This window comes from Anabas testudineus, chromosome 18, assembly GCF_900324465.2.
Source record: "Anabas testudineus chromosome 18, fAnaTes1.2, whole genome shotgun sequence".
Classification (NCBI taxonomy): domain Eukaryota; kingdom Metazoa; phylum Chordata; class Actinopteri; order Anabantiformes; family Anabantidae; genus Anabas; species Anabas testudineus.
This window is the reverse complement of record NC_046627.1, coordinates 23,705,423-23,818,011: the sequence shown is the minus strand read 5'-3', so window position 1 is coordinate 23,818,011 and position 112,589 is coordinate 23,705,423. Positions and strand designations below refer to the sequence as shown.

At 40.3% G+C, this 112,589-nt stretch overlaps 11 protein-coding genes and 3 long non-coding RNA genes across 25 annotated transcripts; 8 read left to right on the top strand and 6 right to left on the bottom strand.

Annotated features, from left to right (window-relative positions):
• The first annotated feature begins 580 nt into the window (after nucleotides 1-580).
• Nucleotides 581-6,415, top strand: tkfc (triokinase/FMN cyclase). The gene is made up of 17 exons (XM_026353525.1): nucleotides 581-669; nucleotides 1,128-1,317; nucleotides 1,418-1,522; nucleotides 1,734-1,921; nucleotides 2,047-2,125; nucleotides 2,214-2,303; nucleotides 2,561-2,595; nucleotides 2,713-2,797; nucleotides 2,890-2,979; nucleotides 3,215-3,331; nucleotides 3,902-4,021; nucleotides 4,179-4,316; nucleotides 4,425-4,531; nucleotides 4,618-4,724; nucleotides 5,120-5,153; nucleotides 5,248-5,340; nucleotides 5,550-6,415. Exons 1-17 carry the CDS (start codon nucleotides 589-591, stop codon nucleotides 5,706-5,708), a joined length of 1,818 nt encoding a protein of 605 aa, XP_026209310.1. The 5' UTR covers nucleotides 581-588; the 3' UTR covers nucleotides 5,709-6,415.
• Nucleotides 6,416-6,858: 443 nt separating this feature from the next.
• si:dkey-9k7.3 (circularly permutated Ras protein 1) lies at nucleotides 6,859-19,020 on the top strand. Of its 2 annotated transcripts, none has more exons than XM_026353372.1 (19): nucleotides 6,859-6,911; nucleotides 9,390-9,441; nucleotides 9,804-9,857; nucleotides 12,569-12,700; nucleotides 12,804-12,890; nucleotides 12,975-13,060; nucleotides 13,240-13,437; nucleotides 13,766-13,810; nucleotides 13,915-14,004; nucleotides 14,473-14,624; nucleotides 14,720-14,801; nucleotides 15,361-15,488; nucleotides 15,697-15,781; nucleotides 16,068-16,174; nucleotides 16,493-16,605; nucleotides 16,857-16,968; nucleotides 17,131-17,271; nucleotides 17,463-17,556; nucleotides 17,885-19,020. In XM_026353372.1, exons 2-19 carry the CDS (start codon nucleotides 9,390-9,392, stop codon nucleotides 18,005-18,007), a joined length of 1,881 nt encoding a protein of 626 aa, XP_026209157.1. In that variant the 5' UTR covers nucleotides 6,859-6,911; the 3' UTR covers nucleotides 18,008-19,020. The 2 variants fall into 2 exon arrangements, with proteins under 2 accessions (XP_026209157.1, XP_026209156.1); XM_026353371.1 differs by lacking the exon at nucleotides 6,859-6,911 and adding an exon at nucleotides 8,301-8,388 and having other exon boundaries at nucleotides 17,885-18,019.
• A 2,240-nt stretch (nucleotides 19,021-21,260) lies between these two features.
• LOC113157461 (zinc finger protein RFP) lies at nucleotides 21,261-28,522 on the top strand. Of its 4 annotated transcripts, none has more exons than XM_026352968.1 (16): nucleotides 21,261-21,368; nucleotides 21,790-21,883; nucleotides 22,005-22,146; nucleotides 22,390-22,654; nucleotides 23,454-23,668; nucleotides 23,827-23,931; nucleotides 24,275-24,370; nucleotides 24,639-24,872; nucleotides 24,991-25,138; nucleotides 25,424-25,471; nucleotides 25,592-25,618; nucleotides 25,721-25,785; nucleotides 25,920-26,030; nucleotides 26,594-26,712; nucleotides 27,275-27,371; nucleotides 27,527-28,522. In XM_026352968.1, the coding sequence occupies exons 2-16, from the start codon at nucleotides 21,876-21,878 to the stop codon at nucleotides 27,677-27,679; spliced, it is 1,833 nt and encodes a 610-aa protein (XP_026208753.1). In that variant the 5' UTR covers nucleotides 21,261-21,368; nucleotides 21,790-21,875; the 3' UTR covers nucleotides 27,680-28,522. The 4 variants fall into 4 exon arrangements, with proteins under 4 accessions (XP_026208753.1, XP_026208751.1, XP_026208755.1 ...); XM_026352966.1 differs by having other exon boundaries at nucleotides 23,451-23,668; XM_026352969.1 differs by lacking the exon at nucleotides 21,790-21,883 and having other exon boundaries at nucleotides 21,271-21,368; nucleotides 23,451-23,668.
• cmasa (cytidine monophosphate N-acetylneuraminic acid synthetase a) lies at nucleotides 28,392-33,881 on the bottom strand. The gene is made up of 8 exons (XM_026352971.1): nucleotides 33,333-33,881; nucleotides 32,832-32,974; nucleotides 32,516-32,671; nucleotides 31,129-31,265; nucleotides 30,665-30,759; nucleotides 30,399-30,570; nucleotides 30,148-30,313; nucleotides 28,392-29,911 (listed from the first exon to the last, which is right to left on the bottom strand). The coding sequence occupies exons 1-8, from the start codon at nucleotides 33,734-33,736 to the stop codon at nucleotides 29,697-29,699; spliced, it is 1,488 nt and encodes a 495-aa protein (XP_026208756.1). The 5' UTR covers nucleotides 33,737-33,881; the 3' UTR covers nucleotides 28,392-29,696.
• Nucleotides 33,882-35,488: 1,607 nt separating this feature from the next.
• Nucleotides 35,489-40,020, bottom strand: LOC113157465. The gene is made up of 3 exons (XR_003298487.1): nucleotides 39,932-40,020; nucleotides 36,206-36,380; nucleotides 35,489-36,072 (listed from the first exon to the last, which is right to left on the bottom strand). It is a non-coding gene; the product is annotated as an uncharacterized LOC113157465 (long non-coding RNA).
• Nucleotides 39,771-48,212, top strand: ovol1a (ovo-like zinc finger 1a). The gene is made up of 5 exons (XM_026352973.1): nucleotides 39,771-40,301; nucleotides 45,594-45,820; nucleotides 46,005-46,211; nucleotides 46,666-46,810; nucleotides 46,911-48,212. The coding sequence occupies exons 1-5, from the start codon at nucleotides 40,202-40,204 to the stop codon at nucleotides 47,261-47,263; spliced, it is 1,032 nt and encodes a 343-aa protein (XP_026208758.1). The 5' UTR covers nucleotides 39,771-40,201; the 3' UTR covers nucleotides 47,264-48,212.
• Nucleotides 48,213-50,397: 2,185 nt separating this feature from the next.
• Nucleotides 50,398-60,296, top strand: mus81 (MUS81 structure-specific endonuclease subunit). The gene is made up of 17 exons (XM_026352965.1): nucleotides 50,398-50,514; nucleotides 50,743-50,893; nucleotides 51,824-51,953; nucleotides 52,063-52,148; nucleotides 52,552-52,686; nucleotides 52,770-52,850; nucleotides 52,963-53,051; nucleotides 53,614-53,799; nucleotides 53,876-54,046; nucleotides 54,194-54,321; nucleotides 54,750-54,862; nucleotides 55,101-55,220; nucleotides 55,578-55,673; nucleotides 55,882-56,007; nucleotides 56,403-56,506; nucleotides 56,764-56,847; nucleotides 57,121-60,296. Exons 2-17 carry the CDS (start codon nucleotides 50,753-50,755, stop codon nucleotides 57,185-57,187), a joined length of 1,857 nt encoding a protein of 618 aa, XP_026208750.1. The 5' UTR covers nucleotides 50,398-50,514; nucleotides 50,743-50,752; the 3' UTR covers nucleotides 57,188-60,296.
• On the bottom strand, nucleotides 57,556-63,810 carry tmem185 (transmembrane protein 185). Its single transcript, XM_026352972.1, has 7 exons — nucleotides 63,611-63,810; nucleotides 62,558-62,734; nucleotides 62,054-62,261; nucleotides 61,701-61,784; nucleotides 61,340-61,516; nucleotides 60,751-60,874; nucleotides 57,556-60,562 (listed from the first exon to the last, which is right to left on the bottom strand). Exons 1-7 carry the CDS (start codon nucleotides 63,646-63,648, stop codon nucleotides 60,312-60,314), a joined length of 1,059 nt encoding a protein of 352 aa, XP_026208757.1. The 5' UTR covers nucleotides 63,649-63,810; the 3' UTR covers nucleotides 57,556-60,311.
• A 2,034-nt stretch (nucleotides 63,811-65,844) lies between these two features.
• On the bottom strand, nucleotides 65,845-70,700 carry LOC113157141. Its single transcript, XM_026352434.1, has 6 exons — nucleotides 70,615-70,700; nucleotides 69,802-69,891; nucleotides 68,657-68,950; nucleotides 68,296-68,556; nucleotides 67,631-67,753; nucleotides 65,845-67,494 (listed from the first exon to the last, which is right to left on the bottom strand). Exons 2-6 carry the CDS (start codon nucleotides 69,842-69,844, stop codon nucleotides 67,490-67,492), a joined length of 726 nt encoding a protein of 241 aa, XP_026208219.1. The 5' UTR covers nucleotides 69,845-69,891; nucleotides 70,615-70,700; the 3' UTR covers nucleotides 65,845-67,489.
• A 442-nt stretch (nucleotides 70,701-71,142) lies between these two features.
• On the bottom strand, nucleotides 71,143-76,901 carry LOC113157860 (butyrophilin subfamily 2 member A1-like). The gene is made up of 6 exons (XM_026353495.1): nucleotides 76,499-76,901; nucleotides 74,203-74,547; nucleotides 73,516-73,729; nucleotides 73,170-73,234; nucleotides 72,794-72,892; nucleotides 71,143-72,419 (listed from the first exon to the last, which is right to left on the bottom strand). Exons 1-6 carry the CDS (start codon nucleotides 76,665-76,667, stop codon nucleotides 71,764-71,766), a joined length of 1,548 nt encoding a protein of 515 aa, XP_026209280.1. The 5' UTR covers nucleotides 76,668-76,901; the 3' UTR covers nucleotides 71,143-71,763.
• Nucleotides 76,902-87,313: 10,412 nt separating this feature from the next.
• Nucleotides 87,314-88,324, top strand: LOC113157800. Its single transcript, XM_026353422.1, has 2 exons — nucleotides 87,314-88,027; nucleotides 88,154-88,324. The coding sequence occupies exons 1-2, from the start codon at nucleotides 87,314-87,316 to the stop codon at nucleotides 88,322-88,324; spliced, it is 885 nt and encodes a 294-aa protein (XP_026209207.1).
• An 11,107-nt stretch (nucleotides 88,325-99,431) lies between these two features.
• Nucleotides 99,432-103,509, top strand: LOC113157799. The gene is made up of 3 exons (XM_026353421.1): nucleotides 99,432-100,184; nucleotides 100,268-100,477; nucleotides 103,363-103,509. The coding sequence occupies exons 1-3, from the start codon at nucleotides 99,450-99,452 to the stop codon at nucleotides 103,507-103,509; spliced, it is 1,092 nt and encodes a 363-aa protein (XP_026209206.1). The 5' UTR covers nucleotides 99,432-99,449.
• A 734-nt stretch (nucleotides 103,510-104,243) lies between these two features.
• Nucleotides 104,244-111,995, top strand: LOC113157470. 8 transcript variants are annotated; one of them, XR_003298490.2, is made up of 9 exons: nucleotides 104,246-104,503; nucleotides 107,982-108,085; nucleotides 109,302-109,526; nucleotides 109,689-109,742; nucleotides 109,877-109,969; nucleotides 110,160-110,221; nucleotides 110,288-110,707; nucleotides 110,874-111,075; nucleotides 111,296-111,995. It is a non-coding gene; the product is annotated as an uncharacterized LOC113157470 (long non-coding RNA). The 8 variants fall into 8 exon arrangements; XR_003298491.2 differs by having other exon boundaries at nucleotides 104,247-104,503; nucleotides 110,288-110,661; XR_003298494.2 differs by having other exon boundaries at nucleotides 104,244-104,503; nucleotides 109,877-109,954; nucleotides 110,288-111,075.
• LOC113157472 lies at nucleotides 105,044-107,967 on the bottom strand. Its single transcript, XR_003298496.1, has 2 exons — nucleotides 106,847-107,967; nucleotides 105,044-105,140 (listed from the first exon to the last, which is right to left on the bottom strand). It is a non-coding gene; the product is annotated as an uncharacterized LOC113157472 (long non-coding RNA).
• Nucleotides 111,996-112,589: the final 594 nt, after the last annotated feature.

Sequence of the window (112,589 nt, the reverse complement as noted above, 5' to 3'; positions counted from 1 at the left end):
TCTGGTCTATTCCACATCCATTAAACTCTACTTGCAGCACTTGGGTTAATGTCATATTAGTTAAGTATTGGGTATTTAAATTGAAAAGTTATCCTTTTTAAATGTGTGTTTATGTAATTTGTTCTGTTTGTGGGTTAGGGTTATGGATTCCTAGTCCTACGTTGTGGTTCCAGTGTTTACCACATATCAGCCAGAGCCTGCCAGGTTTATGCGTCTGTAAGGTGCTGATATCAGCTATCTCCTAAAACACTTTTATTTACAAGCAGTCATTTAAAAAAAATAAAAAATAGAAAGCTTATGTTTAAAATCCAGTCCATGTTTTCAATCTACCGGAAATAAAAGTGGGCGTGGCTGGCGTCACCTTTTATGAAGCGAAGCAGGACTTTCTCTTTCAAAATAAAACGTTATACATGCTGGCCTGATTTACTGATTATAACACGTTGTCCGGTTTTATTTCGCTATTTATGTAACATAGTAATCCTGCTTATAATTTAACGACTGTCACTGTAAGTTTCACCACGCTCAGATAAAGAATCATGAACTTGAGCCTTAAAAAGCTTTTATTTTGTATTTCATCCGGTGTCGTCCATGCGAAATCTCCCTGACCTAAACTCTGCTGCTGTCATCTGCTCTCGGAAGGGAAACGCACCAAGGGAAGTTAATATGCAGGTGAAGTTAAATCAAAACAAATACTTGATTGCACACCAATGAAGAGATGACATGAGTGTCTGTAAATGTTGCTGTCATAAAGAATAACGCGTTGTTTCCACAATGACTGAGTTCGCATTGCGTACTTGTAATTCAAAGAGATCAGAGTCCATTTGGAGTGATAACGGCACCAAAGGCTGTAAACCCCCGAATTTATACTGTGTTGTATTTGTAGTTTCTCTAACCTTGGATTTAAGTGCGTATTTGGTTTACTGACATAAATCACCACTTCATTCAGACACACAGTAGAAATGTAACTTCCACTACCCCAATGTAAAATGACCTCATGCAGAAGTTACTGAAGATCATTATTACTGATGCATTATTAGTAATTCAGGTAGTTGACACAGACATATCTTTAGTTCATGTGTGCCTCTGCTCTTTTGGTTTGTGTGGATGTTGTTCATTGTTCCTCTCAGCCCCAGAAGAAGTTGATCAACTCCGTGGACAGCTGTGTGGACGAGGCTGTCTGTGGCCTCGTCAGGGCCAACGGAGGCCTCTCTCTCCTGAAGGGCCACAGAGTCGTACTGAGGTCGGACCTGGAGAACCTGAGGGGCAAAGTGGCCCTGCTGTCAGGAGGGGGGTCGGGACACGAGCCGGCACACGGGGGTAGGGCTTTTTAATGCTTGAAACTGCGACACAGAGCAGGCCGTGTGTCATCTTAGTGTTTATTTCTCGCTGTTTAACCCCGCCGTCTCGGTGTCTCCAGGTTATGTTGGTGCAGGGATGCTGTCAGCAGCTGTAGCAGGTGGAGTATTTGCATCTCCACCTCCTGCCAGTATCCTAGCTGCCATTCTCAGCTTGTACAATGCAGGTAATGTCCACTAGAGTTTTGCCTTTTAGGGGTTTCCCATATTTAAATACTTGCACAGTACAAAATGGTGCGAATGTGCCTTTACAAGGAGTCATCACTACAGCAAACAGTGGGGAAGGGAAAAGTATATTGTGTAAAAACAGGTTTAAGCCACTAAGGTGACTGTTTCTTTAAGAAATAATGAAGGTAATCAATCCTCCTCCCTCCTCAGGAGCCTCTGGGGTCCTTCTCATTGTTAAAAACTACACCGGCGATCGCCTCAACTTTGGACTGGCTGCAGAGCAGGCCCGTAACCACGGTGTCGCTGTTGATATGGTAATTGTTGCAGAGGACTGTGCCTTTGACCGACCCAGTAAGGCTGGGAGGAGAGGCTTGTGTGGCACTGTGCTCATACACAAGGTAAAGGACAGTATTTTTCACCATTAAAGCTTATTCTTGATCTTTTATCCATTGTTATTCTTTGTTGTCCATGCCCTTTCCACCTCATGTTGTCTGCCTTTAATACTCCTCACACTTTCTGTCAGCTGGCAGGTGCCCTGGCTCAGGAAGGCTGCTCATTGGACCAGATTGTTTCCAAAGTGACAGAGGTTTTGAAGGGAATCGGTGAGTCTCTCCTTCATTCCTGTAATACCCTGTGGTCCCTGGGAAACTCCTCACAGTACTAAGCTTTTGTTGGTGGCTTGTTTTCCAGGTACACTGGGGGTGAGTCTGTCTCCATGCAGCGTCCCAGGCTGCCTGCCTTCATTTGTCCTGCCACCGGGAGACATGGAGCTGGGACTGGGTAAGGGCAGTGAGAGAGAGAGAAAAGGGAGATGGGTAAAAAGTACTGTGAGATAAGAACAAAGCCAGATTTTGGGCCTTATACCATTTTTTGTCTTGTTAACGTTATTAAATTTTTAATCCTTGAATCAACACATAATGAAAATAATCAATTGTCCCCAAATGACAGCAGGAACAAACTGACACATGCGTTGATGGAGAGAGTTGTAGAAACCTTGGGCATTTCTGAATATTGATTGTTTTTCCCATACTCTTCAGGAATCCACGGTGAACCTGGAATCAAAAGATCCAAAGTAAGTACAGTTCAAATAGTACCAGTCTAAATCTATTGCTTGTCTGACTTTGTTTATCCTACTTCTACTTCTCGTTTTTTAATTAGTTTCACTCATTTACTGTGTCTTGTTAATCAGGTGGGATTCGCAGATGAGGTGGTGAAAACCATGCTAGATCACATGACCAACCCTGACAGCCAATCACATCTGCCTCTGAAGTCAGGTGCGCTGATTAGTCTTCGTTAAATCGCTATTTTTTTTACAGACTTTAAATGTTTGCAGCATTACTTATAGTTTTCTTATTTTTCCTCACAGGAGACAGAGTGGTTGTGTGTGTGAACAACCTCGGAGCTCTGTCCTGTTTGGAGATGGCCATAGTTGCCAGAGCGGCTGTCATCTGTCTGGGTAATTTGTGTGTGTGTGTGTGTGTTTCTGTGCAGAAATTAGGTGATTTGCTCGACTATTTTATTTTATTTATTTTTTATCCGTGTGTGTGTTTACATCCATTAAAATGACCCACTTGCAGCCAGGGACCTGTAGGTCAAGGAACTGACAGCGAATTAGATTTTCAAATCTTGTTTCGACCTCAGTGGTCTCTGAGGATGTTGTGCAATGTAATTGGCGGTCTCCACGGTTACAGAGAATCGTGGGGTCGAGGTTGCCAGGGTGATGTCTGGGTCCTTCATGACATCACTGGAGATGACTGGAGTGTCACTGACGCTGATGAAAGCCAATCAGGAAACACTGAGACTGTTTGGTGAGCACTTCTGACACACACTAGCCTACTGCTTAGCCTATGAAAAAAATAGTTCAACATTTGGGGAAATAAAGTTAGATAAGAACAGACAAGGTCTAGAGTACAAACTGGGATCAAAAGTCTCCTACTTCCGGGGCAGACACTCTGCTTTTTGATGTCTTTGGCTTTGTTGAAACTGAAACCAGAGACTCTGCCCAAAACCACTGGGAGGGTTAGAGAAGCTAGTGCTCTAAACTGCTCAGTGCCTAACTCCCCTAATCTTTTTTGCTCATCAGTTTATTTACAGGTTAGGCAAACAGGAGACATGAGAAAATGTGACAAGTTCACAGGTATTAGAAGGCATGTTTTTCAGTTTGGAAAAGCCCAGCCAGCTTAATGTGATGCTGAGCTAAACACAACCTGATCTCAGCTCTGTACTTCAAACACAAAATGATGTTCTCATCTCACTCAGAGAGAGAGATTATATACGATACAAACAGTGTATAGTTTCATGTTTACTGTACAGACAACGCACATGTGCAAACCCCACACACATACACACTCATGCTCAACATCCCTGATTCCATACAGACGCTAAGACTAGCGCTCCCGCCTGGCCTAACCTCAGCAGCGTGTGTGTGACGGGCCGCAGCTACATAACTGATCCTCCAGCCACAAGCACGCGACCTCAGGAGGACACATACACTGAAGGTTAGTTTTTTAAGTAATATTGCTATTTACTTATTATACTACTTATTACAATATGTAGTTATATTTTTTGGTATTATTCTGAAAACATTTATTAAAAGTGTGTAATTAAAATACCCCCCGCCAAACAAACTATGCATATGTTTTTTTTTCCTGCCAGGGCCACTGAGTCCAGTGATGCGTCAAGTGTTACAGATGATTTGTTCCACACTGTTAGATAAACAGGAAGAGCTCAACTCCCTGGACCGCGCTGCTGGGGACGGAGACTGTGGGAATACCCATGCACAAGCAGCTAAAGGTAAAAAACTGCGTGGAGTCCCAACTGCAGCATAATGAGTACAGGAAGTTTGAATACAGTGTGAAAGCTGGAGAAAAATGAATATATTTGTTAATTATTATTATTCAGTTATTCAGGAGTGGCTGCAGGATCATGTGATCCCTGGTTGCCCTGGGCAACTGTTATCAGTCCTTGCTAGATTGGTGCAGGAGAAGATGGGCGGATCTTCAGGAGCGGTAAGTTTTCCACTTTCTTTGATCGTTAGGACCAACATTTTTGAAATAACTGAGAGCATGCACTGTCTTATCCATGTGTCTTTCAGTTGTATAGTTTGTTTCTGACTGCTGCAGCTGGTCATGTGACTGAGACGCAGAGCAATGCTGCAGCCTGGGCCAGTGCAGTGCATGCTGGGACACAGGCCATGAGAAGGTGTGGGGCTGACTGACTGCGTTCACTTTATTTGTACACCTACAGCATACATGTAAATCTAATCTGCGTGTTGTTGTGTTAGTAAATATAAGGGCCAAATATGAAGAATTATTTCATTTTGTGATTGAGGAGGAGGATGTATACATTTTGATTTCTTGTTAAAATATAGCATCATTTCTGTATAATTCCTTTTGAGATAGTATTAATAACAATGTCATCAGAAGTGCTGAAACAGCTGGTAACAGTTTTATTTTGAAACTTCTTTCCACATTCCATTTTGGTTTTACAGTAAAAGAGCAGTTCTTGCACAACATGGGTGTAATGCAAATATTAAGTGAAATAAACAATTAAAAACAGTTCATATTAATCTAAAAACCATGTCAACCATCCTCCAGATATGGTGGTGCCGACCCTGGAGACAGAACAATGGTAAGAGACTTGTTGTGTCATTTCCATTCTACTTTTCATGCATTACAAAATAGTGAATACACTAAAAGCTTTTCTTCCTTTCTTGTTTGATAAGTTGGATGCCTTGTGTCCTGCCGTGGATGAGCTGATGAAGTTAACCACATCACAACCTGGTGGACACATGGCTATACTACAGGCTGCTGTGCAGGTACTGTAACATACTGTATGTAGTCTATAGGTGTCTACAGTGCCACCAGGCCATAACTTAGCTTTTTAAACTAATAAATTGTCTTTAGAAACTGAAAACCCTTTTGATTTTCTCAATGACTGACTCTTTGCAGTGTGTGTCCGTGTGTGCGTTCGTTCATATATTTCCTGAATCGCCTCGTGGTCTGGCTTCCTTTCTTGTCTTTCTAGAAAGCAACCTTGGGAGCAGAGGAGACACGCAACCTTACAGCAAAGGCAGGGCGAGCCAGCTATATCGCCGCTGAGCGGATCACCCTGCCTGACCCTGGCGCAGTGGCTGTAGCAGCCATATTGAGAGCTGTTGTGGAAGTTCTAGAGGCTCAGAAGTAACACAGCAAATCAGAGCAAAAATGATTACTACCAGAACAATATCATGCTTCAATAACTTACTCAAACAAACAATGTGTGATTCTCATTGACGTTTAGCTTTTTGGCAAGCAATAACATACTAGTATCATACGAAGAACTAGATTTAGCACAAGTAATACTCTTTGATACGACATAGTAGCAGCTGGATTTCATATGTTACCAGTGCATACTATATATAAAACATTCCGAATCAGAAAAGGCACCTTTGACCTTCGACCATCAGACACACTAATTAATAAGGTCAAGTGGACATTTTAGCCAAATATGAAGACTTTCATTCTTTGTATTGCTGTTTTTTTATCTTCACACACAAAAACTTGACCTTTGACCTTCAAACTGTAATTAGTCCAAGTGGACATTAGTGCCAAATGTGAGGAAATTCCCTCAAGGTGTTTCTTGAGATATCGCGTTCACAAGAGTGGGATGGACAGACGGATGTTCAAACAGATGGACAGACGTGTGTAATGAGCGGGGTGTATCCCAGTGTGCTGAAGCTGGAACAGCTGGTGTAAGCAGTGTGAACTTTTATCTGGAAGGTGAGTCATGGTAACTGGACTTCCATCTTGGCAAAGAGGAAGTCCAGTTACCATGACTCACCTTCCAGAAAACTTCACCAGGACTGAGAATCTCCACTGACATACTGTCATCTATGATCCTACATGAATTAAAACCACTTAATAAACTATTAATTTTTTTACAAAGTGTGAGTGTTTGTTTTTTATGGCATTTTAATACAATCAGATCAACGTGTATTTGATCCAAGAAGTCAGAGCGGAGAGGTGTCAACAAACGAGGGCTCTTCAGCAGGGGTGACATCATGGCTGCTGCAGGGGTCACAGTTTGTGACACATATGTTCACAAACACAGACACATTCATTCCAGATTGGCTTTGGTATATACTGCTCTTTCTATGTGTTTATTTTTCCTCTTTTGGATGTTGGAAACATCTGTACATACAAAGCTTTTGTTCTTCTTCTTTCTTTCTTCCTTTCTACTTTCATTTCTCTCTTGACTTTTGCACCAACTTCCTGACACACGAGTCTCAAACATGCACCGGCAGCGTTGCTTGACTTTGAACACGCCCACACATGCGCATACTATATTAGAACCTACAGCACTCGCTTTCAGTTTTAACAACACTGCTGTACACAGACCACGGCAAAGGTAATTCCTCTTTTGTTGTAATGTGTGTGTTTGTGTGTGTTCCCTGTCATCAAATACAAAATCCAGGGCTCACGACTGATGTTTGTGTTTTAACTGTTATAGTAGAAACACAAAGTGAGTGTATATCAGTGAAATTAGAAACTTTCCATATGTGTTGTGAATTCCCTCATGTTCCCTTCAGCATTGACATATGTCACAGCATCAGGGGAACCAGAGAGCATTTGATGTTTACTGTCCCATACTTAAATCATAGTGAGACAGACATTTGTAGATACAGTGCAGTAAGTGACACCTGCTGTTATAAATAATGAGCAATAGCTAAATAAATCTAATCTGATTTATTTCTGTTGAAGTAAATCATTGTACTTTTTTGGAAATGCAAATATATGTGGAAAATAAACCAAAAAAAAGACCTCAAGCAGCCCTTTAAACAGTTTACTTGTCCAACGTAAACGCCCAGAGTGCATGATGGGAGAGGATATATTACTGGGCACAATAATCCAGAGTCTGGATTGAACGTAATAAGATCAGTTCTAGTTTATTACTTAGAGTTAAGTGGTTGACAATAAAGCACTTGTTACGTTGTCTCAGACCGAGTATATTTTAAGAACCTTTGAATGTATTAGTTTGACATTTCTGGTAGATGTGTCTATGTATACCACTCATATCTATACAGCCAGGATATGGTTAGCTGCTGTGGCAATTAGTTTGTTTTTCTTTTCTATATTTTAAACGTGGGTTTTTGCAGAGATACATCAAACAAGACATAATGGGCAATGTGTTTATTCCGCTTTAGTGGGTGTCCTGCCTGCTAACGCCATCGCTTCTCCCTGCGCTTTGAGTCTTTGTGCATGAGCTGCTGGCAGTAGAGTCATTTGATATATGATTCGACAGCGAAATCGGCCTTCTTGTCCAACTCTAGGCACGAACACAAAATGTGGAACTGTGACTTTAGCATTTTTTCAGCGTACAAATTAAATCTGAAATAAAAGTAACAGTTTCATCTAGTTTGTATTTTGTGATGAAACTCTTAATTTGAATAAGTTGTATGATGACCAACATAAATGGTTGGAAGCAGAAACATGAGAAGATTGGGGCCTAATGGTTAGCGAATGGTATTAGAGGCTGGAACGTCCCCTGGACTGGAAGGACTGAATCTTGTGGTAAAGTGTGAAATAGCAGTTCATTGACGTGCCTTCATAAACGCCCCTGTGGTGTGGTGAGCCACCCCAGAGCCCAGCTGAGCTGTTCAGTGGAAAGGCTGTGGTCGTAGGTGGGCAGGTGTGAATGTGTGCAACTGTTAATGTAAGAAGAGCTGAACCCTTTCAGGCAAACTAGCCTGAATAAATAAAATATCAAATAATATGTGATATCTGTGCACAATTGCAGGAACCTAATGACAGTACTTAACCTGCCTTGGTCTGGATGACTACAGTGAGATTTAAGTCTGGCATCACAACGCCACCTGCTTTGAAAGGTTCCCACACTTTGTTTTTCTGTGTCTAAGGTCAAAACATCATGAAAAATCTCCAGGTGACGTTTTCAAATAGCTTTTCTTTCTGTTTGGCCTAGAAGCAACAGTGGTGGTATTTATCTAGATATAACGTATAATAATCTAAACAGGAAAAACGGCAAATGATCATATTTGAGATGATGGGACAGGAAACTGTTGGTATTTTTGTTTCAATTCATTATCAAATTAGCTTCTGATTCAGTAGATGTAGATAAATAAAATGTTTCAGTCGTACCTCGACTCAGTGCAGGAAAGTGAAACGTAGTTTCACCCGTTACACATCAGAAATCCACCCTTTCCAGGAGCAGAACACTGAGCGGCGGAGCGAGGGGCTCAACCTGTTGGTTACATCTTTGGGTCATGATGTTGACCTTGTGGTTAGAGACACACAGGGTAATTAGTTATTAGCTGTTACCAATCTCACCCCTGTAACAGACATTAATGCTTGATATTTCCAATTAAGGTTGTTGTACGGAAACCCTTCTACTTCCTGCTTGGTGAACTCAGTGGTGTTAATGCTTATTTTGAGGCCTTAATGAGTTTCTCCAAACTATTGCACATGTGTTGATCAGTCTTTAAACATACTGTTAGACACATTTCGGGTTGATCGTAACGCTTACCGGGCCTTTATGCACCATGTTTTTCTCTTTTCACTAACAATTGTTCAAACAGGAAATGTCTGCTTTCATGGTTTTACTCAGCCACCTGTTAACTAGAAAAATAACGAAATCAAGGCCCCGGTTGCCACGGTGACAATATATTCAGAGTGCCAGGAAGCTGATCCGCTGATGTCGTATTGTTGATCTGTGTGATTTTAGTATCTTACATTTCTACAACACTATTGAAGGGTTTTCCGGACTGTAAAAAACATAATAATAATAATAATAATAATAATAATAATAATAATAATAATAATAATAATAATAATAATAATAACAATATTTTGGTGTATTTATGTGTCTCAGATGGAGTTTGCATGCAGTCATGTTGTATGTGATTGGAGCACTGGTGGAGCAGGTGAGCGAGTTGAATTCTATAATATTTTCTAAAAACCTTTTGACTGTGAACGTTTGCTGTCTTTGCCCCTGAACTCTGGAACATTAAAATAAAATAATACCAGTAATGATCAGTGCTAATGTACTCATATATTTCATATAATGCTTTTTATGTTTCTGAACTCTGTTTTGGTATTTACATGTTTTTACATATGACGTCACAAATTAACCTTAATTTCTTTCCTTGTGTACAATGTATGACGACAATACCCATAGCAAAGTCTATTTAATTCGATTTTTTTCTTCCGTTTAATTTAAAGTGGCTTATTTAGTGTTTTGGCGCCATAAACCTGTCTCAGTAAATTGATTTCCCTTTATCCACAGGTGCATCTGTGACTGAAAGTGAATATAACAACATAGTGGCTGTTAAACAAGAAGGTAATTCTCGAGTTCACATGCAAACATGTCAACAAACACATACTTGTAAAACCTTAGAGTTTTTAAACTGTTGTTTTTCTGTGTAGACTATTCATCAATTCTCAAGAGTATTGCAGTGACATAACAGGAAAGCATATGAAACAGTAACGCTCCTGTGTGTGTGTGTGTGTGTGTGTGTGTGTGTGTGTGTGTGTGTGTGTGTGTGTGTGTGTGTGTGTGTGTGTGTGTGTGTGTGGGCATGCTTGCAAATGCAGAATAGCAGAGAAGCACATTGAAGGAGATGTAGAGGCAGCACTTCAACCAGGGAAAGTCCAGAAAAAAAAATGCTGGCTGATAATTCAGAAACAAAACTGTTATTAATTTCAGTCCTCGAAATTCTTATTTGACAGTTAAAAAGTATTCACAAAGACAGATGTGCAGGGCGTTCACGTGCACTTAAGTAACCTGGTTCCAGTTGACGTTCTTCTTAACTGTCACGTAAACAAGAAACCTTACTCACACTAAGTAGGTAGGTAGGGTTCCTCCTGGAGAAGAGGATAAAAAATACAAAGGTTAGACTGGCTCTTTTACAAGCTGATTCAAACAGACAAACAGGAGGATGTGGTGTTCTCTGTATATCGCTGATCAGTACTCACTGACTGAAAACAAAGTTAAAGCTACAGCTAAGCTTGTGTAGTGCAGACCGTTTGTCATCACGGTTTTCATTTTTAAAATGATCAGTCAAAAGAGCCTTGTTTCCTCTGAGACACATGTATAAAAAGACATTAAATTATTCACGTCATCATCACCATCTCATACGTTTTTCCTACTAGAAAGAAATGTTCTGATGTTTTTACCGTATCTCATTCAATGAGTTTATTATACATATTTTTAATTCTAAATTATTATGATAAATAACCACTGGAATTAATGTATTTATGTTACCACAGGGAATATTTAATTCATACAGACAGACAGAAATGAAGAAACAGTGACAGCGAAACCTTTACATGGCAATTTTGTGGCGTCTTCAACTTCCTCTAATGTAATATTACTAAAAAACACTAAATGCTGTGCCAGAGATACAGCTGTTATTTGTTATTTAAAATGTTTGATGAAGCTTTTAATGTTGCAGCTACGCGTGCCATGCAGAAGGTGCTTCTCAGTGCATAAAATATATCATAATGATTCATAGCGACACAGTTTAGTGAGAAATTACAGACAGACCTAGTTTACAAAAGATAAGGTCCTGACACCAGATGTGAGAAGCAAGATTATATCATATTTAACATAAGTGGAGCTGTGGTTTTAACACACTGTGCTTTAGCTGTGTAGCAGACCTGTGATTAATTGATTGTGAAAATCACGACAAATATTTGTCACGTTACAGAAAACCAGGCCTGTCTTAGTTTGTTACGGTTACAAAGCCAAGACTCTGACTGGGGCAGAGGTTCAACTAAGACACAGATTAAGAGTCAAGATTCAAGAAGAAAACACTTGTTACAGCTGCTTCAATTCAGACAGAAGGAAAGAACCACAACCAGAAAAGACCTACTCCAACACTAATACAAAATAACATCAAGACAAAAACTGTGTGCACACCGTGTAGTGGGTGGGAGGGATTGTCCCTGATTGAGAGGAGTTTGGACAGCATCCTCCCCTCAGCTACAACATGTAGAGGGTCCAGCTCCACCCCCAGAGCAGAGCCAGCCCTCCTGATCAGTTTGTTCAGCCTGTTAGTGTCTGTCGCCTTCATGTTGCCGCCCCAGCAGACCACAGCAAAGAAGATGACACTGGAACCACAGACTCATAAAACGTCGGCAGCATGGTGCATCAGCCTCTCAAAAACCTTCATAATGTGTGAGGTCAGAGCCACTGGTCTGTAGTCATTGAAGACATGGCGTCTTATTCACTGCAACTACACATGACTTTTTCCACCCAAGAGGAACTCTCTCCAGAGTTCTCCATGTGTTGAAGAACACCACAAAGCTCAGGAGCACAGACTTTCAGCACCCTTGGGTGGACTCCATCTGGCCCTGCAGCCTTTGTGGGGTGAAGGCTGTTAAGCGCTCTACTCACCTTGATTGGGAAGTGGCTGAGTCATGTGTGGGAGCGACAGAGGAGTAGGTAGTGAACTGATCCTGACAGACAGCAGTCTCTGGACCCTCCTCGCTGCCCCCCTGTCTCCTGACGTGAATGTCTTTCTTCCTTGATAACCCTGTTGACCAGGGTTTGTTGTTGGGAAAGCAGCAAATAGTTTTTGTGGGTACGTGGGTGTCCACACAGAAACGAATGTAATCTCTCTCGAACAACATGATCTGAGAGGGTTTAACTTAATTTCCTAAAGTAGTTACTTAACTAAAAGAAAGAAAAGAAAATGAAAGAAAAGAAAACAAAAGACATCCTATGGAAAAGAGTAACTGAAACAGAAAACTCAGTATATACACCACATGAAAGATTGAGCTGTTTTCCATCTGACATATTCTGTTTATATACTGAGTTTTCTGTATTGAGGTTATTCTGTATTTGTGTTGGTGTTGGATCTTTTCTAGTTGTGGTTCCTTTTCTTACTGTAACGAGGCAAAACTATTTCCTTCTGGGATTAATAACGTTTTTTGAGTCAACAGGCTGCTGCACGGCTCACGCCTGCACAAAGATGTAGTCTTTACTTTCATTATTGTCAATATCAAAATGTGTCATAGTCTTTCTGTTCTTTTGTTCTTACTTCCCAGATCCTGCTCCTCCTCCGCTGCCTCCTCGTCGTCTGAGGAAACCTCGACCTGTTTCCCTCCCTCTCCCGCCTCTTCCTTCGTTCCATCCTCCTGTGGGCCCGCTCTCCCTCCCTCCTCCTGTGCCACCCAGAGGTGGGTTATATTTGACTTTCGTCCCTCCTGTCTCTAAGTTGTCTCGCATTTTTTAAAGAAATACCTTTTCCTCTCCTTCCTTTCCCTTTCCTTGTGTCATCAGTTGACAGGCTGAAAGGAGACAGCTGTTTGAGAGCCAACGTCAACATCGTGTCCCTCAGTATTGGAAAACTAGTGGACATGAGAAATGGTCAGAGGACACACTCAGACGAACACACCTGTTCCATCTTATGTTTTTCTATCTGCCTGATTATTTGTCTTATTTCTTAACCAGCCACAGACATGGTGAGCTCTCAGAGCCCAGTGATATGTGGGAAGTGTAGTGCTGCTCTGTCCTGTCTCAGTTCGATACAGAGGAATGTGAGTGGTCACTGATTTCACACGTGCTGTTTTCCTTTTTGTTTCAATCTAGTTTTTTCTGCGTTCTTCACTGACTTGAGTTTATATGATTGATTTTTCATATCTGTGGAATGAACGTGGGTAAAACACATGAGTAAGTTAAACTAATACGACACAAATAAATATGTTCTCCTGCTCAGGTATGGCTGTGTGAGTTTTGTGGATGTGAGAACACGGTAGATGACAGCGTGAGCAGAGTGTGTATTGGTCAGCGCGCTGGTGTGCGCAGCGACGACATTTACCTGCCCAACCAGAGCGAAGACGACTACCAGAACTTGGAGGACACGCTGGTCGTGTTCTGTGTGGACATTTCTGGCAGCATGAGCGTCACTACAGAGGTTATTTTCTTTGTCATTTATAACCCAGTGGCTTTGAAACTAGGGGTCAGACTCACAGGGTCACAGATATATGAACAAAAAATGTTCTGCTACAACTTTTCAAGTTTCTCTAAAGTGGTTAAAATCCCTAAATTGGACACTTTCTAATCACATATTTATAATCATAAAAATAAATAATGTTTTTGCATTTTACAAAAAAAGGTTAGTAGTCAGTAACAGCACTACCTGAAGATCATCATGCAGTACTATAAGAAAAGAAACTGGTGACTCCAGATAAACATACTACCTTAAGATAATCTAAATATTGTTAATATTTCATTCACTTCAGGTTAAAGCAAGTAATGGATCTTCAACACACATATCCAGACTAGAGGTAAGATATCCACCATTGGGAGAGAATGATCTCAAATCTTTATCGTGCATATTATATTTTCATATATGTTACAGTTATAATCCTCTTTGGTTTTGTTTTCGCAGGGCATCCAGGATGCCCTACAGAAAGTCCTGTCATCCATGCTGCAGCAGTCCCCTCGCAGGAGAGTGGCACTGGTCACGTTCAGTGATGAGGTAAAAGAAATTAAGTTGTAGATTTGTCATTTTTGAGCCCCCATTGGGTTCAGATAATATGTAGCTGCACTTAGTTTGAGTATTATTTCAATCCAGCCTCAATAAAGACATTTTAAAAAGCAAGGGAGTCCAGATACTCAGTACAGTACAGTACAGTGAAGTCACTCAGAAATCCCCTTCAGCCCTGTTCACCCTGTTTACCATGCTGACACTACACTACCACACTCTGGAAGTTGTTGATCTGTCTTTTTTGTACCCTGAATGACTGAATATTAATGAGAGGATGATTTCCCCTCGGAGGTGACCAGTATGTCCACTACTTCTATTTCCCACTTCTTTGATCCACATTTTTCTAAACTGTTATTTGGTAAAATTATTTTTAACTTGCAGGTGAAATTATACTGTCTAACAAAAACGTTACCATGCCCCTCTAACCTTCTTTTCACCCAGTCTTTCTTTGTTTTACAGGTTGTAATATATGGTGATGGTACTCGTACTCCACTCACTCTCAGGGATTGGGCATTGGTTGACTACGATCATATATGGCAGCAGGGTGCATCTTACAGTATCCCACACTGCATTGCTGAGACCTACCAACAGTTATTACAGCGGGTCAAAGAGTAAGTGACGGCGTCCTGACAGGTTAAATGCTCTTTATACTTTGGTACAGAACTATTCTGTGATTGTTTTGCTATATATTTTGCTGTGTATCTAGTCTTAGGGATCATGGAGCCACGTGTCTCGGTCCTGCAGCATTAGCCTCAGTTGCCTTGGCATCGAGGTATCCAGGTTCGAAGGTAAGTAAAGGACTTTTATACATTAAAGAGTTAGATGAAATAATGTTATTACATACAGCACATCTGCCAGTCAATTGTGGAAGTGATGCTTTGAAAGCTACAACTGAATCCCAGAAAGTATAGTATAGTATATTCAGACGCTTATGTCACTAAAACATTAGATAAGTCCGTCATGTTAATAAAACTATAGCCTCATACATTATATGTCACTTGATGTACTGTCTGATCTCACACATGTACTGTGGCTCCCTCCATCATAGTTGCTTTTATGATCAATGTCTACATGGCTTAAAGCCATCACTTTTCACAGATTGATGAAGCCAGCAACCGTACCGTATTTTCTGATTAAAGCAAAAGTACCACCCTGATTATCAAACACCAGTTTGTGTTTGCAACTGTGTTTGCTAAGGACTAAGGGACAAACTATTCTCCGTCATTTTATCTGAGCAGAATTCACCTTTTCACCATGATCCCATCTGAAAGCCACCTGCTTGGACTGACAACTAGCAGAAAAAAGATTTGTGGGTAATGGAGTTCCTGATTATCCGTGTTTTAACAGGTCATTTTGTGTACTGACGGCAGAGCAAACATTGGACTGGGTGAGATGGACGAATCTCCTTCTCTGCCGTCCTCCCCCCTTACTCCATATTTCTACAGACAGCTGGCTCTGCAGGCTGTGGGGAGTGGGTGAGGACACACAAACTCTTGTACTATATCCACAATGTGTTGCTATGTAGAAGCACAGCATACATGTAGATGTAATGGTATTTAAGTTGTTTCCATTCATGTCTTCACCTTTGTGTTGATGACCAGCCTCACTTGTAATGTGTCACTTGTCACTGGGGAATTTAATTGAATACAAATAAAATACATTCCTTTTCTTTGCTTCTTCCAGAGTCATTATATCGGTAATGACTTTTGAAGGGACAGACTGTCGCCTGGCTGATGTTGGGAGACTGGCAGACTCGACTGGAGGAAGAGTAAGTACAGTACTAATAAATTAGTGCACACTACTTTATTTGTTTGTATAATGTTGAAATAAATCAGAGTTAGTGTCCGAAGATTAATTCATTTTCATGACACAGAAAAACTGGAATAATAAACTGTTGTTGTAACATTGTCAGAAATGTACCGTACATTAGTGGTCAAAAACAACATTCCCAAAAAACATATACTTTTCGTAATGTACTACAGAATGTACAGTTTGAATGTATTGAAATGATTTGGACCGATGAACGTGACTTCCCTCACTTATTTTATGCACAGGTGAATATTGTCAACATTGGTAATGTGGCAACAGAGATTCAGTCGGCCTCCAGGGACAACGTCCTAGCAACCGGTGTCACCGCAACACTGCTTGCTTCTGATGGAGTGTAAGTAGTGATTTATTTAAAATAAATATGCCACAACACCTATTGGCTTTATTTCTGTTCCTAATTATTCTCATTCTTTCCCCTGCGTGAGACTCAGATGCCAAAGTGATCAGTTAACTGTTGACTTTCCAGTCAACACCATCATTCATATTTTTTCTTAGTTATGGATAAAAACAACCACTATTTCTGTTATTTCACCAAAAACAGATTAAAAATTAGTCGTAAACATTATGTAGTTCACACAGTTTTTTACAACTCCGCCTACACACACACACGATGCTCATTTATAGTGATTTCAATTCTTTTTTCTCTCTTTAGGTATTTTCCTTATGAGGATGAAAGCAATCACAAACTGCTGAGAGAAATAGGAAACGTGACAAAGGGGGTGGAGATCACCTTCCAGTTTTCAGTCAAACCTGAATTTACAGAGGGTAAAGCCTGTTTTCAAGTCAACTTTGGCATGTTACTGTCGGTTTACATTACATTGTGGGGACCTAGTAGCCGACTGACACTGTGAGGACTCCAGAGTGTTTTGTTAGCCAGTGTCAGATCAGATCAAATAGAATAAAAGATGAATTAATGGAGCATCTTACAATTACAAGTGTAATTTGTCTTGAGGCTACCAAAGAACAGGAAATTAAGAGTATAAAACAAAAAAGGACATTATGTGTATTTGTGTTAGTTTTACTCCAGAGGCAGACGCTTCCATTTCAACTTCAGCTGCGCTTCAAGACCAGAGACCAACAGAGTGTGACTCGCATCATTACTGAACAGCGACCAGTTACCACCTGCAGGTAAAAAAACTAGAGCTGGATATTGAAAGTACACTACCAAACCTAACACGTATTACCAAGGTCTATGAAATGTTCTTAATCATGTACTTAGTGTTTGATCAAATACTGAGAACTGCGTTTGAGAAATTTTAAAATTATCTGCCTTTTTCTCCTGGTGTGAAGTCGGATTAGTGTTGGCGGCCTCAACATGGCTGTCATTGGCGTTCACTGTGCTCAACTCTGTGCCAGTTTAACCATGGACGGTCAAGTGCAGGAAGCACAGAGCCAACTAAAAGCCCAACAAGACCTGCTTAAACAAATCAGGTAACAATGACATCGCAATAAAAAATTAAGTAATAACAGTAAATAAAAGTAAGAGGAATAATAACAACAGCTGTGTTCATATACTAACTGTGATTAGATACCATGTGATGTGATATTTGACATTTGTGTGTCTTTATACGTGTATATTGAGGGTGCTTTGTGGGCACACACTTCCTTTTTCTGCCCCACAGTGAGCATAGGCCGATCAGAAAAGATGAGAGTATCTATGGCAACTGGATGGACACCATGACGGCAATCTGTGACGACATCAGCACAGAATCCCAGGTAATCATTCCTTCGTGTATTTGTTCAGCTCAGCACAGTTTCAGAGCGTAGGGTTAACAAACAGCATCATTACGGTGATGCTTATCTTGAAATTGCTCTTCAGTATCAACTTAAAGAACTTAAAACAAGTGCAGTTGATACTACATCAACTCTGCAAGAAAACATTTATAGGTACACTTGTTAACTTATTTTAAATGTTATCTTTTCAGTTTTTTACTTTGTGTTGCTTTGAAATACGACATTTGATCGTGAATCAGCATAATACAAAATAAAACTTTCCACAAAGCATCTTTTACAGATTGATCTCTCACCTTTTTCCCCTTTGCAGATGCTCTCGGACGAAGCAGCTAAGGTGGTGTACCAGATGAAGAGAGCCAGCAGCATCAGCAACACAGCGGAGATGCAGAAGAAGACTGGAAAGAAAAAACGAGTCCTCGTGGAAGGAATGTAAACAAAAAGAAGCAAAAAAAAGTCCTTCGTGTTCATATTTGGCCATATTGGCTTTCAACGTTATTGTTCAATGTAGGAATATGTTTAGAAATTGTATTAGAAATAGAGTTGTTTGTTTTAATTTTGTTTCGCTTGAGTCAATCTACATCTGGAACATCTGTTTAAATTAAAGTACAGGTGAGGTAGAGCCTCTGACCAACACTGATCTTCATCAGTCAACCTATGAGCCGATAATGGGATTTCAACTGCAACTAAACCTTCTGAAGACGAACTCAAAGCAATAATCCAGTATGAGAACTAGGCTAGATGGGAATTTAATGTCCTGCATGTTTCACTCTCTAGATCATTCTAGCTCGATCATAGCAGAGAAAATGTTGCAACATAATTCCCATTTTATGTATTTGGATTTCTGTTTTATAGGAACTATAACTCATGAAAGGAAACATTTGTTTCATTTCTTTCTATACGTTTTTTTTTTAAACGCACACGAAACAGTCCAGCTGCTGTTTATATGACTCGTCGCGTCTTTGCTGGACTTAAATAGCGATGCAGTGATAGAAAAAGGGAAGTAAGATGAAGAGAACCTTCAGGTTATAAATGAGACTGCTGATACTTCTTTCTGTGAATTGTTTTTTATATGTGTATTTCTGAATATCTTATAATCGCCTGCATTTCTTTTTGTCACTCGTGCCATAAATACAACAAGCACTTCATAAAAATGTGTTTAGTGTGAATAACCTTTCATTTGTAAACAGTGCTGGCTCACGTTAGTCCAGATCAGCAGGGTTTCGACATAGTAGACACAGCGAAGGTTGATCTCAGTCCAATGGTCACAAAGTTGTTGACTTCTTGAAAAGGGCTGTAGTGAAGTAAAGAAGAATAAAGGCCCTTTGTCCTTGATGGCTTCACAATGAGCACCTGCCTGCTTTATTTCCAAGCTACATGACATGTTACACACACAAACCTAGAGCACAGAGATGAAGGCAGAGGAGATGGAGAGAAGGAAGAGAGGAGTCACACTAAGCCCTGCTTCTTCTTTCTCAGTGTGAACCTGTGGTTTTGGCCTTCCCTTGTTGAGGTGCAAAGACCAGCTAATATATGCAGCATGTTATAGTTTTATCTTCTGCGAAATAGGTAAGAAAGACAAGTGTCAAGTCTTTCCCTCTAAGCGATGCACACCCACACAGATGTCTACATGCCTCACATGAAAATGGGCTTCATCAGATCATCTTCTTCTCACACGCCCGTGTAGGTGCGTTTGGTGGTGGATTGGCACAAGTTGTGGCACCTGTCAGTTATGGCAGGCATTACATTTTTTTGCAAGTTTTGGTCCTTTCACTCCCATTGTGCACCTTGGGTGCCCGTGACCTTGGTGCTGGTTCACCAGTTGGCCCTTCTCGGACCTCTTTTTGTAGCTACTGAGTGCTGCATACTGGGAACACCCTCCAAAACCTGCTGCAATACTTTTTACCTGCAACTCTTCACTTGCTGCTTTATATATCACCAGAGTGTCATTGTAACAAAATAAGCAATATTATTTGCTATACCTGTCAGGTGTTGTGGCTAATTAAATAATAAAATAAATAACCTTTAGTGAAAACTGAGAATGAACTAAAGCTTCTTCACTGAGTGCATCAAAGATACGGTGATCACTATTATGCAATAATATTAATAGTAATTAATCAACTTCTTCTTTCTTAAAATTTACTTATACTTCTGAGAAATGTACCAGGACAGTTTAGAAAAAAATCTTGACTATCAAAATAAAATTATTAAACAAATGAATGTCTTGTGTTAATTGACATTTTCTATGGGTACATTAAGTAATTTATTTGCGGTATTTACTCAATTGTGAGTACAGAGTTCTTGGTTTATTGACTGTAACTCTAAAAACTTCCTGTACAGTGTGTAACATCATGGTGCTTTCACACAGACCGGAGAAAACAGGTCTCGGCTTTTGTGTATCATCGGGTGCCGACACAGTGGTACTCATGTTTGACTTAAAAGTGACAGTGTGGAATGCACAACACGAAACATACTGCTGGTACTACTGATCGGTACATAGATTTTCACACAGTCTTTATAGAGTGAAGAGTATATTTTAGATTGATACCTACCAGCGTCAGAAGATTAATTTACTCAAGAACTATAAGAAACACAAACTGGTGTTGTGTACATATAAGCAGTGACGTGTAGTAAGTTTCTCAGGGGCAGAACTTGAATTTATAAAGGGTCATCCATTAGTATGGAGTTATTTTTCAGATTATATTATAGACAACATTCAGATTGGATAAAACATTGAGAGTAAATTATTTATGGGCTACATACGTCATTCACAAATTATAAGACAATGCATTTGAATAATCAACTAATTGTTTTTCATAACTTTTAAGGAGGAGGATTTTGTAACACCTTGTTTGGGTACATTGTGTCTGAGAGTCTGCTTATCTGGCTCAAGAGATGGCACATCATTGGATGAAACGAATGACAAATGAGTGATGAATGTGAGATGTGGACCAGCACAGCGAAAGCAAACAAACAACTGTACACAAAAGACAATGAGAACAGAGACGGAGACGGCGATGAGGCCAGTCACACGCGGTTATGCAGGTGATAAAAAGCAGGTTTCCCACAGCTCTGTGTCGATTGTGAAAAACCCTGGCCCAGAACACAAGAGATAAGAAGTGCTAATTTTATTCTTCATGCCATTGCTGAATCTCAGTCACGTACAACTTGTACACACTATGTTACATTAAAATGATTTCCCATAAATGGCTATTAGAGTTGTGGTACGGTAACAATTATTAAGTCAACAAAGTTTGAAGTGTAAATTGGAGCAGACAGCCACATTTAAAGTGTGAAGGGTTCAGTCCACTAACCCTGGGGTTTGTAGGTGACTGACCTACAAACTGAGCCACAGTCGTCCCTAATGTAACGGTTGTCCCAGTTTTAACCACTGTCATATGAGGTTAAAGATTAGATTTCATGTCTTAGAGCAATACTCTTACTGACTTCTTCTATTTTGATTTACTTATCTTATGAGCAGGCTGACTTATTTCTCAAAGTCACTGTCACAGGGAGCATGATAGCATGCTGCTTTTGTTTAAAGTGCTGTTGTCACTTGACCCAAAAAAAAAGAAAAATGTTGCTGACAGTTTTTTCTAAATGTAGGTCAAAAACAGAGAGTACGATGAGCAGGTTTTCCATTGGGAAATAACAAACCCCACGTAAACACCCACACGTGCACACACCTTTATATTTGACAGTGTCACCGTTCCTGTAACAGTCTGAGACACAGGTCATTAGAAGAAACAACACAACAAGTAGAGTTTACAGACTGGAACCATCTCACCTGCACTAAGGTATCAGCTTTTAATCACTTATTTCATTTTATTTTTATTTTATTGCAAGATTCAACATTTGAATTGTTTTGTCATACTGACAGTCCAAAACCCAAAGATAGTTAATCGACTGCTTTATTCTGAAAGTTTAGTCTACAGCTGACATCGTGTATTGGTTCTAATCATTTCTTTTATTTCCGGCTATGTTTGATGTCTTAATGTGTTTATATTAATAATCCCATATTATATAAATATGAGTGCTGGCATGTGCTTTAGCTGCGATTCCAAAACAGACATGGCACCATTACAAACACGCTTAGAGTCAAGTATGGAGAGACACTCATTTGTTAACTGTTGTGCATGTTGATTCAACAGGTGATGTATGAAAATAATTTGTCACTAGAACATAAAACATCTTGAGTGTTTTTATGTCCTCCACAAGAAAATACAGGGTTGAATCTTGCCCCACTTCATTCCAGCCGTCCTTATCTGATGTGTGGCGCCAGCTGAACAAGAACCGTGTTACACATGATCAAGTAAAAATGAGAACACATGCAGCATTATCAATGTGTCACTAGTGTTACAGTAGGTTTTCAAATCAAGCTTGCTGGCTATCGTTGTATGACCTCTGTTTATCTTTCTGCTTTCTTCCCACAGCATGTCCTTGTATGGGAGCTTTCTGTCTGACGAGCAGTTCCAGTGCTCCATATGCCTCGATGTGTTCACTAACCCTTCGTCCACACCATGCGGCCACAGCTTCTGCATGAGCTGCATCAGCAGATACTGGGACGGACTGAAGGTGTGTGAGTGTGAACATGAGTAGTTGTGTTTTATTGAAGCATGTATGATGTAGGTACAATCTTTGCAACATTCCTCTCTCTTTTTCTTTAATTTTAGTTTTTTTATTGGTGTGTGTTGTGTCTCTGTGTTTATTGGTCTGCACCTCTTCTCCTCTGTATTTATGTTGTTCTTTGGTCACTTTTTCATTTCTTTTTCTCCTCTCCTCCTCTCTCTTTCTCTCCATCCATTCTTCCTCTCTCAGGTATGCCAGTGCCCTCTCTGTAAAAAGACTTTCCAGAAGCGGCCAGACCTCCAGATCAACAGGACTCTCCGAGAAATCACCGAGCAGTTCCGATCCACGAGAGTAGGAGGAGGAGAGGTGGGGAGGGGGAAGAAGGCGTTAAGAGGAGGCGGAGGAGGAAGAGATGGAGGCATATCGAACAATTTATTCAATGAACTGAAGAAGAAACTGCACCGACCTCAGCCAAAGCCACGGGTGACGCTGACCTGTGACGCTCAGTTACAAGGTGAGACAGAGTCATGTGATTTCTCTTTTTAGAAAACCTGGAAGCAATATTGGTCGTTTCTGACAGGTGTTTCACATAAGGTAGCAAATTAGAATAAAAACCTGAAGATGAAAAGATAAAGATAAAATACAGGATATCCTAACACTGGTTTGAAGAGTACTAATCAGTTCGGTGGTTGGTCTATTATGACAAATGACGAAATGCGGAGGAGAATCCCAGTCAACTCTTTAATGAGGAACTTGAATTTGTTTGTCTGGAAAATTCATATTCTGCCTACAGTGATCTGATTTCATAAAACAGCCTTTATTGAGCTGAATAACACAAAGCATATAGACTAAATTTTAATCTGACTGTGTCGTCTTGATCTCACATTTATTTCAGCCATTGGAACGCAGCATCAAGTATTATATAGGTGTCAGTGTGAACGTCTGTCTCTGTACGTCTGCCTTGTGATGGATTGGCAAAGAATAATTAACTGTAGAATGCATTATAAAACCATCAAACAAAGCAAACGTACATGTTAGTTACAACACCCAAAAGTGGGACTATCACAGATGAGCGACTTCCTCTATACACTCTGATCCTCTGATGTCAGCCTAAGTAAGGCCAGAAAGAGGAGGGTTGAAGAACTGGACGAGCCATGTAATTAATGTAGTTAGAGAACAAACGTAATAGTAAGTAACAGAGTAAAACACAAGCTCATAAATGAAGAAGGTAAGCAGCTCCTAGAGACATGTAGAGAACACTCCAGCCTCCTTTGGATTTCTCTTAATTCACGTTTCTCCTTTCTTCAAAGATGAGTCCATCCCAGGTTGCGACAGTTCACCAGTCACAGCCTCACTGGCTTCTTCGGTACCAAACCATAGTCCAATTGCTGCCTTGAACCACACGACTGCACTTCCTCTGCCTCCTTCACATTTCGCTCGAGCCAACGGCCGGAGAAGGTTCACAGTAAGCGGAGCTGCAAGCAGCCAAAACCTCCCGATCTGTGAGATCCACCACAGAGGAATATTGGTAAAATACCTGTCACTGAATTCAGCTTCCTGTGGTTTTTACCTTTTTAGAGCTCACTTTGTAATTTATTGAGGCATAAGTAAGATTGATGTATGAATTTGAGGTCCTGTTGACGTCCTGCTGTCAGACAAAGCAGAGCTCTCTCTGACCGATTTCAGATTTACTGTAGGACAGACCAAATGTGTATCTGTCCTAACTGTGAGACAGAGGATCATCCAGACCACGACACAGTGACTATCGAAGATGAATGGATGGACACCAAGGTAGGAACAAATCAATGTTGATGTTTGAACGCCATTCATTGGGAGCTTAACTTTTCTTGGTTATTTAGTTTTAACCAGATAAAACTGGCTTTAACCACAAGTGTAGTGGTTGATGTAGCAACGATCAAGGACGAATGGAGTAAATCTAATTATAGACGTTTGACTGATTTCCCTACTTTTGTATTAGAATGGTCTTTATTTTTACCTGGTGAACGGTACCCAGGCACCCTACAGCCACATTACAAAAATGATTGGATCGAAACACTCACTGACATTAGAGTCACAAATGTAATTGCACAGTGCTCATGATCACGAGGGTAGTCCTGCTGCTCTGTGTGTGCAGGCCCAGCTGCATGTGTCAGAGAAGACGATTCATGACATGATCAGACACAGATTATCGAAGATCGAAGAGATCAGAGCCTCGATAGCTGAGCTGGAGGTATGTAAAACTCCTGTAAACAGGTGACATGTGTGGAGAAACCTGTACATCCACCTGTCATCTCTTTGGAAGCATTTTATCACAAACATAGTTTCACCTACTGTCCCAGATTTAACTGGCCTGTTTTTTTTCCACAAGCATTTCAGATTTTGGTCCAATAATTTAAGTATCTTCACAAATATTAAGGTATAATGCCAATAACTGAGGGCTTTGGGGAACAGCCACACCATTTGCTTCACTATATCTTTATATATTATCAACTCCCCAGTCGGCAGTGGAACGAGAGACAGCTGGTAGCGTTTGCCTGTTTTCTGCGCTGGTGTCTGCCATTGAGCGCTCGCAGGCAGAGCTGATGGAGGTGATGGAGATGAGCCGCAGGGCGGCTGAACACCAGGCCAAAGCCTTAATCCGACAGCTGGAGTTGGAGGTCGAAGAACTGCAGATGAGAGAAAATGCCCTCGCTGAGCTCGCCCAATCAGATGACCACATACATTGTGTCAAGGTCGAGGAGAATCTAAGTTTTAATTTGAGCATATACAGCCATGTATACAGGTTCCCCAGACATTGTTGGAAACCTGAATCATCTGACATGTGTTTATTTATTTCAACCTAACTCCCAGACGTTCCCCATTCTCTCGAGTCCTCCACCTGCCAAAGACTGGTCGGGAGTGTCAGTGAACTCTGATCTGGGAACAGAGACCATCTATAGGTCGATGGTAGCTCTGGTGGAAAGGTTCGAGGACGAGCTCAAGAATATTGCAGAAAATGGTCAGTGACTGGGAGCCAGACTGAAGGTTCTTCAAGAGCCTTAAGCAGCTTTGGAGTCACTATGATCAATGATCAGTTACTGTATATGTCATGCTGTCCACCTGAGATAATGTTGTAGATCTGTGACATTACCTAGTTTCAATATGAAGAAGTTTCAGTGACATTCAGGCATTGATTGAAAACTTTGGTGTGTTCAGAGAAACTCCAGCAACCTCTTTTTTACCTGAATGAGTCTTTTAGTTATGGTGCTCAGCCCCTGGCTCATGTCTCCTTGTTGCTCTGCAGGTTTTCCCGCCTCGATACTGGAACCCAGTGTAATACAAACACATCCCAGTGAGTATCCACTGCCACTGCGTCGCAGACAGGCTCATAATAAACGACTACACTGTACATAAACCAGCAAATGTCTGCCATCCATAATGCATGCATACACTGTTTCTGTTCCTCCTGCAGGGTTGAAGACTGTACAGGAGTATGCAGGTATGCTAGATTCATACAGATGGATTGAATTAAGTAAAAACATTACTATGGTCACATCCAGCAAATACTAGTTGCAGAATAAACAGGGTTAATTCTTCACAGTGGATGTAACTCTGGACTCCAGAACAGCACATCCCAGACTGATTCTGTCAGAGGACATGAAGAGTGTAAGACGCCTATTTCAGTTAATTTATTCTTTACCGTGGCATCTCGTCATCTCTTTCTAAATTACAGTGTGATAAAACTGGTGGCAGATGGACAGTGTGACTGTGTTGTGTCAACAAACTGTCTGTTTCTGCAGGTGAGATGTGGAGATCGATACCACCTGCTGCCGAACAATCCAGAGAGGTTTGACAGAATCATCTGCGTCCTGGGAAGGGAGGTGATTTCCTCTGGGAAACACTACTGGGAGGTAAGAGCATTAGTTACAGGATAGTGTCCCATCTGTCTGCATATATCTGCTACACGTGAACATATTTTTAAATGTAGTTTGTGTTTTCTTATAACCGTGAGGAAATCTGATTTTAACTGGCATATTTTTAATCATTGTTTTATGACCGTGATCTTGTAATAAAGATTGGTTTCTTGGAGTCCACAGCTTTTGTCAATATATGTACATTTCTTCAAATATTTTCAGGAAGCATTTGCTCCATAATTTGTGCCAAACCCAATGTGACACAGATTAACAGAACAACCCTGGAAGAAATGCTGAAATATTCCCTTTTAAACATTTCTGAACAAGGCTCCTTCTACTAATCCGTCGGTAAAGGTTACATACCAAGGTTACATACCAAGGTTATATACCAAGGTTACATACCAAGGATACTTTGTGTGTATGAAACTCGAAGGGCTTTGACTGTGAATGTATGCTTTTCACTTCATTACAATTCTTTTATAATCCCACAAATATCTTCTACACCCTCGCCTGTGTTTCAGTTACTGATTGTATTACTCTGTCTTACTTCTTCTGAAAAGGTGGAGGTGGGTGGGAAGACAGATTGGGACTTGGGGGTTGCCACACAATCAGTAACCAGGAAAGGGAAAATTGAAGTTACCCCAAGCAATGGATTCTGGTTCCTCAGCCTAAGAGACAAGTGAGTTTTAATAATCAAAATGTGACATGCTCAATTGCTAAATTAGTTCCTTTGGGTTGGAATGAGTCTATTATTTTTACATAGGGAGCAGGTGACACAACAAGGAAAATGTAACTATAATATTTTCAATATTAAATATAGTCGTGCTTACTAAATCGACTAACTAGCTGGTCTAGATATTTTGTTTACCTTGTACCTCGCATGTAAATCACTTTGGATAAAACCGTCTGCCAAATGACCAAATGTAAATGTAACCAAATTCTTCCAGTAGGTGCACCCTTTAACGTGGCCACCACACACACTGCACCTTTAAAGCTAAGCCAAACAGTATTTTACCACAACTACTCACTAAATGACTATGTGTAATGTAAATAAATGTTTGTGCAGTGACAAATCTCAGTTGGCAGAGCAGTTTTAGCCTTTTAAAATACTTGTCAACAAATGCTTTCAAATATGCATCAAGTCTGGAGTTGGTATGTGAGTTGCGCACTAGAAGTACTAGATTTCTTGTATTTAACTGTATTTTCTTTCTCTTGTCTTTCCTCTTATTCCCATCCTACAGGAGTAAATACGCCTTTCTCTCTGAACCCTCCACAGACGTCCACCCGAACCTCCAACCACATAAGATTGGGGTATACGTAGACTTCGAGAATGGACAGGTGCAGCATAATACATCTAACATTACTTGATTACTTGCTGTTTCTTCTAAAATGGTTATTTAACAATCAGCTATCTTGATGTTTTCAAATGACTGTATTCTAAATACAATAGTCCTGTATTCAATTAACATTTTGTTTTCTGCACATGGCTACAGGTGTCTTTCTACAATGTTGATGCTAAAATCCACATCTACACTTTCAACGACACCTTCACTGATTGCGTCTTCCCTTTCTTCAGCCCCTGTAATAATAAATCAGGAAAGAACGACGGGCCGCTGATCATCACACCAGTCAACACGATGGAGTGACAGAACTATTTTATGTGTTTTCATATACACGTGTGTAGACTTCTGTCTGACCTCTTAGTTTTTGTGTAAAGTCATGTTGGCACGTCTGTGAATTTCTTTTTATACAGATGAAACATCTGAATACACCGTAGTCGAGAAAGAAAACACGAGTGATCAGGCAACACAAGTTTCTTTTATTTTAAATACTGATATTGACCCTGTTCAAAAGGTTGCATACCCTCAGTTTTTAATACTGTGTACTGGTTCCTTTAGCATCAGTATCAGCTTGTAGTCTTTTCTGATACCAGTTGGCATTCTCAGATCTTCACATATCTTTTCGTATCCTCTTCCTGTTTTCTAAAGTTCAACCACCTTCTCTAAATAGTCATTTGACAGTTCTGTTGTCAGTGCAGGACTGGATGAAACCAGCAGGGGTCCAGAGGTTTTACTCTAACTAACTTAGAGACTCACTAACGTTTTATACACAGACCATAATTACAAGCAAACAGGGCTCACGTGTGGACAGTTACCCTCTTTAGCCATTTACACCTGCATGTACATGTATTATCAGGCCAAACCTCTTAGGGTATGTCAACTTTTGATCACAGCCAATTAAATGGTTCCACTTGTCAATGTGGTCTTAAAAAGACCAAAACTGTGTTATAATAAATAGCTTCTCCGGACCACTAACCCTGAAGGAAAGAAATGTTTTTTGCATTTTGCATTTTTGAAATATTTTTTTTACAAATTCTGCCAAGTTATGTAAACTTATGAGCAAAACTGTATATTGATGTATTGGTTGTGACATGTTGGTTGATGAGTGACGGACAGCCTGGGTTTTACTGGGAGAACACATTACCCTAACAAACTGATGAAAAATACACTCATTCTTTCTCAAGCAGATTTTCACATTATAACAGGATTCAGTATTATTACATGGTTTGTAAATATAAGATAACAATGTCTTCAAAGTATTTCATTTTTGTTAAGTAACGTCAGTGACTAGTTTAGTTATGGTGTATGGTGCCCTCAGCTGGACAACACAACCAATTCATGTCACATTGAAAATCAATGTATCCAACTATTAGAGTGAAATGGCTAAATATTTTAATTTAAATTATATAATAAATACATATTTGTTATTCAACATTGCGGTGTTGTGCATTTTATTTTGTTCTGTGTTTTGTTTTCATTCATCCACAGGTCAACGTGTAAGGAGTACACATGGAAAAGAAAGAAATTCTTAAACAGGAACACTCATTATAACCACACATGAAAGTGAACCGCTTCATCTTCACAGATATTTTTGTAAACAGAAGCAGTCTGTCTTGCTGTGACTGGCTGTCTCCTGTTTTCCTCTATATTTGGATCTTTCCATCGCTTTGGTAGAGGTTAACACTGGTCTCATCAGTCCAGCTCTGTTTGTTTGTCTGATTTTTACATTTTTACTATTGATGGGAGGTTTTCTTCTTGTGGTACAGTCTCTCTCTAGCTATCTCCCACAGACGGCTAACTAGACTCCATGTTCATTTTAACAACACATGTAGTCTTCAGAGTCATTTAAAAGCTATTTACTTTGTGAACAATCTCATACAGCAGGTCACAATAAACATCAGTTAATCACAGGTTCCAATACTTGCTCACTTAAGATTTTAATAATCCGTTACAAAATGTGCAGTGTGCTATGTTTAATACACCTCAATGTAAAAGCCATGAAATAAAAGCTGAAATGAAACACAAGTGTCCCCAGTGTTCAGCAAACACAACTCAAATAGTTTCATGCCAACTGATTTCAGATCCTCCAGGCACATTTAGAGTAGTGTTTTGATTATGCACTAGAGTTTAGAGACGATAAAAAACAAGATACACAGAATCATAGTTCTTAAGTGTTCTTCTCATTTCATGACTTCATAAAATCCAGAAATGTTTTCATCAGTTTTTCCCTCACCTCCAAAAGAAATGAGGAATCACCATACACTCGTACCTCAATTAAAATCATTTGAAATTAAAATCATTTGAAATTTAAAATCATTTGAAATTAAGAGCTGCAGGTGTCGATGCGATCCTGCGTTGTCTGGGACTTTGCCTTTTGTTTCTGCAGAAGAATGTGTTCGGCAAACTCCCTGACTGCTCCCATTCCCCCTACTTGGTGGCACGTGTATTTCGCAGCATTAATGGCCACCACAGGAGCATCTGCAGGTACTGCACTCAAACCAGCCAGGTTCAGACAGTTGACATCTGGTTTATCGTTACCTGAGAAAAGAAAGAGTGAAAAATATCACATATAAATATAACTGGATAGTTTGTGTAAAAGTATAATAAAAGCACACAAAAAAATAATCCCCTGTTTGCTATTCTGGTTTAATAAACTACTTAAAACTACTACTTAAAAAAAGTAAACTGCTGTGTGTTTATTTTCTTTTGATTAATTATTCTAATTTTACCACTTATTTACTACGATGCCAACACCAGTGTACCCCATGATTTACCCATGTATGCCACGTCCTTCCATTTCAGTTTCATCCGCCTCACTAGCAGCTTCAAATCATCCAGCGGCTCCTCTCCCACACGGATGACCTTGCAGCCCGTCCTCTTGGCCAGTTTTTTACCCAACGATCGAACCACAGGGTCCTCTTTGGAGATCAGCAACACAACCTGGAGGATCAAGGCAGAGAGTGGTGTGTGGCGCTATGATGTGAGCTAATTCTTTTTAAAGTTGTGCCACATTTCATATTCCAACCTCCACTTTTTCTCGTTGCAACATTCGGATGCCCGTGGTGTCTTTCACATTAACAGACACCATCTCCTGTGCGGATGAAGAGAGAAATATCCTTCCATCTGTTAAACATCCGGAAACATTGCAGAACATCACCCGAACCACCTCAGGTGTGACCCGACCAAAGTATCCATACCTGTTGAAAAGAGCAACGACCAAATGAGGAAAGAAGGAGGAGGTGGTACACAAACAGTAATTCGTAACGGCCTGTGTGTTTGGGTCCATCTCACCTGAGAACCCTCTGTTCTGCCACAGGCCAGTCGATGTCCACATCGATGTCTACACTGAACTGTGGCAGCATCTCATAGTAACCTACTTTACCACCCTGGAGAGAGGAAAGTGGAGAAATAACAGAAATAGTATAAGTGTGGAGCTGAAACAGCACATGAACATAATCAACATAAGGTGAAAGTTCAAATTTAAAATGCTTCATTCATAAATTTCAACATACATTTTAACTTTTAACATTCACTATTTCTTCTAGAATAAATTATGTTTATTATTTATTTGAAAGTAAACTGGATTAGTCGACTAATCAAAACATAACCACAAAATTCACAGTGGGTTTGATCCACAAATGGAAAGAATAATCGAAAAATGATCTTAGTTAAGTGTAAATACATTACATACAGTAATAAAATATCAAAGTACAGTATAATAAACTGTATAATTCAACTTTGTGCTGCCCAATTACCTGTAGACATCTCTCATTCACAATGAGATCTCTTTTGGTGAAGTAGAAGGAGCCATTCTCAGACAGCTCTCCGTCCCAGTCCTGACGCCGCGGCCGGTTGGCTGGGTCCAGATTTAGTGGCTTTGTACACTCACAGGCTAGAAGGATGAAGGGTATGAGTTAGAGGTCCATTCTACTACACAGCTTCAAACAACTGAAGTTTGGTTTCCAGTTTATCTGGGCGGACACAAAAGCTGAATAGTAAGAAAGCTCAACCCACTTCTACGGAGCCACAGTATCAAATCTGCAGTTCGTCTACCTGTAGGCTGATGAATACCTATCTTTGAGATCACTCCGTAGCCCTTCTCTTGATCGTCTTCTGAGATCTGTTTTGTGTGAGACATGGCTCACATCAGCTGATGTTGCATGTAAACAGCACTGACACTCAGGTTTCTCTGTTTATCGGGGAACACGTTTACATACACTCAAAAAACCTGGTTACTGGAAATCTGAGTATACATGCAGCAAAAAGAGTTATCTGATTTCTCTTCTGCCCTTGTGTGTCGGCAGCCTTTGTTATGCAGATGTGTTCTCGTAAATAAACTACAAAACATTGTGGGATGGCACTGTATAATGAATGTGCACTTAATGAAAATAGTACCCAACCCTTTTCCATTTCCCTGTAATTAGCACGAACCTGTGCACAGCCCTGGATGTCACATGACAAGTTCTATTCAGCAGAAAAGAACATTAGTGAAAATGAATAGCATGAATGCTAGAGTGGATTTCAAGCCACCACATTTTATTGCTCACTACCATTTCAAATACACTGAAAACCATCCTGCAAAACTCAATGGGTTAAACTTTTCTGACCTCTTGACGCCTCTGGAGTGGTTCTCCAGTAATACAGGGATCTTCATCCAGGTGTACAATGATGGTTTTTGTGCAGTGGTTCTGGTTATTTATTTATTTATTCGGATGGTTTAAAGAAGATTCTGGCAAATATTTTAGGAATTTGGGCTTTTTTTGAACCAGAAAACGTTGAAAACAATGCTACATCCTAGTTGATTAGTTAGTGGCAGGTTATCACTGTGACCCAGTTGTAAGTATTACCTGACAGACACAAGCTGAGGCCTGCAGACCTGCAGTATCCAGACACTGTTTTCCATCGTCACTTCATTAGAGGTAATATTAGCATATGTAACAGTGTATGTAACTGGGGTGCTAACTAGACATAGCAAGTTTAACTTTGTTTTGAGAGGCGTTAACAATCAGACCACAAACGCATCACCTTAAACACCTTTATGTGTTTAATGCCGAGTGTAGCACTGCACAGAAACTACTCAAGACAACACAAACTTCAAGTGAGGTTAGGTCTACAAGAACAATGGCACATCCGTTGACTCACATGCTTTCTTGACCTCCTGCCAGCGGAACTGGTGTCTCCTGACCACCGAGAACACAGAGTCATAGCCGTGCAGCGTGATCATTTCTAGAGCCTCCTCCAGGTGGTGGGGATGGAGACATGGAGACGTAGCCTGAATGTTGCCTATCACGTCCACCTCTGTGGAAGCAAAGTCAACAAAGGGTGTGTGTTTATAAAGTTGCTTTATCTCCGCTCTGTGCCCGCTCACTAATTAAACAGACGCCTGCTTGAGTTGGGATCAGACTGTGACAGCTGTAAACACTACACATCCTGAGGCGGTGTGTGTGTGTGTGTGTACCTGGGTGTTGACAGAGAAACTCCTGGATGGTTTCGAGCGATGTCGAAGAGTCTCTCGAGACTTCAGGACTCCTGCGATGAACCTGGGCACCCCAGGATTTTGCCACCTTCTCGATTTCGTCGTGGTCCGTCGATACCCACACACTAGGAAAATGCACGTGTTATCATGACTCTACATTAGTCTAACATGTCGACTAGTTCATATATCTGTGCACAGCATTAGAATAAGTCATGTCTGATTGTTCCTTAGTATAAAAATACTGTCAGGATGAATTGAAATGTCCCCACTCTCAATGAAAACTAGTGTTGGATCAATCCAACAAGTTTTCTAGTTTAGTTTGTGAATCATTCTCCAAATGTGGAGTAGTTGGAAGTCTTGGAGTAAGGACACAGGAAGTGTTAAAACACTAAATAATACTCATACATAGACAGGATGCTTGTAAGTGGGCAGCTGTAAAGCAGATGTTTAGTGTGTCTCCTACCTCCCAGTCTCTCAGTGTACCTGTGAAATATGTCGGAGTCCACCGCAGCCCTCAGCACCCACCCAACCAGCGGCACCCCGGCCAACATCTTGATGTTTTTCAGAGGGATCCCTTTGCTTCCTCCTCTGGCCAGGATCAGTGCGGCTACGTGTCTGTCCGGGTCCTTGCTGGTGGACATCTGTCCCCCCTGCAGCCCTTTGGCTCCTTTCTCTGCTGGTCTCCTCGCCCCCGCCCTGATCGCCGCGTCCCGCACGCCGCCTCGTCCCCTCGCCGCTCGCCTCTGCCTGCGGGCGGATAGCGGTGCGTTGCGCGCACCGTTAAGTCTCCTCGCTGCGTGTCTCCTGACTTCCACTCGGACGTGTTTGCGGACGTGTCCCTCCTGCTCACCGTCCACCTCGGTGGCTCCTCTTCTCTTCCCGGACATGACGACTCGGCGGCTCAGAGGTTTTCCAAAGTGCGCAGGGCTCGACTTCAACAAGAAATGTCGCTGGAAAGAAAAGGAAATGTACCCATCGACAAGCGGATCTTAGATGAACACATGAATGATTCCTGTTCGTCTCCTTCTCTGGTTTTCTCTTTCTTTTTAGCGCCCTCTACTGCTCTGGGTGATGAAAGTCAACCCAAAACTTAGTGTCAGAAAATAGAAATTCAATGGGTCTACAAGTAATAATAATAATAATAATAATAATAATAATAATAATAATAATAATAATGTGTGAGCCAGAGGAAGGTGTAAGACATTGATTGGATGTCGAGATGTGGAGCAGACAGAAAGTATTTATGAGACATAGAGTTTCCCGTCTATAATAAAACACTGGCTGTTGCTGTATGAAGTTGACCTGTGAGCCTGCTACTTATTTATCTCACAATCTTAAATTCGTTTTCACTTCACAGAAAATCTGCCGTCAAAATCAATGGTGCTGTTGTGTTTCTATTAACTCAGACTCTCACTGCAAGTCAGGTGATGCTGGCTGCCACGTTTCCCCGCTGTGCACAGAATTCAGATTTCTGATTTCAACTGATCACCTCTGGCTGCTACAGTCAGTATTTTGATTGATGATGAGTGCGTGTAATGTGAGTGGGATCATTTGTAGTGATGAGTCAATGGAGAATTATCACTGGATGCTGAGGAGCTCAGGAGATGATTCAGCAACACCAAGCCATTGCTAAACCTACCTGCCCAACAACAAACAACAGAGAAACAAAATTAGCAGATCTCAGGTGAACCCAGTGAAACGTTTAGCAGCTAGAGAGCCACACAATCCCCTGTGGACGTGGTAGAAGTCAAAACTTCAGTGAATATTGGATTTCAGCCTTTAATGAGACGTTAAAAGCATGATTTAAAATGAATGAATTAATAATTAATTGTTTCTGCTGCTACCAAGTGGCCAAAATCAGGACATGCCCTCACATGCGTTACTGTGTCAGATGTGAAAAGGTGATGACGGATTGTTACATAACTGGAAACTGAGTTCGACTTGTGGAATTTGGACTGCGGTGCCTGACTGACACGTTCTGCTTCATAGCTGTGAAAAAGTCAATTTCATAGCTGTCATTGCCATCTTTCATCCAGCTCATTGAGCCTTTAAACTTTTTTTTCTCCTGCCTTTGCAGGTCCTTGCCTCCATTTCCTTACTGGGGAAAAACATTTAGCGGCAACACACACATCAGCTCACGGCTTCTGCTGTATCACAGACACATCACGTCTTTACTGGAGTAAAAATATAAGTTCTACTGTAAGATGTGCTTTCCTTAGTAGGAACAACCACACACCTGCAGACACACACGCAGGTATGCTACCTGACTAGCGTCACCACCCATTGCTGAGAAAACAGGACCTATAAAAAGTATGCAAACTGACCTTCAGTACTAACGTGACACAGACACAGGGAGGGGGGAGGAAAGAAGAAGTCAACAGACGAGAATCGAAAGTAAAAAATAAACAGAAAGAAGTTGGTTGGCGAAAAGGTGCCACTCCTTTTCTCCTTTAAAAAATAGATTAAAAGAGTAGGAGTGGCTCAAATATTCATAATCAACATTTTGTTTTTTAGGCTCCGTGCAATGATCTTTACACAGCCAGTTTACAAGCTGTGAGTGGACTCACTGTGTAATTTGATGAAATACTATCCTGCTGCAAAAAAGACAGGGAACCGTGCATTTTTCAGTTATAATAAGCAAAAACAATAAAAAATTAAATGTTGTCACTATTCAGTATGGAAGTGTAGCTCAGCACTTTGAATTGCTTATAGGTTTCGATGATTGATCCCTTAGCTGCAGAAAAACCTTATCAGGTAAAACCACATTACCAGCCCCAAGTGTAGAATCTTAAGTTGGAAAAGTCTTCACCGCTTTGTAAAAATCAAACGTATAAACATGTTATGTGTAATTTTAGGGTTGACTTAACACTAGAACGTCGTCAGATGATCCAAAGGTAAACACAGGAGAGAGAAAACAGAGGTTCGGTCATGAATAATAATTTAATGCCAATTAACTGGGTCAACATCTGTCATAATTATTTTAATTGTCCGTCTATGTTCAAATTACTTTTATTGTTACACGCAGCTAGGACAGGGTGGCACGGTGCTGTAGGGGTTACCACTGTTGTCAGGTGCTTTTCCCTGTGTCCGTGTGGGTTGTCTCCAGGTACCCTGGCTTCCTACCACATGGTGCCGGCCCTGTAAGAGGCCGCTGCCCTGTCCATGGTTCACCCTGCCTCTCACCCAAGGAGAGCTGGGGTTGGATCCAGCACTCCCCATAACCCTTAACAGGAAAAGTTGTTAGGAAGATAGATAGAAGCCAAAAGTTACTGCCTTTATTTGTTTTGTTGTTTATTCTCCACATCATGTAATCAAGTTGAAAATAAAAAAGGGATATCTTTATCCTGGGTTCCTACCTGCCACACTGTTACATTTGATGTCCCCACTAGGAGTCACCAAAGGCAGATCCAAACACTTGCAAAGGGGCTTTTAACACAGGGTGTGGGATGGGGAAATATGCCCACATCATGTTTAGCTTCCCTTCCTCAGCTCCCTTCAAACAGCCTCCTCTGACTGTCCACTCACCAGCATCTGGATGAAAGAAGAGAGGAATTGTTGGAAACGTGTCGAATGTTGAAACATTTATTATCTACAATTAGTTGCACAATGCACTCGTAGCATTAACCTTTTCTCCCCAGTTCATGGCTCTTAGACAGCGCATTGTTTATATACAGCAGTAATAATCCACTCAGAGGTGTCTTAATGTAGAAAAATATCTCCTTTCATGAGGACACCTCAGTGTGTATTATCTCTTAGGGTATGCTCCAATCCGACATGATTAGAGCAGGAAGATAAGTTAATAACAGTAGTGTGTAAGAGACAGGAGAAGAGACAAAGTGTAAGTGTTGTGAAATAAAACTGGCCTCTCATGCGTCTTTATTTCCCCTGTAACTTTCTATGTGACCTATCAGGGAGGAGGCAACGGTAACATATTTGGCCATCTTAATTATCAAAACTCACATCAAAAGATCATTCAGACACAAGAAAGGGGTTAAGGGTGATGTAAAAAAAAAAAAAAAGGTTTCAATGACAGTTAGAAAGGGGCCGCAAGAGAAATGAAGAGAGAGGAGGGAGCGGGGCAGCTCACCTACCCAAACTACTCCAACAGCCCGGGTGGCATACCGTTCATTCATTCATCCTGCACCACTCCTCTCACCAGACACCTCTCTTTTATAACTGGCTCTGACTTCTCCTCCTCTGTTCAGCCCAAAAATGCCGCATTTGTTTTGCATTCTGAGTGTGTTTATTTTCGACACTGGATTTTGTTTATCTGCACATGCAAATAGAAAAAAAAACGTGTGTGTGTGTGTGTGTGTGTGTCGATCTACAGGAAGTCCCAGAGATGCTACGTGCAAAAAGTTCATTAAAACAAAAGGCTGAGATATTCCAGGTTCACGTGAAAATAGTTAAAGTGTTTCCCTGACACATTAGATCCAAAATAAATAAAACCAGGGTTTGAAACTGCTTTAGTTTATAATCAACATACTACATATAATGGCTTTTCATGGAATTCACACAGAACACAAACAAGACACAAACAACAGTGTGTTTACACAACTGGTCGACCCCTACACTACCATTCAAGAGTTTAGGGTCACTAGTTGGGAAATGTCTTTGTCTTTGAGATTAAAGCAGAATTCATAACATCAAACTGATCAGAAATACAGAACAGTAACAGTTATAAATTACTATTATTAATATTAATTAATATCGACACAGACGTACAGAGGCTCATTATCATCAGTGTAAGGAAAACTGAAAGTAAACCGAGTAGAAAACCTTCCTGCTGTTACGTGAGCGTGTATTCATGTAAAACAGGGACATTTCTAAATGACTTCGAGAGATCGGTGACAAGACTGATATCATGCTAATTACCTTAGCTTAGCATAAAGGGACAAAGGACAGAACAAAACAGTCCTGGGATGGAGTTGAGAGGTCCTGGAAGGTGAAAGTAGCTCAGTCTCCTGGCGATAGCTTCATTTTTTAATGTCCACGCATGATAAAATCAATCATATCTAACTCTCAACAACAGCAGGCTTCACTCAACTCTACTTGTGTTTAGGTTTCAGGTGTTTCTTGAGACCAGTGTGTGTGTGTGTGTGTGTGTGTTGGATCTATTACAAAGACAAGGGATCAGTGGAAAGCAGAGGGGGGTTGTAAACACACAGCAGGGAGAGAAAGGTGGGGCCGACAATGATCCCTGAATGACTCATTTACATACCTACAGCCCTATATTTGTCGTTTTAGCAGTGACATTAAACTAATTAACTAAGTATCACTGAGACGTGCAGTGAAACTACTGCCGCGAAGTAGTAACCAGCTAGAAGGTACAGCACAGCTAATATAAGCTACGGTTAGCTCAATCAAATTGTTTGTCTATAAAACACTAATTACAACATCTTCAAGGCCAAAGTTTCATATTCAAATGTGCAACATTTAGTCCATAATCCAACAATCACAGCAACAGTAAATAAATAAATGTCATATCAGCAACATTTAATCCTTTCTAGCTGTGGCCATCAAACAATGCACAACAATTTCCCTCTGGGCTTAATAACATTTTGAATAATTACACTTGAATCTTGAGAAACCTGACCCAGCAAAGTTTGTTTGGAAAATCCATCATCATAAAAGATTTATTTGCAATTGATCAACTGAACATACGGTTATAGAAGAGGAAAGTGCTGCTCATCTCAGAACTACCTAATGTAACCAGTTCTTACCCATGAAGAAAGTGAACAGTTAAGAAAGTGGATCCACATTTAAAACATTATGTCAGCACTTTAGAATGAATGTGTTTAAACCTGAAGCAACTCTAGTATCAAAATATATACGGATTTGAATTTACCCCACCTTTTGCTCATCTAAGCACGCTTCCTGTTGATATTTCCTACAGGATATAAAGGCAGCATTGAATCATTTCCCCCTGAATAATCCATCTAAATAACAAATTAAAAGAGAAAACGGTTTTAGCCCAGAGAACAAGTTATCTGTTCAACATTGACTGATCTGACTCGTAAAAGGACTTGGACCAAAGTGCACAGAAGAAGACTGCAGTAAATGTACAGAAGTTTAATTCTTCTTCTACCAGTGACGTTTATGTTGGTGCTCACCATTAATACATTATATGCCTGATTTGTGCAAACAGAAAACATTAGTTAGTTGCACATAGCTAAAGCTACAGTAATGATGTCTAGAGAGATGTTTCAGCTATAAGTAAACATCACTGAACATTATCACCTTGATGACGGAGGAAGTGTTTGCAGGAATGTTGTATTAGATGTATCTAATAAACTGACACCTGATGAAATGCATGCTGTGAGCCATCAGTCGACTCACGGTGCACAAACATGAGAAAAGTAACCGAGGGACCTCAGCACCAGAATCAGTCTGTAGGTGTGTTTGTATCAAAGGTGACAGAGCAACATCTCTCCACATAGTAAAACCCTGCAAAGACATTAAATCCAGCCCGTGTTGTTTAACTCACTCTAACCCTACACTGAGAAATGTATCTAGACCTTTTCTGTTCTCCAGGCTTCTATTTTCTGTTCACCTGGCTGTTGTTAAAACAAATAAAGTCTCATAACCCTTTTGATTGTTGTGCTCATGCATCCGCAGGAGGAAAGGGTGCATCTAACTGTGCTTTACCCCACAGTTATTTCCAGCGTCTACACACCTTTAAGAGGAATGGAGAAGAGGTGGAGATAGAGGAATGGAAAGGCTGAAACAGACAGAGAGAGGAGGGGGAAACCGGTTCAGCAGGTATACTGAGGCCTAACCCAGGCTCTCTCCGGCTTGTTGTCACCGTTATTTCTGAAGCGCATGCGCGCTGTAGTGTGTTTCCTGCTTTTTAAATGAGTACCTGTGCTGCTTTTGGACCCACCTCTGTCGACTGAGTGTGTGTGTGTGTGTGTATATGTGTGTGTGTGTGATCAGGGCTATCTGCTGTTTTTTTTTTTTTTCTTAGCCCGCTCTGTCACCCACTCACACACACTCACACACACTCTCTCTCCCGTTATCTGAGGGCGCTGAAGGCGATACTCGTTTTTACCTGTCCGGGCTGCTCACCTGAGAGGACTCACCTGTTCCGACGCCGAAACACTTTTCTTTACTTCTTGATCCGGTGCCGGAACAGAAAACCACGTTCACTGCGTGAGGAGAGAGAAGCGGTCCGCATCTGAAACGACAAGAGAGGCGCAAGAAGGAAGGACGGAGCAGGGGGACCGACACCTTCCATTTTTTTCGTCCCACTCAGGAGTTTCCTGCTTTGGGAACTTTCTGCTGCTGATACGACGCGATCGCCGGCATCTTCGCGTTTGCGCCAGAAGGACTAGAGGTTCACAGAAGCGAGCATGCCGAGGGCCTTTTTGGTGAAAAAGGCCAATGTGTCGCCGGGAAAGCGGAACTGGAGCGAACTCCCCGATCATGAACGAGGGGACGTCTACATCCCAGGTGAGTCCACGCTGCTGTAATGAGCCATATTTGTTGTTGAGAGAGAGAGAGAAAAAAAAACCCCATCTAAATGGAGGGGGTCGGCGAGTCCTGGCGCGTCTTTTGGCGCGTTTACGCAAACGTGTGTGTCTAATAATGATAATAATGATGATAATAATGCGAGTTTAGGATGGACGAGGAGGGTCGGGGTAGTGATTGTAACGGGGCGGCTGCAGTGAGGGGCCACCGAATAACGGGAAACACAGCGGGCCGTGAACACACAGCCCTGCGTCCCGCGGCCAGTTGCGCATTTTTAATTTCTTTCTCATTAAAACCTCATTTTTGTTATGTTGGCTCAACAACAGCAACAAAAAGTTGTGAGCCTGATTTGAATAAAAATGAGAATTTGCTTCCCAACGTGTTAGAAAAACAAGGTGGTGGTCACATAAAGTGTGTTATGGAAACCTTTAAAGTTCATGCGTGTGCACTTTTGTTGTCATATCGGTCATGTAGCAGCTCCAGAGTTTGTTAGGGCCTATAAACTTATCACAAGGGCCCGTTGCTTTTCACATACCGACCTTCAACCCCTGATTGCAGCCTTCTTCCTCGTACAGCTTAGTACTGAACTGACTTGTGTAGCTCAATCATAATGGAGCCTATGGTCACGCAGCTTTGGGCACTGAGCACGTACATTGAGCTCTCACTGCAGGGTTGTGATTTAGCAGTAGCAAGTCTCACATGTTTAAAAATAAAATAAACACATTTGGCTTCTTAATCTATGAGTGAAACCGTGAATGGGGTTAACGGCCCACTCCTTTATATTATATGGCACACATGTTTTCTGATTAGGCTGCTGTAACTGAAAGGTGCAGGCGCTGACGTGTTGACTGTCAAATTGGAGCTTGTCGTCTTTCAGTTCAGCTAAGGTGTGTTTGCCACCGACTTTGCATTAAAATGACAAGTCCACCTCTGAACCAACAACTCTTTTTCTGTCTCCCCCTCTCTCCCTGAGAACAATCCCCATTGTTGCCATCGGCGGAGTTTTTTTTATTGTAAGACCACATCGGTATCAGATAACAAGTAACGGACTACACCCTAAACCCGAAGCTCTGTCTCTCTCTCTCCTTCGCGTCCACCCTTCCCCCCTCTTTGTGTGTCTTTCTCTCCTCATCTCATCACCGTTAACTTTTAATCATTGACTTTTACATCCTCTTTGGTGTTTCAAACCGGAACACTTCTAAAAGGCAACCGAGGGCCCTGGAAAACAACATTAATCAATCTTAATGCAAACACACAACCATTGAAGACATGATGCCTCTGAAGTGTTGATAGGTATTTACACAGAGACAACAGACGATGGAACCGTTTCAACAATTAGTCTACTTAGATTCACTCCTGTAGCATTGGTTATTCGTCAGTGTTGTAAACACCTCAGGCATAAACCAAAGACAACGAATCTGTAATAATCGGCGACAGGTGTTTTTTTCATTAAAGTATCTTATTTCCTCTGAGAATCCATCTCTATAATAAACAACAAGAGCTGTTGTGCGTAATTACGCATAGTTAACACTCCTTACCAAACCCAGCAACGGTCTCAGCTAAACTTTCTGGTATGTGCCGTTACTTGATGTACCTGCCTGACGCGTGTTTTCTCTATGTCTGACAGAAAGACACACACACACACACACACACACACACACACACGCAGAGGAGTATGATAATTGCTCTCAAAACAGGCGTGTTGAAAACGTGCATGCAAATGCAAAATACAATTGGTGTGGACAATTTTCTGTGTGTGGGTGTAGGTGCAGGGATTTATTTTTATCTCTTAGACCGCCAACATGTGTCAGGGCCTGTTTCCTATAGGCCATCAGTCTCCAATAAACCTCTGCCGTCTGGTTGGGTTTTCATTGTTGCGCACTGATTCACATAACACTAGTATTTCTTCATCAACTACTGGTTTATGTGAGATCAGACATAACATTGTTTAGAAGTACAACAACTATGACAAAAGAGAGAAATGCAGATATGTAAAAAGTCAGCTTCTAAATCAAAAGCTGAAAAAAGGAAATAAGTACAAACAGACTGAAATGGAGCCACTGTAGATGCAGGTCTATATTGATAGTGGATGTCATTTGTTGAATTGCGTAAAACTTTGAGGTGTAAACATGAAGAAACATAGATAAAAGACAATTTGTCTCTCATTACAGGTTATTTAAATATAATATTACAGTGCTGATGAACTGAAATACTGAATAACCAGGGTGTTGTTATTGGGAAAAGAAAGTAAGAACAAAATAGAACACTCTGCCAATCTACTGATAAAAGTCCTGATTACAAACAGTGTTTGGGCGGATTTTAATTTCCGCATTATTATTTAATGAATAGCCTGTCATTTTGGTAAGTTGCTTTCTTGCCAAGAGGTAGATGAGAAGACACAAACCACTTTCATGCATGTACTGTAAATACAGGATGCAACAAAGTCGAGTGCGTCACTGTGCAGAATCACAAAAACATCAACTCGTTCAAAATTGTATCGTCTTACAATAACTGTGAGACAAGTAAGTATAGTCTATATGATCATATATATATATATATATATATATATATATATATATATATATATATATATATATATATATATCATATGTATTCACACACACACACACACACACACACACATATATATATATATATATATATATATATATATATATATATATATATATATATATGTGTGTGTGTGTGTGTGTATATGTGTGTGTGTGTGTGTGTGAATACATATGATATTTATCTGTATAATTAAAGACATATACTTAATATTATACTTATGTATGCTTAAAAACTAACTGTTTAGATAGACTACATTAAAAATGTCACATTAATTTAGAAAGTGCAATGGCAATTCCCAAAAGGTGTATAGGGCATGGCATTTATAGATGCTATGTCCTATGAATACAAGTTTGCAAACCTAAATACATGAAAAGATGATTCCAAGTCTCAAAAAGCTTTGCAAATGAGGAATTTCCACCAAACTCACTGCAAACAAAAAACAAGAGTGTTTAAAGAAGAACGTGTCTGCTGATCTAAATCCAGTAGAAAACCTTCAAGTCTTTAAAAACATCTGACATGTAACATGTTTGCTTTAGAGATGCTGGACAGGAGGATTTTGTTACCCTCAGACAGAACTGCTCTAGCTGGTTCACCCTGTTTCCAGTTTTTTTGTACAAAACTAAGCTTAGGCTGTTGGTAAATCTTTTTCATGTTACTCTTAGCATCAAAGGGAAAAATTTTAACCCTGAAATAGTCTATTTCTCAAGCTATAATTACGCCAACGGTTTCTAATTTCCAATCCAAGTTAATGTTTATTGAATGGAAGGAAATGTAACGGACCCTACAGACAGCCTACTGCTGCATACGCCTTTAGCAAACACGCAAAAACACACACAGACTTAAATGGACTCACACCCTGTGTTATCTACCAATTGTTGACTCTTTCTCCCAGCTGAGCGTCATTAAATGGTTAGAAAGAAAATATTAAAGCGTTCAAACAGCACAGCTTCCCCCTTTCTCTCTCTCCCCGTTGAAGTAAGAACACTGGGGTAGTTTGAATCCCCTCACCCTACCTCCCAAAGGCACACGTTACCCAAGCGCTCACGCACAAACACACACACACACACACCTTATTCATTGGTGAGGGTGGAAGGAGGGGTGAACAAACAATACAAGATGAGATTAAATGTCCAACCAACAGCAGTCGCCACAGAAACTATCACCAGACAGTAATAATTAAGAAAGATTTAACGTGCAACATGGTAAAGTCTCACTCGTAAAGATGTCAGGATTTATAACGAAAGAACACAAGAAGCATTAACTCTACACATCTATCGTTGTTAGTCCTCTTTTAAAACAGGCTATTGTAGGCTGTAACTGTAAAATCCCTGATGGAGCTCATGTTAGTTGACAACGTTCATCCGCTGAGTGAGGATCTGAACCCAAAAAACTGCAGCTCTAATTAAAACCTGCAGTACCTACCTGTTACAAAAAAAAGAAAGAACAAAAAAAAAAGGGTACATGTATCTGTGTATTATTTGCCAAATCTTGGGCTGTATTTTATGAATACAGACATTTTCAAACCATAACCTGCCTGAGTTACAGTGAAATTCATAATGAGATCCACAGAGGTTCTCTGAGCGATAGCTCTCCCACATAAATTAAATGTTGAGTTGTACACAGAGCCTTCACTGTGTCACAGCGTACCGTTACCTCTGCTAGTTTACAGATCGGCTGTTATGTCTTTTCATCTTTAAAGCTCACTGCAGGGCTTCATTTGCATTTACATTTGAGTATTATCTGATTGAGGCCCTGCAGACTCAACTGATTCATTGTCTTCACTGGGCTGGACCACGCCTGCCATTGGGCTACCTAAAAAGACACACACACCTGTACTGATATTGGAGGCTCAGTAGTTTCTATGACTCTTTCATTGGGGTCCTTTTATAAAGTGCTCAGACACAACCGGCAAATGCAAACCTACATACACACATAGGCAGGCAGGCAGACATCCACCCCTGCGGAGGTGGATTGTTTGAGGAAGGTACGGAGCTGGTGCTGCAAGACAGTCTGGTCAGGCAAGTTTAACTGTAATGGTAATGTGTGTATGTGCGTGGGCACGTGTGTGTGCGTGTAAAATAAGTTGTTCAAAACAATAGGTCAAACATGTGCACACCCATGCCCACACACGCACACACATATTGAGGTCTGTGTGTTTGCTAATTGAGAGATTGTGTAAATATAGTGCAGCAGGTTTACTGCCTGTTGTGAAATTCTGTAGGACAGAAAAAAAAAAATCTTCATTAGTTTCCTTCTTTCTTTTTTCCTTGTTTTCTCGCCCTCTGTCCCTTTTTTGTCACAACTAAAAAAAAGATTTAAAGCTGCAGTTACATTCGTAAATAACATGTGATGAAGCTGTGATAATTAAAGAGGTCATTTTCTGGTCAATTCTATTGATTTATCAGTGCACAGAATGTGATAATAAAGAGGTGGAATTAGTAATCATAATAATATCTTCTTTTAATCTTCAAATCGTTTAAATTATTTTTGCCATCAAATTATTATTTTTTTCATTCATCATTTAATTATTATTTGGGTCATTTAATGTCAGAAAATACTTTTCCTAAACCCCCAAGTTCATGTCCAACTGGATATACTACTATGGAAATCAAAGATAAACAGCAGAGTTTTGTCAGAAAATTAACTTTTCAGTTGATGGAACATGACAATGACACTAATTCTTCATGTCTCTTCTTCAAGTCTCCATCTTCCCTCCGTCCGTCCTGATGGAGGCTGAAGCCAGCCCCGCTGAAGCCACACCACTTTGCCTCACCAAACACTCTGTATCCGACACACAAAGACGTGCTGAACTGCCGTCCAGCACCGTGTTGGGTCGACCACAGAGCCCGGCGGCTCCGCCAGAGGAGAGGTCAGATGTCAGGAGGCGGGCGCAGGGTGGCTCCACATACGTTAGATCCAAAATAAAGGTGAGAAAATAAGCAGGGCCAGCCCATAGTTAATGTACTAAATGCTAATAGGGTAACTTTAGTTATATAAATTAACTGTATTTCTATATTAGCCATCATTTCTATTAGAGTGCTGGTGAAACCTTGGTGATAATTAAGCACAGTATCATCTTTATAACAACAGACACGTCCCTCTCCACCACAGGTAACTACAGGCGAGTTGCCCACCGATCCTTCGTCTCTTCATCTCTCTCTTCCTGTCATTCCCACACCTCCACCCTTAACCCCACACACCACTCTGAAGCCTGTGGCCTTGACACCAACCCCTCCCCCTGTGGTCTCCATGGTGACCAGATCAACAGGTCAAAGTCAAAGTTCATCGGCGGGGACAACAGGAGAGTATGTGTGCCAGGTATGCCAATAAGACTGGAACAACGTGAATGTGCACTTTAAATAGTTTCCATTAACTGCCGAAATGTTGGTTGACGTGTTGGTTAACATTTCTGGTAAAGTCAAGTAGATATTATCAATTATATATTTGGTGAGTGACATTATTGGTAGTTAACATACGCTTTTAGTTACGTAAGACTAATATTCAGCAATAGATGCTCCTCAATCTCAACGCAGTTTACAGGTGTCCTGTCAAGTTTTGGGTAAATCCAAGTTTTTAAGTGTGGATCCCCGTTTTGTTTGTAATGCACGAGCAACATGAGTCGTGCCGCTAGGTTAAACCTTTTCATTGGCTGATTAACGTGTGTGCAGTCATGTTGATTTAAGCAAAGTAGTGCGCCCACAAAGGCAGTGAAGAAGAAGTGGATGTTGGTAAAGTGAAATGACACTGACTGTGCTGTGATCACGTCTTGTAGGTTTGTCAGAAGACGTTCCATTACCAGCGGATGTTAAACAGACACGTCAAGTGTCACAACGAGACCAAAAGGCACCTGTGCAACTTCTGTGGCAAAGGCTTCAATGACACTTTTGACCTCAAGAGACACGTACGCACACATACAGGTACTAACACACTACACCCTTCCATGATCCCACACTCTAATGCTAACACGGTTGTTTTTAAATCCTAGAAACCTTATGACATTTTAAATAATTCCTGCAGGAGTCCGTCCGTACAAGTGCACCCTCTGTGACAAGGCCTTCACCCAGCGCTGCTCTCTGGAGTCCCACATGAAGAAGATCCACAGCATCACCCTGAAGTACGCGTACAAGGAGCGACGCAACAAGCTGTACGTGTGCGAAGAGTGTGGACACACGGCAGGGGCTCAGGACGAGCTGCTGATCCACATCCACTCACTTCACCCCAACAGTCCTCTGCTTAAGGGGAAGGCTGCACGGAGAGCAGGAGGAAGAGGAGCAGAGGAAGAACGAGAGGGGGGGTCAGTTGAAGGATCCACTCCAGGTTCTCCACAGGGAGTTGATAGTGATGATACCACCGGGTCAGCGGGCCAGTAGAGGAGATGAGAGCCAGAGAGAGCAAGAAAATAAGCTCAGGGGGCTGGATGAAGGATGGATGTACTGTATAGAGATACAAGAGGTGGATGACCAGTCCGATTACAAAGTAAAGGCACTGTATGTAGACATGTGTGAATATTTATATATATTTACTGTAAGTGTGTATGGATTTGGGCATCTGTATATAACGACCATTATTGTGAATGACATAACAAAGGTCAAGACTTTGACTAATATATATTTTTAACCAGGATTGTTATGTGGATGAGCTCAATAGCATATCTGACATTGCCAGCATATTTTTCTGCATTTGTATTGTGTATGAGCCGTATTACCCGTGGGCCTCTTTGTACAGCAAAAAAAGATTCTTCTATAATACAATTACTTTCATTCATTTATTCATTAAAGGGAGTAATATATTACAAGAGAATGCATTTCCTTTTTTGAGACAATCTTTTGAGACAAAGATGATCTGAGATTCAGTTCGAGCATTTCACGTTTTCTACGTATTACTGTCACAATATCAGATTTTCACTCCACAATTATCATGGCCAAAACTATTCATGCTAATAATATAATCATCATGTCTACAGAGGCTACAAGCATAGTCGTAAGAAAATGTACAAAAGGAACAATTAATGGATAATCAAAAAGCAATGAGATGAACACGTAAACAAACTGTGTCTTCTTCTGGTTTCAAACTGCCATTAACTATGTTGGAGTTTACTGGCTCTGGATAATCTACAATATTATCATTGACACAACATCAATATTTCATTTTTAAACGACAGAAATGGAGAAAGAAGGAGTCCTTTTGCTAATCCAAGCTGATGTTTCCCAGAAATAACAAATCTCCTTGCTTCATTTATGTAGCATATTTTCAGTGTGTAATAATATTTATAATGGAATAAATCGATGTTACTTTCTTGAAATAAAATAATGAAATAATGTTTTGTTTGTGTTTTATAAAAAAGGTCTTTATTTTTAGTCTAATTCAGTGCTAAGCTAAGTTATTAGGATGCTAACTCTGAATAGTTGGAAGAAAGGGGTTGAGAAGTAAAGACTAGTCAGACTCACTTAGTACAAGGCTGGTTGGGTCAGTTGGTTAGTGTGTGGTACTAATAATGTCGAGGATATGGCTAATATGCAGAAATGCTTACTCCTGCAGCATTTTGCAAACCTTCTCTTTTTGCAAATTAATGCCCATGTAAATTTATATGGAAGATGCATGTACTGTACTGTAGCATTAAACAGACACAGGCTTGTTCAAAGATAAGAAAGGACTTTGTTTCATACAGTTTATCTGGTAGATTAAGTTCAGATTTCAAATTCAGTTTATTGCTATAAATACATACACTTCCAAACATGCAGCCAGTAGGCAGACGTCAATCCACCGACATTGTGTTACAAGTGGTAAAGGCCTGTTTGGAAAGAGACTCAAAGATCATCAAAGATGAATTGCTAATAGAGTTTGCACTTTATTGTTGATGGATGATCACAAACCTATAGTTTGTGTGCAAAAATAACAACGGACCTTTCTACTCCACAAGAGCAAAAACATTTAAGCCTAAAATTCTCTAATTCCTTCCTTCACAACTGCAGCAAAACATACATCATACACCCAGGAAGTCTAGAGACGTGGGAGTAACATACATTAAAATACTTAATAAATACTGTTTAGTAGATGTTTTAGTCTGTTGCACACCATGTTTAAGCCAAGTGTTTGTGTTTCCTGCCTTTCAGTCTAATCCATGGTTATTCATAACATCCATATGATGACTAAGAAAATCATAAGTGGCCTATAATGTGATATCAAACTTCAATACGTGCATGTGTTGAAACAGAAGGTATTTCGAGATATTTCCTACCATTTGTTTTTCATCTCTATATTATACAGATATTTTCTTAATTAAATGTTTGTTTATTGATTCATTTTTGCAGTACTTGTCTACTTGTGTTTTAAATATTAAAGTAGATAAATGATTTGTATATTATACTTGTATATACTTATTATATTTACTTATTGTTTTATGATGTTACAGCATTCAAATGATAACAGAAAATGTTGTTAAACATTAGACACAAAATCAATTCTTGATGTGACTATACGTTGGCATTTTCAGCCGTGCATCCATGTGTTCACTTAATGTAACAATAAAATACCACATTTTTGGTGAATAAATTAATGGAAATACTGTTTAGTAGATGTTTGACTCTGTTGCACACCGTGTTTAAGCCAAGTGCTTTCTGTTTCTTGCCTTTCAGTCCAAAACAGTTTCATTAGTTTTAGTGGCTCCCACAACACTGTGTATTTTGAATAGAAAAGTATGAGTGAATCTTTCTCCCTGCTGCCTCTTCAAACTGTGTTTAAGCGCACGGAAGATGACTGTTATGTCTGTGCTTAAGAAAGACAGAGGCAGTGGCTGGGAGGGTGAGGTTGGATTCCTGGTCTCTGTCAGGTCTTGTTGGAGGATTCCAGCAAACTCCCTTCAGCCTGAGGATACAGGGAGGTACATTCAGGTGACAACTGTATAACGGTCTTTAAACTTAACCAACTCGCATTGTGTTAAAGAAAGACAAAAGTCCTGGTTATTCATACCACCCATATGATGACTAAGCAAATCGTAAAGCGCCTACATGTATGTGTTGAAACAGAAAGCATTTGGTGGTTTCCATTTTTCTATTTTTTATCTCTATATTATACTGATTTTTCTTAATGTTATGTTTGTTTATTGATTCTTTTTTGCGGTACTTGTGTTTTTAGGTTCACTAACACAATCCCTTTTTTAGTTGCTTTAGCACCATAGCATGGTTCACTAGTCTATTTCTGTCCAAACTGATGTCATCGTCTGTCAGATGGCTGCCTGTGAAACTTCGTACACATTCATGATTCATCCTCCTGACTCTGGTGATCCCAGAGATGAACATTTCTGACTTTTAGTGCAAAATCACAGGATCACAGGATTTTTTTCTGGCTAAATTCTATAGTTTTACAGACTAAACAAATAACTGATGAGTTTGGAAAATAAATGTTAAATTATATGACTAAGACTAATGTTTTAATTAATTAAGCTATGTGTTTTATTGTTTTGTAACTTTTACTAATTCATTTTATTTGTTATTACTCCTTTCACCTTTAGATGTCGCTGTTCTCCCGCCTTCTGGTGATCACGTGATTTGTGTCAACACGGAAGTGTGCCGTGTCTTTCAAAACAAGGCGCCACAGGTTGCTGCAGCTTCCCAAGCAAAAGGTAAGTTACGCTGTAATGCACAGGCACACCTTAGGTTTCTGTTTTGTATGATGAAGCTTTCTACACGTGTTGCATGCTGCGTCTGACTTTAGTGTCTTAACAGCGACACTGTTCAGTCCTTGTTGTTAATTGGGGTCTGCCAACGTTAGCTTGTGCTAGCTAAAGTTAGAGGATTTAAGTTAGTTAGCTGCTACTTGTCTGATCACCGAGTCATTTCTCTGTTGCCAGATTCAAAGGGATGCCAGCTTCGGAGCCGGTCCAGCTGGGTCGGAAACGCGCCCTGCCCTCCTGCCCGAACCCGCTGTTCCTCAAATGGCTCACTGAGCTACGGGACGAGGCGAAAGAGAAGGGTCTGAAGATCCAGTACACTTACCAGAAGGTAAAGAGGACCATGTGCATCTGTTGTGTATCTGATCTGTAGCATCATCCTTAATGAAGACAACACACAGTATAAAGGCTCTATTCATATTTCAGCAGGTTAGTTCATCATCTCCTTAGTCAGTTTCTAAACCTGAGAATCCAAAGACCATCTGTGATAAATCGCAGGTCACTGTTCTTTGATTTCTCACACATAAAGCACAGGACACAACATCACAAGCGGGAAACAGGTTAGATCTCACCCACACTAGTGGTTGTGAACAGAGAAGCGTCAAACAAAACAAACAAAAAGATGAATATAACGGAACAAAGGTTAGTCTGCCCTTTACAACACATACTTCCAAGTCTTTTCTAGCCACAGGCCGTGCATGGTTGCACAAACAAAACAAACCATACAGGCAAAGTTGAATAGACAGCAATATGACTATTGAAGATCATAACAAAGCAATCTTCCACATGTAGATTCGTGTCTCATAGTGGCATCCAGAGACATACAGATGTTAAAAAGAAGCACCTGCATTAAACTCCTACATTTAATCTCTTCCATCACATTGAACCCTCACTTAGACCAGAGTCACTAACAAGAGGCAACACACCTAGCAGAATAACATAGGGTGAGTCCTGACCCCAACCCCATCCAAGACAGTTGGGATGAACTGGAAAGTGAACTATGATTAAGACGTCAGTGTGGGATCTCACTACTGCTCCTGTGTCTGAGTGGGAGCAGATCCTTGCTGCCATGTTCTAAAATCTGGTGGAAATTGTGAAACCTGACAGAATGGAGGGCAGCAGATTAATGCTGAGAGCTTAGCAGTTACAATAGCAATCACTTTCTTGATTGCTAAAAGACATCATGAAATGGAATGAAGTAGAGGAAATCAGTGGAAAACTGAAACAGATTTGTGTGTTTTTGTTTTTTTTCTTTTGCCAGGCCATCAACTCGTTAAATAAATATCCATTACCATTACAAAACGCCAAAGAGGCAAAAATCCTCCAGAACTTTGGAGACGGTATTTGTAAAATACTGGATGAAAAACTGCAACGGTACTATAGGGAGAACGGTAAGAGAAGGATGAATGAATAGATTTTTGCACTTATTTATTATTATTATCATATTGTTGTTATGTTGTTACTATGTCTGCCTTGTTTTCCTCTTGACCTCTGCTCCAGGACCAGAAGCTTCTATTCACTGTCTCGCCAAAAGAGCACCCCCTCCTGGCAGATTAGACAACAACAGCCTGGCTCCCTCCAAAAAGGTAATTTAAATAATAATAATACACAGTCTCTGTTCTTTTTTCTCTGTCACTGTGGAGCTACATAACAAAAAAAAAAAAAAGCCAGAAAGCAGCGTTTTTTAATCACTGTAAGTCCAACAGTTAAGATCTGATATGGAGGAGTAATGAGTAAGGTAAGATGAGTTTGCATGTATACATGGATTTGTAGTAACCTGGTTAATTAAATGCATGACCGGAAAATGATTAAAATGCCATTTATTTAGTTTGCTCTAAAAATCCTGCTGGCTGCAAGCTGCAGTCAGAAAAATGTGAAAATAACCTTCTGTGTTCACTCAGTTCAGCAGAAACGGTGTAACAATAGTATATTTATTTATTTATTTATTTAATTTATTAATTTACCTGTGCAATCCATCTTTCCATGTAGAAAAATGCTGCAGAGGATCCAGCGAAGGACAAAGGAGGAGGAGGAGGAGGGGGGAGGAAGAAGAAGAGGGAGTATGTGCCTCAGAAGAGGTCTGGAGGTTATGCTGTGCTATGCACCCTTTACAGACAGTCGCAGGTACAACTTTCTCTGTTACATTAAGCTGAATGACATTATGGAATAATCAAAATCTCATTGTATTATTGTCTGTGCCTCTGCAGATCCCAGGTAGTAAAGGTTATATGTTTAAAATGGAACTACAAACTGAAGCCCAGCTTCTCTGTGATAAATCTTTCACTGTGGTGAGTTTGATATATTCTAGTTCTTTACCCTGCTCTGTATATTCTTTTAGAGTGAAGCCATTTTACATTTACCGTTTCATTGAGTTTGTCTTTTTTACCCCTCTCTCTGTAGCCAGAGCTTGGCAGTAAGTACACTGCCTGGTCTTCCGTCAGCACTCTGATTCAGAAGAACCTGGTGACAAAGACTCACAACCCTGCACGGTACACAAGAAGCAGTCATGCGATTGCATAATGAAATCTCTGTTCATTTAGTTTTGTTTGTTTTTCATTTTTCAACCTGCTTGTTTGACGTTAGTGGAGCTGAAATCGGCACCGCGAGTCACTTGTGACAGTGGTAGTGATTGCTAGCTCTACTAACACAGTCTGTTTTAAACCATTCTAATTTGTTTGACAGACGATATGTTGTGCACTTGAAGCGGTGTTTTAATTGTAAAGTGAGTTTCTTTTCTAAATTAGCTGTTGAAATTTGCCCTAAATATTAAATTAATTTAATCAAGTAAAAGTAATTTAAATTAAAATAGAAACTTTGCGAAGAAAACTGTCTAAAACTGTTAAAACTAATAAAACAATATAGAAAATATAGAGGAAAACCTGTTTCTGTTATGAAAATTATTTATGGTCCACATATGGTCCCCCCGATAAAACATCCTGTATGATCTCATCTTAAACTTAAGTAAAGGTCCCAGGTGCCACCAGCATCATTTATGCTCAGGATGCACTTTTTGAAATCACCCATATCGTTTTTTCTCTCTCTCTCACTCAGGTATTCTTTGACAGAGGAGGGTCTGGCTTTAGCAGAGCGACTAGAGTCAGCAGAACAGGGGACGAAAGCCCCAGAGGGGGACAGAGAGGAAGAAGAGGGGGAAAAGGAAGAGGGAGAGAACCCTGGGGTTGTGGACCTTACTTGTAGTGATGAAGATGATGACGAGAAGGAAGAGGAAAGAATACAGTGAGTGGTCACTGGATAAATGATGTATTCATCTGTTTTTCTTTATTCCACAACTAAATACATTTTGTCTTTGCAGCCCAGCAGAAAAGCTAAGCTGTGCTGCGCAGACAGGAAGTGAGGTGGATGAGAGAAGTTCTGCAGGAAAAACCCAGGATTCACACACTGCAACCAGAAAGCAGAACGGAGGATGTCTCCTACCTGGAACCTATGACATTATCCTCTGTGTTGACTTCATTGAGACAACTGGGTAACACAACTATCTGTGCTAACAAACTATGTAGTTATCATCTATGCATTTGTGGTATTTAAATTGAAACCTGTGTGTTTACGAAGCCGTATCATCATCTTGAAGTTATTAGTGTGCAGGTATATAATATGAGCTTTGTTTGTGCAGTGGCAGCCATCATCGTAAGCAGGAGCTGGTCAAAGAGCTTCAGAGGAACAGAGTGAATTTTGATATCAGAAAGCTCAACGTTGGAGACTTCCTGTGGGTGGCTCGGGAAAAGGTCGCACCTGTCCCAGGTAACGAAGACACACAGGAAGACATGCAATAGAGAAACGTATGGGTGGACAGACTGAGAATGATTGAGAATGATAAAACTGTAAGTTACCGTTGACATTATAACAGAAAATGATGTGCAGCATGATGCGTTGTTTAGTTAAAGAGAAAACAAGGCTGTGTATGCAGTGGTTTAAATTAGATATATTGTACATTTTTTATCACAATGATTTCAGTAAAAAGAACAAACCACCTTATTCCTGAAGTCTGAGCAAACGTCACTTTTTTAGCACAACACTGCCATGTTGTGGTTAGAATTATAAATACAACAGAAATTGAAGCACTTAATGCCACAAACCTTTGAGAAGTACAACATCACTAGTGGGCAGAGGCATAAAATTACCATGTGATACTTCTATAGATTGGTTTTCTTGTTTTTCTCTCTTCCTAGGTCAGTTGCGAGCTCCTGTTGGCAGAGAACTTGTTCTTGATTATGTTATCGAGAGGAAGAGGATGGATGATCTGTGCGGTAGCATCATTGATGGACGATTCAGAGAACAGAAGGTTTGTGTTTATCAACATTTAATCCATTAGACCTTTTTAGATCAATTCACATGCTTAACCTTAAAATAGCCTCTTTTTATAACAGCAGCACCTAATTTGTTGTTCTGTGTACAACTAAAGGGACTAATTAAATCATTGATTAATCATTTGAGTCATTTTAAAAGTAGCAATGTCAAAAAATGTGCTGGGGAGTAATTTGATATTTACTCTTTATTCCTTCCGTTCCTCTCTCAATCAGTTCCGACTCAAAAGATGTGGTCTACGCAAGCCCGTCTATCTAGTGGAGGAGTGTGGGACGGCTGCCTCACACCTGAGTTTACCTGAAACCACACTGCAGCAGGCCATAGTCAACACACAGGTACTTGTGCACACCACGCAACCCTTAAATACGAGTTTACTTTAGACAAAGCTAGAGCCTGTCTGATAAATGGGCATATGTTTTTGAACATGACTTGTTTAACATAGAAAGTGGAATCAGAGCTCCTACAATTAGCAAAAATTGACAGAAAGTTGACAATCAAAGAAGAGTTAAAATGTTTTAAGCAATATGTTATTGAGAAGCACAGAAAATAAATTAATTTAAATATATATTAAACATATTAATGAAATGGCTGCCAGGTTTAGGAGCACAGAGAAATCACTGGTGCTAAAGTGGTTGTTGACACTGTGTTTTGTCTACTTAATCTGAAGTGTGTGTACCCTTGTCATTTGTTAGGTTGTTGACGGCTTTTTTGTGAAGAGAGTTCAAGATGTGCGGGAGTCGGCGGCCTACCTCACCGTAATGACACGGTACCTGACTAAACTGTACCAGGTGAAGCACACTCCTTCTTTTTTTACTGGAACGAGCTGTATCAGGCTTTGGATACACAGACACTACTTGTTAGTAGGATAAGGTCAAATTTGGTGAATATCTTTTACTGCTCTGTGTAAAACCTCCAAGACGACTCTTACACAGGGTCACTGCCTCACCTCCTTCATAAGGAGTGTGACTTGTGTTTTACACCTCTTCTTTATTTCAGAACTGTACGCTGACCTGTCGTTCGAGAGAATTGGAGGGTGACTTGGTTGATGAGGAGGAGAGAGGGATCCGATCCTGCTCTCTCATATCGTTTGCTGAATTTAACCATGGTGCAATCAAAAACAAGGTACTTTAGTTACTAAGTACAACCACGTTGCCAGTTTTAACCTGCACTTTGAGCTAATGAAGCACAGTTAATCTCATCACAAATGTCTGTCTGTGGGATTTTATCATCTCAAACGGATGAATTTTAATTCAGTAAATGTGCATGTGTGAACAGGGGGGCTCTCTGTTCATGTGCAGTTTGCCTTTTATCTGCAGCCGTAATATAGAGATGAAAAAAAAATGGCTACCTTCTTCTACTGCCGTCCTTCAACCATTTGCACATTGTAGCAATGCTTTGTGAGTCTCCCCCATTCTCCAGTGTGGCATTATGTTGAATTGGGAGACTAGGTTATATATAGAAATACAGTTTTAATGCTCTGAGGATCTGAATACCAATGTTCCCCTTTTCTTTTGTAGTGTCAGACAGTGAGAGAAGTGTTTGCCAGACAGTTGATGCAGATTAGCGGTTTGTCTGGAGACAAGGCAGCAGCTATACTGGAGCAATACAGCACTCCGCACAGGTAACACACACCTACAGACTTACCAAGTATTCTAACTCTTACCCTGCCTCTTTTTCCTGCTAGATTTGCTAGAAAAAGAAATGTTTTAATAATGGTCACTTTATAAAAATCAACCTCACAGTAGACAAGATGACAGGAGTGTGAATACAGGTGTCATATAAGGGAAAGAACAATATTAACAACTACCATGACCTGTTAGAGATGTTGTTTTTCATTCATTTCAATTGTTCTGCTCCTCTCTCTTCTCTCGTTTTCAGTCTTCTGACTGCCTATGAACGGTGTGCAAGTGAAGCAGAAAAAGAGAAACTCCTCTCTTCCATTCGATATGGGAAGCTCAAAAGGTTTGTAAAGTATGCAGTAGTTTGACACATTTTCATACTGTCACCACTGAAAATATGCAGAACTAGCAAGTGGAAGTGAAACCATTGTTTTAAAAAATCAATGTGAATAAAAAAATGTTACACCAGCGTCGTCCAGTTAAGTTGAGGGATAATGTGCAACTGTAATCGTTGAACAAAAAAAATTATAAAATTGATAAAACTTTTGACACTTAATGAAGATACAAAGAGGGATTTCAAAAAGTTAATGTTTAACTTTCTGTCTTTGATTTTCAGAAACCTGGGTCCAGCTCTGAGCAGAACAGTTTATCAGCTGTACTGTACACAAGGAGCACTGTCATAGACTCATTCACAGATTAACACTACGCCTGTAACACATTCACATATGTTCTGTCTGAACAAGAAGACTGACCTCATAATATGAATTCACTTTCACTTCCTCGACTTGAATAAAATTACTTTCAGGATGTTTATTTATATATGTATCGAAATGTAAAGATGGTGCTAAAGATGCTCATTACTGTCAAATGCAAAACTTTTATGAAAGGTTTCAAAAAGGTTAATAAAAATGATTTTGAATAGCATTTTTGTTGCAAAAGGCATTTTTCTCTGTGTCAACAGGCAAAGAAATGTGATATGATGCAAACACTCGGTACCCTGTCTCTGTGGCAGATGAGAAGAGGCAGAGCACGACACAGTCCACAGCATAAATTAATATATGGTGACTTTATTCAGAATATCAGCGCTTACATGTTTCATGGACCACGAGCACAAGTAAAACAAATTTTTATTTAATAAATGAATTTGAATATGGAGGATACATTAGCTGGAAAATGGACAAGGATCACAGGGCGATGAGATGATAAAATAATAAAAAATAAAGATGTCTGCTGGCTGATCGGTGTGGGCAGACTGATCTACTGCAATGAAGATAAAACACAGCAACATCTCCTGTTGGACTGTAACGCCGTGGCACTTACTCAACATTTGACTGCTCACTGTGCACTTTTAGTTCATTTTATTATTGTTATGATTGTTACTGTTATTGGTATTTATATTGTGCGCACGTTTCTGTACACTTACGATGTGCAAACGTGAATGTGTACTTAAACCTTTAATAAAGAATTGTTAAAAAGTTGCTACGCGTGCAGCGTTAAGGGACATTTTAATGGGAAAAAGACAATATGTATAAAAGAAAAGTACAGACTCTCTAGAAATCATCTTGTAAAAATAAGAGAGGGGAAATGTTTTTACTTTAGTAGCTTTAAATATCAGGCAAATCTGGCACTCTTATGGTATCACACGAGGTTAAATCTCTACTCAATCACATCGGGAAAACAAAAAGTGTTTTGCATTTAACATAACCTTAGTTACATCTGCAGGATTTAAAATCTCTGCCTTTAGCAACTAGGTATAGTATGAAATAAGACCATATTTTTCACTGGGATTGTCAAAACTACACAAATGTGTCAGGTACTGTACTGTCAAATCATACATGTCAAAGTTTGGACAATCGCCAAAAAGAGAAACTTATTGCCATTTTAATTTAATACCGTTGGCACATATGATAAGTTAGGTTGAATATACGTGAAATATTGGTTTCAAATCCTCTTACTGCACCCATTTCTGTCTCTAAACGTCAACCCCCACCATCTCCACCTTGGTCCGCACCTTGATAATGTCTGTAATTTAACAGAAACAACAAAAATGTCTCCATACATGTGCGCGCACACACACACACACACACATACACACAGGCATACAAAAACCAACACATCAGACAGGAATCCTATTGGAACTATTTTACAAAGTGCCATTTCCACCATTATCTTTTAAATAATTTATTCAGGTCAGTCTTAAATCAATACTAACATGTCATGTGTATCAACAGTTATCAGTTGTAATTATTTCTCTGTTCACACTGCAGTTAGGCAAGTCCTTCCTTCCTCAAATCGAACATAAGAGATGTGAACTAATCCTCTTAATTTGCACTAAAGACAAAAACATTCCCACGCTTAGCCAGAGCTAAGCAGAGGCTACAGCAGTCTGAGTTTGTCAAATGAAACGACCATTCTCAAAAGTCACAGAGAGACAGTACCAAACTGTCTTGTTTGCTGCTTGCTGGTCAACACTGATAAACAAAGAAGGAGTTATTGTTCTAACAATGACAACTTAACCTAAGCTGAATTATTGAATGTGTTTTCAGACAGACAATATCCTAAAGCATTAACTTCAGGCAGTCACTTTAATGTTAATGTTCCTGTCACTGTGGTGAAGAGAACCACTGCAGCTGTGCAATACTTGCCATAAACCAAAGATTGTTTTAGTTTCAGGCCACTTTATGCACAGACGTCGACATGACATCAGTCCTGTACACTGAATTAAAAACATGAACAACAGATTAATGCTCTAAGCTGCTCTTTGCATTTGTCAGCACAACATTTTAGTTCATGTTTTCACCTCACATAATCTGGCCGACAAACCAGTCTTAATGAATAGTCTCATGAGTGTTCTAGCATTTATTTTGCATTGACAGGATTTGGTCATCCTCTTCTGATCCTCTCAGCGTGTTAGGATCTGCTGTGGCTGGATCAACAACATGAGTTGACTTTAAAAATAAACGTTATGATTTATTGGAGCTTGGTCAGAACCAGGGTTCTCATTTATAAAGCCATTGCGTTCAGACACCGTCGGATTATTGAAAAGGAGAGCATGTCTGAAAGAGATTTCACATTGCAGTTGCACAGAAGGGTATCACTTCACAATCTTATGGAACTGAGGAATGATTAGAAACCCTGAAAACCTTCAACATACGTATGTTCATGTGAGTACTGAATTAAGACAGACCCGAAAAGAATCAAAACCCTTCCCTAACCTCATCCTCCTAATTTTCTCCACCAGTCAAAAGTGAGAACAAGAGCAACAGGTGTACAATGATCCCCATTTTAATGTAGAGTCTGTTTTGAATGGTCCCCATCACAAAACAAGGCAAGTGTCCTCTTTAACTCAGGATATTTAAGTCCACACAGATTTTTCTGTGCGCCTCAGTCATGTCAGCTTAAATGTTTAGATCAGAAGTCACTGTGACACATTTGTCAGTTAGCTCAAAAATGTCCATCTTTAGGGTGTAAGAAAAAAAAAAAAAAAAAAAAAAAAAAATCAGTAAGCAACACAGTGAAACTGCATAGGTGAAAACAACCAGTCTGCTCTTCTGGATTCCCACCTCAAGAGAATTCAGCAAGGGAGTATTTACTTCAAAACAGTCACTGAAAGCAATGTGAGCATCCTGCATCCATTAGTAGTCCCCTGCCAGACTGGCCACAACATGTCACCACCGCCTTTCATGCTGCTGCAGAGTTCAGAAGTACTTTAATCCAGAGGAGGAAAAACTAAAAGCACAGTCCTCTGTTGTTTTGGTTTCATGAGTTGAACAAACCAGTACATCAGCCCCTCCCACTGATATACAGTTAATCGGGCATGTCGATGCAGAGTTTAGGCGGTGGAACAAAATACTTCCCAGGACTCTGTGTGATCACCACGCCAGTCTTCTTGTGGAACATGGGGGCGGTCTTTGGTGGGGGCTCAGGGGCCGGCAGATCCTCAGCCGCCTCAGGGTCCTCGCTACGCTGTAGGTCGTAGGACACATTACCATACTCTCGTAGGAAAGGGAGGAGCTCCAGCAGGAAGTGGCAGAAGTCCTTACGAATGCCAAACCACCCTATAAGAACATTAGGACAAAGTGGATCTTAACAGTGCACTGACAGGAATGATGAACTGAAAGGAATGTACCTAAAACATTAGGCAACACATATACACCATTATACAGCTAATAAATACATGTGTAAGTTTAGCAAAGCCAAATGAAGGAGCCACATCACTGTATTGAACTATTGTACAAATACTCACAGTGGTTTCCTCCCTTCTGGCCAAAAGTGGTGGCCATGAGTGTGAGCAGGGAGAGCCAGAGGGGGACGAAAACACACACATAGCTCAGAGTGTTGTGATCATCCAGCTTGTGTACCAAGAGGATCTAAAGAGACACAATTATGTAATGAGTTAAAGGTTGTTGTGAGAGTGGAAACAACTTACAGTACATAAGAAAGGATGAGAGAAATAGCAAGAGCAATAAATAGCAAAGCTATATGACTGTATAGTCATTGAGTGACATTGATTAGTACATTCTCACTTTGTCTCAAAATGAACCAACATTTTACATTTTATTCATGTTTTGTCTTCCATTACTGCAGAGGTACAATCCCCTAAGCAGTTTAAACTGACCATTTAAGAAACTGTAAACCTTTTTGTCCAGTCGGGGGCAAAACAGGCAACATTTATTCTTACAGGGACTTGATTTAATTACCTACTTTTCTATTTAATTGATTAAGATATTTGCTACAGTGGTATGTAAAGACTTCTGAAAAGATTTCTATCTATAAACTAACAGAAATTATTGTTTTAAATCAAAAACAGAAAATACAGAACACTAAATACTCACTTCAAAGGTGAGAAGGGGTACAACAATGGTCATCCAGCTGATTGCCATGGTAATGTGCGTTCGCCGTTGTTCAGCGATGATATCAATGGAGCGGAGGAAAAGGACAGACCAGATGATGTAGTAGAGAACAACAAGGCACAGAAAGGACATCAGGATCCACAGTGGGACACACACCACCTGCACACCACACAAAGGTATCAATAAATAACATTATGGTAAAGGTAACCAACAGTCTGAGGAATATGTGTTAAAATGTAAGAATACAAATTGCATCCGATACTTAAAGGATAATAAACACTGCATGTGTAATCATAGTCTTTTCATAGACATTTCTGATCTATTTTGTGTCAGTGTGTCTCACCAGCCAAGGCCAGTTGATGATCCCGTCCAGCTTCAAAGCAATAAAGATGAACTGGAGAATGTTAACTGAACACAGCATCTCCAGCTAAGAGGAGAGAGGGAAAGGTGATCAGAAAAAAAGTACAACACTGTCCTTATATGAGACAGATCAGATGTCGGGTGGAATGATTTTCTGAAATAATAGTCAGCATTTTGTCGTGAGAACTGAAGTTATTTTTCATAGAGCACAGAAAGGATCAGTGCCTATCAAGACGAGTGGCTATTTATTACAAATGAATATTACTGGCAGCGTAGAAAAAATTATTTTGATTTTCCACTGGGCTCTCACTAAGCTATATGTATTGCATTCCTTACCTCAAGGGAACGGTCATGTCTGAATCCCCAGACACAGGCTGCTACAGAAACAGGTGACACGAAGAAGAGGGGCATAAAGACGAGAAGCCAGAAGTAGTTTCCTCTTGCCACACGGTCACAAACTAACACCTCAAACATCAGTAACAGAACATGGAGCCCCACTGCAATCAGCATGGCTTTGAACTCCACACAGGTCTCCCCTTCGGCCCTGACAAAGGATACACAAAATATCTAAACATCAGATTCTGCATATTGACTAATGAAACATCTTGAATTTTCATGATTTAAAAGGCTATCAAAACAGACTAATTAACGCTATAAACACACTGAGATATTATGAACAGCACAAGACTTTAAATCAAACTGGATTTCAATCACTGTCCTAATGCAGTTCAACTATGTGCTCTTTACAATTAAGCTCTACTACAGTTCCTGAACATATTTTTATAAAAACCTAGCTTTACAGACTGAACCACAAATGTCAAAACACGTATAAAAACCTACCTGTACTGAGGGTTGTGGGCCCAGACCCCCGTACCCACAGAGGCCCCAATGATGACCAACAGCTTCCACAGCCATATTGGGGTGAACACAGCCCAGTAGCTCCACTGGATGATGCCATCCAGCCTCAAGGACAGTAACACAGAGAACAGCAGCAGACAGGAATAGATCAGGAACTTACTGTAAAAAGGGACAAGGACAGATACTTTGACACCAACGAAAACAGAAATTTGTAAAGGTAAGAAAATCACTCTTGGATTAAAGCAGTTACAGCATAATATGGATATCAAAACACTTGATCTTCTTCTTGTGTTTTATTTGTATGGTGTGTAACTTAACTTTATTCCTTCATGGCTTCTTGATCTCACTGAGATCCTATTACTTAAGAACCACCCAAAAAAAACGTGTCTTGCTCAATTAGTTTATATGATCACTGAGGAAATAGTAATTGGGTGAACTTCTGCTTGACAGCAGTGGTCAACTTACTCGAGAAACCTTCACCTAGTTTGACAATAAAGTGATCGTTACCAGCCATTATTTAAAACATGCCAAGATTTTCTAGTGTCAGTCTCTCAAATGTTAAAATGTTCCTACTTTCACAGTCTTATATGAGAGTAAACACAGCACTGGGCTTTGGGAGATTTGTACGAACATTTGTTTATACAAATGTCTGACTTTTGTGACACAACGCCAAGGGACTATTAAATCAAATTAAAGATAAATTATAACGCTACTTAATAATCGTTAACAAAAATAACCTGTTAGTTGGAGCCAACTACTTAAATTAGACATTCCTCAACGTTTCTTAGCTAGCTCGCTAGCCAGGCCTTGTTTAGCAAGATAAACCTTGTTTTCGTTTTAGCTGCTACACTTAAAGTTAATTTAAAGCTTGTGATATCTTTACTTTTACCACAAACGGGATTATATAAATAAATCACAGGTGGAAAATACAAACTTTCAGCACACGCTCCAATGACAGCGCAATAAACGTTAGCCAACCAAGCAATGCTAACCAGTTAGCTATTAAGTGCTAAGCTAAGTCGGAGCTAGCCTTACCTGGGATTGAAGTCCTGAAAGAGTCCTCTTAAATTCATGGCGTAACAAAGGCTAGTTGGCTAGCTGACATTAGTTTCCCATGTTGTTAGGTAATTCACCGCTTCACCTGTATGCTACACATTTCGTTTCGTCAATGGTTCAGGTTTATGGTTCACTTTCCTCACAAGCCCTTTGCTGGCCTGCGTGTTGTATTTTTTTGGCCATCGTGACGTCAGAAATCACGTGACTTCACGGAGAAAGCCGAACCGGGTTCGTCAGAGACACGATGTGCAGCGGCACATGTGACAGTGTATTCATTAAATAAATCATATTCATTTCTTTTAAGTGCTTTAACTATTCATGGTTGAGTGCCTGTTTGTATGCGTGTTATCCATTTGAAATATAAGTGCATCTTGTTGGTCACAATGCTGACTCACAAAAAATCTTCAATTTCAATTTTAATGAAAGTTCTCTGAAATGTTTAGATTCACATTTGTAGGCATATTAGCAGAACTGAAAACATAAACAAAAAACTTTATGAATATGGAGATATCTTTTCCACAAGTCTCAACATTAATCTCAAAAGTTGTGCTTATTGTGGCAAAACACAGTTTGTGCTGATGAACTGCAGAGCGCCACACTTATCTCTATTTCAGAGCTAATGTAGTAGGTAAACTGGCATCAATGTGGATTACTGATTTAGTTGATCATTTCCCCATTTTTGGTCAAAAAGGTGATATTTATTCTTTATCCTATTTGTGCATAATAGTAAGTATGTGTTTCTATTGTTTTGGCCCCAGTTATACTCATATTTTTAGTCTGATGCAACACAAAAATGCAGAAGATGATTTGTTGCATTTTTTCAGCACAGTACCCAATAAGAGTATTATTATCACGGGCATCATAATTATAAAAAAAATAACTGAATGGCAATGTCTGAAAAGAAAAATCCATAAAGGGTTTTGATTTAATTATTTTTTAGAGATTGTAACTTGAAAAACCTAACAGCTACTGGGACAGCAGTTAGCTGCGTTGGTAGAGCAGTCGTCTGGGTTACTGGTTTTGATTCCTGGTTCCTCCTGGCTATATGTCGAGGTGTCCTTGGACAAGACGCCGAAACTCCACAATAGTGCCACTGCAGCTGTTCAAAACAACAATTTCCCCAAGGGAATCAATAAAGTAGGTCTTCATTAAAGAGGTGTAATGAAATTTAGAAAGAAAACAAGAACAAAAAGGTCATGTTGACAAACCATTTTTTAGTATAGTTTGGTTTTAGAAAAAGAAGCACACAATATTTAAAGGAGACACTGGGAAACAGTGTGACAACACAATTGACCATCTAGTGAAACAACAAAAATGGTCTTTTGTTGTATTTATTCAAACTATCATTATAGATGTATTCCGTTTCCTCTTCACTTCTCTTTTAAATGACAATAAGATGTGATGTTACCTTGTGGTCATGACTCAGACATTTGTTACACTTTTGGTGATATTAAGATAAAAATGAAGAAACTGCAACTTGTGCTGCATTTGTGTTTTTTTTTTTCATTCAGAAAACTTTTTATTTTATTTATTGAGTCTGCAGGTGTACTATTCAATTAAAGAATGAAAAAGTTATTGAAGTGGGTTCTTTAAAAGCAGAATGAGTCATTCTGGGAAATGTTCTGGAAAAGTATAGGTCAACAGACTAATAAATCCAAAACAAGAAAAAAGAAATAGTTCAGCTACATCAAACATACATATTTTCTTCTTTTTAGGACAGATATCAATAAAACAGCAGACCCAGGGCACTACATTTCTGTCATATCATTCACTTATTTGTCTGTTGCACCTTGCCAAGCCTATGTTACATAACCTAACTGGTGGGTGCAAATGTGAAATGAAAAGTTTGAACTCTCCCATCATCACTCCCTTCTGTGTAGGCCCAGTTAGTTTTACTCCAAATTTGTCATTTTGCTATTATAACTGTATCCTTTATGTCAACAACATCATCTACTCCCCAACAAACCCTGATATTCCTGATCAGTTATTTAGTGGTGAGCAGAAGCATTCAAATTATACAGCTTACATGTACATAGTTGTATTATACTGTTGGTGCTCAAAAGTAGAGTAAAAGTACTAACACCACACAGCTTTAAAATTGTTTAACAGAGCAAAAATGTACCTTTTGGTATTGTAATTAGACATTGTGACAGAAAGTTGCAGTTTGTACTATGGTAAATGATCCCATTACACACTCAGACATTAAAGTCAAGATATTTTTTAATGAACAGCACATGAACAGCAGATAACAAGTACAAGCTGAGTACATCATTTTTGACAGGTGACTGAAGTTCAACAGGATATAAGGAGCGTACAGGACTGTCTCTTAATTTATATGCAAGATTACATTAAGTTTATGAGAATGGTTATGGTTAGTTTTCAATTAAAAGCTATTTATTATTCTTGTATTGGTATAACACTCTCTAATAGGCAAGGACATTCTGTTAATAGCAAAAAATAGATGTTTGTGTTAAAGGACAACATAAGATGGAAGACTTTGAAAGAGCAGAAAGAGGTGGTACTGCGAGGGGACGAGTAGCAGTTGCTGAATTAATTATTTTGTCTGAATTGATAGTAGTTTTGTGAGGAAGTGTTGGTACAACAGGTTTACTGTCGGGAGGATCTTTAGAGGTAGCAGAAACAGAAGCAGTCAAACCTGGGTCAGTGAAAGTGACGTGAGGTGGAAGTCAGGAGTTATAACAGTCATACGAGTAGTACGGGCAGTCAAAGTTTCATCATTTTTTGGATGAAGAATAGAGTAACTTTCAGAATTAACCATCTTCCTTCCTTTAGTTATGGTGGTGGTCTAGGTACTTGTGGCTGTTCATATTGTGGAAGTAGTTACTGCCAGTTGTACCTGCAGTTTCATAACAGTTCAAAAGAGAATTGTGAAGAAACACGTTTAGAAATGTACAGTGATGGCAGAGTGGAGGCGATAGCAGGAATATTGATGGTTAGTGCAGTGTAGTAGAGGACCTTATTACGCAGATGATGATGTAGGTTTGGTTTGAAAATAAAATCAGTTCAAGCTTATTCAAGCCTTCACAGAAATCTCTTGCTCCTGTTTTACATTATGACTGCATTTTAAAGTCATGTTTGCATTGTCAGTACATTGTCAGTATTAACATCAGTATCGCTATTTATGGGAAATGAAACTACATTTTTTTAGAGGTTGGGTCTAGAAAGAATTCAAGGAATTGTTTCTAAGTCACATGTGTAAATGTACAGCACAGGTAGACATTGCATTCATGAAGTGGGATGTTTATCCTACAAGAAGAAGCTTGACTTCAAAAACATTTTATGAAAAGTATCATGGAAATTAGATACTAGAGACAGTTATTTTATCATCCCTTATTTCGATTTTCATTTTCTACCCTTTTTTGTTGTGACCGTGTGGCGATTGGTGCAGAGGGATAACCATTTGTGTTATGATTGTTGATTTCCACTCTGACTGACACTGACAATTGTTTCAGTGAGTGAACAACACGTTGCTCATAATCTCTGCCTCTCTGCAGCCACATTTTCCATCTGGCTGTCTACATATCTCTCAGTATGGCTCAGAGTCATTTCAGAGACATTGACTCATCTGCCCCTTTTTAAATTCAATGTACTCTTATTTAGTATTTTGTTCATAAGTCCTTCCATCCTGTACTTCCAGATCTACTTTATTCATGTTAATAATTTACTTTTCAGTCTTTGCTACTTTACTTTCACAAATACACATTTGCAGAAAAAGCTGCCCCATCATCAGCTTTTTACCAAAAACATTTGGTTTTACATTTTTAATTAAGCTGATTTGTCTCATTGATTAGATGACAACGTCCAATAGATGTTGGCAGTTCTGTTTGTTGCTTCACATCAATCTGCAGGAACAGGAGAACATCATTTTAAATTATTACCACCGTTTAAATTAAGCATTCCTTTTGTGAGAAAGGATCAAGTCTGTAATCTATTTGTGCACATACTTATTTGATAAAATGATCTCCAGACAATTCTCACCTTTGGACCACTTTCTGTAAGCATTCACAAACACTACGAGCATCAGCTTACAGAGGATGAGAAGGATGATGACACCCACCATCTTGGGCAGAAATGTGACAACAGGAGGAGGCTGAGCTCTGACTGGGAGAAGTAAAAAAACCCAAATACATTTACAATGGTGGATTCAAACAAACAGCAGCTGTATTTGCTGTCATTGTTTTAGTCGCCGCCTTGCACCAGCTCAACAACAAGAACTCCTCATTAAACTGTCCATAAAAATTCAAGTAAGGTTTAAATGGGTGCTGCTGTATTTCATCTCTTAGTGTTAAAGCTATTTAAGCACTTGGTCCAACATGGCTCTTATTGGACCCCTGTACTTAGTTAGTCCTTCCACTGAGAGTGATAAAGGGGTGTCACAGGCCCCATGGAAACATCTGACTGGTCACCTCTGCTGCCCTCACTGCCAGAGTCAGAGGGTGCTACTTGGTTTGTGATCCTAATAAAATAACGTTTCTTATCCACAGCAAGCGAATGCTTGCTTGAGGTTATTGCTGCTAAAGGCGCTTCAATAGAAACACTGTTTTACTGACTGTAACTTTGTATGTTTAATGGATATGTTCAATAAAGACGTCCAAAATTCTGGCTGTGTTTTATGAGCTTAGAAATGTCGTGCGTAAGCCCACCTTTACTGTTCACAGCCAACCAGCTCTGTGGTGACTCTTCCTTTGACGGGTGCTCACACTTGTAGAAACCTTCATCTGCCTTTGACACCGACACGAGAGTGAAGTTTCCTGCCGCTCCAATGAAAACACCGTTTTTGTAGAAGTTTGCAGAGAAATTGGTAAAGATTTCGTTGTTGTCTTCTTCTTTGTATTGACAGTAAAGTGTCACTCTGTCTCCTTCTGTCACAGGAAGCGCAGGGATCTCCAAGATCACTACACCATCTAAAGAAAATCATAGTTTTAATCCTGATTTGCAGATTATAACATACCATATATATATAATATATAAATACACAACTACTTCATGCACATTTGGAATTACCAGTGATGCTGATGTCGATAATGTTACTGGACTCGCCAAACTCAGACTCACACCAGTACACTCCACTGTCAGATGGATAGGCATCTTCAATGGTGCAGGAGGACTCTTTTGGCACTCCCCATCCAGGGCTGCATGGCTCAAAAATTTTATTTGAAGTGTTCCTCTTCAGTGTCCAGCCACTAGAGTTTCCCGTGACCATGCAGCTCAGACTCAAAGGTTCATACCAAAAGAACTGAGATTTGTTGGGACGGATGTTCAGCGTGGCTGTTTGGAGTTCAGCCATAAAACAAAACACTGAAACATAGAGAGGGATGTAAAAGCATTAGATACAGAAGTGGTCCTTTCATACTGTTTATTTGTACAGTATGAGGTCATCTGACCTGTGCAAGCAGACTACTGCTCCTGCCAGCAGCAGTCAGTGAGTTGCAAACATTGTAATAATACAGCTTTTGACATTTAATATTCGTGATTTGTGCATGAGTAAAAAATACAGAAGACAGTAAATCCAGAGAAGGTTAAACCTGCTTAGTATCTTGAAAACCTATGGATGTGTCCTGAGGAGAAGTTCTGCTGTCTAACAGCTAATGGTGGTCACTATGTACTGATTTCACGTAACTGTTTTCTGTTTCTTTTTCAAAGACAATACTTTGACATTTGATGGTAGGAAAAAAATACAATATACTCAACAGCATGTCTTTGGGTTGCGAGTAAACCCAAGCGAGCAAACTTCCCACCGAGTTTTCACCACATCCTGGATTCAGACCAGTGTATCAGTAAAACATTTGCTTTTCAAACTATGAGTCAAGCAAGCCTATTCTAAATGTCTGCAAAGAAGTAAAGGAAATATGAGCTGTACGTAACTTTCCTTTTGTTACTGAGTTGCTAATGTTGGACATGAATTATGATAAAGTAGACTTAATTTAAATTACATACATTACCAAACTACACTGTTATTCTATCCTGAAACCACAGAAGTCGAAATTGATTTACAAACTATACAAATGTTTGTAAGAGATTTTAAGACGTGCATGGAACAGATTACTACCTGTTCTTTAAATTGTAATTAAAAATGTAAATAGATAAAGGAGGCAACAAGTGGGACAATAATAATGAAAGAAAATAGGGAAAAAAGTAAAATTGCTCACAAAATATTGGGCAGAGAGAGGTGAGAGAGCGGGTGAACTCCATCCTGTCGTGAGGTTTTCTGTGTTTTCTCTTCCTCGCTCAGTAGAAACCTTCAACCAGCAACCAGCCCACGTCCGGACATCACAGGAAATTAAAGAACCAAAAAGAAAAAAAAAACATATAAACAATTGTTTCAGTCTCAGCGTACTTCTCGTAATTGATGTCGTGTTTATGTGGGAAAGTGACGCAAAGAAAAAACTGTCGTTTAAAAGACTTCACTTAAACGACAAAGTTACAGCTCATTCTCTGCACAACCACACAAAATCACACCTGCCATACCTCTTGAGGGTACAGAGGAAATGAAGCGCACAGAAAACAAAACATTATCTGTGTCAAAACATATAAATGTCAAAACGTTACAAAATCATCTAATTTAAAGCTGCATTAGTCACTTTCCACAGGACAGACAGAAAGCAGCAAAACAAGCTGACACAAATCTGCTACCAGCAAATAAGCACATGAAGAAATCCAGCAGAAACATCCACATTAATTACTGTACTAAAATGGATTTGTTTGGCAGTTCTAGTACGATCTGTGATGTAAGCTTACATCTAAAATGTATTTGTGTCAAGAAGTGCTTCTGATCAATGCTGAGATTCATGATTAACCATTTTTGCTTCCTGTTCCATCTTGTTCATGAAACCACTACTAAACTACACCTCTAAAGAGACTGGAAAGGGTTATTAGCTCATTTGTTCCCATGACCTGACAAATGGTTATGACATAATTTAGCTGTGTGGCAAAACCTCTCATGAATCCAGGAAGAGCATTACCTCGGAAAACTTGAGCTCTCCTGCCCCCTCATGGCAGCAGTAGCTGATCACTGATAAAAACACAGACAGAGAAAAAACTGTTTTTCAATATAATAACTTGGAGTAGGTTATCACTTCCTAAAAGCAGTGCTGACACGTATTGTCCTTTTTTTTTTTATCAACAACACAGCGTCAGACACAACGCTCTATAATCTGCAAGCATGTAGCAGCTGTATCCTTTCAGCACTTTAAACTCACACATAGTTCAGGGGAAACATACATTCAGTGTCCTGCCTACATTCATTCATTCATTTAAATGTATTTTCCCATAACACATAATTTTATTTATTGTACTACAACTGCAGTTGTCCAATAAAACCTGTGGTTCATTAGACTGGGGTGGGGCAATATTTCAAATGAAAGTAACCTACTTACTGTGAAGTCTAGTCAAAACTCATGACTCATGATTTATATGGTGAAATCATATGTGTGTGTGTTTTTTTTTATTTCATTCACATTTTCATTGTCAAACTTTTACAAAAGTTTGTTTCCCAAAATGTTTAACCTTTAAGATGGCGCATGTGGTAAAACGATTTTATTTTATAGAGAATATACAGAAGGAAACGTTTTTTCACAGTTTACAATGCCACAGTATATTAATACATTTTTTTAAATCTAAATTACAGTATAAAAGAACCCTCTTCCACTATGTAACGTAACACATAAATGCAGAGACAATAAAAAAAATCCAGGTAACACAACTTTGGATTACTGTAGTTAGCTGTTAAGACATGGGGCCTATGTGATGAGACTGGATCATTTAAAGGAATAGCACAAAATTAAACTTTTCACTTTCAAGTTCTGGAAGATATTTCTCAAGAAAGGCGACTAGCAGAATATTTCAAATGAAGTGATTAATGGGAAGCACCATACCTCTCATAGTTGAGTGCACCAAGTTAAATATAAAATTGTTAATTAGTATAAAGTTTATTTTCTTGTGAATTCATTGCAACATTTCTGCTTGTTTTAAAGATGAACTTTCATTATTTACCTATTTTTTTTGCAGACGACTATTTAAAATAGGCATTTCTGGATTTGGCTTAAAAGTGTCTTTGATCCCAACTTTGGAGAAGTCTGTTCCTAAAACCTCAGCCGAACCTCAAATGTGTTTTAATTCTGATCGCACAAAAGCAGTGTATCTGACTCAGTTAATTCTCCCAAGACAGTGTAGCGGTTATTACACAGGGGCGAGATGGTGTGTCTACGAGGGCTCCTGGGAGGATTTGGACAAGACAGGGATTCGCTCTTCGTACGTACACGATGCTTTTTTTCTGAAGTGGAGGATGAAGAGGAGCTGGATGACGGAGCATCATCAATTACAAAAAGAGCGGGACTGCTCTTGTGACGGCTGCTTCTTTTGGCTGGAGGGCCCGATGCTGGGTTTTGTCTTGAGACTTCAGGTTTTGAATCCTCCTTGGGTAAGTTTGCAGAATTTGGATGGTTGCTGTTGGATGAGCCTGGTGGTTTTGTATTGCTGTCATGATGAGACTCTTGTGGAGCGTGGTGAATGGGTTCTGAAGCACCTGGGAAGGATGTGGAGGGACCTTTGTTGATCGTAGGTTGGCTATGCTGCAGGACAGGACCCTGTCTGGATCTGAGGTCTTTCAGTTCTTCAGTAGCCGTTTGAATTTGACAGTTTTTATCATGAAGTTCATTTCTCAGTTTCTCATTTTCCCTCTGAAGCTCAGTAATGACATCATCCTGGTTTCTCTGGCAGTCTGTGTTGCTAATTTTTTCACTTTGGCCCAATAACCACTGTCTGCCCACTGAGTAAAAACAAAAAAATATGTTGTTAGTACTTGATTCATTCCGACTTTCTTTATGTACTATGAATGTATTAAAATGTATTTTACTGTGCTCTGTAAAACAAAAGGAATGGAGGAACATTATTCAGATAACCAAAAGGTAGTACAACTACAAATTATTGAGGATATGTTGTTTTCCTGTGCTGTGTGAAAGCAAACTTACTATCTTTGGGATTAAAACTATTATCATATCATATAATATGCTCCAATAACTCCAAACATTAGATCAGTATTTTGAGGCATTTGACTAAAGATTCTGCCAATGAATATTTGACTTTAGCAGTTGGAGGAAAAACAAAGTGAATCTGGTGTTGAGGAAAAAGTTAATGACTTACCATTGTTCTTCCACAAATAAGATACACATGTGCATAATCCAATTAAAATGATGATCCCCAAAAGAACTATAAATACAGTGCAGGACCTAAAGCAGTCATCTGGAACAATAAGGATGACATAAGAGCATTACATGTTATTTCAGACATATTATACCATGTGAATGAGGCACATAAAAGAAACCTGAAGTCAAATATGACTAACATTCAAACACTTAATCTATCTCAACAAGGCTGATATGCCATTTTTCAGTGTTTTGCTCATTAATGAGTAAAATAAATGTTTAAATGTCAGAAGAAGTTACAGTTTTACAGAAGTGCCCCATTCATTAAAGGTAAAAACACATATGCGTGATGTGTTGTTAAGACTCCAGTGTACCTGGTATGTAAATCTCCGTGTCCCTTGTGTTGTTCATCTGAGGCTCGTGAACTCTGCAGGTGACCCTGTGGAGAAAACATGTCTGTTTGTTTAGTTCTTCAGCTAATTTGAACAGAATTGTATGGAGTTGTACTCTGCTGCACAATATGTCGTTTTGAGCCAACAACAAAATATTCGGCACTTTAATCTTTTGAATTCATGTTTCCACACTACGGTTTCTTTGTCAGAGCTTGAAGTTTTAATCATCAACTCACTCTTGCCTTTTTGCTTTTTGTTGCTGCACAGGTGGAGGAACCAAACATACATATTGTAGATGGCAGGTTTCAATAGTAAACTGAAATTAAACCTGTTGATAGGAGTCTTCACAGTCGCTCTCCTTGTGACAGTGAAACATCCACTCTCGTCTGATTTTCTCCTTGGGTTATCACCACTGATTCTTTTTCCCTGATCGTCAACAAATGTGACCTCAGGCTCTGGGAACCAGCAGTTCGCCTCACACTGCAGAGTCACTCCACCATCTAGACCTGGAATAACTGAGAGTTTGGGCTCAGAAGCTGCACCTACAAAGACAAGAATTAAACAAAGTGTGACCTTTAAACTTTCTATCCATCATTTTTGTCACAAAGGAGATTGACACCACTTCTCATGTCTTATACAGTGAATATGTAGCTACAGCTAGGAGACAGTTAGTTTAGCTTAGTTACTAGAAAAACGATGCTTTGACTAAACGTAATAAATGTCACATTTATGTGAAACAACAACTTTTTCGTGTCACACAGGGATGTGTGTAGTTTTGGGAAATTGCCTACTAGGTAAATAACCACCTGAAATGACATTTACATGTATGTGACATTTAATCCTGCAGCAGATGCTTTAAGCACATAATGTCTTGTAAAATGGCATTTGCACTATTTTATGATGATATGATGCTGGCAGGCACATGGCCAAGTTGAGTTACTATAATATTGATATTAATGGTTCATATTTAGGTTTAAAAAACCTTCCTCTAGATACTCCTCTGGACTGGACTTACCCACAACAAGCTCCAGTATGTTCTCAACCTTAGGGTTATTCATCCAGACAATCATACACTGGTATTTTCCTGCATCCATCAGCTGAACATTGGAAATCATCAGCGAGATGTTACCACTTGTCACTTTGTCCAAGAAGAGGTTTACCCTGTTCAAGAAAACTCTATTCTTTTCCTCAAAGGTCTCACAACCATGCCGGTAGAGGAAAACTATGTTAGGATTCAGACCTTCCTTGGACCATTCCACTGTCAGCTGGTCATTGTTGACACTGGTGCTGCAGGGCAGAATGACAGATTGACCAGTGAAGGCTATGATCTTCCCTGGCACGCCATTCTTCAAGCTTTGTCCTAAGAATAAAAGATATAAAGATTGAAAGCAAAAACAATTGTATCCCAGCAACAGGTATTGCTTGTCTTATTCCAATGCTCTATTGTTGATCTACTGAATGTCAGAAGGCCACACAGTCATAACTGACTGATTTCTGCTTTCTACACTGTAGTATTTATTACACTGCACTGAGGGTTGGAGATACAGTATGTAAATGTGTGTGGGCTTACTGGCACATACTGTAGTTAAACAGTAATAATAGAATAAACATAAACTATTGAGTAGGTAGGTGTCATTAGACAGTGGTGGGTCGAAATGTACCAGCTACAGAAACTATATTTTACAATGGACCAAATAATTACTTAAATCTGCACCAATTAATATTTTTTATCAAAAGAGTATGACTATGAATGTTAGCAGGATAATGACAGGCGTGTTGGTTTCAGTAAAGAATCTTAACAAATATGTAAACCTGTGCAACAGCAATCTAAGAGACAGAAAAGCTGTGTCACGTACAATTAAGTTTCTCTTTACAGATGTTCTTCACACACACACACACACACACACACACACACACACACACACACACACACACACACACACACACACACACACACTCCTAGCTCAAGCATACTACAAACTGGAATTAGATTTCATTTCACAACCTTTTGTTTCCCTGTTACTATGCAACTCTAAGTTCCCCTCAAACCATGGTGCACTATCTGGTTGATCTGATTGACTTAACTTGTTTTATCAGTTACTTTAGTCCTGATGGTATCAGTTGCGGTAATAGGTGGTGCACTGCTAGCTGTGTGGTTAGTGAGCTCAGTAGTGTTACAGTACTTGTGGCTGTGACTTTCCCAAAACTTCCTGCATTTCTTAATTCATACACAGTGGATCAGCTTTTGAGTGATGAATCAACAGTGATCCGTCTCACTAATGTCCATCTCCGGTGAGGAACCCTTGACTTGAACCTGTAACCCTGAAGTTTCATATTTGATTGGAGTCATCAAATAATAGTCAATAAATGAATTTCGCTATTAAGCACTTTAATCATTAGTTGTCGTTCTTAAATGTGATCTACAGATAAACTGAACTGCCTTGGCTGCAAGGGAAGTGGTCGTTGACAGATTTCCACACAGCACTCTGTGTGTGTACAATCTTATTTTCTGTTGTGCGTGATGTCTTGATATTGATAGTTAGGAGATATGTTCATGCTCACTTCAAACAAACAGAATCCTAGAAATAGTTAGTCGTAAGTATTGATTACAGCTATTGTTCCCTGACTGAGTAAATCTTCTAGATGTAGTAACCCCCACCTGGACTCTATTGTCTGACTGATGGACTTTGTTAAAAAACATCCCTGCACTTTCCCATAAATAGCTTCTGTTAACCAAACCAGAAAAAAAAGGGTGTAAACTCCAACTGAGTAGCATTTCTTTCTGGGATATGCCTTCTTGGTTTACGTGTTGTTTCATTTTCTAAGTAGGAATCAAACTACTTTTTCCCTCAAGTCGCTCACTCCCTCAACTTCTTCCGCTGTGAAGCAGACAGACTTACTCTGACTTGCAAAACTTTGCTTTCTCCAACTTTTCTGCAGCGATCCTGACGCACAGCGCCGGTTGCGCAGCTGACATTTTCCCTTTATCTTTGTTTTATAAAACAGCTGTTTCACAGTTACTCCGAATATGAATCAATATAGTTTAACCTATGAAATATCACAGTTCAGCGCTTGGCCGGTTTGATTTAACACCTACACTCAAATGAACGAGTCCGGACCGGATAAATCCAGATGTGTCCAGATGACATTGCAACCAGAACACAGAGGTTAACATGACGGTATTTCCAACTGCACTGCAGAGATAAACGCAGAAGACTGCGCCATTTCAACCGCTTTTAAAATGTTCTGCCCTGATCCCTACAGCGCAAAGTAAAGTAAAGTATGAGCAAGACGCAAACTGCCAAACGTACCTGCACAGGACGTGACACAACATGACAGCAGTGTGGCAACCAGAAAGAAATGAGCCGACAGCTTCATGTCCAAAACAGAAAAACACCATCCAACGTTAGTCGGTCTCGCAGTTTCAGGAAATGCGGCTGATTTCATGGCAACTGTTTGCAGACTGATCTTCATATCCATGACACCGCCTCAATAACGCGTAAAGGGAACCCTTTAGGGGTGGACACTCTCTTGAGTCTGACTCTCTCCTTGGGTTGTCAGCACTGATGCTTTTCCCCTGATCGTCTACAAATGTGACCTCAGGCTCTGGGAACCAGCAGTTCGCCTCACACTGCAGAGTCACTTCCCCATCTCGAATAACTTAGAGTTTGCCTCTATTGAGGCACCGCTTCAATGACGCCTTAAAAACGCGGAAGAGAGGGTCCAACCCTAGAGGCGTCCCTTACGCGTTACACCTTCAATTCCACTGAAGACAGTGGGTGGATATGAACATCAGTCTGTAAACAGCAGCCATGAAATCAGCTGTTATGTTCATATTCATGATGTTCAATTCAGCTGATTTCATGACTGCTGTTTACAGACTGATGTTCATATCCATCCACTGTCTTCCGTGGAATTGAAGGTGTATGCACCGCCTCAGTAACGCGTAAGGACGGAACCCCCTAAAGGTTATGACCTTCCCTGTGTCTGTGAAAACAGACACAGGGAAGGGAGGAAAATGTTCCAAAGACATTACGAACTGCTACATTTAGATATGAAACATTTACTTATGGGTGTCTAATTGGAGGCGAGGTACAGTAAAAGGTTGTAGAGTTTTCTTCATAATCAGATTTCAATCCTGAACCTAGACAGAGGGAATTCAGTTAAACAAATGGGACAAACTAATTACACATAACTTCTGGTATAATTCTTTCATTCTTTGGGACAATGATTTGTTTATTTACAGAACATCTTCCAGTAGCTGTGGGTCACTGAAATTACTGGAACTGCCGGCTTCAACATGGCCTGGAGCAGGCTGCAGACGGCAAGCAGTGTTGTTTTTGGACAGTGACGGCTTCCTCCTTGCAACTGTGCCACGCACACTCTTCAGTATTAATAATGTCCTGATGCTGGCCATGACTTCCCTATGACTATTACACACTGTAATCTTGGTGTTGATCATTCGCATCATTAGCCACATACAAATACATAAGTTTAGAATATTTTCTATATCTTTTACCTTTGCGCGTTCCCTCTGATCCAGGACAAGGCTCGCCTCTCAGGAAAGAAATACAATAATTCATTGCAATCACATTATCTTTTAGGCCCCTTCTGTCAATTTAGAGACAGTTGCCAAAAAACACGTTAACACAATTCAAGATCCTGATAAAAAATGATTTTACGATAAATGTTCTTCTGTTACATTTACGCGCAGCTTTGTTCGTTGCTGTTTTGGATGATGTGGGGTTATAATGATAAATAAAGAAGGTAATAAAATCATTAAATAATGCGTACTGTAGCCTATATGTCCAACGTGAATTGAAACAAATGTCTTTGCCATGTTTGTTGTGGTTTTAAAATATTCTTCAGCAGGTGTAGTGGTTTTTAATGCTGCTGGGAACTTCAAACTCTTGTTTGCCAGTGACACCGTGAGATGTGTAGGTGTCAGTACACATGACGCAACGGGAGGATGAAATAAAATGTTATTTGCAGTTTTGCGGCACAAGTTGATTGATTATAAAAAAAGAAGTAGAGGCAGGATCTTTGTCATGTTGAGGATAATATACATAAACGAATACAGAACAGCTTATGGTCATTTTTACCAAATTAAATAAACAAATAAATATAAAAACAAAACAATAGAATCAAAAATCTAAACTTCAATTTTTCAGACACTTTTCTAAGATTTTCTTTCCTATAGTCACAGTCCCTCAGTTCAATAAGCCTCATATCACATGACGATGTGGTCTTCCTTTAAATTATAGTCTGATCAGGTTTTTGCTACGGTAAGAATATTAATATTAATAAAACATAGCTGTGTACAATATTACACTGAGACATGGATAAAGAACATTTGTGGTTCTGAATTTGTTAAATTGTAGACGTGAGTGCGTTTCATAAAGACACAAAGCTTATCCTGGTGAGTTTGCTTCCAAACTAGCACAGGTAACTTTATTCTAGGAGGGATACAGTGTGTGTTTTGTTCCTCTGGAATACATTTTAAAGTAAAAACAGTCAGAATATGAACATTTTTGTGTTAGACGAAGTGTTTGTATTGTTTAAATAACCTCATTAGCTGCTAGGTTCTGCTGGCTCATTGAGGCCTACAAGCTAAGTGACTGCTCCATGTTTAGCAGCTACTGTAACTTTGGTAAGACATGTAACATCGCTTTTATGTGTCAGAATTGTTATATGTGATGTAAAAATGGTTAGAGTAGATGTGTTTGTTGTGAATTTGGTGAAGAAAAGGAAACGTGACAGCTGTGTTTTATGTGTATGTAGCCTATATATATTTTACTGTAGTATTGTATTTTATTTAAAAGCTATTGGAGGGTGAAGTAAGGTTTTGGACTCTGTGATAATTGTTCTGCAGCCTGTTTTTTTTTTAGGGACAATGCTTCTGCTGTGGTGGAGCTGAAGTCTTCTCATCATCACTCCAAGGCGGTGGTAGGAACCAAATTAAAGGAAACTCACTTCAAGGGACATTCACCCTTTCATTCTGTTTTTTCATTTGATATGAAACTCAGTGAGATTAAGGATTAAGAAAGATAAGAAAAGAACAATAAGAACTCACAACTGAATATTTAGGTTGACCTGACAACAATTTTATTTGTTTATCTTGTGTCTGATCATTTTGGTTATACTCATCATTTTGTTTGAACATCTAATTTTTTGTGAGTGATCTAAAGGAAGTTTTTGTTGGTCTTTGTCACTTTTGTTATTAATGTAACATTCCTTTCTAAATACATTCCATTTTCTAAGTGTGTATGTGTGGATTCCTAGTGGGATGAAGGTGTTTTTACTCTCTGTGTACAGTTGCTACTGCCAGTCTCCTTACTGAACCTAATAGGCCTGATTGATGAACACAGAGAACCTTGAATCTCAGTAACTGACCAGATGTTGTGGACTTCCAGAAGATCACAGACATCTAAAACTGTGTTTCGGCTTTTACAATTCCAATTGTAACAAAATCAGCAACAACATAAACCTGCCGTAGTTTTTAATGGCGTGTGGTAAACAGTTAGACACCTACTTGTCCTATTCCTTTTTCATGTATTCTCCTAAATAAAAACAAAAACATCCATTATGTTGACCGCATCGGGGAGAGGAGGTACCTCTCCGTGTTACATGTGCTGTGCTCCACGGTGTGCGCAGGTCCGCTGACTTAGCTCCCTCACGGCGTCGGCGGGGTCTGTTGTCGGGAGACCGGCGGAGGGTGTTGGTCTCGGTGTCCCGTGGCGTTCGGCGCCCCCTAGTTTTGGTGCTCTCTCCCCGACCCGACCGAAGTGGCACGGCCGCCGTGCCGAGGCAAAGGGCGAGCCCCGACGCGCGCACCCCAGCGGGTCAGCAGGTCCAGGCCAATGACGCAGTCATCGCGGATGCCAGCACCCAAAAACTCATGAGTCACCCATTGCTCTCCATCAGCCACGTGCAGCACCCGTTTCCTCGGCAACAGTCTTTTCCCCTGTAAGTTATTATTTCTGTTGCAGTGGGGGTGGATCCACAGACACCCAGTGTGTGACAGTTCCAGGGGAGGGTTGTAAATGGTTGGAGTGAGTGTCCCCTCACTGCCGCACAGGCGTATCCCTGCAGTGGGCCGGCGCTGGGCGGGGCCTTCATATGTCCCGGCACAGGCACACCACTGCGATGTGAACCAGGCGCGCTCACACTTTGCGTGTCCAATTAAAGCCCAGCCTGCCACAGACCTTTTAAGGCTTCAAGACTTCCTTGGTCAGAATCAGCGATGGCACCTGTACTGATTCAGTGTTTCTTGTTTGCAGCTCTTTTTCTAATTCCTCACTGTGTTTTGGGGATGTTTGTCGCTTTGGGAACAAACTTTACGTTTTCATCGATTAAAACCTGTGCGGACAGTGAAGAATTCAAACTGATTCATGTGAATGATGACAGAGAGCTCATCGTGGCTCGTCGTGTTGATGGCACTTGGGAAGCACCAACATCCTCCAGTCTTAGGTTGAATTACACAGACCGGGTTGAACATCAGTCCTCTTCGTCTCTCCTCTTAAGTCGTCTGAACTACAACGATAACGGATTGTACGAGTTCCTCTGCAGTGATAAAGTTGTTGATCGTACCCAGCTGGACATTGTGTTTCTCATACCGGTTCCTGTGACTTTGGGGGACACAGCCACACTTTGGTGCCATTTCATGACTGCAGGTGGATCAGATGTGAAGTTTGTCTCCTGGGAAAAAGGAGGACAGCAGGTGGTGAGAGCGGACCTCTGGTCTGGGAATGTGACTTATGGACCAGGATTTGAGACTAATGTGTCTGTACCATCAGACTGGGTCTCACAGGGAGACTTGACGCTGACTATAAGTCGGGTTCAGCAGCAGGACCAGGGTGATTACTACTGCTACACTCATGATAAAGACGGAGAGAAGAGGCCTGGACATCCAGGTCCTGTGAGGTTGACAGTGAACCAGAGACTCTCTGCTCAGACCAACACTCCGCATCCTGTGTGTGTAAGTTTGCCTCCATCCTGCAAAAGATTAAACTGTGATATCACAAAGTGAACTCAGTTGTTTGGTTTCTTGTTTGTTTGTAGCCGACACAGACTGATGAAGACAGAGGAATGGCTGCTTGGCTCGTAATCATCATAACACTCCTGATATCTGTGGTTGTTGGAGCTCTCTGCTTTGGTCTCTACTGCTGGTGGACTAAATCTGGTAGATCAGATGTCTCATCTGGATCCGGTCCAAGTTCTGACACAGCCGTAAACATACCACTTTACACTCAGACAGGCCCTACTGATGCTCAGGTTAATGGAAATAGCTCTAGAGGATGACTTCAGTAGTAATGTATATATCACCAGCTATTAATTATCTTATTAACCTATAACATCATTATTATATTCCAGCTTTCTTTGCACCATCATGTTGTTTTTTTTCTCAATAGACCATATTGACTTTAGGCCTCGCTTTATCTCAATGTTCACTGGCTGGTTAGTGTAGTGCTTAACGACCCAACCAATCACGGTGGAGTATAAGGTTCTCGGGGGCGGGACATCGGCCGGGCTTTATCCAATCAGAGAACATTTCTCGACGTGTGACAGCAGCGTTGCCATGGAGAGTTTTCATCCTGGCTAGCGGCCTCGTCTCTATGAAGCTCACGCGGACAGTTGTCCCACCGTGCTGCGTTCACAACACTTCAAAAAAAAGTTTTTTTTAAGTTGCTGCCCAGCAGGAAATTGAGGTCTCTCTCTGACAAAATAAATCAAAGTGATGCGAAAAGTGAGGAACTCAATGCTGCCTAATGTAGTCTGCAGTCACATAGCGACACCTGTCCATCAGCAATAACAGTCCCCGGTAACCCGGAACAATTATAGGGTCGCACCGTTATTTCTGGGTCATTGTTTTTTATTTGCATTGCAGCTTCCCCTGAGCTTTCCCGAATGTTCAAGCGGACCATGTCCCTTTTTGGGAGCACATACTTGTGCGAAAAGCTCTTCTCCACCTTGAACTTCAATAAGTCCAAGTACAGGTCCAGATTTACTGATGATCGTCTTTAAACCATACTGAGGGTCTCAGCTGCTTCCTCCCTCAGGACAAATGTGGCTCGACTATGGGAGAAGAAGCGCAGCCAGGTCTGTAGCAGGAAAGAGTAGATAAGAGAAGAAGAACAGTTTATGTTCTTCAATGTTCAATTCATGTTCAGAAGAAGGTTAAAGAACTGTTAATATAGACATTTGAATCTGAATACAGCAGATATAGAAGACTGAAGAAACCACATGTAGTCGCTGACTAGAGAAATCTAATTATTATTATTTTCATTATTATTATTATATTTATATTTTCTTATTATTGTTTATGCTTTTATTTATTTTGTATTAAATAATAAAAATAAATAGATTTGAGAAGATAGGATTTTTTTTTTTAACAAAGCTTTTCTTGTGGAAAACCTGATGCGGCCCAGCCTCACGCAGACTCTGCTTCCCGTGGCCCCCAGGTCAATTGAGTTTGAGGCCCCTAGTAACACCACCGCCTCTCATGTGGGAGACTGGGGTTCAATCCCAGTCGAGGCCTACCACCAGTAGGGGTCCTTAGGCAAGACCTCCTCACCCCTACCCTTGTACCCTACTTGTAAGTCGCTTTGGATTAAAGCCTCTGCTAAATGTAAATCTCCACCATGCTGTAATTTCCTAACAATAAACCAACAACAAACGTTTTTATCTGATTATTTGTTCATGTTTTATGTTTTTGTGTTTGAATGGTGAAAGATTTTAAGATGTTGTGGAGCAGAGATCCAGAAGATCACAGACATCTACTTCTACATTCTTCCAATACTGTGTTTCGGCCTTTGTGCCTTTGTACCAGATATTTCTTTATGTTTAGGAAGAGTTCTCCAGCTAAATAACTTCTTACTGTCAAGCCATTAAACACCAAACGATGTTATAGAAGCACACGAACATGGAGATAAAATGTTATTTACAGTTTTGCGGCACAAGCTGATTGATTATAAAAAGCGGTAGAGACAGGATCTTTGTCATGTTGAGGATAATATACATGAACGAATCCAAAACAGCTGATCAGATTTCTACAAAATAAAGAAATAAAAAAATAAATATAAAAACAAAACAATAGAATCAGGACATGAACTAATGAACTGTAAAGTTTTACCACATTTAGAAAATTGAAGACACATTTTAACTAGATTTACAGGAATAATACAATAGTTTGTGGCTCCCGTCTTAATACATAGTTTAATGTTAGTGCGGCCCTCGAGGGACATGCGGACATTCATCGCGCTGTGTTGACAAACTTCAAGACATTTTTGTTTCTGCCCAGCGGGACATTATACGTATATAGACGTATATGAATGTATATAAATATATATAAATATATAGCCATACTGAGGGTCTCAACTGCTTTGTCCCTCAACCCAAATGTTTCTAACTGTTTATACAGACATTTAAATTAAATACATCAGATATGGAACCACAAATAATCGCTTACTAGAGAAATCTTATTATTATGATTATTATTATTATTATTATTATTGTTCGTCGTGGTTGTTTTCATTGTTATAATTATTTTATTTATTTATTATAAATATGCATTCATACTTTATGAACAAACATGTTTGTAGGAGTTTAACATCCCTTTTTCTTATTTTAATTTTTTTATTAATTCCTAATTTGTTTATTTTTTTATTCTTATTTTGTGTTAAAAAATAAAAATAAAGATATCTGAAAAGATTGAAATTTTTTTTAACAAAGCTTTTCTTGTGGAAAACCTGATGCGGCCCAGCCTCACCCAGGCTCTGCCTCCAGCGGCATGTTTTTTTTTTTTTGTTTGTTTGTTTGTTTTTTTCTTAAGTAGAAATCAGATCAGCTGTTTTGAATTCGTGCATGATTATTTTCCCCAACATGACAAAGATCCTGCCTCTACTGCTTTTTTTTTTATAATCAACACAATGCTACTTTCACATTTCATTACTATTACTCTCACTTGATGTCAATACTGAACACATCAACACAATTTTAATATGACAATGTGAAGCTAACCTCAAACCATTTCAATGTAACATGTGGATTTAAAGTTGATGTTTCACATAATTCCTCTGCTATGATCCTTTTCCTGCTCCTTATTTCCACACAGCTCCTCTTCTCTGCAGAATGACCTTCACCCACATCGAGGTGCAGGAGACTCTTTTTCTGATATAACGCAAATCCTGTCTAACTGATTCTTCTTCTTATGTATCTGCATGTGTGCAGTAACAGATTCTGCTGTAGGTTTATGTTTGTACTAAATGGTGAAATTCACACTTAGGCTGCTGTTATTTAATCTCATGAGTATTTGTTTTAATTGCTGTTTGAATACTTTAATCCAGTGGTTGCTCAACTTCGCAGTGGGCCAAAATGAAAAACTGGGACGAAGTCGTTTCTTTCATACACAGTAACATGGCGCTGGAGTGATGTCTGTGGCGTCATACATCCTTGGGGACAGGTTCTAGTGGTGTATTGCTGCAGTTCCTTTTCACACTACAGCACTATGCAGCAGAAACTGTGTGTTGTCAGGGATTCAGTGATGCCTCTTGTGTTTTTGAGATGTTGAAACCAGAATATCTGGTTTTTCTTTGCTGTCAACAGTTTCCGGGGGAAACTTTTTTTTTCCATGGGAAGATACAGCCCTGTGTTGGCATGATTCAAGGGTGGATGAGGTGGGGGAGTATTTATGAGCTGTTGGGTGTGGTTGTGTGTGTGTATTTGTGTGACTAACAAATAGCCTACACTCCTGAGGTCTCTCAAGAGGTGGGTGTGGCTCAATAGGTAGAACAGATGTCTTCCAATCATATGTTACCACGTCACATGCCAAAGTTTTTTTTGGGCAAGATACTGAACCCCAAGTTGCTCTTAGTGAGTCAGATCAGTGCCATCGGTGTGTGTGTGAGTGAATAGATGAATGTGATGGTGTCAAAGTACCAGAAGGTAGAAAAGTGTTATATAAGTGCAGGTCACTTTAGTGGGGAAACCAATTATTTCGTTTAGTTTAGCACACTGGAAGCACCACTAACTGCATCTTCATGTAAACATTAAAAATCAGCTACATAAACCAGCTGTTATTGTTTTTCTGTGCATTATTCTTGTAGAGGATGCAATTTAAAGTAATACACGTTGTAAATAAAAATATTTATATAGAAAATAACTAGAGCTGTGAGATCATTGAAAGGGGATAAAAAAGTATACAATATTTTCTTTAAGGTTCTGTCGAGAGCCACCAGAGACCAGCTCAAAGGACCAGATCTGTCCAAGAGGTAAATGCAGCGTCCCTTTAAGGAAGCGGAAAACCAACAAGCGGGACCAGACCCGTGCTGAGAGACACGGACAACCAGGGGTGGCGAGGTGTCAGGGGCCTCCAGCTGGGGCCTCAGCTCAGGTGAGCCACGGGCAGCTCCAGCAGGTAGTCCCCAAACATGGCTGCTGGGACTGAGACATGACGTCACGCCACCCAGAACGAAGCGAAACAAAGTGTGAGTCATTTTCAGTGATTTGTATAGTGGTTTACACCAGGGCTGTGGTTTTTCACGTCTGTGACTCTCATTCCTCACTGTGTTTTTGGGATGTTCGTCGCTTTGGGAACAAACTTTACGTTTTCATCGAATAAAACCTGCGCGGACAGTGAAGAATTCAAACTGATTCATGTGAATGATGACAGAGAGCTCATCGTGGCTCGTCGTGTTGATGGCATTTGGAAAACACCAACATCCTCCAGTCTTAGGTTGAATTACGCAGACATCAGTCTGAACATCAGTCCTCTTTGTCTTTCGTCTTAACTCGTCTGAACTACAACGATAACGGATTGTGACCTTCTTTGGAGGGCCGCACAGCCCTCCATGGGCTCACTAGAGGTAGCCTGACTGCCATTAGGTACCGAGATGAGATCCTCAGACCCCTTGTGAGACCATATGCTGGTGTGGATGGCCTTGGGTTCCTCCTAATGCAAGACAATGCTAGACCTCATGTGGCTGGAGTGGGTCAGCAGTTCCTGCAAGACGAAGGCATTGATGCTATGGACTGGCCCGCCCGTTCCCCAGACCTGAATCCAATTGAGCACATCTGGAACATCATGTCTTGCTCCATTCACCAACACCACATTGCACCACAGACTGTCCAGGAGTTGGCGGATGCTTTAGTCCAGGTCTGGGAGGAGATCCCTCAGGAGACCGTCCGCCACCTCATCAGGAGCATGCCCAGGCTTTGTAGGGAGGTCATACAGGCAGGTGGAGGAGGGTCGACCAAGGCCTCCTTCAGCTGCTGGAGTGCAGCGGTGCAGGCGCTGGACCAGATGCCCTTCTCTGTCAGCTGATGCAGGGGGTGGCGAAGAGACGTAAAGATATCACTTTCCACTAAGACAGGCCCTACTGATGCTCAAGTTAACGTAAATTGCTTTAGATTCCGTAGTAATGTATATATCACCAATTATCTTTTTACACTATTGCTTTATCTCAATGTCCACCATCCTGTAATTTCCTAGAAATAAACTAGATGTTTTTATCTGATCATTTGTTTATGTTTTTGCTTTTGAAGGTTATTATTTTAGAGCTCTCCATGTGCCAGAGCCACAATTTATGATTAGGACGAGTTCTCCAGCTAAATAACTTCTTACTGCCAAGTCATCACACGGACATGGAGATAAAATGTTATTTACAGTTTTGAGGCACAAGCTGATTGAGTGGAAACAAGGAGCTGTGTCGAAACAAGGAGCAGAAAAAGGATCATCAAATGATCCACTATAGACTGTGTACTGTAGCATATGAGTCGTTTTCCAGCAGAGAACAAATGAAACTGGTTCTGGTGATTAAACATAAGTAGCAATGCAGGGATTGAGTGGACATCCTGATACCAATGAGACATGTACAGCACGTGTTACAATAAAATACAAGTTCCCCCCGTCTCGGCAAGAAGAAGAGAGGAAATTGTCACTTCCTCGCAGAGTGACAACTGTATGTCTATTTTAACCCTCCCCCTGCTCCTGCTCCTCCTCCTCCTCTTGCTCCTCGGGCAGAGCGCACACACTGTATAACAGTGTGTGTGTGTGTGTGTCGCTGTCGACAGCTTCTCTCCTCTCAGTGAGATAACTTCACTCCTCCTGCTCACAGCAGACAGCGGCAATGGCTGGATCACAGAGCTTCTTTGAACTCTTCCTCCTCTTTTCGATTTTCGATCTTAATTTAGGAAAATATGCGGAGGTGATTTTAGGAGACCCGTTTACTTTTCCACAGGATGAGTGTAAGACGGAGAGCAGACTGGTTAAGACACTGGGACAGGACATCACCAGGTCGGTGGCTGTTGGCAGAAACAGTACGTGGACACCGGATGATTATTACAGAGACAGAGTTAATCAAGACTCCTCCGTCACCTTCAGTCGCACAGTTTTCACCGACACTGGTACGTACGAGCTGACCTGTGACGACGACGATAAGTTCACTGTTATTCAGCTGAAGATTGTCCCACTGTATGAACCATGGGTCAAAGAGGGAGAAGAGGTCAAACTGATGTGTAACTACGACTGTCCAGGTAAAGACGTGAAGTCTGTGAAGTGGACAAAAGATGGAAAACTGGTGCTTGAGCATAATTTCACCTCCGATGAAAACAAGTATGGGACGAGATCCAAGGAGGGGAAAGTGTCTGTGTCACCTAATGGCTTTAAAGAAGGAGACCTGTCCCTGACGATGAGGGGGGCTCAGGAGGAGGATGCTGGGGATTATATCTGCTCTGTCCACACTGGTGAAGGACAAAATGGAAAAGATGAATCTGTTACTGCTGTGAGAGTCACAGTGATCAACAGGAGCGTGGATCATACTACAGACTCCACAGAGCAGCCTGTGAGTTACTACCTGTATAGAAACACTCAGCTTCACTGTGGAACAGCTTCTAACATGAACATTTGTCACCTCACATAGTAACTTAAGTTTCCCTTTGTCTTTTTTTCTGTCTTCTCTCCTCTGTAGCTGAACCCTGACGCTCCTAAAGAGAAACAAATGGAGACTTGGCTCGTTGTCCTCATCACAGCAGCACTGATGTTGTTGGTCTTGGCTCCTGTATTTACTCTGTTTGGCTGGTGGCTGAAATCTCGCCGCTCCAGCGTCTCGTCTCTTCCTGGATATCAAGACGTCCCTTGACACAGAGCCTCCAGTTCAGGGTAATGGATGTCTACCATCAACTAGTCCTCATGCAGACTCCAGAGTCTGAACACATCTATAGACTAATGTTCACATCCTGGACATTTCACACCAAACAAACAGGAACAATTAATGAAATAGAACAAATGACCTGCTGCCTGTTTATGAACTTGTATTCTTTTTTGCACTGTATCCAGTATTTAAACTATAAATAATAAAACTATTTACTCTGACCTGCTCCTTACTGTCTGTTTCTAATTATATTAATAATAACCACACCCGACACGCTGCAGACCCTGGGCAGAGGAATCCGTCACCCAGGATTGTTTTTACTTATTTACTAAGATGCCTTTTAGATTTGACAGGCCAGCTCTACATGTAGACTCTTTCCATCTATTCTTATGGACACATTATGTGCACATTAACATTCCTACCGCTGAAAATAATTAACACGAAAAAAAAAGACAAATAACTTTGATCAGTTTTCAAAGAGCTCTCAAAAGAAGCAACACAAGCGATCATAAGAGAAATACCTGAACAATTCAAACATGATTCGTGAGATTAACAAACAGCCTAAAGTGCAAACAAGCAACAGCAGCCTACACCTAGACAGTCCTCCCAACACCACCCGACTCTCTCTGCCAATGCTCTGCCCACAGGCTCTTCCTCCTGCCCATACATGGACATTTATTACCTCTAGCAGCGCCGGCCTTTTCAGCCTGTCTCTGAAATGAACCTCATCAAGAAAAAAACTGAGAACGCTTACATATACACAACTACAAGACTGACTGAGAGTTGCAGTCATTAGTACAAATGATAGTGATGTTAATCAAATAGTTTTCTATCTTACATAACAGAACATTTGTGACAAAGTTCATGATTTGTTTAAAATTGTTATAAAGGTTGTAAATAGTTCAGATGGGACATGATTTGAAGTTGTTACATATGATGAGTTCCTAATAATGTGATAATTCGCGCAAAAAAGTATTTTAACAAAATGTTACAAATGTTCTCATTCATACCAAACTGTCAAAGATATTTTCTCTTTTCAATTATCACATGTCATGTGATAAATGTGACCTTCAAATGTTAAACAGGTTAATATAAATAAAGGTTTTGTTGAAAATGGTTCCTACCACAGTAAATATTTGTCAATGACTCCTGTGAAGAATTAACAGACAGGTTATCAACATGTATGTATTAATATGTATTAATAATAGTATTTTAAGTAAACAATGACAACATTTACATCTTGGAAACTACAACAGACAAAGAAAGTATGAAGTGTCATGTAATGTTCTGGGCGTCGACCGTACAAAAGATCACACTGGTCTATAGTGTTTGTCCCGCTTTTTGATCCAGAGCCCAGCAGGTTTACAGAGACGTCATATTTAACATGCTCACTGCACATTTAACCACGTTAACTAATCTGTGTCTTAACTTCACACAGAGAGTGATTTCAGAGGAAATGACAGATTATAACGGCTTTATCTTTCTCAACCCACACTCCTGACAAAGTTGTTTATCTAGTCTAGTCTACAGTATTTATCTGCTGTACACACTTTACTGTGATATTAATGCAAGTAACAAATGTCCCATTAGCACTGTGCACTGACCTCATGGGCTGGTATGAAAACTAAAGAGATTGCTGTCACCTATGGGAAGAAACATGCAAACAGTAGTCAGTCAGTCATGTTCTGTGATGCCCTGGTAGCAAAATGGCTGCAGCACATGACACATGACACGTGACAGCAGTGTCGACGGTTTGAGACTGGCTGCATGCCAGGAAATACCTTAGAAAGAGCAGAGAGCACAGGGTTTTTAGAAATGTAATTGTGTTAATCACAAAAATATATATATACACACACACACACACACACACACACAGATGTTAAAAATGTTTCTAAGTTTCTTTCTTTCTTCATTTTTATCTTTATTTTAGAATTCCAGTTTTAAGAACTAGAGGATCCACTCCTAGTAAATCTCTATTAATGCTGCTGGATTAAAGTCAAATCAGAAAAAAATAAATAAACAATGACATCATAGACATTATGGGTGATTTCATGCTTGAAATGATTCATCTTAAAAACACACGGCTTGACTGACATGTTCAACAGCAACCTTTAGGAAAAGCTGTAAGAAAATTAGTCAGCACGTCAACCCCAGTATAGAGTAGAGCAGGTGTGTGCTAAGAACCCAAGCTACAGGTGAGTGCAGGTGTCTGCATAACTTCTCATTACACATCTCTAAGACAGCACAAAGTCAGTTTGGCTGCACCATGCCTTAATTTGTATCCACGAAGCATCCCATACTAGTTTAGCTGCTCCTGAAGCGAAGTCACACTGAGCAGGTCTCACAGTCTCTAGGATTTTAGATAGCATAGTGTTGAAACACTAAAACCATCCTCATTCTCCCATGATGTTAATACTCCACCAGGGTCTTAACCCAGGAAACAAATTCAACGCCATTGTGTGTTCTGTCTTCTTGGATGACATGATTAACTCTAATTCCATTAATTTGAGATGCTGTTCTCATAACTATAACTTAGTATCTGACTTAATATCTCACAATCATGAGATCTATTAGGAATTTAGCCTAGGTAAAGTAAATTACAGTCGGTAGACTTCGTCATGCATACATTGGTTGCAGTCCTTTGGGATGAAGAAGCACTCCATATAAGGAGTGGAAGCTTGTCATTTTATCACAGTGAAGCTGGTCTGAATTAGGTTCTAGCTACCAGAATACAAGAGAACATCACAGACTCCACACATGATCACACTGATTTAGGCCTGTAGGCCCAAAACATTAGTAGTATTATTTAAAGTATTATTTCTACTACAAACTGTTTGCATAAGTAATATGGTGACAGTTCTGACAACAGCTGTCTAAACATGAACACCCTGAGACCATCACATTAGCATATCACTCTTCTCTTCAAACTAATTTGTTGCATTACTAGCATTTTCAGTTGTTTCTGTTGCTCAGACTTTTAGCTCAGCTCAACACAGAGGCGCACGTGTGTGTAGAGATTGACTCTGTCCTTAGCAAAGGGTCAGAGGTGAAGGGAAACTGTCTTTTCCTATAGAATTAAATATTAATTTAAAATTAATATTCAATGTGTGGTGTGTTTTAGTGAAGCTTGTCTTTGGTTCATTCTTGCAAAGTAGGCTACACGTACATTTGGTCTTTTCGGCTAAATCCTGTTTGAGTCTCTGTTTTTCACATTTTGTAAAATTGTGAAATAAATTAAAAAGTTTTATTTAATTTTTAAATTCTGCTCTCACTCTCTTTCTTTGCCCAAAAAGGTTATTTTAAGACACGTGAATCAAAGTTTACTTCAATCTAGCCACAGGGGTTGCAAGCCAGTGATTTCTGTGCCGGTCCCAAGCCCGGAGAGGGTTGCGTCAGGAAGGGCATCCGGCGTAAAAATTGCCAAAATAACCATGCGAATCATCCACAAGACTTTCATACTGGATCGGTCGAGGCCCGGGTTAACAGCGACCGCCACCGATGCTGTTAACCTACAGGGTGTCGGTGGAAATTTGACTACTGTTGGTCGAAGAAAGAGGGGAGGCAGAAGGGTTTGTGGTCAGAGAGAGAAGGGGAAAGGCAGGAGCATAGATCTGAGAATAGGGACTCTAAATGTTGGCACAATGACAGGGAAAGGCAGAGAGCTGGCAGACATGATGGAGAGAAGAAAGGTAGATGTACTGTGTGTGCAGGAGACAAGGTGGAAAGGCAGCAAGGCACGTAGTATCGGAGGAGGATACAAACTGTTCTACCATGGTGTTGATAGGAAGAGAAACGGGGTAGAAGTGATCTTGAAGGGGGAGTTTGTGAACAATGTTCTAGAGGTGAAAAGAGTCTCAGACAGGGTGATGAGCCTAAAGCTAGAAATTGAAGGGGTGATGATGAATGTAGTCAGTGGGTATGCTCCACAGGTTGGCTGTGAGTTAGAAGAGAAGGAGAGATTCTGGAGTGAGTTTGATGAGGTCATAGAGAGTATGCCCAGAGGACAGAGAGTTGTTTGTGGAGCAGACTTCAATGGGCATGTTGGTGAGGGCAACAGAGGTGATGAGGAGGTGATGGGCAGGTTTGGTGTGAAGGAAAGGAATCTGGAAGGACAGATGGTGGTGGACTTTGCTAAGAGGATGGAAATGGCTGTAGTCAACACTTACTTCCAGAAGCGAGAGGAATATAGAGTGACATATAGAAGTGGAGGTAGGAGTACGCAGGTGGACTACATCCTATGTAGACGAGGTCATTTGAGAGAGGTTAGTGACTGCAAAGTGGTGGTAGGAGAGAGTGTAGCCAGACAGCACCGCATGGTGGTGTGTAAGATGACTCTGGAGGTCAGGAAGAAGAAGAGAGGGAAGGCAGAGAAGAAGACCAAGTGGTGGAAGCTAAAGAATGAAGAAACTTGTGAGGAATTTAGGCAGAATTTGAGACAGGTTCTTGGTGGTCAGGATGAGCTTCCAGATGACTGGGAAACTACAGCAGAGATTATCAGGGAAACAGGTAGGAAGGTGCTAGGTGTGTCATCTGGAAAGAGGAAAGAAGGTAAAGACACTTGGTGGTGGAATGAGGAAGTACAGGAATGCATCCAGAGGAAGAGGTTAGCTAGAAGGAAGTGGGATGTAGAAAGGACTGAGGAAAGTAGACAGGAGTACAAGGAAGCGCAGCGTAGAGTGAAGAGGGAGGTGGCAAAGGCCAAACAGAAAGCTTACGATGAGCTGTATGACAGGTTAGACACAAAGGAAGGAGAGAAGGACTTGTACAGGCTAGCCAGACAGAGAGATAGAGATGGGAAGGATGTGCAACAGGTAAGGGTGATTAAGGACAGAGATGGAAAGGTGCTAACAACCCAGGAGAGTGTGCAGAAAAGATGGAAGGAGTATTTTGAGGAGCTGATGAACGAGGAAAATGACAGGGAAAGAAGGGAGGAAGATGTGGATGTTGTGGAGCAGGAAATAGCAGAGATTGGAAAGGATGAGGTTAGGAAGGCTCTGAAAAGGATGAAGAGTGGAAAGGCTGTTGGTCCTGATGACGTACCTGTGGAGGTGTGGAAGTGCTTAGGAGAGACAGCAGTGGAGTTTCTAACCAGTTTGTTCAATAGGATTCTAGAGAGTGAGAAGATGCCTGAGGAATGGAGGAGAAGTGTTCTGGTTCAGATCTTTAAGAACAAGGGTGACACGCAGAACTGCAGCAACTACAGAGGAATAAAGTTGATGAGCCACACAATGAAGCTGTGGGAAAGAGTAGTGGAAGCCAGGCTTAGGAAGAAGGTGGAGATTTGTGAGCAGCAGTATGGTTTCATGCCCCGTAAGAGCACCACTGATGCCATTTTTGCTTTGAGAATGTTGATGGAAAAGTACAGAGATGGTCAGAAGGAGCTGCATTGTGTGTTTGTAGATTTAGAGAAGGCGTATGACAGGGTGCCGAGGGAGGAGCTGTGGTACTGTATGAGGTCGTCGGGAGTGGCAGAGAAGTACGTCAGAGTAGTTCAGGACATGTATGAGAGAAGTATGACGGTGGTGAGATGTGCTGTAGGTCAGACAGAGGAGTTCAAGGTGGAGGTGGGACTACACCAAGGATCAGCTTTGAGTCCCTTCTTGTTTGCTATGTTGATGGACAGGCTGACAGATGAGGTCAGACAGGAATCTCCCTGGACAATGATGTTTGCGATGACATTGTGATTTGCAGTGACTGTAGAGAGCAGGTGGAGGAACAGCTGGAAAGGAGGAGGTTTGCTCTGGAAAGAAGAGGCATGAAGGTCAGTCGTAGTAAGACAGAATACATGTGTCTGAACGAGAGGGATCCAGGTAGAAATGTTAGGTTACAGGGGGCTGAGGTGAAGAAGGTGCAGGAGTTTAAGTACTTGGGGTCAACAGTTCAGTGTGATGGAGAGTGTGGAAAAGAGGTGAAGAGGAGAGTGCAGGCAGGTTGGAGCGGGTGGAGGAAAGTGTCAGGAGTGTTGTGTGACAAAAGAGTGTCAGCAAGACTCAAAGGAAAGGTCTACAGGACAGTGGTGAGACCAGCTCTGCTCTATGGGTTAGAGACGGTAGCAGTGAGACAGAGACAAGAGGCTGAGATGGAGGTAGCAGAGATGAAGCTGTTGAGGTTCTCCTTAGGAGTGACCAGGTTAGACAGAATAAGGAACGAGTACATCAGAGGGACGGCTCACGTTGCCTGTGTTAGCGACAAAGTCAGAGAGGCCAGACTGAGATGGTTCGGACATGTTCAGAGGAGGGATAGTGAGTATATTGGTAGAAGGATGTTGGAGATGGAGCTGCCAGGCAGGAGGGCAAGAGGACGGCCAAAGAGGAGATATATGGATGTCTTAACAGAGGACATGAGGTTAGCTAATGTTAGGGTAGAAGATGTTCATGATAGATTTAGGTGGAAAAGGATAATTCGCTGTGGCGACCCCTGATGGGAAAAGCTGAAAGAGAAGAAGAAGAATCAAAGTTTACTTCACATCTGTCTCCATGACATGAAATTCTCTGTATACCCAGAAGGTGTTGAAAACATTTTGTATTACTACATGGAGACACAACACTGCGTGTGACATTTGTAGTTGCAGTCTTAGTTACTACTATTGTCATGTTGTCATAGCTTCATCTGGACCTGTCACAGTGAAAAACCACAACGCTGGTGTAATGAGTCATTACCTCTGGTGTTCACTGTCCAGTTGTTTACCAAAAAAAATAAATAAATACATAAATAAAATACTAATAATAGTAAATTACTATACTATTCATTTATGACAGTACAAACAGCAAAACACAATTGTGCAATGGAAGTTTAATGATCAGGCAGTAAAAACCTGTTTTCCACTCACTGTACGGAATCTTACACTGAAATGAAAATACTACTATGAAATATTATTCATTATATTTACCTTAATGTCTGTTGAATGAATGAGTTGATCAGTGGAGAAATTAAAAGTTAAAATGAACACACAGTGACACACCAATAGTCCACTTGATGATAATAATCATACATAGACATAATTTTATTCATCTTCCACATTAAATTAGAATTTACTTCAAATGTGTTAATGTACACAGACAATCAGCAAATATTAAAACAAATACATGGTTTACAGGGACAGTAAGATAAAAATTAATATACAACAGAATAAGTAATGACCGTTAATCTGCAGCCGTTATCCTACAGTCTATAAGCATTTTAGATGACGTAGATCTGAATGCAACAAAGCTGCATGCTTCAGGCGGGAATGTCTTGATGAACTGATGATAAACATGATGCTTTCTCTCACAAGGCACACAGTGTCAAGGTGCTTTTCTAATCCAATCTGCACATAAGCAGGTGATTCAGCATTCAGATACATGAGTACGGTTTTCACTAAACGACAAATGCAGGTTTTTCACAACAAAAGAGGTTAAAGACAACGAGGGCACGATATCTTAACAAAACACAGTATAATAAAGATTAATACAGGAGAATGTTTGATAAATAACACAATGCAGAAACAAAATGAGAAAACTAGGAGAATAAAAGATACAAAACATTGGCAATGTACAGCATGTAACAGAGCAGAACGTGTGAATTAAAGTGTCGTACAGGGAAATGCCATCGTGTAATAAACAAAACAAGAGTGTTGAGTTTTCTCTATCTGAGTCACGTTTTTAGAAGCAGCTTGAACTGAGATCTCAATTTAAAGGGATTATGATATGAAACACTAATATATGTTCGTAGTATGAGTCACTGAATCTTCTTAGTCACCACAGTCACCTCAGACTTGGAAGTTGTTTTCTAAATTGAGAATGTGCGCTTTGTTCTTTTGGATCACTGCTTTTTAGAAATACATTTTAGGCTGCAAACAAACAAAAAACAACATTTCTGTTCTGCATCAACAGCCAAAAACTAAACTTCACTTGGTTATTTTACGACCTCCTCACTCTCTTGTCTCCACCTTCCCTCAGTGCACCAGCTCTAGCTGGCTGCTGGAGAAAGGCAGGACCCCGCTGACGTAGTAGGCGATGCCCAGGGAGAGGAGAGCGATGACCACCAGCAGCAGCAGGACTCTCCAGAAGCCCAGGTCCTCCACAAACTCCTGCTAGGTGGTCCTGAAGCTGGACAGGACGCCCTCACTGTTCTGCAGGTTGGGGTTGAGTAAGGAGTGGCTCTCCATCGCACTGGGACAGACTGAGGACAAAACTGATGAGGGGACCAGCAGATCTAAGTAGTCAAAGTAGATACATTGAGCGATATAACAGATAAACCCTCCATGCAAATTGAATGAAGCAAACAATTACAGAAATTAAAGATAAAGATCCCATTTTACTCGTTACTGTCGTCAGTGATTCATGGATAAAGACTGTTGTGGTCTTCTACTAACACCTGAATCTACGAGCTGTTGTGTGTGATGCACACACTAGGTTATGATGAGGATTAAATAGTATAGAATAAAATAGTATCTCTGGTTCTTTTTAATCAAGTAGTTACAAAAGATCACTGGCCTATAGTGTTTGTTCAGCTTTTGGATCCAGCACAAGAACCCAGAGGGTTTACAGAGACGTTATATTTAACATGCTCTAATGTAACCACATTAACTCTCCGAGAGTGCTTATAGGGGAAATAACACAAATAACAGCTCTAACTGCTTCATCCACAGTCATAATTCACTTCTCCTGCCTCTGCTTACCTCTCACTGTCGGCCATCTGCATGGTCTCCAGTTTGGAGTGGGGTCCTCTGTTGAAGCCTTTCACCTCCTGCTCCTCCAGTCCCTCCAGGAGACGAATGGCAACTGACACACAACAGTCAGTTTGAATGTTTGATAGATTCAGGAGCATCAAAGCAGATGACATGTGATAACAACATTCAAAATTACCAAGAGTTCACGGAAGCACGGTCTGTGAAGCTTGGTGACGGCAAGGGGGTTGATGCCCTAGGAATGGGAAACGTCAACTTGAAAATGACTTTCAAAACAAGTGATGTCAAAAATGCCACAATGTATGATGTGTTGTATGTTCCAAAGCTGTCGGGGAATTTATTTTCAGTGGGAGCAGCTATCAAGAAAGGCAACACTGTGCAGTTCAGAAAGTCTTAATGTTACACACATGGAAAAAATGGAACCCTTCAAGGAATGGGAAAACAAAGAGCTGATGGACTTTATCAGCTGAATGTAAAAAAGGCCTTACCAGTTTTTCATCAGTAGCAACCAGCTTATGGCACCAGTGGCTGGGTCACACTACCAAGCTAAAAGAACTAAAAGATCTGGTGAACGGAGTGGACTTCTCCACAGAAACAGAGGTTTATTTCTGTGAGGCATGTGTGGAAGGCAAACTGTCTAAACAGCCATACTAGTCGATTGGAGGGATTCATTCCAAACACAGGATGCAGCTGATTCATAGTGAATCTATTGGTGGAGCTAAATATTTTGTGACTTTTATTGATGATTACTCCAGATGCTGCATGTGACAGAATTATTCTGTCACATGCTATGTTGCGAAAAATTTACTGGGCATAAGCTGTAGCCACAGCAGCTTACATTCAGAACAGGCTGGCTACATGTGTACTGAAGCAAGAGACACCCTATGAGAGATGGTGTGGAAAAGTGGTTGGATGGTTTTTGGAGGTTATGCATTGCTTATGCACATATTCCAGATGAGAAGAGACAGAAACTGTCCAAAAGGCTATGAAGCTTCGTTGTGTAGGTTATGCAAGCAACGCTAATGGTTATCGCCTATATGATGAAGAAATAAGGAGGATTTTAATCTGTCGGGATGTCGTTTTCATTTAAACAAACTTTGACTGGAAACAGCAAGCAGAAGAGTCTCGTCTTGAGAATGGGGTAACTGTGGACACAAATGAGAATGCAACACATGAAGTCACTGCTGATGACACTGTCAGAAGAAGCGACAGAATCAGAAAGGCTCCAAAGCGATTTGGATACGACGAGTTTGCTGAAACAGTCGTTGTTGATCATCATGCAAATATGTGTTGCAGCTGATCTGGAATATGAGTCGCTGCTGGAAAATGAGACATGGGATCCAGTGGATTTGCCAAAGGATAGAAAAGCTGTAGGTTCAAGGTGGGTGTTCAAAGTCAAGCATCATAGTGATGGACAAGTGGAGAGATACAAGTGCAGACTTGTCGCCAAAGGCTACTCACAGTTGTATGGTGCTGACTATGATGAGACATCACCAGCACCAGTGTTGCGTTTCAGCTCTGTTCGTGCACTACTGTTATTTGCAAATCAAAACAATCTACATGTACATCAGATGGATATTGTAACTGTATTTCTAAATGGACACCTGGAAGAAGAAATCTATATGGAGCAACCAGAAGGATACATCAAACCAGGACAGGAACACCTGGTGTGCAAACTAAAAAAATCTATGGACTGAAGCAATCTCCTCGTTGCTGGAGCAAAGCTTTCACAAATAAATGAATACAAATAAGCGAGTTAAAAGACAGATATCTGGAATTTAAGTTGTTCTGTCTTTAAAAAAAAAGGAGAGTAGCCAACTTGTGAAGAAGAGAAGGTCTCGGTATTATTTAAAGTCCTAAATATTGTGAAATGAAGTGGGAGTGTTGAAATACTATAATTTCACCAATAGGTGTCATTGTCAACTGGATCGTTGTTGTCCTGTTTAACGAAGTAGTAATAAAAAGAACGGTGAGATGTTGAAATTCATCAGTCTGTGGTTTGACTCTGGCTGCATGTCTTACCCTCTCCCTTCCTACATGGTTCATGTCTGCCTTCTTACTCATATTCTCATATGATTTTCTACCTAACTGGCACTGAAAGCACTTTTACACTGCATCGCATGGATCCATTCGCACACACACACACACACACAGCAGAGCTGCTATGCTCTGCTGGCAACTTGCACTGGTTGGGAAATTGTGATTGAGCCACGCCCACCAAAGAAAGAGCCCTCACATGTCCAGTGTCAGTTTACACATAATTTTCATAAAACCTGTGACGTGCATGATGGAGCTGCTTAATGATTGGCCACCCGCAATTTGGGTGGCCAATCACAGGTTGTATGAAAAATATGTGTGTTTGTGGGCGTGCCCGCAATTTGCGTAAATCCCGGCTGCCACAGTCATTTCACATTGCGCGGCCTCGGTACAGTCTCAGGATCAACTATGGCACAGACACTGATTCAGTGCGTCTTGTTTGCAGCTCTTCTTCTTATTCCTCACTGTGTTTTTGGGATGTTCGTCGCTTTGGGAACAGACTTTACGTTTTCATCGAATAAAACCTGTGCGGACAGTGAAGAATTCAAACTGATTCATGTGAATGATGACAGAGAGCTCATCGTGGCTCGTCGTGTTGATGGCACTTGGAAAACACCAACATCCTCCAGTCTTAGGTTGAATTACACAGACCGGGTTGAACATCAGTCCTCTTCGTCTCTCGTCTTAAGTCGTCTGAACTACAACGATAACGAATTGTACGAGTTCCTCTGCAGGGGTGAAGATGCTGGCCGCACCCAGCTGAACATTGTGTTTCTCATACCGGTTCCTGTGACTTTGGGGGACACAGCTACACTTTGGTGCCATTTCATGACTGCAGGTGGATCAGATGTGAAGTTTGTCTCCTGGGAAAAAGGAGGACAGCAGGTGGTGAGAGCGGACCTCTGGTCTGGGAATGTGACTTATGGACCAGGATTTGAGACTAATGTGTCTGTACCATCAGACTGGGTCTCACAGGGAGACTTGACGCTGACTATAAGTCGGGTTCAGCCGCAGGACCAGGGTGATTACTACTGCTACACTCATGATAAAGACGGAGGGAAGAGGCCTGGACATCCAGGTCCTGTGAGGTTGACAGTGAACCAGAGACTCTCTGCTCAGACCAGCACTCCGCATCCTGTGTGTGTAAGTTTGCCTCCATCCTGCAAAAACTTAAACTGTGATATCACAAAGTGAACTGAATTGTTTGGTTTCTTGTTTGTTTGTAGCCGACACAGACTGATGAAGACAGAGGAATGGCTGCTTGGCTCGTAATCATCATAACACTCGTGATATCTGTGGTTGTTGGAGCTCTCTGCTTTGGTCTTGGCTGGTGGACTAAATCTGGTAGATCAGATGTCTCATCTGGATCAAGTACAAGTTCTGAGCCAGACGAAAACATACCACTTTCCACTGAAATAGGCCCTACTGATGCTCAGGTTAATGGAAATTGCTTTTCATGTTTTTCAGTTTGAACTGGTGAAAGATTTTAAGATGTTGTGGAGCAGAGATCCAGAAGATCACAGACATCTACTTCTATATTCTTCCAATACTGTGTTTCGGCCTTTGTACCAAATATTTCTTTATGTTTAGGACGAGTTCTCCAGCTAAATAACTGACCGCACTTTTTACTGCCTAGTCATTAAACGCCTAACGTGTTAAACGATGCTAAATAAGCACCGGTCACACATCAGAGATTTTGTCCTTTAAACGAGTGCGTTTCATGAAGACACGAAACTACATTTACAAATCGACAGTCTGAGGATATGTTAGACAGCACGGACTATCACATTACAACAAGATGTTCATGAACAGACTTTTAATTGAAAAGAAAAACGATGTTCAATCAGAAATCAACATCCAAGACTGTGGTTAGGGTTCAGTGCAGCACAGCGCTGTTACACAATAGAACATGAAGTGCACTCGTTTAAAGGACAAAATGTCTGCTGTTGGGGGTGACTGTGGCTCAATAGGTAGAGCAGTTGACTGCCACGTCACATGCCAAAGTGTCCTTGGGCAAGATACTGAACCCCAAGTTGCCCCCAGTGAGTCATAGCAGCTCTGCCATCGGTGTGTGAGTGTGTGTGAATGGGTGAATGAGATGCAGTGTAAGGTGCTGTGAGTACCAGCTAGGTAGAAAAGCGCTATATAAGTGCAGACTATTTACCATATATATAATATATCATTTATTGGGGGGTACAATGAAACTCTATGTACACTGATCGGTCATAATAGGAAGAATAATAGACTTGTACAATGGAGTGGGGTCAGGTTTGTCATATATAGTCTCATAGACTAAATACTTATTCAGATCCAGCTACAGGCTGAAGAAGAAGCAGTTTGGCCTATCTAAGTAAAAGATTGGTGCTGTGAAGCACGATGCAAACACAGGAATCACAAGGAGCAGCAAAAAGATCATAACATAGGAATGATGTTAAACATAACCTTAAATCGACATGTCACATTTGAATGGTTTGATGTTAGCTTCACATTGTCATGTTCATACTGTATGTTCTGTAACAACATTAAGATAATTGTACTGTGACTCATGTCTCTCCCGCGTTGGTCCCCACTTCCTGTGTCAAATCGACCAAACCTTATGCACAAACGGTGTGAACTTGGAACAGTTGTAGTTACTCAGGTAATTTTTGTGTAATATTACAATTAGTTTGATGATCCTACAGTCTATAGACATTTTAGAAGACATTTCCAGCAAAATGGTGGATCTGAATGAACCAAAGCTGCATGTTTCAGGCAGGAATGTCTTGATGAACTGATCGAAAACATGATGCTTTCTCTCATAAGGCACAGTCAAGGAGCTCAGAGCACGATTTTTCATAGAAGAAGTACTGATAAATAACACAATGCAGAAACAATACAAAAGAAAAAAACTGGGAGAATAAAAGATACAAAACATTGGCATCGTACAGCATGTAACAGAGCAGAACGTGTGAATTAAAGTGTCGTACAGGGAAATGCCATTGTGTAATAAACAAAACAAGAGTGTTGAGTTTTCTGATGTGTTAAACCTAAGTTTTAACATCAAGGGATGTAAGTCAATATGTTTTTCTTATAGCTGGTGAAAAAACACCTTCACAGTGGCTGTTCGCAGTCAAAAGCATCTGGGTGCCAGATGACTATTACAGGGACAGAGTTCATCAAGAGTCTTAACACATCTATAGACTAATGTTCACATCCTGAACATTTCACACCAAACAAAAAGGAGCAATTAATGAAATAGAACAAATATCTGACCTGCTGCCTGTTTATGAATTTGTATTCTTGTTTGCACTGTATCCAGTATTTAAACTGATCTAATAAAACTATTTACTCTCACTTGCTCCTTAATGCCTGTTAGCCCACAATCGTTTAGCGATAACCACATCTGACAGGCTGCACACCCTGGGCAGAGAAATCAGGATTGTTTTTAATCATTTACGAGATGACTTTTAGATTTTGCAAGAAAAGAAATAGAGACAAATCACTTTGATCAGTTTTCAAAGAGCTCTCAAAAGGAAAACACAAGCTCTTGCAAGTGAAACACCTGAACAATTCAAACATGATTCATGGAATTAACAAACAGCCTCAAGTACAAACATAAACCACAAACCACTTTTACTGAGTCTGTTACTGCGCACACACAGACCTACAGACTACAGTGAAAAAGAACCACTTGCTGGTTATTTCATAGGAAGTGAAGCTTCTTAAAGTAAATCACGTGTTTATATGTTCATACGTTAGAAATCTAAAATCTGAACCTGTAATGTAAAACTCATGTCGCCAGATGTTATAGTCACAGTTGGATGGATATTAGCTAAGTTCTGAAATTCTTGTTTCAGCTGCTTCTTTCCACATGAACATTATCATCAGAGAATCATTTGCCAAAACAAAGTGGTTAAAGCTTGGTTAACTGATATCAATATTAAACAAATACAAAATGGAGGTTTTTAATAATGACCTCGTAGAAATAAATGTCTCCAAACCTGACTGGCCGTGTGTGAAAAAGTAATTAAGATATGAAACACTGATATGTGTTCGTAGTATGAGTCAGTGGATCAGAGAAGGACACTGTGTCGCGTTATTAATCATCACTCCCGCTTGGAAGTTGTTTTTGAAATTGAGAACATGCGCTTAATGGCCTAATGTGGAGAGACATTTCAGAACATGACAGAAAAGCTTCCATGCAAACTACCAACCTGGCAGAAAAAGCCCGTGAGTTAAAGACTCTTCACACAAACTGCAGCAGTTTTACACAGTGTTGGTGACAAAGTCACAAAAGTCAACTGAAGTAAATGAAGCTTCAATTAAAGCTGCACATTTTCAGATGGAGAACAAGAAGGCCTTTTACACTGCAGATCTTGAAAAGAGCAATGATGATTATTGCAATGACGTGTTTAAAGATGAAAAGAACGGTCCCGGTGTCATCTCCACTCTCTCCACATGTCCAGATGGGGGTAAGTACCACGGTTAGACGAGAACTTGATGGAGCAGCTGGATCCAGTGAGACGAGTCAGTGAACAGCAACAGCAGCTCATGGTTTTTATTCGAGTGGACTTGGGGATCATTTCTCTACAAAAGAACAGCTTTTGACACGGACGTGGAGAGATTTGTGGAGACAAAAAGGCCAATGGAAAAACTGGTTTCCCGCTCTGACCGACTGACACATTAGTAGTATTAGTAGTAGTAGTAGTAGTAGTAGTAGTAGTAGTAGTAGTAGTAGTAGTAGTAGTAGTAGTAGTAGTAGTAGTAGTAGTAGTAGTAGTAGTAGTAGTAGTAGTAGTAGTAGTAGTAGTAGTAGTAGTAGTAGTAGTAGTAGTGGTATTATATTTGTTGTTATTAAATTTAGGTAGAGTAGGCCTAAAATCAACATGTTCATATAATTTTTGAAAGTATTTATTTACAAACATACTTTACATTAAACACACAATAACACATATACAATAATGAAAGACACCTAATTAAATATGATTTCATGAATAAAAAACGTCTGTTGGGTGTCAGGTGACAAAGAAATGAACGTCAGATATCAGACATTCATTTCCTTGTTTCTCAGTCCACAGCCCTGTAGCTGAGCTACAGCTATCACGTGACAAATGAACGAAAGAACGATCCGTATGAACGACTCCTAAAAGAACTGTAGTGCTGCTCTTCAGAGCCTGAGCGGCCTGGCTGTCACGGGACAAAAGACGGACGGACGCACAGTTGAGTGAGTCATGAACTAATCATTCCTGTTTCCTGTCCTGACTGAGCTTATGCAGCTGCTGTCATGTGGCGAGAGAAGGTACAATGAAAATGAACAAATCGCTCGCTGTGAGGACTCATTACTCCCGAGTCATATAAAAGATTAGTTTATATTGAACGAATCGTTCACGAACGACAGGCCAATACAACTTGACAGAAATGGCGACAACGTCGAGTGTCACAAGAAACATTTCGGAGGCGAAGAAGAGCACGTCCAATGACCCGTAAGTGTTTAATGTGACCTTAGGTATTAACAATAACATCTAACATTAAGTGTACAGGGTTAATGTTAGACTATCGTTTAGTTACTGTAGCTGTAACTGCTTTCAGTTTTATAGTGCGCAGTTATGTCCGCTGTGGAAGAGTTGGACTGTAGCTGGTTCTGTGTAGTTAACATTAGCATAAGGAAAGTGGGAGAGAAACAAAAACAAAAAAACCTGTTGCAGGGTAAGTACTGTTTAATAATGTACACAACCATCGCCAAATCGTCTGGTTTTAAGGTTATTACAGATACAGCAGCTGTATTAGTTTATTAAAAAGTAACTGCTACAGAGCTAATCCATAAGCAACAACTATGCACTCAGTCACATAACTTAGACAACGCAGTTAGCAAAGTGTTAGTTATTCTGCAACGTTATCTAATAGAATATAAAGATACGACTATGCACATCCACAACTACACAAAAAGAAAAGAATAATTCTATAATTCACCGTCACAGGCCTAGGACACGATCTATTGCCAGAGACCACACAACACAAGGTAATAAGACGAGGAAGGTTTATTAACAGTAATGATAATGCAGTGGCTGAATGTCAGGAACCAGCAGCTGAACCGAGCTGTCGTCTGGTGAGTATGGTGGTCTACAACATATGTGACAAACTCACGGCCCGTGTAATTATATCCGGCCAGCGAGATCATTTCTATATTATTGTTATTAATGGCCCGGCGATATGAAGCGCTGGTAACACAATAAACTACAGATCCCATAATGCAGTGCTTCAGCTGCTTTGCCGAAAACATTGCGCGTGGCTTTCTCACCTTCGTTTGCTTTGGTCCCAATCAATTAATGAGTTTGTAACATTGTATCAGTTTCTCTTCGGTTCGGTTTCATTTCATACCGAGTAAAAACCCAAACGAACCAAAACACGTCACTTCAAACTACGTGTGAGCGTCCTCTCCTCTTATTGGTCAGATTGTTTCTGCCGTGGAAAATAAAAAGTAAATACAGGAAGAAGATAAAGTGTTGTTCTACTGTACGTTTGTGTGACAGTAGGGAGATGAGTTCACTATGAATGTTAACGTAGATCGGTCATCCCGTTGATTATTGTTTATTACGTTACTTCGCTTGCAGAGTCATCAGACATGCTGTCTGTGAGACACTTCACCTCCTCACGTCTCCACATTTGTCCTCCATTAATCAGACAGCATGTTTTTGGTGGACAAACAAAAAAAGAGGAAAATCTACACACTACCCAAAGTCTTCAAATCATGAGATTTATGTTTGGTCCCGTTTTGGTTCGGTACGCGCTCCCACCAGGAGGACCGCACCAGAGTTCGCTAGATGATGCGGATCGAGACCACCTCGTTTTGGGGGTCTTGGTGCGGTTGTTTTGGTCCGCACTCGAGTGCGATTACCGTGTTCACACCGGACAAAACGAAATGCACTAAGAGGGAAAACGAAGTTGAGTCCGATTTAATCGAACTAAAGTCTAGCTTCTGATGCTGCAAGTTATTATGAAGCTAGCCCTCACGATGCCAAGTAATGTTGAACCATATCGTTACAACGGTGTTACCAAATCCGCACTTTGCTGATAAACTGAGTTCTCACGGAGCTTTGGTGACTTTGACGAACAAGAAAAATTTGAGTTGCTTCTCAACCCATTTACCGTCGATGTGGAAACTGCACCTGTGCAGATTCAGATTGAGCTGATGGAGCTGCAGAGTAATGACTGAAGGTAAAGTAGGACACTGCAGGACCCGAACAGTTTATTCACTCCATTCCCGCAGAAATGTCCCAGCTCCGTCCACATGCGGCTCGAACCTTGTTTATGTTTAGTAGCACAAATCTTAGTGAGAAGCTGTTCTCAGTGATGAAGACTAACAAAACAGCACACAGGAGTCGTCTCACTGGTGAGAACCTACAGTCCATCCTGAGAATCTCCACAACACAGAACCTCACAACAAATGTAAACGAACTTGTTGACAAAAACAGATGCAGCTCTGATAAAATGACATAAGAGCAAAGACTGAATTATTTGATTTGTTATTGCTGAAAAGCACACGTTCTATTTATGTTTCCAGGTTTTGTTATGCTTGTATCATTTATACATGATATATTTTTATAGAGAGCAAAATATAAGTTATTTAAGGCTTATGTTCAAAAAAGTTAAGTTTTAAAAGTTTTAGTGTGTTCAATGAATGTTTATCCCGTTCGGCCCGCGACCTAAAGTGTGTTTTGGATTTTGGCCCCCTGTGCAATAGAGTTTGACACCCCTGGTCTAGAAGAAGAGACAGAGTTAGATCGAGTCTGGCTGGATCTTTGGTAATATTATGTAGGAGTACTCACTGAAGTCTTAGTGAGCAGTGGTCGAGGGGCAGGGAGGAGCGAACCAGAGAGGAGACTGAAGAGTTGTAGATTGTTGACTGGTGAATTGGAAGTGGTGGTGGCTTGTAGTGGTGAATGTAGTGGAGCTTCCAAGATGGCCCACAGCAGAATGAAGCACGTGTTGACTAGAGGAGGAATGATGTGTTCTGAAGAATGAGCCATGTTGCATAAGCACAATAGCTTAGTGAAAACACACAGTTGACAGTTCTCCAGAAACCCGAGGTGCAGAATGAGAGACAATTCCAGGGTCATACACAGAAGAGCTGTCCAAGCACTGTCCGTAAGGCTAAAGCAGAGGTCCAAACAACAATACAGGTCTACACAGATAGGCCATACTGAGAACAGAAATCCAATAGGCTAATAGCAATGTCAAGCAGGAGAGGGGAGACAAAGCAGGAACAGGTCTGGCAACACTCACAGTACTGAAGGGATGAGCAGAAGCAGGTTCATTATGAAGGAGTCAGTCCAAACAAATGCTGGATCGTATGTCTTCTCAGGTTGATGTGAGGCCATCTGGCAGAGTGGAGAAGCACGTGGAGCTGCTTAAGTAGTGAAGTGAGGGAGTGGCACAGGTGTGGCTAATGAATAATCAGAGTCATGAGGTAGGAAGGGGGGAAACAGGAAACAGCCAGGAGAGAGAGGGAATCATGACAATTCACATCCCACCACTTGTCAGTTGTGTGCGTGCCACAGCTTACACAGCCAGCCATGGCGACTGGCGCTCCCACTGGCATCATGGTCACAGCTAATGTGTATTTCAGATTATTACCTTGTAAGCAGTAGAGTGAAATTGATCGTATGTTTCCCACGTGCTTTATCACATTTATATAATAATGTGATGATACAATGCTTTATCACAGCAAGATCAGAGCAAAGGAAATAAAAGTATCCTATCAATAGTACAATATTCAAATGTCATGTCCATGGTTGATGACAAAACATGTCAAACACATAATCACAAATGGTCATCAATAAATTATGTGATTCATAGTTCAACTACAAAATAACAGATACATTACAAATCTTAAATTGCTAGTGGCACTAATAGCATAATTGTATTACAGTATGTTAAAGGCTACAATATGTTTTTTAACAGAAACACAAGAGCCTCCACAAAGGTCATCTGGACCTGTTCCTGTTGCCAGATGCTGACCAAGTTGTGGTTCCAGCTCATAAAGGAATGTTGTAGAATTGGTCTAGGTAATGTATGCTGTATGGATTTACAATGTGTGCCAACGTCTTAGGTGTTGTGTTTTCACAGAGAAGTTTAACCTTACTTCTTACTACTATATAATATATGTAAAGGTAATTTAAGGTCAGTTCGTGGCATGTAAAGGTTCCCTACATCTAAATGTGTTTTATATGCCCTATATTGTGCTGAAGTCTCCTTGAAATTATACTACTGATGCTGATTACATATAAAATAAGACATTTCTAACGGGTCAGTGACTTTTCCTGCTCTGTGCTCTGCAGGATAAACTTTACAAACAGACAGATACAATAATGTGTTGTCTTTGAACTGAATCCAGGATTTATGACACACATGTCTAAACAGAACCCAGTTATGATCGAGGACTTCTTTTAAGCAATTTAAATGACATTATAATACTTTACAAATACATACCATCGCTGTTACTCCGGGGATATATTTAATGTACGTTTTTTTCACTTTATAACGGTTTGATACTGAAATAATCAGCTGAAGTCGCAGATAAACCTCAAGACATGTCTTTAACAGGCCGTGCAAAGTCCCAGGGATGGTAATTATTTATTACTTTGTGACACACCACTAATTCCTAAAGAAAAATATATTCTTTTTTTTTCATTTGTGATTTAAGCACAAAATGGGAAATTGTTAAACTGTGTTTTGTTTTGTTTTTTAACTTTTTTTTTTGTTTTAAATTGAAAAACGAATGAACAACATGGATTGTCACCCTCAAAAACTCCTAAATCAGATAGTGCTAAAAATGTAGCACTTGTGCATATAGTGCAAATATTGACATCATGCCCAAACACCAATCTATGTATGTATATGTCCTATAAATACACAATAACAATGGTTAAGTTGTGGATTAAATATACTTTATAATATACTTTCTTGATTTGGCAGGCACAGTGTCAAGTAGAACGTACGTACAACTTTCTTGGACTCTCCAAGAGTTTAATAATTACGTCTGCCAAAGCTTTCCCACAGTTTGCTTAAATGTTATTGGATTTCATCTGGCAAGAGCTGATAGGTCCAAGGTCCTGACAGTGAAGAAGCTGAAAACAGCAGTTGGCAGAAGCCGGATTTATATTATTCCACAGATCAGTATTACATTGCCTGCAAAGTTGTTATGTGGTTTTTTGTGTCTGAATCATACTAAATATTAGTGCATAGATTATGGGGAATAATCAGTTTGTTTTGTTCCTATAGGTCTCAGACCCTGCAACAGCTCAAACCCTACCTGAAATACTTTCAGCAGCCAAACCTGAGATGGCTTCTCAGTCTCTCCCTGCCTTATTATCGTCTATGCCAGTGATGTCCGCAGTGCTCAGACCAGAAGCGTCATCTATGGCTCCATTCACAGCCGTCAGATCTGCAGCCTCATTTAGGGCCAGTGATCAAAGCTCACCAAGGACAGACATGAACTAATAACCTGTAAGTTATTTAAAAAATATATACTGGATCCAAAAATATATATTTTGTAGGAATTATTGATAATTAAGGGTAAAGAGTCCTAATGTTGATAAATCCTAGTCAAATACTTTTCTTTTCAGTTTTCAAATATAACTAATCAAAGGCTGTTTATGTCCCTGTCAGAAACAGGGGACAAATCTGGATCCTGCACAGTGGCTGAATGCTGGGACCCCAGAGGTAAATTTTGTTTGTGACAATTGCCCACCCAATATTTTATATTCTATTTCATAGTATTAAGTAAGTAAATCTAGTAATTTGTAGATTATGTTTTTACACCGAAATATTAAGGAAAAGATATCATATTTTTTTAGGACTCCTATCATGACTTCATCTTTGATGATTCAGATGATGGGGAAGAAGACGACATTTTTGCAGTTCCTTTTGAAACTGTGAGTCTCCCATTGGTAGGTTTAATTGTTTTAATAAAGAATAGCACATTGCATTTTAGTCAGGAATAGAATAGCATTTCACATACTCCAGATAAAAAAAAAATATGATATTGACAGTTATACACCTAATTTCCCACCATGCACCAAAACCTTTTTTAGGCTTTTTCTCACTTTTAAAGTACCCAATGCATTATATATACTATAGGAAGAAGTGGACCTTGGAGAAAATGAAGATGATATGGGGGGACCACAGTGGGGGGTTTTCAGGTATGAGAACCTAAATGATCTTACTTTATTTTTCATACCAAATATGTGTATGTTGATTTATTCTAGACTCTTGATGATAGAGGTACAGACTTCTCTTGGTATTTTTAAGGGAAAAAACGGCCAGGTCTTTCTATGTTATAACCAGGCAGCATTAGACCACCATGAATATTTCAAAGGTGGCAATCTCATTGCTTGGTCAATTGCACGCGGTGGTACATGTATCAAAGCGTAACTACAGCTACTTGTTCTAATTTTTTCTCTAAGATCCAACTGTACAAGACTGCAGTAGACCTGACGACACTCCAGCAAGACTTGGGTGACATGATTGCTGAGTGTGGTGTGCCAGGCATATTTAGTACCACAGTGGAAGACACACCAAAAAATATATGCATATGTTGTGAATCTACAGCAGTCTACATAGAGACAGTTCTTATGCTCTGGTGTGTTTCAGTTCTCTCTTCATGCCCGCTGAAACCAGTAAACTATGTAAATATGATTCAATAGTGATTTAATACAGTAAGAATAGTGTGTAACAAAATCATGAGAATTGATATCTTTTTCTAAACTAAATACCTGCACAATGTACCTAAACAAAGTCACTTCTAACGTCTGCACTGTAATACATGTTTATTTTATATCTGTTGGTTTATAGAACAGCCAAGATGACCTTTGGGACATTATCAAGAAGAGCTGGATTGCCTTCCTGCCTTTGTTCACCAACATACATGAACCTCTATCAAAGGCAGCCTTCAAGGCCATCTTTCATTACAATGACAGAAGTAGAGGAAGCAACAACTGTGAGGCAGAGGAGGACACCATATACAGCTGGGAGATGGTTCTCAACATGATTGAAGGTATGTTTTATGTCTTTACTGAAGGTTTTGAGCATTATTATGGAAACTTTATCAACTGATCTAAGCGCAAAGGAATCCATTGAAATTGACTTTGACAGAGGCAAATTCTTAGTGGCACTGAGATGTTATAGGAAACTGAAAATTTTCTTACACCAATGAAGACAAAACATTTATTTCAGAAATATCGTAAATTTTACTTGGATTTACTTTATTCTGGCAGACAAAGCGACTCAGCTGACATTCAAAGACATCGACTTCTATAAACAACAGCCAGGCCGGTGTCGTTTGCCCTACGCCTCAACCTGCTTGATGTGTTTGTACTTGCCAAGAGGCGTCACACAGGAGGATGAACTGCATCAGATGCTTTCCGAGGGCATAAATGACTCTTTGGAATTTAGAAAAGCATAATCCATGTGGAGGGGAGAGGATAACAATACTATTATTACTATTAAGATGAGATTTGATTAGCAAGTGCAGCGAGTTAGCGCAACAGTTCTTTCAGTCATTTTGCAAGTATGCGGTAAAGATGGTCCGTTATGTTCTTTGAATAATGTTTTGAAGCTCTCTGACACACAGCAAATACTAGTCCTTTAAGTCTGTAACTCCATCTATAGCATCGTGAAGCTCCTGCTGCTGTTCTGAGCTTAGGTTATATAGTGGCTGTGACACACTTACTGCTTGTTCAAGGTCTTCATTGTTTGCTTGTAACTGGGTGAGCCGTATTCCATATCTTGCCAAGACAGTTTCCAGGTTCTGTTGGCCGTAAGGGTCATCTCCAAAGATGTTGTTGAGAGCAATTGACTCCAGCTCATTGTTGGCTAGCATGCTCTCCATCCAAATCTGAATTGGTGTACAGTTGTTAGCAGATCGGATTTTATGGTTGTTCCAAGCATGTCTGAATAAATCAAGTCTTTTTTGGATCCTAGGCTTGTAAGTGTTTAATATTTGTTCGTCTTCAAACGAATAGAATAGTGTGTAGAAGTAGTGCACAGCCTGCTGGAAAACATCTCTCCAAAGGCGTTCAATGCGTTGATTGTGTACCGATTGGCCTGTAATGTGTCTTAAATTCCCTTGTCCTTGCAGAAGGTTCATTAAAAGAGCAACAAGAGCGTTCTCCCCGCCATGGTCCGACCTGACTTGGGAGGGTAACCCATATTGACAGGTTGCTCTAACAAAATAAGTCAGCACTGTCCAAGCTGTGTTGTCTGTGCTGCAACCCATGTAGGTGATTAATGTAGAGTCCCCATCAATACCAGCATGCGTCACAAATCCTCACCTGTCAAACATTGAAATAATTGCAAAATCCTAATGTTGTTCTGTTTTCAGCAGTAGTTTTGATCTCAAAATTGAAGGTTAAAAAGGTTGAAGAAAAAAAAATTAAATACCAGTATTGCCAGTATACAAAAATACAAGACTTGCTCCCTGATTACCGAATGAGACGCATATGGCCTTCTATGTTCCACAAACTATTTGGAAATGGCACATAGTATGTTCTCCTGGAAACAGCCTGGCTC

Excerpts from the sequence above, each read along its gene's own strand:
- ovol1a (XM_026352973.1), top strand. The coding sequence starts at position 40,202 with ATGCCGAGGGCCTTTTTGGTGAAAAAGGCCAATGTGTCGCCGGGAAAG. Across the intron at positions 45,821-46,004 it reads ACGTTAGATCCAAAATAAAG|GTAACTACAGGCGAGTTGCC; the intron begins GTGAGAAAATAA and ends TCTCCACCACAG. Across the intron at positions 46,212-46,665 it reads CAGGAGAGTATGTGTGCCAG|GTTTGTCAGAAGACGTTCCA; the intron begins GTATGCCAATAA and ends CACGTCTTGTAG.
- tmem185 (XM_026352972.1), bottom strand. The coding sequence starts at position 63,648 with ATGAATTTAAGAGGACTCTTTCAGGACTTCAATCCCAG. Across the intron at positions 62,262-62,557 it reads GCCCACAACCCTCAGTACAG|GGCCGAAGGGGAGACCTGTG; the intron begins GTAGGTTTTTAT and ends ATCCTTTGTCAG. Across the intron at positions 60,563-60,750 it reads CCAGAAGGGAGGAAACCACT|GGTGGTTTGGCATTCGTAAG; the intron begins GTGAGTATTTGT and ends ATGTTCTTATAG.
- LOC113157799 (XM_026353421.1), top strand. The coding sequence starts at position 99,450 with ATGGCACAGACACTGATTCAGTGCGTCTTGTTTGCAGCTCTTCTTCTT. Across the intron at positions 100,185-100,267 it reads GCACTCCGCATCCTGTGTGT|CCGACACAGACTGATGAAGA; the intron begins GTAAGTTTGCCT and ends GTTTGTTTGTAG. Across the intron at positions 100,478-103,362 it reads TAGGCCCTACTGATGCTCAG|ATGGAGAACAAGAAGGCCTT; the intron begins GTTAATGGAAAT and ends GCACATTTTCAG.
- mus81 (XM_026352965.1), top strand. The coding sequence starts at position 50,753 with ATGCCAGCTTCGGAGCCGGTCCAGCTGGGTCGGAAACGCGCCCTGCCC. Across the intron at positions 51,954-52,062 it reads ACGGTACTATAGGGAGAACG|GACCAGAAGCTTCTATTCAC; the intron begins GTAAGAGAAGGA and ends CCTCTGCTCCAG. Across the intron at positions 54,322-54,749 it reads AAAGGTCGCACCTGTCCCAG|GTCAGTTGCGAGCTCCTGTT; the intron begins GTAACGAAGACA and ends CTCTCTTCCTAG.
- tkfc (XM_026353525.1), top strand. The coding sequence starts at position 589 with ATGCGAAATCTCCCTGACCTAAACTCTGCTGCTGTCATCTGCTCTCGG. Across the intron at positions 1,523-1,733 it reads TCTCAGCTTGTACAATGCAG|GAGCCTCTGGGGTCCTTCTC; the intron begins GTAATGTCCACT and ends CTCCCTCCTCAG. Across the intron at positions 2,126-2,213 it reads AGAGGTTTTGAAGGGAATCG|GTACACTGGGGGTGAGTCTG; the intron begins GTGAGTCTCTCC and ends CTTGTTTTCCAG.
- si:dkey-9k7.3 (XM_026353372.1), top strand. The coding sequence starts at position 9,390 with ATGGAGTTTGCATGCAGTCATGTTGTATGTGATTGGAGCACTGGTGGA. Across the intron at positions 13,438-13,765 it reads GCATGAGCGTCACTACAGAG|GTTAAAGCAAGTAATGGATC; the intron begins GTTATTTTCTTT and ends CATTCACTTCAG. Across the intron at positions 17,557-17,884 it reads ACATCAGCACAGAATCCCAG|ATGCTCTCGGACGAAGCAGC; the intron begins GTAATCATTCCT and ends TCCCCTTTGCAG.
- LOC113157141 (XM_026352434.1), bottom strand. The coding sequence starts at position 69,844 with ATGGAGTTCACCCGCTCTCTCACCTCTCTCTGCCCAATATTTT. Across the intron at positions 68,951-69,801 it reads CTCTCTCTGCCCAATATTTT|TGTTTTGTTTTATGGCTGAA; the intron begins GTGAGCAATTTT and ends TCTATGTTTCAG. Across the intron at positions 68,557-68,656 it reads TATCGACATCAGCATCACTG|ATGGTGTAGTGATCTTGGAG; the intron begins GTAATTCCAAAT and ends GATTTTCTTTAG.
- LOC113157800 (XM_026353422.1), top strand. The coding sequence starts at position 87,314 with ATGGCTGGATCACAGAGCTTCTTTGAACTCTTCCTCCTCTTTTCGATT. Across the intron at positions 88,028-88,153 it reads CAGACTCCACAGAGCAGCCT|CTGAACCCTGACGCTCCTAA; the intron begins GTGAGTTACTAC and ends TCTCCTCTGTAG.
- cmasa (XM_026352971.1), bottom strand. The coding sequence starts at position 33,736 with ATGTCCGGGAAGAGAAGAGGAGCCACCGAGGTGGACGGTGAGCAGGAG. Across the intron at positions 31,266-32,515 it reads GCAGGAGGTCAAGAAAGCAT|CCTGTGAGTGTACAAAGCCA; the intron begins GTGAGTCAACGG and ends TCATCCTTCTAG. Across the intron at positions 30,571-30,664 it reads GCAGAACAGAGGGTTCTCAG|GTATGGATACTTTGGTCGGG; the intron begins GTGAGATGGACC and ends TCTTTTCAACAG.
- LOC113157461 (XM_026352966.1), top strand. Across the intron at positions 25,619-25,720 it reads GACTGTACAGGAGTATGCAG|TGGATGTAACTCTGGACTCC; the intron begins GTATGCTAGATT and ends AATTCTTCACAG. Across the intron at positions 26,713-27,274 it reads TTCCTCAGCCTAAGAGACAA|GAGTAAATACGCCTTTCTCT; the intron begins GTGAGTTTTAAT and ends CCCATCCTACAG.
- LOC113157860 (XM_026353495.1), bottom strand. The coding sequence starts at position 76,667 with ATGGATATGAAGATCAGTCTGCAAACAGTTGCCATGAAATCAGCCGCA. Across the intron at positions 73,730-74,202 it reads CATACTGGAGCTTGTTGTGG|GTGCAGCTTCTGAGCCCAAA; the intron begins GTAAGTCCAGTC and ends TTGTCTTTGTAG. Across the intron at positions 73,235-73,515 it reads GTGAAGACTCCTATCAACAG|GGTCACCTGCAGAGTTCACG; the intron begins GTTTAATTTCAG and ends TTTTCTCCACAG.